Source organism: Pantherophis guttatus, chromosome 5 (assembly GCF_059756535.1).
Source record: "Pantherophis guttatus breed Tessera chromosome 5, ASM5975653v1, whole genome shotgun sequence".
NCBI lineage: Eukaryota > Metazoa > Chordata > Lepidosauria > Squamata > Colubridae > Pantherophis > Pantherophis guttatus.
This window is the reverse complement of record NC_142067.1, coordinates 37,373,166-37,517,344: the sequence shown is the minus strand read 5'-3', so window position 1 is coordinate 37,517,344 and position 144,179 is coordinate 37,373,166. Positions and strand designations below refer to the sequence as shown.

The following is a 144,179-nucleotide window of genomic DNA, read 5'->3' as shown; positions in this document are numbered from 1 at the left end:
GAATTCACCAGATTAAAGACAAGCTTGCATAAAATAGCCTGAACATGTTTGGGATAATTTTTTTTTTATTGTGATTGTTGTATGTTGGCTGAAGTGTTAAAATGATTAGTATCATTTTTACCATAAAAAAAGGAAATGCTGTATGTAGCATGACAACTATTACCTGTCTTATTAAAAAGTATAATGTTAAATTTTCAGTTTGTCAATGATGGGCAGGAAGTCAATATCTGGTGATGTCCATGGCACATGACAGATTATGATTTGGAATGTAAGATGACATGGATGTTTGCAAGGGAATCAAATCATGAAAAATACACCACAATGTTGCAATATAAAAGCCCACCCTTTTGCTCTTGCATTGTGGCATTGCAGTTCATATGGGATAGAACACAAATTTCATCATATGGATGAAAGCTCAATTGCTTCAGAAATTTGCAAAGAAAAGTAAATGGTAAAGTTCATGAATTACTGAAAAAAATTGGATATGCTGTATATCTGTAAGAAAAAGAAAGGTTATAATAGATCTGAATAAAGATGGTAGATCTTGTGAAATTGAGTAAAGATATACAAGTGAATTGAGTAAATTGAGTAAATTGAGTGAATTGAGTAAATTGAGTAAATATATACAAGTGAAGTTAACGAAAAAGTATCAGATTAATTATGAATGAAAGGGCTAAGCATACAACAGAAAATATAAGTGAGTATTATGCATCCTATTAAGAGACTGCATAATAGTAGGAATCTATTCATTGGTAATAGTTACAGGTTGATTTCCAAAGAATTGCAATTGTGAAAGAATGAGAGACGAACTGCAACATTCTGAATCAATGAAATTGAGCAGAAAATTCTTCGGTTTCTTTACCTCACTTTTGAAATACTCCAGTCTTCAAAATTAATGTTGTAATATAAGTATTTCTCCCATTTTGGCTTTGAGGTACTTAATTTCCAGTTAAAGAAAATTTAGTTTTATACTACCATTTTAGAATAAATTGAACCTCCTACAAAATGGTTTGCCCAAGATAAGTTCAGAGCTTAAGGAAGATTTGAAATGAAATTTTTCTCATGTATATATATTTAACTATTATACTTCACTTCTACGCTGCTACACAATACAATTTTGTAAAATAAGAAAAGATTGGATTTGGAATCCTCTTAGGACAAGCTTGCTGGGCTTTGGGGAAGATGATTTCTCAATTTTGTTGTATGTGTGTTTGTGCTCACATTTCCTTTATGTGTTTCACAAACATCTCAGTAAAATTTTCAACTGTGTGTTTGTGAGTGTGTGCCTGAGACAGGACACATAGGTTTGCTTAAATTAATTATAGCCCTTCACCCAATTGGTCAGTCAGTAATGCCATTGGTCCAATTTGTATGGAAGCCTGCATACAAGTTGAAACTTGATTATATGTTTCACCGGTGCAAATCTCAGCTGTAACATATGTTAGGAAGTGGGGTTGAGGGGTACCCTGGACCGTGAACCAGCTCATGAGCAAACACACTAGGACTGAAATAAATCTGACAGAGGCGTCTTGTGTAAAAATATAATTTACTTTAAAACATTTAAAAAGCACTATGTCTTTAAAAAAGCACATTAGTAACAAAGTCTTATCTTGGTTATGTGAAGCCAGGGTATCTCCCTAGATTCCTCTCCACAATACCAAAACAGTTCACAAGAGAAAAAGGTTAACATGACAATAAGCAGCTTCGGTGTCGATACATCATCGAGGTAGTAGAAGGACGGCAGCATAAACTTCACAGCTAAAAAAGTCACCTGAAGAAAAAACAATTTCAATCAGCAAACGTAGCTTGAAGCTTGTGGGAGGAAGAATGTCCAGCAGCAGCAGTTCTGATGATGGCTTGCGTGCTTCAAAACAGCAAAAGGCAAGCATCCGTAGGAGTATCTCTGCAACAGCGTCTGGAGTCCTTATCTGTGTTCTCCTCCCTTCTGTAACATTGCACTGAGCTCTGCATCCAGCTTCTAGCAGGAGCTCTGCATCTAGGCCTAAACAGCATTTAGGCCCGAGTAGCAAGCAAAAAGGTCCTTGTTTATATGGGAAGTTAACCTGCAATTAACTAGGGTGGGGAAGGCTTGCAGGTAATTGCAAACAGGAGATGGCTTGATTGAAACCATACTGTTTGTGACTGATCAAGTAGCCACAGCAATCCTGAAAACACTCGTGACAACATAGTATATCCAAAGTCAGAATCAACATCATGTATAATTTCAGGAATAAACCAGGGCAGTTCCGTTTTCTGTCTGTAAATGTAGTATCGCTCCTGGCATATTGGTGTAGGGAGATCTCACAGGCTAAAGCTAGCCAATATTATTTGTAGCCTTGTAACTTCCATTTGGTAGCTTTAATAATAAACAGGTAGAATCAATTATTTCAATGTTGCCTTCCAGACCAACTTTACTGACCACAATAAAGTAGATTTAGTGCCTGATGCCAAAACTATGGCCATTAGTTACAAATGTGCATGCATTAAAGACCTCATCTGCAATGCTGACTTTACCTACAAATCCTGGGAGACTTAAAATATATTGCATCTCTCAGGGAGTTTGTAATAAAAATATTTATTAAATGCGCAGTGTAACGCTTTAATATTTTAAATATGAATAATCTTTGTGAAGGGGATCTGTAGCTGGTGTAAAGCCAGCGAGCAAATAGCAAACCATTTGTTCAGATATAACCACCGCCATTCATTTTCCGCCAGAGCATTCAATAGCTGAGAAAGGAAAAGGGCTCAGATAGAGTGCTTACCATTACTGGTAGGTTGAGATTTATTCTTCTGTTTACAGCACTCTAGTCTCATGCGATGAAATGTTAATTAGTTTTCTAACATTAAAAGATAGCAAGGATAACATTCATTTGAGCCTTTTTACAAACCGTTTCCTTACGCTCCATCTATGAAATGTATAAGTTAGCTTTCAGCAACTTTTCTTGACATTTCCCTCTGTCAAAAGCTTATTGATGGTGTGGAGGGGGGTAGAAGCTGCTGGAGGGGTTTGGCTCCCATCCTATTTCATTCCCACTACATTTGTCTTGTCTCAGTCTCTGAGGTGGCTGTATGTCTCATTTTGTCAGCTAGGAGCAAGTGCTCAGCTAGCATATGTACTGCCTGCAAAAGTGTACAATTATGTTTTCTTAATTGTGGAAGTGATAAAACAAAGTATAAATATTTTCTATTCAAACTAGTCCCCCCCCACCTTGCATTCACTATAAGCAAGCCTTGTAGAATTAAGTCATTAGAACAAAAAATGATTTTTTTTCATTTTTAAAAAAATACAGATATATGTAATCAAGACTCCCCATTGTTCTGATGTTATTTTTTCACAGATCAGACTTTCCTTTAGAAACTTGCAATAAATTTCTTTATTTACAATTAAAATATATTGACAAATCCTTCTCTACACAACAGGGACAATTGTAACTGAACGCTTAATCCTTTATTGTCTGACAGTTTAACCACACAGTGTAAAGTGACGTAGGAGTGGCGTAGGAGGCTAATGCCTCCTACTAAGGCAGCATTTAACATCCAGCTGCCTGCAATTACTGCGAGTTCAATTCTCACCAGGCTCAAGGTCAACTCAGCCTTCCATCCTTTCTAAGGTGGGTAAAATGAGGACCCGGTTTGTGGGGGCAATAAGCTGACTTTGTATAAAATATACAAAAGTATGAAGGCTATTGCTTAACGCATTATAAGCCGCCCTGAGTCTCCGGAGAAGGGCGGCATATAAAAATAAATAAAAATAAAATAAAAAATAAAAATAAAGTGTGCGTCCCTTATGTGCTTAAGAGCGAAAAATGAGTGCAAAAATCAGTATTATGATTTATTATATATTTTAAAAAAGCATTTTCCTAAACTAAAAGAAGTGTTTTAAAGAGGAATATAGTAGAAACTAAATAAAAATATCAGATTAAAAATATTTTATGCTGACTTTTGGGATCAGCTAAGATGCATATGATGGGAAATTGTGCTTGTGTATGGAGAAGGAAAGAAAAGGATTATTTTTTTTAAAAAAAAGAAAGAGGAGGTGGTGAACGTGGACTAATAGTCTTGTCATAGTGAGAATCAATATTTGTTAAGTCCATCTCTGGTTGGTAATAGTGAAGCCAAACAATAAAATGCTCATAAATGACTGTGGTTTCATGTTGTGGTTGTTTTTTTAGTGCAGAAAAAGCTTTTTTTTTTTCAACATAAAAAGTGTTAGGAGGTTGTACTTGTATTAATGAGAAAACATTATCTCACAAAAAAAGAGCTTAGTACCTTCATTTCCATTTATATAGAAGGTTGATTAATACTTAGCTAATTGGCACATACAAATAGGGATAAAATGAATTTGATTTTCTTCACAACTCAACAAGTATAATTTAGATCCTTACTAAGATTTGAGCTTTATTATTTTTCCAAAGGTAATCATCTTTCAGTCACTGGAAGTAAAGTATCAAAGTGCTCTGCTAATTGTATCTTATTGTTTCTAACAAATTGGACAATTAACCTTACCATAAATAAAATGGACAACCAGTGCACTTTAAATCTCTGAGCAACACTCCAGCTCTGAGAGTGTAATGGGGATGAATGAGATTAAGAAAGATTATCAATAATATAATAATTGACAATTGTATTAATATCTGGGTAAAACTATGTTTCCTACTTTACTATTTCTGAAAGTGGCTATCAGCAGCTGTATTTACAGAATGCCTATTTGAATGCAACATGTGAAGATATGAAGGCCAAACGTAATGCTAGGATGACAGTTCCATAGAGTAGCCTCAATATTATAGCAAGGAAATATGTGACAGCAGGTCCAACATCACGAATAAAAGCAGCATTAGATAAATTGTTCATTTCAGTACTTTGGAGTGTACCAAGCTTTCTTTACTATTCAAACCATTTTGCTGCAATAAAAAGAATATTTTTAAAAAGATGGAGTATGCAGATAAGATGAATGGGTAAAATATGGCAAGTGCTGTTCAGCATAAGCAAATGTGAAATGGTATATGTTTAGGGAAAGCTTAACTTCATTCAGATGATAACACTCACCTGACAAGGGCCAAATAGAAAAGCAATGTGGAGGCATGATAAATCATTCAATAAAATGGTTGAATACAGTGACTGACGAAAGCAAATTTCCTGATAGGGGTCATCATTAGGAGTGGTGGTGAAAGGTTGTCAGTATTATAATATCTTAATTAAAAATACCTTATAACCCCACTTGAATTAATGTGTGTATTCTAGACATAACTGTTGTGGCCCACCAGCGGCCAACACAGCTGGCAGCAGATTCGGACAGTGAGGAGGTTGGGGAGGAACATGGGCCAGTCCTGGAGTCTGGGGAAGGCTCAGACGAGGACTCTGAGTCAGAGGCAGAGAGGGGGTCAAGGCCATCTGCTAGTTATTTGCTGCCTCCAGAGTCTCCAGAGTCAGCGAGGCAGAAGAACAGCGGGAGACTGTTCCCAGTGTGGACATGCGCAGAGCTGCCAGAAGACAAGAACAGTTAAGAAAACAGGGTTGACTTGGGAGTAAGGCTTGGAGATTATTTGCCCCTCCCATAAGTCATAAAAGAGGAGCGAACAGGACGTGAGCTTTTGCAGGAAGTAAAAGGAAGCTTTTGCAGGTCGGTTAAAGCTTTGGAAAGTTCTGTTTGACTCTGTGCTAAGTTTGACCTTGCCCTACACTTGGCAATTAGTTCTCTGGCAGCATTCCAAGGGAGATAAGGTGGGTGTTTATAAACATTTCCCTTAAAGACTATTTGAGAAGCCTTTTGGACTGTGAATGACAATAATTCACAGCCGTATGAATAAAGGAGGTTTGCCAGGACTAAGATTGTGCTGTTTTCTTTCTAAGGAAGCCTAAGTCAGAACAATAACATTTCTAGAAAAAGGAAAATAGAAAGAAAATTTAGAGAACACCTGAAAAATTCTCCATTGAAAAAAGAATTGTGTGTTATCTCTTTTTCTTTTTTTCTTTTTTCTTCTTGGAAGACATCTCCATAAGGGGAGAATATGAAGAAATATTTAAAACTATAATATAAAACTATATTTAAAACATTATACAGACAAAGAATGAAATCTAACATTTCAGAGATGGAATATAAAAGCATAAGCAGTCTCTACTGGATTAGACTCCTGTCCCATAGTCAGCAATCTGCTCTCATAGTGGCCAACCAACTATAAAAGAAAGTCTTCATGTGGATAGCCTTCAGAAATAGCCACCCTGCAATCAAGGCTAATAGCCATTGATCCTAATGATGTTCTCTTTTGAAGCCAGCCAAACTGGTAGTTGGCAAGGGAAAAGCAATTTAAATTGTGTAAGAATACAATAATAAATGAAACCAGTACTGAGAAATTAATTTAGTGTGTGAACATGTTCCTGGGACTGAACAGAACAACATGGCTATAATATATAATTTAATTTGGGGTTTTGGAAGAAATATCCTTCTGGGTTCAGTTCCAAGTGGGGAAAAAGACACTGGATTCATGGAAGTTGCTTGGAAGGAAGGTTTATTGATGAACAGGATCACATATCCTTGTAGATCTTGGGTGAAAAAAAAGGGAAGAGATGCTGAGAGTCACTGGGTTTTATACCCTCTCTGACTTTGAATTTCCTGGAGCACAGGAAGAGTATCCTGATTGGTTGCTGTCAGAGGTCATGGCTAGCTTTGTAGGTTGTCTGTGTGCTAAGTTTGGTTGAATCTTGTTGGGTGATGCAATGAAGGGCAATTAAATGGCTCTGCCTGAAGGAGGTAGATCTTTGTTATGTAGAATGGACTGGCTCAGGCCTTAATGGCCCATTAACAAAGGTGGGGGGGAGCTAAGTTTCTGCCTCCCTTTTAGTGGAAATATTTCCTAAAATATTTCATTTTTTTAGGAGAGGGGTGGGTTTTAACTTCCTACAGGGGATATTTTTTGCTTTTTTCCCCATAGGTGTCTATTATATTTTAATTGATGAAGAATTGTAGAAGAATTGTAGAGAATGGTCGTTGCTTACCTGAACGACCCTTTTATACTCGACGTTCAGACACTCCTTATTCTGGGATACGATCACTCCTATTTGCTCAGCTGAGTGTCAATCAAATCCCTCTGGAGCTGTATCCTCCTCACTTCCTGCTTCCTCCTCAGACTTTTCATGAAGACAACTTGGCTCAATAGCAGCAGAATCGACCATTAGAAACTCCATCAGGTAGACACACAGGAAGCAGACAGCTACAGAGGGAGAAAAAGCAGACCTCCACCAAAGCCAGGCACGGCCAAGAAAGGGAGGGACGGAGTGTCTGAACGTCGAGTATAAAAGGGTCGTTCAGGTAAGCAACGACCATTTTCCTACTCGCCGTTCAGACACTCCTTATTCTGGGATATACCCAAGTTAGAAGGAAGAGGGAGGGAATTAAGCCGTAGACTGGCCTTGTGGAGAGATTACAGCCTGTAATACCCTTCTGCCAAAGGCAGCATCTGCAGAAGCAAACTTATCTAGCCTATAGTGACTTACAAAGGATGAAAGGGAAGACCATGTGGCCGCCCGGCAAATATCATCTACCGAAGCCTGGGTAGCCCAAGCCGCAGAGGTTGCGGCGCTACGGGTAGAATGGGGCAATATACCACCCGGGACAGGGGCCTCTCTTAAGTCATATGCCTTAGAAATACAGGCCTTGAGCCACCTCCCTACTGTGGTTGAAGAAACCTTCTGACCCAGGGAAGAGGGAAGGAAGGATACCAACAGAGCCTCAGTCTTTCGAAAAGGGGCAGTCCTTTTAAGATATCTTCTCAATGCCCGTCTCACATCTAGAGTATGCCACCGCTTCTCAGCCGGATGACGCGGGTTCGGGCAAAAGTTAGGCAAGACAAGTTCTTGGGCTCGATGAAAACGAGTATTCACTTTGGGAACAAAAGCCGGGTCGAGGCGTAGAACAACCCGGTCAGGATAGAAGATGCAGAGATCACTTCTCATGGACAAGGCCGCAATTTCGGATACTCTGCGCGCCGAAGTTATTGCTAACAAAAAGGCCATCTTTAAAGACAAATAGCGTAGACTGGACGAAGCGAGGGGTTCGAACGGAGGACCCGTCAAGGCCTGCAACACCAAGGTAAGGTCCCAAGTGGGGTAGCGATGAATCGGTGGAGGCCGTAAGTTTGAGACCCCTTGGAGGAAGGAACGGATCCTGGGGTCCTGAGACAGAGGAACACGAGAGTCTCCTGACAGGACAGTGGCTAGAGCCGCCACCTGTCGGCGTAGAGTTGCGGGGGCCAAGCCTTTGGAGAAACCCGCATGCAGAAAACATAAGATGTCCGGAACAGAAGCAGTTGTGGGGTCTACGTGATGATCTCCGCACCATCTCGTGAAGGCAGTCCATGAGGCATTATAAATACGAATTGTTGATGGCCTTCGAGCTGCCTGAATGATGGAGATAACATCGTCCGACAAATTGTCCTTAATGAGCTTTATGCGCTCAAATGCCACACGGCTAATTGAAGCCATTCTGGTTCCGGATGACGGATGGCTCCTTGAGTTAGTACTACCCTGTCTGGTGGAATCCTCCACGGTGGTTCGACTGATAAGTTCTTGAGATCGGCGAACCACTCTCGACGGGGCCAATATGGTGCTACTAGTAGAAGGTTCGCCCGTTCGTGAATGACCTTCCGCACTACCTTGGAGATGACAGGAAGGGGAGGGAAGGCATAAAGAAGGCCCCTGGGCCACTGACTCCGAAGAGCATCCAGCCCCTCCGCTGCTGGACATGGATAGCGGGAAAAGAATCTCGGCAATTGGGTGTTCTTTGCCGTCGCAAACAGGTCCACTAGGGGAAGGCCGAACCTCCTGGACAGGTCCTGGAACAAGCCGGGGTCCAACCTCCACTCGGCATGATCTATTTGGTCTCTGCTGAGCCATCTGCTTCTCGATTGAGAGTCCCCGAGATGTGTTCGGCTTTTATCGACGAGAGGTGGAGCTCTGCCCATGACAGAAGACGCTCCGTCTCCTGCATCAGTGCCCAGGAGCGGGTCCCCCCTTGTTTGTTGATATGGGCCTTGGTGGCCACATTGTCCGTTAGAATCAGAAGGTCCTGGCGATATACAAGGCGTTTGAAGTGTATCAGGGCGAGACGGACCGCTCTGAGCTCTAGCCAATTTATATTGTGCAGCTTTTCCGCCGATGACCAGGCACCTTGGGCTAGCTGACGGTCGAGGTGAGCCCCCCAGCCTCGCAGACTTGCATCTGTAGTCAACACCATCCGAGCTGGTTCGAGAAAGGGAGAACCCTTGTTGAGGGCTGGAGACAGCCACCACCTCAGGGAAAGGCGAACTGGAGCTGGAACCTTTACCTTGAGAAGAGACTCCGCTCGACCTTGTCTCTGGTAAGGGAGTAGGAACCATTGGAGGCGACGAAGATGGAAACGCGCCCACGGAACAATGTCTATGCAAGATATCAGCTTCCCCAGAAGCTGGGAGAGAGACAGTAAGGTCACAGTCCGGTGTAGTAAGACTTGAGATGTCAGTTCCCGAATGCTGGCTTGTCTGTCGGGAGATAGGGAGACCACACACAGTGTTGAATCTATTGTTGCTCCGAGATGTAGGATACTCGATGTGGGAACAAGATGGCTTTTGGCAAGATTCAAAGTGAACCCGTGGTTTTGAAGGGACTGAAGTACTAGCTCCCGGTCCTGGGTCGCCTGTTCGGGAGAAGACGACAGGATCAAAATATCGTCGAGGTAGCACGCCAGACGAACAGGAACCTTTCTGAGCGACGCCGCTACTGCCGCTAGTAACTTTGTAAACGTCCTCGGAGCGGACGAAAGGCCGAAAGGCATCGCCCGATATTGAAAATGGTGGTCTCCAAACGCAAACCGGAGGAACTTCCTGTGCGACTGATGAATAGGGACGTGCAGGTACGCTTCCTTTAGATCTACAGATTGCATCAGATCTCCCGGACGAATGCAACCCAGCAGAGACTTGAGGGAATGCATCTTGAACCGACGGTACAAGATGTGTTGATTGAGACGTCGAAGGTTCAAAATGCCTCTCCAATCGCCCGAGGATTTCGGTACCAGGAATAGTGTTGAATAAAAGCCTGTCTTGAGTTGATGCAATGGAACCTGTTCTATGGCCTGGATTTGCAAGAGATGGTGAATTTCCAGCAACAGAAGAGAACGCTTCTCCGGCTGAAGTGGCCAAGGGCATTGAAGGTAAAAGTCCTGTGGCATGGTGGTGAATTCCAAACGTAACCCTTCGGTGACAGTTTGGACAATCCAGGCATCCGAGGTGGTAGATGGCCACAGGTGAGAGAATGCCTGGAGCCTGCCCCCGATTGGGACCAGAGGCGGTGAGTCATTTACCGCGCCTGGAAAAACGGCCCGCTGACTGTCTGAAAGGTCGCCTGAAGTTGGATTGTCGGCGACCGCGGTCACGAAAGGGCGCCCTGTCCGAAGTTGACTGGTACTGGGACTGCGAAGATCTGTAATAAGAGGCGCCCCCGGCGCCGTGGTCTTGTCGAAAGGGCTGTCGATTATAAGGAACATAGCGTCTGTCCTGACGTCGGAAGGACGTGGGTAACACCTTCTTCTTATCCCTATTCTCGACCAGCACCGAGTCCAGGGATGAGCCAAATAAGGCAGGGCCCTTGTAAGGGGCAGCAGTCAAGCGCCATTTGGACTTGGCGTCAGCTCTCCAGTTACGGAGCCACAAGAGACGTCTTGAAGATACAGTTGAAGCTAATGCCCTGGAAGCAAACTTAGCTGCGTCTAAGGACGCGTCAGCCGAATATTCAGCAGCTGCGACCAGTTTGGCCAGGTCCTGCTGTAATCGTGCGTCCTCAGGGGGAAGCCTGTCCTTCAATTGACGTAACCACACCAGCGATGCCCGATTAAAGAATGATGAGGAGGTTGCAGCACGAATGGCCCAAGCCGCCGCTTGGTGTGTTTTGCGAAATCCCATCTCGGCTCGTTTGTCCTCAAACTTGAGACCATCCCCAGCCTCACCTACCAGGATGGAAGACGATGTAAGACTCGCCACCGGATCATCAATTGAAGGTAACTGCAGGAGGGCATCCAGCGCAGGGGCCGAGGCATAGAGCTTACGATCAAATGAATTCGGACCCGACAACGAGGCGGGGCGGTCCCAAGGCTTTTGAACAACCTGGCAGAAAAGATCTGGACATGGAACAAAGTCCTCATCAGGTTGAGGTAGATTGAACAGGTTACTGTTGGGACCAGATGGATTAGAAGAAGAGGAGCCCTGAAGAGGTGTGGAATCCATATTAGTGGCAGCTTTTGCCTTGCGTAGGAGAGAGCGAAACAAGGAAGGCTTAAATAGACCGGGAAATGCCGGCTTGTCCTGAATCTCTTCTTCATCCTCCGACATCTCAAAATCTTCCAGGAAATCGTCCTCCCGGGCTGATTCAGGCACAAGGCTACAGTCAACAGACCTCTGCTGATGTTGTGCACCAGGGGGATGCATGGAAAAGGCTGAAGTGGTAGGGCACGTAGGAGCAGGGAAGGCACCAGTGGCTTGTTGCAACCCCATTTGATACATATGGGACATGGCCTGAGTAAAAAAGGACTGAAAATCCACAGGCTGAGGGAACCCTGGGCCCGCTTCAGGGCGGAGGCCGGCTGCAGTGGGTGTAAAGGTAGCTTCAGGGCCTGGCCTAGAAGCTTGAGAAAAATGGCTTGCAAAACTAGAGGAACGGGACCTAACACTGGCCCTTGACTGATTAGTTGCAGACATTGGAGCCTCCTGAGAAGTTGATGGGCCTTCCTCCCTCAGACCACTGGCCAACAATTCTACATTATGAGAGGCCGAGGGCTCACAGGTCACCTCATGGCTCAAGCCTTCAGGAATTGGTCCTTGACCAGGGTCCTGGGCCCGTTGCTTAGCCTTAGCAAACTGCTTTTCTAATGCCTTATGCCTCCTTTGGGCATCTTTATCTGCTGTGGCAGATTTGGAGGACTTTGCCTGCCTAGAAGCCTTAGATTTCTTCCCCCTGAGCTGTTTAGGGGAAGGTACTGGGGAGGGGGAGGGACTCCTATCCATATCAGAAGAAAGGACACCTTCCTCCCTGTCCTCCATGATCAATCACCCCAATGAATTATTAATTAGTAATTAATTAATTAGAAATAGAACTTATCAATTCTAAATATATAATGGAATATTAGCAATATAAATTGTAATATATATATCTATATGCTCCGTTATTATTGTAATCAGTAATATATTATTATTATTATTATTATTATTATTTTTTTTTAAATATCTATTAATTGTAATAAATGCAATAATTATGAACAATCACAACCAGTTTATCAATATAACAAAGCAACAGCCCCCCCCCTTTTTTTTTTTTTTTTTTTTTTTTTTTTAAATAAGAATGTAAATTAATTTAAGCAATGTGTACTTCCCTGAACTTTCAGGCACCCCTCTGCAGGCCGTTGTGAATTGCAGGTACGATCAGGACAGCGTCCCCACCTGCCAGCAACCTAGCGACCCTGGAAACCAAAGCCCAGGTCGCTATGGCCACGGAGCTCCAAAAACTGTGCCAATGGTCAGGGCTCAAAATGGCGGCCCGCGAGGGAAAGTTCCAAAAGTCCTAAGCCAGGCGAAACACAGCGCCTGCGGCCGGACTGAAGCTGCAGCCAAAAAGCAGTCACAACTTTCAAAGGCAGCTGATGAGTATGCCAGCCGGCAGGGACTCAAGCTGCTCGATCAAGTGGCCACTAAGGCAAACCGGAGCCTCGCAAAGTGACTGGCAGCAAAATGGCGGCAATGGCGGCAATGGCGGGAAAAACGTTAGAAACACAGCGCCAGCCAAGCCAAGCCGCAAGCGGCGGCCGGAGCCCCGAACCGCCGCTACGCGCTTAAACCTTCTCCAAACGAAGGGAAACGAAGCGCAGCTCTTTCAAACAGTAAATAAAAGATATTTAGCCAATTCAGAGAGGAAATAACTCAATTTAGAACGAAATGTAATCAAGAGAACAGACACTCGATGCTATAGCAAAGGCTGAGTGAAAAAGTCTGGGGAGGAAGCAGGAAGTGAGGAGGATACAGCTCCAGAGGGATTTGATTGACACTCAGCTGAGCAAATAGGAGTGATCGTATCCCAGAATAAGGAGTGTCTGAACGGCGAGTAGGAAAATTTGACATACTTTTATGTTTTAGCTGATTTTAATAAAGATATTATCCAATAGTTATATTTTTTCCCTCGGTAGATCCACATGACTACTTTTTCCCCCTTCATTGCATCATAATGCTGGAACTATCCACTAAAGTTGAATGGTGAAAGATCAAGGACAAGTAAGTCATTGTGCATAGCATTCTTCTAAAATTCTTCTGATTTTGTCATTACTTCAGCTGTCCCTGTGAGGCAGACTAAGCTGTAATATACTGGTTGGTCCAAGTTAACAGTAAGTTCCAAAACTGAAATTAAATAGGAACCTGGCCTCCCCAGCCATGTTTAAGCTCACTCCTTCAAAGGAAAAGAGAATTTTGGAAAAATTCTCATGGGTGAAATGGAGTTTTTGCAAAAAGTATTTTTGCTAAATGTTCTTTTTCCCATTGTGCAATCAATTCTCCGGTGTGTCTGCTTATGCTCTGACTTCTAAAGTTAAATTCCAAGGGAAACAATAATGAGGAAGTCATTCCATTGGGTTTTGTTCTTAGAACTATAGCAAAGTTCTACCTTTGAGAAATTATTTAAAAACATTTCCTTTCTCTGGAGAAATTTGGATACCTCATCCTCTCAATTTATCTAGATATTAATTCAATGAATGACTTCAAAATAGCATTTGTACCTGTTAATACTGTGTCCTCTTGAAAAACCTCTATTGGTATTTGGTTGACCACTGAGAAAAATATAATGCTAAACTAATAGGCATTGGTTGTCCCTATCAAACTTCTTCACATGTTCTTAAATAAATTAAATAGCTGTAGCAAAACTCAAGAAAAAACAAAATCTGATATAATTACTTCTTGGTGACTGTTAACATTATTTCTGGTTCTGCTTCTTTGTAAATTGAAAGATGGAACTAATCTGTAACTGGGACAAACAAAGGAATGTCATTTCACAGGCACAATTCTTAAATCTTGGGACAGAAACCCAATCCCTAAATAGAACTAAACAGATAGACTGATAAGTCATGCTCTCTTAAACCTACTCACAATGTATGTCTTTTTTTCTAGACTTTTTTGAGTCCCATAAATGTGCTTCAGCTTTCATTAATTGGACAATAAATTAGGATGAATAAACTGTTAGTTAAATAACTTGCTGGAAGCTACTGAGGTCATTAACCATATGACAGGGTTCATAACCTTTTCCCACTATCATTAAGAGTACATTAATAAAATATTTTTATTATCTCATGCTAAAGAGATTTTTAAAAACTCAAAGTATTCTGACTAGTAAGTTAAAGGTGAGCATTTTGTACATGTGCATGCAAGCATATTATTGTATCCAGTTCTCATTTAAATATCATAAATTATACTGACTTTTAAATTTCAATGAGTTATTTCTAATTAATTAATTTGTTAACAGAAAATATAGTACAAATGAACCTTCTGAAACAGAGACAATGCTCTCCATGCTAAACAAACCAGAGAAGAAAGACAATAAAAGTATATATACAATCCATCCAAAAGTATTACTTCAATGACAGAAAATTAAGAAACAAAAAATGATTATTTGTTTTCTGTGTTCAGTAATTAACCAGAATACCATTTTACAAGTTGATAAAAACCCAGCTTTCACGTAGTTACATCTATCTTATCTAATATGTGTCAATGTTTCTGCAGTCTGATCTGCCAGATAAGGAATAGTTAGCTAGTAGTCCAGAGATGGGCTGCGCTTACTTTAACAAAGGTTTTGCTGGTTGGGAGCGCACGCCCAAGCCCCTTTGAGAGAGAAACGGGACTTAAAACATGCTCCTAATCAACTCAGGCAGCTCTGGTGAGTACAGCAGAGGTGGTGTGGATCACAGCTGGGCCAGCCAACAAGCCAGAAAGTTAATTATAAAATGGAAAGTATAGCACAGGGGTGGGTGGGCAGGCCCAGCCAGTGATCAGAGCTAAGGGTTCGCCCAAACTCTTGAGACCATGCAGCATCCCACCATTGCAGTAGTCCAATCCATCTGGAATTTAGGGAAGTCTGCACTATGTCCTACAGAAAGAAGTTGGCAAAGTAGGAGATACTTTTGTTCCAAAGCAATTCAACCAAAATAATGAGCTTCATTTCAAAACTTAAAAATCCTTTGCTCAATGCTAAGTAATGTTTATTTAGCATACCTGCTCTGTTTTTTGTACATGGAAAGCCAATGTAAAGCTGTCTCCTTTGTTCCTGAGGGAGAACATAACAAGCATTTACTTGGACTTTTGATGTGCTAATGTCAACTTGCTTAGTAAGGTAGGATTAGCAAATAGGACTGTGTAGTTATTTGGATGTAAAGGAGAAGTTGATTTGGAGCACTCAGACAACTCCTTGATAAAGCTGTGTCTTTTCCTGTCTCACATGGATGCCATCATGCATTTTTGATTTAAGGAGGTGATGACAGGTGCAATATCAGGGCCCCAACACACTCTAAATCATCTTTTTGCCTTTAAATATGGATCACTGCACAGCTTTATTAGTTAGTTGCCTATTTAGGAACCAAGCAGGAATTGTTTTGTTTATGTACTGCACATGATTGTCATTTCCCCACAGCCTTAGCCTTTTAGCATCCTGATAGCATCATCAAGTTATCATTGAAGTAAAACATGCACTTACAAATGTTTTCAGCACAAATATAGTGGTATGATTCGTGAAGACAATATATGCAGCTAGAGGGAGAACAATCTATATGACAGAGGAAGTTGTCATTATCTGATTAGCTTTTATTGTTAACAATTTGGTACCCTGTGAATGCAATCAATAAATAATGGAGTATTCTAGTGAGCAACCTGAGGCACAAGGGTATTAATCTTGCATTGGTTCCGCTGTCCAGAAGTCAGATTTATAGATCTGTTCTTTCTTTCTCTGGGAACTAGTGATACCGCTGACTATTTGCATGATTTGAATAACTGATTCTTTATATAATAGCTTCATATTTGGGGTAATGGGGATTCAGAGGATTGGGAACTACAGAGGCATAGTTATTTTGCAGTAGCTGCTTGCAACAACAAAGCTTCAAATCTCTTCACACTTTAAAAACTGACAGATTTAGCAAGGAATAAATACACTTCGAAGCACTTAGATAACTCTGTATCCTAAGTTCTGGATAAATGAAATTTTCATTTTTAGTTTATTCTAATATTTCTCATTTTGAGAAACTATATGCCAGTGATGGCTAACCTTTTGGCCGTCACGTGCCAAAAGCAGGGGGAACATGGGGAGATTGTGCGTGTGTGTGCCCACACCCATAATTCAATGCGTCCAGCCTTACCCCCACATGCATGTGCACGTGACCCCCCGCGCTCCCCCTGCTTTCGGCATGCGATGGCATGGTGGGCCTGATAGGCCAGTTTTTCACCCTACCCAGGCTCCAGGGGCTTTCTAGGAGCCTGGGGAGGGTGAAAACAGCCTTCCCCACACCCCAGAGGCCCTCTGGAGGCCGGAAACAGCCCGTTTCCCAATTTCTGGTGGGCCCGGAAGGCCCCAAAATCAGCTGGCCAGCCTGCGCATGTGCGCTGGAGCTGAGCTAGGGCAATGTTCGTGTGCCCACAGATATGGCTCCACGTGCCACCTGTGACACACGTGCCATAGGTTCGCCATCACGGCTATATGCTGTTCATAAATCTGTTTCACAGTGGAAATACCTTCACACCAATATGAAACAAATTATAGTTTTTCCAATTTGTTTGGTAAAAATAGCATATTATCTCAACATTATTATTTGAATAAATTTCAAATATCTTTCCGGGGATTTATTCTTTCACATTTCAGTCAGAGGTGAAACATGGCCTAAGGCTAAAAGAGTGGTCGCTGTACTGAAAGCATCTTTTAAAAATCTTATTTAATACTAAACATTATTTCCTTCTATTAAATAGATTATTTTTATCTCAACTAAACCTACTCATAATTACAAATATAAACCATCATAGCCATTTAAATGGATCTATGTGGGTGAATTTTTAAAAATCACAAAGAGAATTAGGGAGAGAATATAGGATGGGTGAGTGTGTGTGTGTGTGTGTTTATTCCCTTAAAAATTATGTAAAAGGTAAAATGATGAAAACTGGAGCAACATGAGATATGTTTAGTCAATGATACCGTTGCAAACTAAATTTAGTTAATTTTCTTTTATTAGTACTTATATGCACCTTTTTTATTTACTTATTTTTGTATTTTGCATTGTTTTGCTCCCGCTACGGACCCCAAAGAACGCAGCACACACAAAGTCTGTACAAATCTTAGTTTACTAAATTAAATCAGTCTTTTTCAAACAAAGGCTGTTAATTAACTTTCTTAATAACTACAAGAATCCAAAGAATAAATAATCGTAATCTTACTAGGAGTGGCAGAAAGCCCAGAAGCAATTTGCAGGAAACTAATAAAAGAACTAAGATCAAGACACGAAGGAGAGTGAATTAAGTTGTTTCCTGCAAATTGCCTCAGTCGTCATCCGTCCTTAAATAGGCTAAGGGAGTGGCCAATTAGCCCCAAGCCTTACTCTCGAGGAGACCTCCTCCTGAGGAGCCACTCCTGCCTTTTGGCAGCTCTGCGCGCCTGTGCATCGAAAAGAGGCTCCTCCTCTTCTTCCTCTTCACCCATGGAAGCTTCTGGAGGTTCTGAAGGCCCTGGCTGAATCCCCGCCTCTGGTACCACATCTTCTTCAGCCTCCTCGTTGTCCAACTCGAGTGTCAGCTGCACAGGCTGCTGGCGCAGCACCACACCAGCCTCCTCGCTGTCGAAATCAGCTACTAGTTGCACAGGCCGCTGACGGGTCACAACATGTATAATACTGTTTACCCTGAAAGAGAATAATATGTTAGGTAAACCTGTATCATTTATATTTAGCTGTAGGGGTGGGGTGGAGGAAACTGATCAAGAAATGAATTGACTTACATAGGTTTTCTAGTCCATTCCTTTAAATTTAATGTAATCGAGCCATGATGGCACAGTGGTTAGAATGCAGTAGTGCAGGCTAATTCAGCTCACCTCACCTCACCAGCTCAAGGTTGAGTCAGCCTTCCATCTTCTGTGGTTGGTAAAATGAGGGCCTAGATCAGGGGTCGGCAACCTTAAACACTCAAAGAGCCATTTGGATCCATTTCCCACAGAAAAGAAAACACCAGGAGCCACAAAACTCTTCCCATGACTGACTATTTTCTGACCAGCCACAGAACTAGCATATGTAGTTGAATTAAATGTTCTGTTTTCTTCTGAAACTTTTATTTTCTTGGATTTATCCATGGTTGGCCTACGGGGTGTTGAAAAGCTCAATAAATTGTGTGCCGGTGGGTATCACACATTGGCAGTTGCGACACATATTTTGAGTGACAGGGAGCCACAGCAGAGAGGTGAAAGAGCCACATGCGGCTCCAGAGCCCTGGGTTGCTGACCCCTGGCCTAGATTGTTGAGAGCAATACACTGACTCTGTAAACCACTTAGAGAGGCTGTAAAGTATTATGAAGCAGTATATAAGTCTAACTGCTATTGCTAATGTATACTTTGAAATTGATACCTTGTACTCTTTTCACTCTTCACTGAATGAATTATATATGTTCCATGATTGATAAATCAATGTCATCTTAAAATGCATTGTTCAAAATAACTTTTTATAATAATCTACATTGAAATTTAAATAAACTTTTTATAATTGCTCTTTTCCTTTTTCATGTTATAAGTTTATCCTCTTCCTCACAGTGTTAATTTTTAAAATTTGCAGAAAACCATAGGCCATCATGTAAAATATTCAGAAGATAAGCATCTGGTCTGACCACAACTTCCTGCCATAGAATTCTACTAAGTTGTGCATTAATTTCTCAAGCAAAGTTTCCACCTTAGATATTCTTCTTAAAACATGTAGCAATAAAGATATAACTATGAAGTATTCTTTTTATAATTTCAATTTGTTTAGTATAATTTAATAGAAAACAATGAGGGAAACCACAAAAAGTACATTAGTTTTATTTTTATGGTTCCCAGACTTTATAATGGATTTTTGGTACATATACAACACAGATATATTAATTCTCTCAAACTGTCGCTTTTTAATGCTGTGTAAGCAAGTCTGAAAGTGAACTATCTTTTTGCTGTGTGGCATTTCTGGATTCTGTTTGTCAGTAAATTTGTTGGAAGAGCGATTCCCTGGGTCATAATCCAACAATTAAATCATTATGCCAGAATGACTTTTCTTAACTATTTGGAAACTGAGGAAAAGGCCAGATATTCTGTTATTACAATGGAAGTGGCCTTTGGATGTCTATGTGTCTGGGTGAAAAGAACTTTGTTTTTTTAGAGCTAGATTGTTCTTCTAAACTTTGGTCTTGGTGAATGTGTACATTTGTGGGAATTTTGTTTCTTCATTTATTTGGCTGTTCAGACTTCTGTATGGCTAGAAAAGGTGTTATTTATATTTACTAAGGTGGTTCTCAACCTGTGGTCTATAGACCCCTAGTGAGGTGTAATGTCATCACATAAGGTCCGTGAAGAATTGTTATAATTTTAAGTCTTGGCGGCCCATGGCTATGGTCCTTGGCCACAAAGGTATTTAAATGGAGTCCATGGTGAAGAAAAGGTTGAGAATCACTGTACTAGGATATAGGGTACAGCCCCCAGTCTTGAAAAATTATTTAAAGCTTCCTTAGCAAAATGGCATGTAGAAAGAATCTAGTCTTTGGCTCTCCCTCCAAATTTGATAAGTTCTTTACAAGTTCAATAGAGGAAAATGCAATTGTACCACTGTCTGCTTTAAAAGAATACCTAGATTACTCCCCACAATCGCTTTGACTGGTAGTCATACCCTCTGCTGTTGACATACTCAGCATTTTAAAAATATTTTTTCATTAAAAAGAGAGATTTTTAAGAAGGTACAAACAACTTTTTAAAAAGAAACTAGAGAAAAATAGAAAAAAACAAAGATGATTAGGGGGCCTGGAACTAAAGCATATGAAGAATGGTTGTGGAAACTGGGTGTGTAGTCTAACAAAGACAAGGGCATGATAGCAATAGCATTTAGACTTATATACCACTTCACAGTGCTTTTTATAGCCCTCTCTAAATGGTTTAGAGAGTCAGCATATTGCCCCCAACAATCTGGATCTTCATTTTGCCGACCTTGAAAGGATAGAAGGTTGAGTCAACCTTGAGCCTGGTGAGATTCAAACTGCCAAATTGCAGTTTTGGCAGGCAGCAGACATAGCCTGCAGTACTGCATTCTAACCACTGCACCACCATGGCTCTTGTCTACATGATAGTAGACTTCCAATATTTGAGGGACTGTTACACAGAAAAGGAGATCTGTATAATCAGTTATTCAAAACATAAATATGATTTAATATGGAATAGAATAGAATAGAATAGAATAGAATAGAATAGAATAGAATAGAATAGAATAGAATAGAATAGAATAGAATAGAATAGAATAGAATAGAATAGAATAGAATAACAAGAGTTGGAAGGGGCCTTGGAGGTCTTCTAGTCCAACCCCCTGCTTAGGCAGGAAACCCTTCACCACTTCAGGCAAATAGTTATTCAACATCTTCTTAAAAATTTCCAGTGTTGGCACATTCACAACTTCTGGAGGCAGGTTGTTCCACTGATTAATTGTTCTAACTGTCAGGAAATTTCTCCTTAGTTCTAAGTTGCTTCTCCCCTTGATTAGTTTCCACCCATTGACATTTTACCCATTGACATTTTAATCAATTATATCATTTATAGTAAGTGTTGTAATTCAGATAAAACCTATGGAGCAACTCTATAACTCAGACCTAAATTTTGCATACAGTGAAATCATGGGGTACATGAATGATATCACCTGATTAATGTATGCTGATAGGAAAACAGAACATAGAATAACAGAGTTGGAAGGGACTTCAGAGGTCTTAGAGTAAGGTGACCAGATTTTAACATTGGTAAAGAGGGACGTTGTGGGCGTGGCTTATTTTGTGGGCGTGGCTAGCTGGTCATGTGACTGGGTGGGCGTGGCTAGCTGGTCATGTGACTGGGTGGCCATGGCTATGTGTATAGGGTAAGGTGAACAGATTTTAACATTGGTAAGAAGGACACCATTGTGGGCGTGGCTTATTGTGTGGGCGTGGCTTGGAGGCCATGTGACTGGGTGGGCGTGGCTAGCTGGTCATGTGACCTGGTGGCCATGGCTATGTGTATAGGGACTACTCAGAGGGCTGAAAAGTCATTTCTGACAGGTCCTCGCACTTTTGACTGGTCCTCACACTTATGACCATCCTCACATTTATGCCCGTGCAGCATTCTTAACAACCATGTCACTCATTTCACAACTGCTTCTCTTCACCATGGTGATAAGATAGGGCAAAAAACGTAAAATGTGAGGACAGTCGTAAGTTCGAGGACTGGTCAAAAGTGCGAGGACCAGTCAAAAATAACTTTTTCAGCCCTCTGAGTAGTCCATATGCACAAAAGGATACAGCAATAGAGAGGGATGAAGGAAGGGAAGGGAAATTAGAGTAGGAGTGACGGTAAGAGAGGGAGGAAGAGAGGAGGAGAAGGAGAAAGGAAGAGGAAATAGGGAGGAGAAGAAGAGGGTGGGGGGAAGAGAAAGTAAGAAGGAAAGAAAAGAGAGGTGGTAGGTTTGAGGAGAAAGATTGCTGTACAATAAAAAAGATGAAAGGGAAGAAAGCCAACCCCAAACAAATATAAAGATATTAAGATAAAGAATGAATTGTTAAACTTTAAAGAATAAAAGAGAACAAATATGAATAAATAGCAATAATTAGAAACATACATACAAACATACAATGTATTTTCTTTGAACAGAATATTTGGCTGGTTCACAAATTTAAACAGTGTTTAGTCATTTCAATTAAATTTACAATTTCTATATTTCCTTTTTGCCATATTTATTCCTCATCTATTTTTTTAAAAAAAAACAATATTACCCTTCATCCTCATCTCTAATCTTAATCAAATTCAATTTTTCCCTTCTATTCTATATTATACCCCTTTCCATTGTCATCTATTTTTATATCCATCCTCACATTGTTTAATTATGTAATTATGTAATACAGTTGTTTAATACAAATTCAACATTTTAATATAAATCAATTAGTTATATAACTATCTTTTTTGTATATTAATATGAACATGAATATTCCAATTATTTCCATGCAATCCAATTTCTTACAAATCAATTAATTATATTTACCAATAATAATAAACCCAATAATTTCCCCCATATATTCCTCCAAACCAGAACTTAACCATTTCTGCTTTCAACACAGTATACAATTAATAGTATCTCAATTATTACAATTCCCTAGTTAAAAAGAGCTTTTTTTTCTTTTGTGTTTTAAAATCTTGAACTCTCCTCTTTTGCCCTAAATAATTTCCCATTGTTTCCACCTACCTTTTTTGGTGAGGAAAAGGAAAATAAATCTGCTGCCTAATTTTCCAACGTTGCAAGCAAACACCAAAGCCAACAGCCTGTTTTACTTTCATTTTCGTTTTGAGCTTGGTTTGCACAAAGAGAAAAAAAAACTGCTGGAGCAATTTAGGAAGAGCAGAGCCCTGCGCAAATCAGCTGAGAGGGGGAAGCTGAGCTAATCAACATAGGGCGGCCCTTTGAAGCCCCGCGGCAAGAGTTTAAAGAGTTTTTTTTCCCTCTAGCCATCAGCGGGGACTCAGGAGACAGAATGAAAAATCGGGACTTTTTTAAAACGCCGCGGGACGCGGGACAAATTGCTCAAAAGCGGGACTGTCCCGCCAAAAGCGGGACGTCTGGTCACCTTATCTTAGAGTCCAAACCTCTGCTCGAGCAGGACACTCTATATAATTTCAGACAAATGGTTGTCCAATCTCTTTTTGAAAACCTTCAGTGATGGAGCATCCACAACTTCTGAAGGCAAGTTATTCCATTGGTTAATAATTGTAAGAAAGTGATTGGCCCCACAGCCTGTCACATGTGCTGAACCCCTTCTCTTTCCTCTTTCATTATGCACCTTTTTTCTTCTTCTGTCATATCTGACATAAAAGGAAAGTAACAGAGCAAATCAAATGCCTCTGGGTAGGAATTCTTATATATTAGCACAGGACAATACACAGTCTATTAATTTTGTATAGGTTCTTACAACTGTCTTGGAATGAAAAATAGCTTGCCGTTTACAGTAAATACATGATTTACCAGTGAAAGTAAGGGATCATTTTAGCATATTTTGGTTCAGTTGCCAAGTAGCCAATGGCCATGGAACAAGTGCCAGTATAATAAATAGTGTATAATCACCAGGAATTTATTTCTCATCAAATTCAGTTATAGGGATGAGATGGGTTTCCAAAGCAAGCTTTCCAGTGATATTTTTTCCCCATAGGGGCCCCTGGAAGCAAAAAATTTAAAAATATTTAAGGAAGTGAAAAGAATGATCACAGGCAGTCTAATAACTGAAATTATTAGTACAAGAGACTATAAAGTACTGAGTTTGTAATGGTCCATGCTGTGGACTTGAATATACTATGCAATTATGCCAGCCACTTTTCTCAGACCAAATCATAAAAAAAAAACTAAAAATCTGGCTATGAAACCAAAATTATTAACACTTAATATAAGGGTACAATTTTCTTCTCATTATCCAATCTAATCTAATCTAATCTAATCTAATCTAAATTAAATAGATATACATATGCTATGTTGTTACTATAAAATTCCCCAGAAGTAAAAGATTTTTATTCACATTTTCTGTTTGTCTTTCATTGTTCATCCACATATTAAGCCCTAAATTCCTGATGTTCATAAATTCTGAGTAAAGGCAGAATATCAAGTAAAAATAGATACTACATATTTTATAGGGAGGTTCCAATTAGCTCCAATAGATCATAAAATACTAGAAGCTTTTAATTTGTGCTTCATTAGCATATCATCATGCATCACCTAGAAAATGACATTTATATACAGTAGCTATAACCTTAAACTTTTCTGTCACATAAATGTTGAATTACAATATTATTATTAAGTTCTATTATCTATACTAAATATAATTAAATCTGAATCCAGATTAGTATGTTCAGCAAATAACAAAAAGTATACTGTAACAAACATTTCTTAAAATATTGTACAATGAAATATTCTATTAAACTCTGGTTTTATTAAACAAATTATACTAATCTGATTCTCACAAAAAATGAACTCATAAACTATGATTTGTAAACCACAATATCTGTCTTTCAATTGTTGCAATAAAACTAAACCAAACAAACCATTTTAATGTTTAGTGGGATATGTGCATTCAGTCAATATGAATATTCATTTAATTTTTTAAATAGTAATTCAACAAATTTGGATTATCTGGATCTGTAATCCCAACACTGTTATATCTCAACACTGTTATATATTCAAATTCATTTATTAGTATCATGGAAATATTAGAGGACAGGTCATTGGGCAATTATACCTCGAATTATTTTTCATTTCATATTGTTTTACATTACCATTATTCATACCTAGTCATTTTTTTAAAAAAGCCTAAATAGTTCTTTTGAAAATATATATTATTGCCGTGTATCTATTCAAAATGAACATAGAGAATATATTCTCTATCTTAGATACTAGTGATTAACAATAGGGAATGAATGTTGTTGACTAATCGCTACTAGAAGATAGTGTTAAGTCAGTTTTGTCAGACACAGATGTGGCTATAAGCACCTAGAAATTTAGATGAATATGGTTTAAATTTATTATTTCTAGTAATTCTGGAATGTTAGACATATCAAATAAATGACAGTCTTAGACTGGGTGGAAGTGATGTTACAAAATATATACCCACTCATATTTCAAATGTATAATACCTTTAATGCCATGTAGAAAAGATTTAGGCTTACTTTTCTCCCATATTTTCGTTTGGTAGTTGAAGAAACTGTATGTTTGCATTTTCTGTATTCATGGTCTTCTCTTTAGGTAACTTCCATAAGTTATATTATTTTTAAAAACTTCTATTTCTTTCATAATGGGATTCCCTTATCTCAGAATTCTCAGTATTGGACATGCTGGCTGGAAAATTCTGAGAATTGGTCTATACAATCAAATAGTATCTGGATTGGGGGGGTTGTGGTAGATTAAAATTTTAATTTAATCTAATTTTAGATCTAGTTTTGGAAGCTTTCAGAAATATGTTCTCAGTGCTCTTCCAAATACAGTCATCTTTTATCTACCATTATTATTGTTATACTCCATTTTCTCGCTTTTCAAAAGTGTACAAATACTGAGATTATTGCTCTTTTTCCTTGTCCTGGCATTGGCAACCAAGATGAATGAACAGCAACAGCAATATAGAGAAACACCAGGTACAGGTTGGTATTGCAGCCAATATTTGAGCCATGAACAAATGCCCAATGATGCCAATCTCTTTCCCTAACTTTGAGAAGGCAGTCCTTATGCTCTGACAGAATGTAACATCATAATTTATAAACCTAAAATACATACATGCAATTATTTTGTAAAAGAGACCAATTTATGTTTGATGGATAAAGCCAATGAAATGAAGCATCTGGTGCTGTTGTGAAGTATTCTGCCATGAGATAGCTTTACAAAACTTACAAACAGAGCTACTGTATGCAAAGAGGAATGACCCTCTTTGCTAAAGTGATATTTTTCAAAGACAATGACTTTGTTTTGAAGGAAGAAAACTATTACAAAAAGCTATCTATTGTGATCTATAGAACAGTCTGAAATGTGACAAGCTTTATAAACAAAAGAAATTAGTGCAAACTTCTCTCTTTCATTGACGCCATTGCCCATGAAGGTTAATATAGTTATACCAAGTCCATTATTTTTGAACATAGTAATGGAAAATGTCCTATTTAATAAAGTGGGCATCAACATCCTGAAGAGGTTCCACAGCTATCTGTCTTCTATCTTTAATTTTAATTAACAAAACAAATGGACAGTAAATTTAAAGCAAAGAATCAACATTAATCTCTAAATCAAGGGGTTTTACATCAGGATTACAATTAATCACATGCATGAAATACCTTATTTAATAGGGTGATGCCCTTGGTTACTTTGTTTAATCAGTAAAACAATTCAATTTCCAAAATTAGAATTTGGATCCATTCCAAATATATCCCATTAAGATGATCAATTTGGTAACAACAGTGACAGAAGCCCTTTGAAAAAGAAATTGCAGGCTTCCTCTTCCCTTGGATCAGGGAGCCATGCATGGACATATTTATGCCACCAGACACCTTATGCTTCATAAGACCTGGAGCTAAGTCACAAATATTATGGGGTCATTACATTCCAAGATTGCTTTTTAGGCACTAAGACACAGAGCAAAAATAATGTTCATACTTTTGTAAGGCCGTCTCTATATTCAGGATGAGTCCCTAAATATACTATCTTATAAAGGTGATGCTACCATTTTCTAAGTTGCAAGGTTATTCCATTCAGTTTAACTATGGAATCTGACCCTATGAAATTTGGACATTTTTCTCTTTCACAGGAGAAGAAACAGTACATTTGAAAACAGACTTTAGCATAGTATTCAAAGCTGAGTGATGCCTCAGGCAGGGGTGAAATGCTCCCGGTTCATACCAGATCACCCGATCCAGTAGCAATGGCAGCGGGTGGTTCAGAGAACCGGTAGCAAAAATCCCTGGGCCCCCCTCATGCCCAGCTGAGACGTGCGGTCATCAGAGGCTTTTTTTGTTTTTTACTTTTAAAAGCATTTTTTCTTTGGCCAAAAAAATGCTTTTAAAAGTAAAAAAAAGCCTCTGAGCATCGCGCAGCTCAGCTGGGATCATCAGAGCCTTTTAAAAGCATTTTTTTCTACAACCTCTTCAGCTGAAGAGATTGTAGAAAAAAATGCTTTTAAAAGGCTCTGACGATCCCAGCTGAGTTGCCTGATCGTCAGAGACTTTTTTTCTTTTTCTTTTAAAAGCCAAAAAAAAAAAAATGCTTTTAACAAACGTTTCTGACAATCAGGTAACTCAACTGGGATCATCAGAGCTTTTTAAAAGCATTTTTTACAACCTCTTCAGCTGAAGAGGTTGTATAAAAAATGCTTTTTAAAGTGAAAAAAAAAGTTGGCCATGCCCACCCAGTCACATTACCCCCCTCCCCGCCAAGCCACACCTACAAAACCAGTAGTAACAAATGTTACATTTCACCACTGGCCTCAGGTACTACCATAGATTTCCCAGTGTTACTAATAATGAAATTGTTGAAATGAAATTCAACAGTAACATGTAAAGTCATCATATATTTTTGGGTGCCAAAACGTAATAGGAAGGGGAAAAAAATCTCAGCCACAGATTCTGTTGCATGACTTCAATAGTGAATAATTATAAGGACCATAATCAGGTCTCCCTCTCAGAAAATATGAATGGAAATGAACTGTATTTTTAAAAATGTAGGCGAGCAAATGATCTCTTAAGCACCTTTTCCCATGGACAGTCTTTGGACTCTGGAAAAATGTTGGCTATGATATGTTCTGAGGTAAAAATATTATAAGAGCTGTGGTGGCACAGTGATTAAATGGAGTATTTCAGGCTAACTCTGCCAACTACCAGAAGTCCAATCCTGACTGCTCAGGGTTGATTCATCCTTCCATCCTTCCGAGATTGGTAAAATGAGGACCCAGATTGTTGGAGCAATATGCTGATTCTGTAAACCACTTACAGAGGGCTGTAAAGCACTGTGAAGTGGTATATAAATCTTAGTGCTATTGCTATATCCTACTTGGTTAGCAGGTTCCACTTTAGATGGTAAAGAATATTACTTTATCTTCTGCACTTTGGAGCTATTGACTTCATTCCATAATGCAGATTAAGAAATAGAGGCAAGTTTGATATAAAATTGACCAATCACAGGGAATCATCATTATATAGCCTATTGTGTGGCAGCAGCAACAACATAAAAGTAATCCCTTTATCACCATTATCCTTAGATGCGGATGAAGGTGGTAGGTTTATAGCAATTGAACTGCACACACCAAGTGGCCCAATTCTAGTGATTGGAATTTATGCTCCTAATCAACAACAGGATAATTTTTATAAAACTTTGCATTCTAAAATATTGCAATGGGACTATAGATCTATGTTAATTATGGGAGATTGGAATGGAGTAATTGATTCAAAAATAGATAAAAAGAGTTCGGCGAAGTCAAGGATTAAACTACCACAGACTTTTTTTGATATGAAAGATTTGGAATCTTGTGTCACTTTTTAACTGCATTTCTTCCATATTAAAGTATCAAGACAAACAACCTCCAAATGCTAAACTGTTTTCTTCAATAAGAAAACTAACTTACCCCTCTAATAATTTGGGATGCACTCTTTTTTTAACATTTTCCAGTTTTTCAATGTCCTTTTGTTATGTAGCTGTAGACAGCCTGGTAAAAACCTATATTACATATTTGGGTAAGGAAGCAAAACAGAGTAAGGCAACAAAGCTGAAAAGTCATGGTCACATCCAACATGTTGGTTGAGTAGGCTGGATTTTTGTTTTTGCTTTTTTAGTTTTATCTGTTTTGCAAGAGGGTGGCGTGAAAGTCCAGCTTGCTTTGTTTTTGTACCTGTTTAAACTACCAAATCCATAGCAAATCACAATGAGACTAAATGACAACATATGAGATGACATTAAACAACTGCTACTATTTGTATTTCAATGTCTGACATTAATATGTAAGTTCCAGCATGTGTAACATGACATTGTAATAAACATCATTCATCTCCTCTGGACTCCTGGGGAATCCAATGTATATAAATCTTATTTCGGGTTTTTCACTACAGTTTTCATGAATTTTCCTCTTCAAAAATAGTAGAAAACATTGCCATCAATTTTAAGCAATCACCTCAATTTAAAACATTTTAAATTTTAAACATTCAAAATTTAAAAATGATAAAAACAAGTGTCACAGGTAAGCTGATTACTCATTGCTAGTCTACATCATCATACAAAAATGGGATTTTTTTTGAAAAAACAATTGCCTGTTTTGGATATGGTAAATATGTTGTAAAGACAAAATGGTTCTATTTAAGTACTGACTTGAACATACTCAATATACATGGTACATCTGATGTCTTTCATGAGCAAAACTAATAGATACAGGAAGCAGAGACTTTGTGGTATCATGTGCAGGGCAAAAAATCATAAAAGGGGGGCAGCTCATGATTAGGAAATTCTTCTGAAGTCTCAGATGGCTTTCACAACTGTGTTTCTCTTTGAATTCCTTGTTCTTTGGATAGGTAAAGACATAAGCCTATAATTTAGAAGAATAGTTCATCTCCTTCCCAAAGGAACATTTCAGCGCTGAAAGATAGCTGAAAAAATATACCAGGTCTTGGTGCTAATATGCAAGTATTTCCTCACCAAATAGAGCAAGCAGATGATCTTCCCCACACAACAAGGCAACATATGGTACTTATACCTTGCTGATTATGTCAAAGTTTATTAGCTAAGAATCATAAGTCTTTTAGAGGAAAGGACACAGGTGTCTGCAATTAATATTACTCATCCCCACTAGAGGAATGTAATTTAATTCCGAATGTCTTTATCATGAAGAAAGGTTCTTCATGTAAATAAATAAATAACTCATAAATTATGTTATTAGAAAGAGACAGCCTTAGAGAGCTTCTTGTTTTCTTTCCATAGTAAAAGATAATTGGAGCCAAATGAATAAAAACAATGCAGCAAGGGCAAACAGGAAAATCCCAGCCCTTTAAGAAACTCAAATAAATTAAACCAATCACTGTGGATGAAGAATACAATGTGTTCAATTAATCTAAATGGGATAGCAGTCAACTGCATAACTCCACTGAAGCAGCGATGAGATTTGGGTGTGTGTGTGTGTGTGGCTAACAGATGTCCTTTTCAAGTGGTGTAAGTACAACAGCCTGGTAAACTAAACTGAGTCAAAGAAAAGACGGAAAACACAGAACCTGAAGGCTGCATCATGGAACAGCAAAAAGAATATAGGCGTTCTTAAGCCTTCTGTATTTTATAATAGTTACAAACAAACCTATTATATTTCGTCACTCTTTAAAATTGTATTACATGGTTCCTTTCTTCCCATATTCAACCTTTTTTCATCAGCAAATCCATAAATATTTGTTTTATTCTCATTTTGTTTTGTTTTTTGTTTTTTTACAAATAATGAAATGGATTTTTTTTCCTTTAATGTGCATTATTTGCTCCATTTATATTCCACATTAGGCATTTAAAATAACAATAGCGATAGCACTTAGATTTATATACCTCTTCATAGTGCTTTATAGTCCTCCCTAACTGTTTACAGAGCGGGTGTCAAACTTGATCGTGTTACATGACGTAAATCGTGATGTATCGTGACGTTTTTTCCCTTTACGGAGCCGGGGTGGGCTTGGCCTGCACATGACGCATCCGGCCCGTGGGCCACCAGTTTGACACCCCTAGTTTACAGAGTCAGCATATTGCCCCCAAACATCTGCATCTTCATTTTACTGACTTCGGAAGGATGGAAGGTTAAGTCAACCTTGAGCTGGTCAGAATGGAACTCCTGGTAGTGACCAGTGAATTAAAATCCATATTTCTATTGAAAATTTAGAAAAATACATACCTGTGTCCAATATACTGTGTTTCCCCAAAAATAAGATCTCCACAGATAATAAGCCCAATCAGGCTTTTGAACGCATGCACTAAAATAAGCCCCCCCAAAAAATAAGCCCTCCCCGAAAATAAGCCCTCCTCAAAAATATTTAAACACATGGGCAATCAGTCCCCACCATTTCCTCTGGTTAGGGTTAGGGAGACAGAGCTGGAAATCAGGTAATACGGCAAGAGGAGCCCCGTCTTGCTCCACATGCCCCAAAATAATAAGAACTCCCTAAAAATAAGGCCAAGTGCTTATTTTGGGGTTCAAAAAATATAAGACAGAGTCTTATTTTCGGGGAAACACGGTAGTAGTATCTTCCCCAATCTCTTGCTGCATTTGTTACATAGCTCCTTCATTTTGATCCACTAGCATCCTCCAGTTCCTTTTACAACTTTTCAAGGAAGATTTTTTGCCTTTTGGACTGTGTTAAATCAAAACCTGTGCTGCTTAAAAGTTCAAATCATTCCTTCTCATTTATTCCAATGAAATTGCATCTTTCTTCTGTTTGTCAGCCAGAAAGGTACTGTATTTTCCAGCGTATAAGATGACTGGGCATATAAGACGACCCCCTACTTTTCCTGTTAAAATATAGGGTTTGGGCTATACTCGCCATATAAGACTACCCCTCTTCCAACGCACACCAAATAAAAATTAAAAAACATCAGATTTGATTTCAATATGGTAATTTTAATTCAAATGCTTATGACATGCAAGTACTTAGCAGGAAAACTGTCACTTATAAACATATAATTGACTTGGCATGGCGTGGCCAAGTCAATGTCACTTCTTTGCCCTTTTTTAACCTACAAAACACAACACAACACAACTGGCTCACCCACAATGTAAAAGCAGCTGTGCTAGACCCAAAATGGCCCCTGCAACAAGCAGGAACCTCACATAGTGACAAAAAGCCCAAAAAACCAACTTTCACACTTTACACACACAAAATTCCACATACAGCTTTGTGAGATTTTGTGTGTTTGTGTAGTTAGAGTGAAACACTACAGAAACACACTAAATCTCAGAAAGCTGCCCAAATATTATTTTAATTTATTTTTATTTTTATATAAAAGCAGCTAAATTTAAAACTTCGTAAACTTTAAATGGCTAGGTCTAAAAAAAGAACAACTAAAAAAAAAACCAATTAACTATTCTTTTTAAAGCTCCCAAAGGGGGAAAAAACTTACCCAATAGAACAGGGGTCTCCAACCTTGGCAACTTTAAGACTTGTGGAATTCAACTCCCAGAATTCCTCAGCCAGCTTTGCTGGGAGTTGAAGTCCACAAGTCTTAAAGTTGCCAAGGCAGGAAGACAGGCAGGCAGATAGAGCCGCTCACCAACGAGCTTGATTGCAGGGAGGGAGATTCAGTTGCTTGCTGATGCAATGGATTGCAGGTATTACAGCAAGCGAAGCAAGGCAGGTATTGTGACCAGCAGCTAAGATAAGCAAGCTGGAGGCTGGGGGGAGGGATTTTTGCTACCAGTTAGCAGGCAACTCAGCTGGGATTGTCAGAGCTTGGATCGTCAGAGCCATTTAAAAGGAAAAAAAGGCTCTGATGATCGCACGGCTCAGCTGGGCATGGGGGGCGGGGGTAGGGATTTTTGCTACTGGTTCTCTGAACTGCCCACCGCCATCGTTTCAGCATGCAGTATACCGCCTTATAAGATAACACCCGGCATATAAGACAACCCCCGACTTTTGAGAAGATTTTAATGTGTTAAAAAGTCATCTTATACGCCGGAAAATACGGTATATTGTTTTCTCTTATTGAATATTCTAATAGTTATTTCTTTGAACAATATTGCTTCTAAATTATTGATTCCCAGCATAGTATGAAAACGTTATTGTAGGACTTGATCTCTTCTTCCTGACAAAGAGCACAAGTACGTCTCTTGGTATATTTCTTAACTTTGCATATCTTATATTGATTCTAACACCTTGTCCACGTCTGCATACATGTCTTCATCACATTACATTTTTTTAAGGATTCAACAACCCTCTCCCTGATATCTTAACCAGGTTCCTCTAGAAGAACTCTCAATGTCATAGAAAATTATTTCTCTCTTAATCTCAGTAGTGGCTAGATTATCTAGATTTTTTCCATTTGATTTATTATTTCTGTCTTGTTTTCTAAAATTCTATTTTATCTTTAATTTAACCTCTTCACTCATTTGTATAATAAATTCTTCAAATTTTTTATTCGTCTTTGTCACGAGTGTTTCCAGGATTGCTGTGGCTATCTGCCTACTCACAAACAGTATGGTTTTAATCAAGCCATCTGCTGTTGGCAATTACCTGCAAGCCTTCCCCGCCCTAGTTAATTGCAGGTTAACTCCCTATATAAGCAAGGACCTTTTGCTTGCTACTTGGGCCTAGTCTGATCTAGGCCTAAATGCACAGCTCCTGCAGGAAGCTTGTTGCAATGCCGCAGATGGGAGAAGAATGCAGATAAGGACTCCAGATGCCGCTACAGAGAGACTCCCACGGATGCTTGCCTTTTGCTGTTTTGTAGCACGCAAGCTATCATCGGGACTGCTGTTGCTGGACCTTCTTCCTCCCACAAGCTTCAAGCAATGTTTGCTTTTTGAACTGTTTTTACTTCAGGTGAGTTTCAGCTGTGAAGCTCGTGCTGCTCCCATTATGATTGCCTTGATGATGTATCGACGCCGAAGCTGCTTACCTTCATGCTAGCTTTATTCTTTCGTGAACTGTTTTGGTATTGTGGAGAGGGATCTAGGGAGATAGCCTTGTTTCACATACCCAGATAAGACTTTGTTTTTAATGTGTTTTCTTAAAGACATAGTGCCTTTTAAATGTTTTAAAGTAAATTATATTTTTACACAAGACGCCTCTGTCAGAATCATTTCAGTCTCAGTGTGTTTACTCATGAGCTGGTTCACGGTCCGGGGTACCCCTCAACCCCATTTCGTCACAGTCTTTTCCTCCATATTTGCAATTCTTTCTTCCATTCTTCCTTCAAGAGTAGCCAAATCATTCCATTGGTGATGCTGTCACTATGTTCCTTAATTCTTCAAACATCCTTTGTAATATCTCTGGGATAATTTCTCTCTCTTTTTTTTTCCTTTTTTTTTTTTTTTTTTTGTTATTTGCTTTGAAAACAATTCTTTCCTTCCTTCTACATTTTTTGCTGTTTTCTAGTAGCAGCCATTTCTATTTTTAAATTTATAATCCAGAAAGGCTAGTTTAAAAAAAAATACAAGAAAGTTCTTTCCTGTCTTTCTTTTTTTTTCCTCCCTCTATATCCTTAGCTCTGTAATATCATTCAGCACTCTATAGTTCTATGGTTGTATCATCTTTCATAACTTTCTCTTTTTTGTTTGTTTGTTTAATGAAACCAACCAATTTTCCTTCTTAGCAAATTTAAACAGTCCTCATTTCTACAGAAATATGTGTTATTTATTTATTTATTTTATTTAATCATACTAAACTAAGAAAGTTTAAAATGGATTAAGGGAATAATCAAATTTGATTGGTCAATCAATTTTAAATGTTATTAGTTCAAACCCTTGACAAGCTTTTATCTTTTAATTATTTTTAAAGCCTTGCTTTATTTTTTTATTTTTTTACTTTAATCCAGGTTAAAGAATCACCCATCAGGTAATTTAATTGCTCTGCTGATCAGAAGATCTCTGTCTCATTTAATATTTATAATCCAACTGGGCACTAGAAAGTGGAGTTTTGGGTAAATCCAATATCCTTAAACCAGGTTCTGCATAAGACTGTGAGCTTGATATTTTTTCCACGCACTTGTTTCTCTACTCTAGAATTATCCAGTGGGTGCCTCCAGATCTGCAGGTTTCCTGATAAGAAGCTGCCTTCTGGAACATAAATAGGAAAGCTCCTGGCTTCTCCTTGTCAAGAGAAGCTTTGCTGGCCCAAGTTAGGGCCAGTCACCAGCCTCCACCCCAGCAGCTTCTCCACTGTTCAGAGATGTATTGATCTACCATTTCCTCCTGCCTGAGGTCCCTGACTTTTCTTATTTCTTGGGCTTCCTATTGATTGTATGTTATTTCTACAAAACAGAACTGATGAAAAAATTCTAAAACCACTTACTCTCTTCCCTAAAAAAATTCATTTGCATTTCCTCTCTCTCCCTCTCTTCAAAGATGAATGAAACTTGCATTATAACAAATTCATCCTCTGTTTCTTATATAGCCCAACAGCCTCCCTGCTAGCATTTCAATCACCCCAACTAGTGAGGGAAAAAATCTAATGTACTTTTGCGGGAATAATACACTTTCAAGATCTTCACAGGCAGCATAGGGCTTGCTAGAATTTCATTTTCACATATATTTTTCTGAAAGCATTTGGCACAATGGTAAACAGACTGCTTTGCCAGTTCTCATTGCATATAATTGTTTCAAAAATTGGTCTTTCTTTGCAAGTGCCTTATAGCAACCTATCAGAAAAAAAATATGTAAACCAATAAATGCACAATAAGTACAGTCAGACATGGACTGTAGGGCAGGACCCTCAACATTTATTTGCTATGAAAGAATTTCAAATTGTACAGCTTGAAACAAATAAATGGGCATCCTCTGCAGTTAGTGATAGGCTAAATGGGACAGAAGCAGTGGTGGGATCCTACCGAATTAACAACTGGTTCAGTGATTGCGCGCTTTGCACGTGCACGCTTCACACAATTGAATGAAAAATCACCTTCCGCGTTAGTGCTAGGGAATTAAAACAGCTGAGGCGCAGCAATCCCGCTCTGTTGTGCTAATCAGCTGCAAAGATATAGGTAAGTAAAGTGCAGAGGAGGGCAGGAAGAGCCAGCTGATCATCAGAGCTACCGGTTCGCCCGAACTGGTCCAAACCAGTAGAATCCCACCCCTGGACAGAAGGATAATTGGCTAAAGGTGCTGTCCACTAGCTTCAGATTTCAGATTAACAGAGTTGGAAGGGATCTTGTGAGTCATCTAGTCCAACCCCCTGCCCAAACAGGAGACCCTACACCATTTCTGACATATGGAGGTCCAGTCTCTTCTTGAATGCTTCCAGTGATGAATCTCCCACAACCTCTGAAGGCAAGCTGTTCAATTGGTTGATTGCTCCCACTGTAAGAAATTTCTCCTTATTTCCAGGTTGAATCTCTCCTTGTTCAGTTTCCATTTATTATTCCTTGTCTAGCCTTCAGGTGCTTTGGAAAATTGGTTGACCCCAGTGGTGGGTTCCAACCGGTGTTACCACCGGTTCTCTTCATGCATGCGCTTTGCGCATGATTGCCGTGCGCATGCTTGCTTCACTCACATGTGTGCCGATTTTGCGCTCTGCACAAGCACATTAGGTTTCTGCCCAGCTGAGGTGCTGCAATCCACTCCGCTGTGCCTATCAGCTGGGCTAAGAAATGAGAAATAAAGGTAAGTTTAATGCGGGGGCGGGTGGGAGGGCCCAGCTCCCAGTCAAAGAGAACTGGTTTGGTGACGTCAATCATCACCACTACTGGCTCACCCGAACCAGCCCGAACCGGGAGCTACCCACCACTGGTTGACCCCCTTCTCTATGTGGCAGCCCCTCAAATATTGAAACACTGCTATCATGTCTTCCATGGCTCTTCTCTTCACTAGACTAGCCATGCCCAGTTCTTGCAACCATTCATCAACCATTTTAGCCTCCAGTTCCCTGATCATCTTGGTTGCTCTTCTCTGCACTCTTTCTAGAGTCTCAAAATCATTTTATAGTGTGGTGACCAAACTGGATGCAGTTCCAGACACAGAAGCACATAAAGGTCATCATGCTAAAAGTGTTTGAGATTAACAGCTGGAGAGGCAATGTAGGATATAGTGGGTGGTTTTGACATGCACTGAGAAATGGATAGGCTAATGTTGCAGTAGATATCTTTATGAGTAGGCTCCTCCTGGGACCTCTTCTTCAAATGAGAATGAAAAAGACTGCAGTACAATCGAGAGATGAGTAACAGAATTGAACGACATTCCCAGCTGCATTAAAACGAATATGTAGCCTGCTGAGTTTATTCCTCCCTTAAATAATGGAGACATAATCTTTGTTTTTGTTTTTAAAAGCAGTCTTTTTCTAATATAGTGTTTTTCAGAATGTTAGACAATATGGCCATCATTGCTAGCCAATGTGTAGTTGTATACATGTATAGAACATCATGTCACAGGAGGCTGGTTAAAAGAAACATATAAATCTGAATGCAGGAATCTATGCATTAGCATGTTATTAGGAACATGGGTAGCATAAAATGAACAATCTCAGTTTTATAATTCATGTAGATCACTAACCATTTGGAAAATGCAAAAGGAATGTGCATTTTCTGGAGTATTTTGGAAGCATCCATTCCTGTTCCAGACTCAGAGAATTCTGATGCATCTACCCAGAATTGTCAATGTGTTATGATGAAAGAGGCCCAACTGAAAGACTGAGAGTGAACATATTTCTTCAGCCCATGAGTTTAGGTTCAGAGGGATCATTTATTTCCAGCAAAGCCAAATTACTTTATAACTATAGTTTAAGTTCAATAAATCCAAAGCACTTCATAAATTTATAAATTTCTTGTTTTAGGTATATAATTCAGCTTACTCAAAAAAGTTCATAAAAATACCTCTTGACTTTTCCAAGCTAAAGTGCTTCATTGCTCTTAATGATGAAGAATTTCGTCAATTTTCTCTAGATTCCTAAGTAGCAAGCTACATGTTGAGTTTATTTTATAGAACATAGCTGGCCCTCTTGGGTATTTCTGTTTTAAAATAAATGACCCAATCCAGATACAACCAATGAAGGCAGTAAAGATTTCAATCTCTCACTAGCTGATTTATTTCAGTAATTCATCTCCATCTAGAGCAGAGATTTCCAAACGTCTTCAGTGTAGGGGCCAGACGCCATGCTACTGCTGCTGCCATTGTTTCTAGCAGACTTGTTGCTATGCCCATGATGATGCAACTGTTAAATATATTTCTTTTGGGTATCATCAGCTAGATGATTTTGGATGGCAGACAGTAGGCCATATTTGACTAAGCATGCACAGTATTGAACTGTGTAACTAATATGGCAGATTTCACCCAATGTGGATGATTAAGGGAATGTAATGAATCAGAAGTATATAGTCATTCCATTTCATATTGTTATTGATTTTAAAAATGTAGCCTATCCTTTGTAGGTGAAATATATTGGTCTGAAATCATTTTATTTATGATAAGTGGTGACTTGACATTGACATATTGTTAAAAATGAAATCATATGTACACAGATAATGTAGACAAGTTTAGCTCAACATTTATCTTTCCTTAAGTAAGTCAAACAAATGCTTAAGATTAGAGCAATTTCAGTCATTTTTGGATAGGTTATTCTTCTTATAAACTGACATCTAGGTTGCTTATGGCACTGAAAAGCAATCCTGTATTCATTTGGGCCAAAGCATAACTCTTTGTGGTGTTGAATTTCTTGGACCTGCCATTTAAGGAGAACCCATGCAAATGGAATGGAATATTCTCTACTCTCAACCGTGAGAGCACGATTGAGGGTACAGATTGAAAGGTCTTGCCAAAGATCATCCACAAATACAATCAGTTTTATCTCAGTTACTAGATTCAAATCTGAAACAGCTTTAAAAAGGATAGATCTGTTTCTTCTAACACTGTAAAATACACCGACAATATCTTCTCAATGGACCTCCAATAAAGGGAAAGTTGAAATAGGTTTAAATGAGCAATAGATTCCTGAGAAGTTTAACACTGTCTCTTTCAAGGCAAGCAACATCATCCTCTTCATAAATACCTCTAATCATGATCAAGTCTCTCCTGGAAACTTTTCCCAATGAGGAAGAGCAGGAATTCATATTGTAGATGGAAGAACCAATATCATACAGAGCTGTATCCACTGCCTCAGGAGTCATATGTGCAAAACCCACTCAGAAAAGTATCTCAGTCATCCCTATGGGACTTAACCAGTTCCCATGCCTGGTTGAATGGATTTCTTCTGAAAAAAATGCCTGGAAAATTCCCCACAGTGCCTAACCTACCCTAACAAGTCTGAATCACTTTAAATAGTGACTGTTTCTCCATTCCTTTCTATAAATGTGAAAGGAATAGAGAAATATTGAAGTATTGCCAATTTTACAGTCACAGTATAGACCCAATTATGAACTTTTATTTGTATTCAGTCTGATTTTGTAATTTGCTCCCAGCATAATTCTAGGAATCTCTTGAATTATCTCTTCATCAGCTCATCAGTAAATCAAAGAACATCCTCCAGATTGGCAAACCAGGAAAGGTTGTTCAGGTGCAATCCTATTTAAGATTTTTGGAATCTCCTATTTCAGCAGAAATGTTCAATGTAATCTCGGGAAACTCCTCAAGTGCCCTTTGGAAACTGTGGTTCCATAAGATACCTGGACCGGATAAATATATTCATTCTCCCTGAAGAGGCAAGTGGCCCCAATCAACTTCATAGCCATCAAAAGTTAATTTGACAATGACAAGGGGCATGTGGTAATGTACCAAATTTCAGATCACATCACATCTGCCATGAGATAAAACAGATACAGTATGTGGTATTCCTTATGTTTCAGGCCCTGGATGATTTCAGGCAGGGCCATGGTAGCCATGAATCCCCCTATTGCCTCTGACTCCTGTTCCATGAAAGGCATGCTGAAATTCCCCAAAACCACAATCTTAAAGATTTCCATCACCAACTTCATGATAATACCTTCTCCTTTATGCTGATGCCAAGTCCAAGAATGGATGAACACATCTTTGGAAAAAGAAGTTCTGGTTTTCCTAATAGAAACCAGATTTGTCCTCTTATCCACCATAAAATCATGGATGAGGGAGAGAGATTTATTGCAGACAGACATTGCAATTTAGCAGTAACAGCTGAAGATCAGGGACTCCAAAGATCCAGTAAAATGGCTTTGGGATCAAGATTAGGAGGTTCTTAGAAACAGACCTTCCCCTTGCCTCTCATTATATCTCCCTTTGCCAGTCACTTCTTTGATCTTCATCTTTTCCTTCATACTCCCATCTTATCCCTGGCTATCCCGTTTTCCATAGTCCATAGGAAGAACCCTATTTACTGTCCTATTCACACATATCTCCATGTTTTTATCAAATCAATCTACCCTGTTGCATTCAATGCCCTCACCAAAACCCACAAACCTAGAATGCACTTGAAACTCAATGACAATTTTCACCCCAATTAATCTGTTCAACTTTTATAACCTTCTCTCACCCCTCCAATAATCTGCTGTCACCCAAATCAGTCAGGGAAAATATTAACTTTTAACCATCTCTCATAATTGCTTTTGAATTATGGTGTTGAAGAAGACTCTTCAGAGTCCATCAAAGAATTTGGGGAGAACTGAAACTTGTTCTTCCCTTTAAAAGAAAGATGAAGGGAGGAGGGACCATAAAAAGTATCAATGATTCCTATGAGACTTCAGGAATGACAAGATGAAGACCCAGAAATTTAAATCATTTTCTCAGCATACAAAAATGCAGGCTCTTTAAAAACAGCTCTTTAAAAAAAATCCCTGGAAGATGTTTTGAGATAAATAATTCCAAAGCTTTTAGAATTACATTTACATTTCTCCAAAGTCTTGTGTGAGGCCCAAAAGCTTTGGTGAAAACTTCTCCAAAAGGTCTTATCAAATAGTTTTTTTAGTACAAAAACTGGGAAATTATTTAATAGATGGAAAGTAATCATATTAACTGTACTTAAATAAATTAAATTTTAATTAGATGAAATCCAATTTAATTTTGTAATTGTTCTAACCTATTTTCAGTACATTTCCTCCTCCCAATATAGCATTCAAAGGTAAGTGAATCTTTATAATAAAATAATGATGTTAATGAAGTCCCTAAATGTGTAATAAAATAAATTAAAACCTCAGCGGAAAAAATATTTAGACTATATCAATGGTATGCTTTTATATTTCATGTAATCTATAGAATCTCTACTGAATATAATGAACAAGTATTGTTCTGCATTTCAGCTTCTACTGGAATATATTTTCAGAAAACATAAAAGGCTTATTGACTTCAGTGTACTGTAGATTGTCTTGTTTAGGCGTAATGAAAAAAAGTTGATGTATGTACTTTAAGAAGAAAGCAAGTTTATGTAAATCATTTGATTGGCATATTAAATAGCTAATTAAATTCCAAACCATACCTGTTTTTAAAGTTAGATTCAAATTAGCTATAGTCATTGCTAACGACTATAGCATCATTGCATCACTGCTTGTAATACTAAATCCAGGAGTAAAGATTATGAAACAAACAAGGCATCATGTGAAGAAGAAAAAAGAAGTCCACATTCTCATGCCATAGAAATGTGAAATTAAAAGAATTAAATGGCTAATATCACACATATCCCTAGGACATATTGTTTTGTGGCGCAGGAGAAAAAGGAGGTGGAGAAAGATTTTTGCTGCACAGGTGCCGAGCCAACATTCCCCATGAAGGAATTGATGAGACATCTGAAAACCAGGAGCCAGACAGTAGAATAAAGCAGAAATTCCTTACAATGGGGAACTCGGTGGAGTTGCAAGCATTACAAAAGAAAATACAAAAGTTGTTGTGAAAGAAAAACTTTACTACAAATTCATCTACTCTGCAGCTGAGCCAGAAATCAATCAGGTTCAGTTCTCCGACATTGCTGATATTAAGTTACTTTCAAATTGGCCTCGATATCTAACGTGAAAGTGGCTTTACTGTTTGAACACTACAAACTCAAAGGAGAACAGAATGAATAAAAAACCACACACAGACACACTGAAAAGTTGCCTTTACCCCACTCTTCAACAACATAGTGATAATGATGACCTGCTTTTGTTGTTGTTCTCAGATGGGGGGAAAGTGCCATTGCGTCTATGTCATTATGCTGACCCTGATTTGCATACAAATAAATATTTAATAAGAATATGCTCTATCATCAGCACTTTACTTGTTCAAATGTAAGACTAATTTACATTCAGTATGTTGCTTCTACTGACCATCACCACTGTATTCAGTCTCTCAAAGCACACATACAGAATTCTTTAGGGAAACTTGTCAGAAAATAAATCCATAAGGAATGCATAAAAAGTTGAACTGATAGAAATAAACCAACACTGAAATATTAACCATTTCAGTTCGCATATGCATGAGAACAAATGCATATATATTTTCCCATCCTTTCAGTTTACAGTAATACTAACATAATCCCATGCATAGAAATTATTGTGGATTCATGACTGACAAACAGATTAAAGGTGAACTATAGACTTTTCCATTAGTACTCTATTCTGTGTTAACAAATGTATTAGTTCAATAAGATGAAGGTAAAGCTTTTTATGAGAAACTAAGACAGAATTGATGGGAAAATCACTTTGGATGATGACAATTCAACTGCTGCATGAGCACACAATTCATTTCTTAATAGATTGTGGTGCAACACCTCCACACAGTGGCAATTATGGGAATTTCCCTTAAAACTCTAATGGATCTATTGATATCAAGTAGTAGCTCAGAGGAGAGGTGGAAAAAAGGCAAAATTGTCTAATATACCCAAGCAGTTTGGAACAGCTTCTGATGCTTTATCTGAATTGAATAATACCGTAGCAGTGAAGCAACATATTAAATTGCATGCGACTTTGGGTGCATTTGTTTCTGCTCCTTACTTTGGAGGAGAGTTGCCAATTCAATGAAAACTTCCTTCCAAAATGATGGATGAAATCTCTGCCTTGAACATGCAAAGCTACTACCAATCTGTGTAAACATCATTAAAACCAATTGTACCACCACAAAACAAGTAGAACATCATATATTTTATTACCTCAAAGCATGGAATTATTTTCTATAAAGAGGATAAAAATTTTACTTGGGGATTATGAAAATTGAACCCGAGACTTTTTGTTTACATATTCTATTTACATGTTATTTTACTAATGGGTTTTCAGCCCCATAGATTTTAATGAGAAATAATGCTAAGCACACTGTGTATATATTTAACATACTTAGTAAAATGGACTTCAGTATGTTTAGCTTCAGATGAATTGAGTCCAATATCTGACAGGGCATTTTGTTGATAATCTCAATAGGACACTTACAGTATATTTCCATCGTTCAGATGACTCTTCCTGCTCTCCAATATTAGATACTTTCACTAGCAATACCAGCATAGAGATGGACATGTGAGATTTCTACTGCATCCATATCTTGCTTGACATTGGCTTAATGAAAGGCTTGTCTTCATCATAACTTTACCTCATGTTATGATGGGAGCTAGTATTTGTTTCAGTTAATGCATCTAAATGAACATTGAATCAAAAGCCTGCTAGATATTTGCAGAACAACCTGTGTTTGTGGTTACTTCTGCCCTCTCACGTACTCTCACAGGATGGGTATGTTCTAGGCACCTCCTTGAGGCAATGTCATCTGATGGGACCTAACAAGGAAGCCTTTTCTCTTAAGAAACTTGCCTTTCTGATCAAGCTCCCCCTGCCTCACCTTGAGATTCTGATGACCGCAATGCTCTTAGCTTTCAGGAAAGCTTTAAAAACTTGTCTTTGTCTCTGGGCATTGGCCCAGAATGATAGATGAACCCATCTTCTGGGTGGAATTATGATGTAGTTGAGATACTGGCTTATGGATTTTGTCTCTTGTTGATATTTTGTCATTTTTATTGCATCATTCTAGGAGTGAAGATTATTTCACGTACATTGGCTAGAGTACTGACTACATGGCCTGAGTGGCTATATAAATCTTCCAAATAAGATGAAAATCCATTTCAAACATATTTGTAACACACATATATATTGTTGTTTCTCTTTAACAAAACAGGCTTTTTATTCCATTGAATTGGCTTTTAAGGGAAATTTACCATTATATTCAAAATGTTTGACAGCTACTCTATTGTTCAATTGTTGCAATGCATTAAATATGGGATAATTTGTTTTTTATTTTTTTTAATTACGTGCCCTCTTATCTTACATCCTAGTGACTATATACCGTAGGTTTCTCCTTGACAATATGTCCTAAACTCTTCAGCTGTTTGTCAATTTTTTTTATTACTATAAATAAGCAAAGCCTTCAGTTAAAGATGTTGTTCTCTCACATGTCTCTTTCATCTATTTAAATTTCCTTATAACTTATATTTAAAAGACCATAATTATTTTAGCATTTTAAGATAATATATTTCAAATAGTTGGACAAATGTAGTTTAGATGGACTAGTCCCAATTTAGGACAAAATTATGCTTGAATATATTACAACATAATTAGATTCCAAATAATTTGTAAAATAAAAGTGGGACTCCACCATTGGAAGAGAAATATAAGGCTATGCAATCTGATTCCATATATTTTGACTTCCTAAATTTATCAACTATGGGAAACGAACATGTCACTTTCAATGGCTCACAAGCTTATCTCACTGTTAATAAACTTCAGTCATATCATCACAATCTCAGATGAAAATGAATGTTTAATGAACATATATGCCAAAAAAAAGAAGTGGATCTCAATTTTAAGTAATTGAAATTTTTAACGTATGGTCTCTGGAGAATTACCTTTACTACTGCTTGCAGGTTCAAATGAATCTGGATGTCTAACTGGCATCTTTCACATCCAAAGGTTTTCATGATAGCTAAATATGGCATGTTAACTGCAATCCTTCCTATACAGAGTGAGCATTGTTTTATATTCACTAGAATTATGCTATGTTATTTATAGAATAAAGAGATTTAAAGCTATTCTTGAAGACTCTCCAGGTTTTATTATTTAATCCAAATAGCAATAGTACTTAATTTACTGTATCTATCATCCCATAGTGCTTTAGAGCACTCTCTGGGCACTTTAACAATGTCATATTGCTCCCAACAATCTGGGCCCTCATTTTACCAACCTCAGAAGGATGGAAGGCTGAGTCAATCTTGAGCACATCAGGATTGAACTCCAGACTGCAGGCAAAGTTAGCCTGCAATACTGGATTCTAACCACTGTGACGCCAGGACTCCTATCAACTACTACTTTAGGCATGGCCAACATATTTGGTTTCTTGAGGCAGAGAAGAAAATTAGAATCATTTCCAGACAATGCACCTGTTGAGTGTACCTAACAATTCAACAAGCCATAGAACTGTCTTTCTCAAACTTGGAAACATTAAGATGTGTGAACTTCTTAGTTCACACCTTAAAGTTGAAGTCCACACATCTTAAAATTGCCAAGATTGAGAAACACTGCCATAAATAGATATAGGATATGGGTGTGGGTGTGAATGCTCAATAGTGAAGTCAAATAATTAAAAGTCTGAATTATTCATCTGTATTTCTTTACATGGTCTTTCATTCTTACAGTCTGCATCACTGGTAGTTTTTCTATTTCTAAAGTACCCAACAAGCCACAAATAAAATTTTCCCAACATCTTGTCAACTTTTGGGTAGCAGTGTGACTACTTTAGCCAATAACTACCAAATGTAAAGATATGTATGCAGCAGGTCTTCCAATAGCCACTCTGCTTGTATATCTTGCTCCATTTGTTCAATCAAATGTCCTTATTTTTCTTACAATATAATTACATTATTGTTCTTATTTCGAGTGGGTGTAAATATAGGCAAACAGGTGCTGAAGGAAAGCAATCCCAGTTCCAATCTTCCAATCACTGATATGATTGTTACAATTTGTAGTCAGGTAAAGTGTGTGGGCTATTCTTTTGTCATCCTGGTGCTCTCTATTTCAGTCTGAATCCTAAGCCTAGAGGGATCCAGATTCTCAGACAGGGGTTAGTTAACAGGTCAGTTGAAATTTTGTTGTCGGCCAGCTCGCTCTCATTTTTTTCTTTGACAGCTGTCATGGATAACATTTCCCTGTACAGTATACTCTAGCACCAATACAGGTCTTTTCATTTTTTTAAAAATCACAGCTTGACATCATTGACCAATTGGGAGAAGGCTAGCTTTCAAAAATAGCAAGGCTGAGTTCAATTTTTATCAATGGCAGGTGAATCATCTCCATCTGATGGAGATAATCGGGACCGAGGAAATATATAGCACTTGCATTATTGATGAATGGGTTCAATAGTAGTTCTCTGTTCCAAAAGCAAGATTAGTACTTTTTCCTGCATGCATGAAAGAAATGCATCTCTGGGTCATTCCTCCTGCCTTTTTAGATAAGATATTCAATTCTTCCCTTCATTTTTCAGAACATGTATTTGACACGACTTACTCCTATGAGCACCTCCACCACAAGAGGAAGTCATTTTGCATCAATTCACTGTTTAATATTTTTAAAAAGGCATCAGAAGAAACAAGCTGGGGGAAAAAAAACTCAACACAAGGTGAATCTCAAGGTGGTGCTCTCTCACTCACATTGATGATTTATTCATAGGCAATCTAAAACAGTCAACACATTTAGCAGAGAAATCCCCTGGGACTGTCTTATATCCACACTATCCAGAAAGAATGTATTCTTTCAAAATGGCTTGGCAATACACTCTGAGGAGTCTTTTTTTCCCCCTCCCTCACTAAAATGCATTCGCCATTTTTGATTGTATCAATAAGTCATGTGTTAAATGAGCTCCACATTAGCATTACCTCTTCTTGTGATTCACACATTACCCATTTAGAAATAAAATACAGTTCTTAACCTCTGCGCCTCCCTCTCCCCATCCTATTGATTGGCGGAGATGGAGGATTACCTCTCCTCCATCTCCGGATTGGTTTGTAGCAGGATGGAATTTGCCTAGTAGATTGAGTGATCAGGGACTAGGAAACAGTAAAGTTGCCCTTGAGTTAAACATAGCAAGAACTGTACAACCTTTTTCTACCATTACTGCAACTGAGTAATTGATCCAGGCAGTTTTGCAAAGGTATTTTGCCTTTTGTTTTTATTGTACACAAGCAGATTATATTAGGTCAGCACAGAGTCCAAGAAGTAAGCAAATACTGCAAGAAAAAAAAAGTCAGCATGCGGATAGTGCCAGTGCAAATGGTCTGGATTCTTTATGGGAGGCTCCTAGAAAGAGAACAGCCATATCTCGTGCAGATTAGGAAATACAGGTAATCATCAATTTACAACAGTTTATTTAGTGACAGTTCAAAGTTACAGTGGGACTGAAAAAAGTGATTTATGACCATTTTTCATATTTAAGACCTTGCAGCACCCCTGTGCTCACATGATCAAAATTCAGATGCTTGGCTACTGACTCATATTTAGAATGGATGTTGTTTCCTGGGGTCATGGGATCACTTTTTTTGTGACCTTCTTGCAAAGTCATGGGTAAACCAGATTCACTTAACAACCATGTTACTAACTTAACAACTTAGTAATTTACTTAAGAATTGTAGCAAAAAAGGTTGTAAAACGGGGCAAAACTCACTTAACAACCATCTGGCTTAGCAACAAAAATTTTGGGCTCAATTGTGGTCGTAAGTCAAGGACTACCTGTACAAAAAAAAAAGTTTAGGGAGTACCTTGCGAACTTATCTAAAGAGAGGGATAGCCCAGGAAATAGTGTGACAGTAAGTGTTGGGGAGAAGACTAACAATAATATACGGATAATGGAGGCACCAATAATGAGCATGCCTACATGGGAAAGAATATATCAAGTTACATGATCCAATTTTTGCAGTGGTTCAGAATAAATTCTTAGGGTATGAAAAACAAGCAGCAAAAATTAAACACTTTCTTTCAGAAAGGCAAATATGATTTAGTAGTCATTACTGAAAACTGGCAGGATGACATTCATGACTTATATGCAAGAGTTGAAGGGTATACCAAATTCAAAATGAATAGGCCTTCTTTGACAAAAGTGGCATTATTTGTGAAGGAAACATTTCATGTAAAGATCTAGGAATTTGACCATAAAAGTCCAGTAAAGAGCATTCAAGTAAGAATAAAGGGAAGAGGAAAATATCAGTGAAATTACTGCTCTAAGCCAGGATGAAGACAGATAAATGCCCAACTGTACTAGATTATAGAACTTTCAGGGAAGAGAGATTTCAGCTGTCTGGAAAGCCGAGTCTGCCAAGACTGCATGGTCACAAAAAAAAATCTGTTTTATTTTTCAAAAATTGAGGAACTGACAAGAGAACTGCCTTGCATAGATCTCATAACTAATATGGAAGAGGTAAGTAAAAGCAGTGGAACCTTAGGAGGAAGTGATGTCATGGCTGCCAGATTCTAAAGAAAATTCATTTTGAGCAGAAGCATACATGCATAATAAATTTTTGAACCGAGATTGGCAAAAATGTACCCTAACCTTTTGCTGTCAGTTACATCGGTCTTGAAGGAATATGCAGATATCATTTCACAGCTCTTCTCTTCAAAAAGCTGATAATGGAGTGAAAAGAACCCACATAATTTACAAAACTAATGTTATCTAGTAAAACTTTGGAGCAGATTATTTTTAACAATGAAAAATAATGCATTATTTGACAGAACTAAGCTTATCCAAACTATGTCATGCTGAACAAAACTGATCTTTTTTGGTAGAGCAAATGGCTTAGTTAACCACGGTAATGTGGTGAATATAGTGTGCCCTGATTTCAACAGAACATTTGGCAAAGTCTTCCACATTATCTTAATAGAGAAAAAGAGAAAAATATGAGCTGGTCTGCAACATTATTAGATAGTTAAAGAGCAGACTGTACAATCATACTTGTTACAGTGGTTATGTCTGCTGTCTGGGCAGCTCTATTCTGAGATAATAAATATGTATCAATGGTTTCAGGTTAAGGTGAAACAAAGTGTGAAGAAGCATATTACAAGATACTGTTCAATACCCTGTACTGCTCAACATACTTAAAAAGGCATTAACAAAAAGATGGGAGCAGTGATGGAACAGCAAAGATCTTCAAGGACTATCCCAAGATTCAGGAAGATCTTGATAAATTAGATCAATGGGGAGATTTCAGCAACATACACGTACCACAGTTGGTACTTCGGCACCTGGCAGGTGGTATGTATACAATGGGTGGAAAAGCAGTGTTTAAAAAAAAGTGCAAAAAAAATTGTAGAGGGGGCATGAGTTGAAGTGGTGGCAGCACTGTGGGAGAGTCAGCTGGAGCTGCGGTGCTGCTAGGGCTCTAAGCACTCAGGATCGCGCATGCAGCTCCAGCTGATTGGTACTTCCAGTAGCAGCATATAGGCTTGGGGAGCGGAGTCAGCTGGAGCTGCACCAAAACGAAGGGGTTGTGGAAGTGGAGAGGATATAAAAGGGCAGGGGGAGGGAGAGAAAAAAAGACAATGGGGAAAGAGAAGAGGATGGAGAGACGGAGGAGAGGCTTCTTTGAGACAAGCAGAGGGAGAAGGGGATAGAACAGTGCAAAGATTAATGTCAGTTTCCCATTAATAACATGGTAAGTGGGTGTGCAGATGGTCCTCAACCTACGACCACAATTGAGCCCAAAATTTATGTTGCCAAGTGAGAAATTTGTTAAATGAGTTTTGTCCCATTTTATGACTTTTCTTGCCACATTAGTTAAGTGAATCACTGCAGTTGTTAAATTGGTAACACGATTAAGTGAATCTGGTTTCTCCTTTGACTTTGCTTGTCAGAAGGTTGCAAAAGGGGATCACATGACCCTGAAACACTGCAACCATAAATATGAATCAGTTGCCAAGCATCTAAATATAAATCATGTGGTACAATCTGTGAAAAGGTGTAGAGGTTCGGATCCAGATTCATCCACCCTCATCCACCAATGTTCACCAAGTGATTTGGGACAGATACTCTGTCCAGCCTACACCAGAGTTGCTGGAAGATAAATGTCTTTATCTTCCTACAATATGATACAACAGTGATGCAGCTGCAAAAAAAAAAAAAAACTACAAATACAAATATAACCATAGGCTTATTGATATAAGTACAGTATCAAGATTAAGATATATCATTGTTGGTCTGTTGGTGTTGATGACAAGAGTACTGAGTATTTCTGGGCATATTTTAATAAGGACATTGACAAATTGGAAAATACCCAGAAGGCAACAAACAATATAGTTAAATTATAAGGAAATAGATTTGTATTGGATATTAGGCACACTTTTGTAATAGTAATAATTGGAAGGTGGTAGACTTTAGCTGGAAATATTTAAACAAGATGTGGATATGTATCTGACAAAGATAATGTGGGAATAGATTCCTGAACCAGACATGAAATTGGATTAGATAATATTCAAGGAGTTTTCCAACTCTTACATTGTGATTTTGATTTAAAATGAAATGATAAAAATAAGTCAGTACAAGCCAGTGGTGGGTTGCTCCCAGTTCAGTCCAGTACTTGCGAACCGGTAGTAATGGTGGCAGGAGGCTCCTCCCACCCACCCAGATGTCATCATGAACAATCTGCGCATGTGCAGAGGTTTCTGCGCATGCGCGCTCTCTCTCTCGTTGCGAACCAGTAGCGGAGATATGTAGAACCCACCCCTGGTACAAGCTCTTAAAAAGGATCCAAATTAAAACGGAGCAAGAGTGGTAAAATACAACGTTCAGTTTCCCGCAGTAAAAATTTTTAACTGGATACAGATACATCTATCAGATTTTAAACCAAAGTATTGTTAAAAACAACTGTCTCATATTAAAAAAAACCTATTTACTAACAGTAGGCTATTGTTTAGAAATAATCTTCATATATGTATATATGATTGTAGATAATTGCAGAAATGTTTTTAAATACCTGTGTTCAAAAATACAAAGTCTCTATTTGTAATGACACATATATCTTTTAAATCTTTATCACTCAGGAAACCCCAAAACAAAATAAAATGTTACTTTACATTCTATAACACCACATATTTGATTTTTACTTTTAAGGATTCATGAACAAATTTTTCAAAACCTGTTAGCTATCTTTATGCTGTTCACTGTTGATTTTTCCACAATAATCTGAAGTAGTAAGAATATTGCCTTTTTATAATTAGTCTAAAGATTGAATTTTTTATTAGGAACAATAAAAAGTAGTATAAATGAAATAAACTAGATGTAATAACTGCCACAAATTAAGAGCTTTTTTTTTATAATTTCACAATTGTCCTGTATTTTTAAAAGTGGGTGTTATAGGTAAATAGCTACATGAATAAGGGTTGTACATAACAAAGGATGAGACAAATAACAAATTTCAAAGCATTTTATGGAGGAAAGTAATATTGTTTCATAAATTCCCCATGAAAACCTTCTATTAAATTTAGAACTACTCTAACCTTTTCACGCATATACTGATTTAAGTAACAATCATTTTAATAATGTTTTATAATGTCTTAACAGAAAATTCTATCAAAAATAAAAAATGCTTTGTTTTGTACAACCTTGAGATTAAACTGTGAAAGGTTATTTAACTAAGACTTAAAATTAAGTCTTTGGCAAAAGAATCTCTTGCAAACTTAACAGATTCATCACACTTCTGTATTCTTCTACCCCAAAGGGGAAAAAAGGGAAGCTACAAGCAGTCAAGATGACAATATTACATTTCCAATGCTTTATGCTTCTCATTTATACTTGATTCTTTCTGGCTATTCACTCCCACCCATCCTCTATATCAGTACTTTGCAGCAGTTGACAGGAAAGTAGAAGTATCTTCTCACCTTCCCTCCCTTCTCATTTAGAAAATAATCTGCCAAAGTAACTTTTCAAATTGTAAATTTGGGGGAAGAATCAAGCTAACAATTACCAGCAGCAAATCTCTATGATCAGTAGTCAAGATTATCTCGTCGAAAAGCATGAATAAAAAAAAAAAAGCAAATAAATTACTGAATGCTTTGAGTATGCTCTCCTGCTGTATTTTCCAAGGCCCACATACTTTTCTCCCTCGTTTTGCGAAACAGAACAGTCAGTATTTTTGAGGCTCAATTAAGGCAAGTTCCTTGGACACATAAAATTCCTGCAGTTCTTCTTGCTCGTATTTTATGCGTGGTCTTTCTATATGGGTCCCAGGCTCTATGGCATTCTGGCCAACAATCTTTAGATTGACAAACTTGATTTTCCATGTATTCTCCCTAAATGGGCAGCGGATGAGGCCAAAGATTTGTTCAAAGACTCCCAAACAACAAGTACTTCTATGAACTGTGCCAGCTACTGCTACCACAACTAATCCATATCGTGAAACTGTACACTTCAGGCCACCTGCATTCAAGTTGGGATTCAGGAAGAGGTATTCTTCTTTCACTAATGACAGCAAGCGAAGGCTCACCAATTCTGCACCTGAGTACTCTTCCATGTTTTGTTCAGAGGTGTTGTAACAAAATTTTAGAGTTACATCTCCCCAAAAATGTTGTGGTCCCCATTCTTGTTGTGGTTCTCCAATCAATGGGTTCTGAGAGTTTAGCATTCTAAAATACCACTGACAAAATTCTTCTGCCAGATCGTGACACTCTTTGTTGTCATCTTGATCTCCTTGTGTTCCTCCATCTTCTTGTTGCTGAAAAATAAGAAACATAAAGTAGAATAGAATAATCACTTTTACTTTATAAAATAACAAGAAATAATTAAAAAGATCCTAAAAATTCAGAGAAAGTAGAATGAAATGGTAACAGGAAAACGGTCCTTACTTTTAAACAGTATTTATGAATGTACATGATTTATTTATGAACTACCTAAGGGCCTGAATAATAATTTATTTGGAGCCATTTTATAAAACAAATGGAGAATTTATGTTTCTTTTTATAATTTGTTTCTATGTTCCATTTAGAGTATGATGCACAGCAAATTATTTCATAAAACATTTCAAACATGTTTGTTTGGAAACAATTATCCTGGTCAGTGGGAAGTGGGAAGGGTGTTCCATGAAGCAAAAGCCATAAGGCCTGCTGTCAAGGACCCACCAAATGAAGCTTGCCAGCTGATGGGAGCCACAACATAGCCTCTTTGGTGGATCTGGTAGGATAAGTAGATATAATTAGAGAGTGGAGGCCCCTCAAATAACGTGATCGCATCTTATGTGTAGAGCTTCAAAGGTCAAAAACAGCACCTTTAATTGGACTCAGAAACAGACTAGTAACCAATGGAGCTCATGGAGCAGAAATGTAACATGTCTTTTTCTGAAACAACACATAACTACCCATTGAAATATGTTTGATTAGTAGTAGCCTAACTACCAACCCGAGTGTCGAGTCCTACTGGAGCTTGCCCATTGGTAGTTAGGCTGTTGGCTTGAGCTCCAAGCTTGGCAATTTGGTTCTAAATGTTTCATCAATTCAAAACAGACTGACAATGTCTCCTTGAATGGTGACAAAACGTTTGCAACCAAATTGCCAAGCTTGGAGCAAAAACCAACAGCACAGGTACCCATTATAGATACTCTTCAGGAGCAACACTATGTAAAGCACAGTACAATAGTCCAACCAGGAGGTGATTATGACATGAGTGAGTAAAGCTACTTGATCTAGGAATGGGAGCAACTGATGCACAATAAAGTTGAATAAAAGTTCTCCTAACCATGACTCACAGCTGCTGTAGTCATTGTAAGTCTAAGGGAACTCCCAGATCGCACACAGGGTTTGTGCGGGGCAGTGCAACATCATCCAGCACCAAATATGGCACAGTTTATAAATGGTGACCCCAAAACCCAAAGCCATTCAGACTTGCCAGGGTTCAGTTGAAGTCTGTTATTACCCATCAATATCATCACAGTTTCTAGGCAGCAGCAAATTGCCTAGTTTGCCAAAGGTAGAGATGTATAATTAGTTATTAGCATACTGATATCTCACCCCTTGGCAATAGATGAGCTCACCTAGCAGCACTCCACACAGTAAGGGCTGACAATGTGATGTCTTCCCCTATCACTAACTAGAATTGCCCCTAAGAAAAGAGGCAAATGCACAATACCATGCCACCTATTCACAATTCTCTGAGTTGATCCAGAAGGATATCATGGTTGATGGTATTGAAAGCAGCCAGAAAATCAAGCAGAGTAAGAATGGATACAAAACTCATCCCACTCATGCCAAAGATCATTCAAAAATGCAACCAATGCCATTTGCATCCTGTACAAATGGGTCTGAATTATGATGGAAATGAATTGATAATCCAATTTATCTAGGGCAGTGTTTCTCAACCTTAGCCGTTTGAAATTGTGTGGACTTCAACTCCCAGAATTCCCCAGCCAACATACCATAATATAGCTGGCTAGGGAATTCTGGAGGTTGAAGTCCACATATCTTCAAACTGTCAAGGTTGAGAAACACTGATCTAGGGCCTTCTGAAATTATTGCATAACCACCTTCTCAGTCACATTTTTAAGAAAGGGAAGGTTCAATACCGGATGAAAATTCTCCAATACAGTCAGGTCTAGCAAAGACTTGTTGAGAAGGGAAGAGGAAGAATCATGGTCTTTTTAAAGGGGTAATGGAGCAATCTCCTCAATCAAATGACCACTAGAACCCACTTCCACAACATTTTCCAGGCCCCTTAACCAGCCAACAGGGGCATGGATCTAAAGAGCTGGTGGCTGAGCTCAGAGTCTTAAAGGACTAGGTACACTTAATCAGCTCAATGGGCTCAAACAGTTCCCAGATAACCAGGAAAGGTTCCTGTCCAGGTATCTCTTCATACTTGCAACAAGGCCAGCATTCAATTCTCAGCACATTCGAGTAAATTTGTATAACAGATATTGAACAAATTCTTCTGCATGAAGAGCAAAAAGAGCAGGATGGCTATCAGGGACACAATAAGGCTGGAGAAGTACTGATGCTTTACTGCTCTTACCACCACAAGGTAGGTTTTACTAGCAGCTCTAACCAGCGTCAAGTTCATCCCTGTAGAATGCCAGCGACACTTTAGATGTCTCTTTCATTTCAATCACCCTAAGTCCTCCATGAACTACAGTGAGTGCCAGGATCCACAAGACGTTAGAGGTTGCATTCCCACAATCAGATCAAGACATAAGTTGCCCTCTTATTCCAAGTGGTGGCTTCAGATGGATCATGCAGCAGAGCAGCAGGAACAACCCACAGATCCCTCTGAAACCCATCAACGTCCATCAATTGCCAGGCATAGACTAATCTAATGGATCTAACTTCCTTGCAGTGGATGGCAGTGTCAGAGAATCCCATGGTAATCAGGGTATGATATTACCATGACAAGGAGACACTAAAAGCTCTCCCAATTTCAGACCACATAGTCACTGCTCCAGATCCATGTGTGACCACTGTCCAATGTCAGGGTCTGGATATTGTTATGGCTGTCTTGGTGACTATGAACTCTTGGGTCACCTCAGACCCAACTCCCATGGAAGGTAGATTGAAGTCTCCCAAGACCTCTCTGACAAATAAGAAATGAAGTACTCCAGCAAAAAATAAAAAAGAATCACAAATGTTATTTGCAAATCCACTGAAGAGCATCTTAAGTGTTTTATTGTTTCAATAGTTAAATATAATTGTAAAAATATTTTTTGGCATTTCCTAATATTATTTATGTACCTCACCTGTATATTAGGATTAGTATATGTTTGCTCTGAAGCACAGATTTTCAGCCCTTCACACCAGTACTCCTTTGCACGATAAACAAGCTGGTGTTTTTCAGAAGAAGGGGGCACTATAACTCCTTTTGTTGCCAAGTACTTGAAGATTATCTCTCGAAATACTTTTTTTCTTTTCAACAGTTCTTCAGCACTTTGACTGTACAGCAAGATGACATTTATGGCTTCTATAAACAAATTCAGAAATAGATATATTACCTAAAGTTAATTTTATTGCAAAAGAAAACTAGCAATTTGATTGTAAATCTAAAATTCTAAAAATATATTTCTGAATTATAAATACGTAACATAAAGATGGAAATTTTGCTGCTGAAGCTGCTCCAGGAATTTTATATTGGGGGAAGGTTAGCAAAAGACATATCACAGAAAAAGCCATTCTATAAATATCTGTTAAACATAATTATTAGTAATTGTGGATTAAAGAATCAACTTTCTGTGATTTTTGCTAAAAATGTAGAACTCTTTCACCGACTGACAAATTTTTAAAAACCTGTAATCAAATCTCATCATCCCTAGTGAGAAAAGCAATATGTTACCCATGGCCTATGAAATGCCCCACTAGCAAAAGAACTGGTTAATAATGCAAGAAACAAAACCGCCATTCATAATCCATAATTCTGTAGCTCGTTTTTTGCTCCGTCTAGAAAAACTCTTGACTGGATCTTTTGGAAACCACTTGCAATTAATGCATGAATATTGGATTAGATGGGCAATGATGTGACACAAATAAAGCAACTTCCTGTATTATGTTTTGTAATAAGACTTAATTAGAATTACACATTACTCTGAATCCTTATCAGTAATTTATACTTTTGATCCTTTATTGTTATAGAATATTATCATTTTCTCAAACTTCTAAAAACTGAAGTTTGCCTGTAGCAAGACAATCATATTTACTGTTTTGAACATTGGCCTATTTCTTCATTTGGTGTATTTTGAAATATAGGCCAATAATACACATCATTAATGTGAGAAGAACATTTTAAGAAGCTTTATTCTGGCTGTAAAAATAGAATGGAAAGTGAATATTTCTGCTTAGCCTTGCAATCATAAGAAAATTGAAAATTGGTGCATTTTTAATTATGCGCATAAGCATATTAAATAGAATTTATAAGGTTCTCAAAGATTGCAAGATCATGAACACCACTCACCATAAAATTGTTCAAATATTTTAATTATTACCTACAAGTTATAGGCAACTCTTAACATATACTGTAATGTGCTGTAGATGTGCTACTATTACTTATATGAAAGCTGTATGAAATCATCAGTCAAGTAACAATAGATCCAGCATAAAATGATTTTATCATAATGGTTTGCTCTATATCTGGGGCATATTATTTTCCTATTGATCTATAAGCATCTGAACAAAGAAATTGTTTTATATTGGAATAATACGCTAATTGTATCTGCTAATATATTTAATTAGTAAAATATTTTGTCAGAAGACTATAAGGAAAAACAGATTACAAACAAATGTACAGCTAATGTTTTTGTTGACGGTTTTTTCCCTCTGTACCAGGATGGGAAAACTACTGCAATTTAGTTGCAATAGTTCTCCATGTAAGTTTCTTGAAACAGCTTATTTTTTAAAATGAAAAACCTGCCCTAGCAACATGATAAATTGTCTTTACATTCTTGAATTCCTATAATAATGCTTTTAACAACCCTTTTCACACTGAGAAGAACATTAAAAATGTTACTTTTAAAACATGTTTGAAAAAGATATGGGCATTTTGGTACTGTAACCAAAACACAAAACTAGGGAAAGAGTGCTTCAAAAATACAGAGAAGCATATAAGTATTTTTCTATAAATTACTCTGGCTAACCTTAACCATAACAGCCAGAAATTGGATAAATATTTGTTCCACATCATGTGCCATCTTTCTTCAAAAATGTTTAATGAAACTTGATTATCGTTGATAAATAGAAGTCACAGGGCCTGGTGTCAGTTTTCAAACTATTTTCAAACCAGGTTATCTGTTGACAGGCCAGTTCTATGGCAAAACACCTGTGCCTGGCCAGTAGGAGGGAGAGAAACCTCACGGCATGAATGCAGCTGAAGGATGTGTCGCAGGGCCAAAATACTTCTGGCACAGCTGAAGAAGAACTCCTTTACTTAGGAGGGGTGAGGAAAGGAATATCTCATTCTGGTAAGTGGTCACAAGGAAACACCAGGCTGGAATTAATGAACCTCAAACCAAGCAGTATTTTCCAGCGGAGGCCCCAAAAGCCTCCTTCAAACTTTAGGATACCGGGTCCTTCTAGCCTCTTAATATACCTTGCCGGTTGCTGGGCTGCACGAGGCGGCTGGTCACCGTGTCCGCTAGAGCCAGCAGGTCGTCGGTCTGGAGCAGTTCCAACAGCTCCCGGCAGCCGTCCCGCTCGCGCTCGGTCATCCCCGCCCCAGCCGAAGCCATATTGATGGCGGGGGGGGGGGAGGAGGCGGCGCGTTGGTTCTTCGAGCGCGAGACGGGAAGCGCAGACCAGCAGCGCGTAGCTGGAGCAGCTGCCTGAAACCTTGGCAACCGAGCGACGCAGGGCGGAACAACGCCACTTCCGCCTGTTATGTTTTACGCCTCCCCCCGCCCCTCCTCCCCCCGCCCCCAATCCTTCCGCGCTTTCGTAATTCGACAAATAAGATACGGAGAGCGCGGGTGAAAACTGTTCGGCTTGGAACAGAGGCGGGCTTTGTAGTTCCGTCGCTTGAATTGGAAGCTCTATTATTAATCTTCGCGGAGTTTTTTTAAAAAAAATTAATTTAATTTAATTAATTTCAGTACTTCAACTATTCGGTAAGATATATGGTCCTTTGAATACCAGCTTTGGTTTTGCAAAACAAAACTTTATCTTGTGCTTTCCTGTTTTACAATTAGTTTTATTTTTTCGAATAAATGTATGTAGCTGTTTGTTGTAAGCTTTGTCTAGAAGTTTTGTTTTGGTACTAAAGTCCAAATAATATTAACCCACAAAACGTACGTGCCCGCGCGCGTTTATTTCTCTCCACTTTTTTTTAATAGAGGCTCTTCTATTCAGCTATTTTATTTGACCACAACTTATTTGTACATTATTCTTCGAGAATCATGTCAAAATGTGACGATATTAAAACATATCACGATATCATAATTGGAAGATTCATTAAAAAACAAGAGGGTGATGCCATCTCTATTCAGATATTTCCAAGTTAAATTTCCATTTTCCAATGCCATATTAAAAACAAAATTGTTACATACATTTCCCCAAATACACGAATGTAACGACGGGACTAAAGGGGTACTACGCACACGTTTTGGTAATATATAATATCCCAAATATGAATTACAATGTAAGGCCAAAGTTTTTAAGAAAAGGAGCTTCTGGATGCAAAGTGGAAAGCAACGTAAGATTCTTTCATTGCAGATTAATCTTGTGAATGAGTCAGTTTAGTGCAGCGGTTAAGGCGTCAGGGTACAAACGGAGAGACTGAGTTCTAGGTCCTGGGCCAGTCGCTTTCTCACAGCCATGGAAGGAGGCAAGCCACTTCTGAAAAATCTTGCCAAGAAAATTGATGGGACTTCGACTCTCTTGAAAACGGCACGATTTAACAGAAGAAGAAATCTTGTTAATAATTCACAGGAAGGACCCCTAATTCCCAAATGATTTCATAGAAAAACAAATAAGCTCCTCACCTCAAAAGACACTGATCAGAAGAAAGCAGAGGAAATACTTTTACAAAGTTAAGTACAAGAACATGGTTCAATTTGGCGTCTCAAAATCCATTCCTGGGCTCAATATTGTTATTGGATTTTTTAAATCGGGCTGTAACTAGAATTTTTGTTTCCAATAAAAACCTTAACAGTTCATATTAAATTTGCCATTCTATACTCTGCAGTTTTTCATGTTACCAAATTGTGCATTCAAGCAAGTTAGTGCTTGTTTACTTAAATATCGCCTGCTTCAGGATATAGTTTTGTATTAAAGCTATACAAAATGTCTTGCTAGTTGCTGTATAGCAATATTGCACCTAACAAAATCAAATGGTTTCTTCAGAATTCCAGACGTATCTTTAATATTTTATTGAACAATAACATTTTATTGAACAAATCTATTTACAATACAAAAATTTAAATGAAATACTACTGTTGATTTATTGCAATTTGATGGCTCAGTTTTTATTTGTACTCGTATAAAATGCAAAATAAAATAATTTAACCATCAAGAAGGAAGCACAAATTTCCTTACTTGTTAAATCTGTAATTGCTTTTACAAATTAAACATAAGAATTCAAAAATACACACACTGCATGTAATCAAGGTGTTATACTGTGCAAAATAAATAAAAAAAAAACCCTTTAAAGTATTTCATCCTACACCTTGGCATTAAACAAGAAATACTGAATATTGTCCTACATGATTCAAACTATACAGTTCTAGATGTTTAACTGAATATGGCTAGACCAAAGTACCAGTGACCTTTCCCACAGATAAGCATTTCAAATTTGTTCTATAAAAGAGATGGCAGAGATAAAATAGCCAGACAAATTCTTTTAACGTGATGCACAAAGCCTTGTGACAAACCAAATGGATAAACAAGTTTGAGACATCCTTTAAAAGTCAAGTCTTCTAAAGGCTGACTTGGGAACCACTGTCAATATTTAGGGTAGTGGAGGATCCTTTGTAGGTACTACAGGTTATTCTTTAAAAAAAACAGAAAAAAATGATAATTGTACCTAGCTTGAGTCAGATTTAATGGAGATGCTTGAAGTAAGTACAGTATAATTTTTATGTAATGTCTTATATATCTGGTATCTAGTTAGAAAAACTGTCAGCCATGCAGTTTCTTTACTTGCTAGGAAGATTGAGTAGCATACCAAGTGTTTATTAGCTGGCAAAAACATTGGGCAACATTAACAATCATTTAATTTTTAAGCTTTAATTTTCAAACTACATGACAATCTTAAATACAGCAGTAGTCTTGTTCTGGCTATAGGAATTTTTACATTCTTCTACGTGGGGCAGGGGAACCCTAGCACATTTTCAATTGGGTCCCTAAGCACTTCGTAATGATTACTGCTGGCTTTATATTTCTCATTTCAGACTGGAGATAAGGGGGCATTACACAAGCCATTTGAGAAATACCACTTTTGCAATACCAATGCCAATTCTCAGTTAACTAGAATAGAGAACATTATTTTCTGCAATAATGAAAACTTGTCAATGACAAACAACTGTTTGATTGAAGTCACTCATGTAACTCTTCTTCTGGCTAAAAATAATCAATCATTATCCTGTTTTAAAAGCTGGTGGAAAGTCAAAATACTAATCACTTACAAAGGGCAGTCAACGCGTTTTCAAAAAGTGTGTATTTTAGAATATGGAGTTAGGCTCACTAGTTTAATTACTAACTCATAATAGTGTTTAACAGCAATTGGGAATATCTTGAAATTAAGTATTGCAAATCTATTTTAAAGTAGCTGACAAGTCAATACTGAAAGACAGGTGTTTTTGTTTAGTGGTAAAGTATTTGGTGGTAAAGCACAACAAATCAAATGGTGTACCTTAAAATTCCACTCAACTGTTTTTGATTAAAGCTGATAACATGGCAAGTGGAAAACTGAACATTTTGCAGAAGGTTAATCTTCCCTTTCAATTTTATATTAAATATTTATGATGTTACATAATTTGGAATTAATTTGAAATGGAATGTTTTCCTGAGAAAAAGGCTTATATTTCTTGAATATAAGTCTGGATACTTAGATGAGTCAAGAGTGCAGAAAGACACTAAAACTAAAGTTGGTAGAAAAACTAATGTTTTTCATATCTAGAAAATTAAAACCCATCTTAGGGAATACCGAAGTATAGTTACCGATTCATACCCACAGCACTAATTATCCATCTCAGCAAATGTCAATAGCAGGCACACTTTACTTGGTTTTAAGATTATAACCTTGAATTTGACCTGGATGACAGGTTCATAGGAAATAACAGGTTCAGCTAGTCAAAAAACATGGAATAAAGTAATAGCAAACCATTTTATACTGTCATGATGAAAAGTGCACAGCTGTGCCTATGTAATAACTAGAAGTCAAGCTTAGCATGTTATCTTTAAAACATCATTACCCCTAATGCAGATTAAGAAATAAAACACTAAAACTGCTAATACATACTGAGGTCCCAGAAAATCAATGTTTTATTTTTGAAAAAAGTCAGTTTCATGTATTGATATATTAAAACATGCTGTCATTTAAAATTGCCAATTTTAGGACTCCTGTACAAGGAAAACCTATTCACTAATCTGACCAAATTAAATAAATTCCAATTAAGACACAATTGAAGACTGAGATTTGCAAATAACTCCCATTTAATAATATAAAGTATTAAAATATTTTAATAAAATCTCCTATATAGTAAGATGTACAAATATATTACAAAATATATGTTTTTGGATTTTAATTATCTCAAAAGTAGATAACTTAGGTACCATATTTGTGCAATCTTGCATGACTTACAAAAGTAAATGGAAAAAGGTCTGTTTGTGTTATAATTCGAATTGCTTCAACAGTAGCCTTTGATATTTAGCATAGTCAAGCACAGCTTCATCTGTGTAGTTATTAAAAATATCATTTGGTGCCTAGATATCAGGATTGACCTAAAAGCGGTTAGAAATATAATTATATTTTAAGTGTATCTGTGTTCAAAGTTCAGTTTCATATTTGTTTCTTGAGAAAAAAAAGTCCTTAGTATTTATGAATAAAATATGATTTTAAAAAAATCTACTCACTTACCTGAGAGTAAGTACCATTAAACTCAATGGGACTGATTTTGGAGTAGAAATGTGTAGGATTGCATTGAAAATATAGCTCAATAGATCAAATAACTTTTCCATTAAAAAAAATTGTAATCCCTTTGCAAATATTTTCAAACCCCAGTGATCTGCAAGAAAGATCTTAATTTTTATTATGAAAAATAGTTATTTTTCATAATAAATATTTGTACACCATTGTTTTTAAAGAAAAGGATATCTTGGATATTTTGGGATTAGAATACTCTGCTTTTATATGTACTATTTTAAGAATAAGGGGTTTAAAGCTTAACTTTTCAAGGCACTGCAAATAATTTTATTGGTACTCAGAACTAAAGCAATTTATTTTTACTGATTAAGTTTGTCATGGGATTTTATATGTATACTCACTTCAAAAATTATTCAGAAATGCTTTGAACTTCACTATATACTTGCATAGAAGCCTGACAAAAGGACTGCTTAATGAATAACAGATTCTATGCTCAAATTACCTCTGAATTATTTTTATAGCATGCACTGCCATGATAGCATTTGTATGGATTTCTTAAGACTGCAATTGTTTCATAAAGAAAATTAAGGGCAACTTTTCAATGTTGATACAATATGAATATAAAGTTATATTCATAGTCTCCTAACTTCAATTTAAATCAAATTTAAATTTAAAATTTAATTCATTTTAAATACAAAAGTAGATTTTAACAAGTGTAACTCATGCAGACCTTAAAAAATGTATGCTTAAAATTTATACACCAGCTGAATTCAGTTAAATTCTAACCATATGAATTTACTATTGAGCCTAAAGCTGCTTTTTGATACCAAATATTGTAGCTCTGTGGATTAGCTAGTTCTTGTTAGGAGTGAATTCTATCTATACATTCATCATGATCAGGTCTTGAAAAACTTTGGTGCATTTGAATGCAGTTTAATTAGGTGAATTTGGAAATATCAGAGACATACTTTAGCCCTTATTGTATGCCTTAAAACATTTATTAAGATACACTGCCCAGCACTGATTTTTTCTTACATTCATCGGTTCCATTTCCAAGGTACAAAATATACCATTGCAAGAAGAGTCAACCTCTATAAATGGATCTATTTTTAATTGATCCAATTTTAATGCACAGCAACATTGAATGTGACTCAAACTAGTTTTATCATACAGAATGGCTTCCTTTGAACATACAGATTCAGAAAGAGGCATGTCCCATAGGCATTTTTCTCTGGAACAATTGTTTTCAGTCAGCATGAAACCTATTCTGTATACAGCCACCCAGTGAATTTACTTAAGAGTGGCTTTTAGATAACTGGTACTTTGGGGTTTTAAACACAGTTTGTTTGTTTTCTGGATACTAATACTGCACGGCTCCTATCACTTAGTTGTGACCCGTGTGCTTTAATTCTCAGATCATGATTTTCTTTAGTAATTTTAGAGTTCTTTATAATTAAGGCCAAGAAGGGAAAAGCATGTTGATGCAGAATATTGTAGTGTTCCATCACTACTACTCAAATGGAGAAGTCTTCATACATCATTTGCTCAGGCACCTGCAAAAAAGGAGATTAAGTTGGTTAGTCCTTTGGAGTCTAGTACCATACTGACATTCAGTCATTTATTTTTCCTAAACAAAAGTGAGATCAAACAAACTAAATGCTTGTTTAGAGAATATAAAATGGTAGCTAGTTATCATTTTTTTCTGAAGACTTCATGAAAACCTTGAAACACTGTAGAATAAGTTTCATAATTTTATCTGGTCAAGTAATGATTTCAACAACATTGCACAGTAAGTGCTGTCAAAACTAGCAAAAATTCTATTACCTATAATATAATGCTTTTTCATAATACTACTGGGCTAAGGCAACACTAGATGCTACTATTTACCATTATATGTAATAGAATTTTATTACAATTTTTCACCCTATCTTTTTAGAATCCTTTGTCTAACAGTGTTTGTATCCATTTATCTCTTGTTTAACATTTTATTGCTGTACAAATACCTAAAATTATACCTAGTAAAATTGTAAAACTTACTTTCATCATCTGAATCGAATCCAAAAAGTGTCCGACACTTCTTTTGTGCAAGATGACGCTGAAGTGCTTCTGAATTACAGTAGGTGGTCAAACATTTGCTGCATCTTAGTCTCTCTGATTTGCTACACGTTTTGCCTTGCTCTGAATGTGCATCTGCTTTATCAGTCAAAGTTTTTCTTCGTTTTGGCATGCTAATATATCGTTCATCAAGGTAACTCGGAGGCAATGGTCTAATATAAGGCTTTGTTAAAATTAAGCCATATGATGTATTTTCCGTTATCTGATTTGGTTTAGAAAGTGTCTGAGAATCCACAATAGTATTATCTGATATATCTGTACAGTTCTGCAGAACAGGTAGAATAGATCCATTTTCTGTCCTAGTATCGGCACTCGTACTTTCCAAATCAGCATCCAGTGCGGCTGTTGTTTGTTCCAGTTCACCATGCCCATTGACTAGCTGATCATTAAGTTTACAGCTTTCTAAATTTGGCTCCACTTCTTCAGGTATCTTTTGGTCTATTAAGTTCACAACTGTGACAGCACTACCATATGCATTTTCATTCCCATTCTGGATTAGATTATTTACTTTTTTCTCAGTCTGGATATAAGTCTTTGGTTCCAGGGAATCTTTCCTTGCTTTCCACGTGGGAATTGGCAAGTCCATTACAGCCTCCTTTTCACCACCATCATCTGCTATTTCTTGAATACCACACTCAGATTCCAAAACAACTGAAGAAATATTTTCACTGACTTCAGAAGGATTTGCTTTGTTTAAATAATGTTGAGCTTCATGCTCATATAACAACGAAATGTCATCAAAAACTTTACAGCACTCTGCAAAGTTACACTGAGCTTTAAACTCTGTATGACTTTTCATATGTTCTGCAAGCTCAGTGGACAGCTTAAATCTTTGATTACAGTTAAAATGCAAACAGAAATAAACATTTGGATAAACATGTTGTTTCAGATGATCAATAAAATGATGAGAATCCAAAAATTTTCTCTGACAAAACCTACATTTTCCATTATTCCATTTCATTATATGCTCTTGCACATTCAGATCAGAAGGATGGGCCTTGCGTGCATGCTTATTCAAAAACCGTATTTTTTTAAAGACTCTAATACATCCATCCGCAGGACACTTGAAATTACTTGTTTGATCCAAATCAGTTTGAGGAGAGATCACACCATTTATCTTGTGAAGTATAGGGAGTTCTCTATTCAGGCTGTTTTCTGGTGATCCTTCTTTAATTTCCACCTCAGGAATATTATTTGAATCATTATCACAACTACCATTTTCAACAACATCATCCTGGCTACTAACATGATTTTTGGTTACATCCAGTGCAAGTTCAGAATTCTGCATCTCCTGATTAGTACTTGGAATGACTAGCTCCACTTCATTTTCTTTAGTACTCTCTAAGTCCCCATTTTGAAGGGGAACATCAGCACTAGAACAATTCATTTCATTTACAATAAGAGTTTCTTTATCAACAGAAGTTGCAGTCAGATGATGCAGTGTCATTTTCTTGATGTGATTCTTTAAGTGCTTAAGCATTATACTTTTTTGTCTGAATTTTCTACAACACATTACACATGAGAAACTGCCCTTTTTCTGATGAGCCTGGGCATGCCTGACAATATGACCACCAACAAATTCTCTGTTACATAATATGCAGCGATGTTTTGGTACATTGTGATCAGTTTTAGATGAATTAAGAACTACATGGTTCTTTTTGCAATTACCATCATTTTCCAATTGTGCTTCAGAAGTATCTTCACAGCCCAGTTCTCCATTGTTTATCTCAGGTATACAAGATTGATCACCCCGCAGTCCTCGACGTGTCTTTGATGTATTTGCAGAAGAAAGCTCACGTGGACGTTCAGTCAGTTCAACTGAGGCTTTATCTCTTAACAGTGCTAAACAGTTCTGTTTGATCATCAAAAAATTCCAAAATTCTGGATCAAAAAACAATCCCTTTTTCAAAATTGGGAGCAACTCAAAACGTACACGATTCTGAACTGAACTTATCTGTTCATTGTATTCGTCATCTGTACATTTATATAGCTGTTCAATAGTATAATAGGACTCCAAGGTGCGCTCAAGAAAAAATATAGAAAGAGCACATATTCGCACTATTTCTAAGTCATTTGGCAAAAAGTGAGCAATGGTTTTGTATATCAAACATTTCATTTTTGGATCATCGTGAAGATCTAGCTGAAGAGCACTTCCACATATCTCTACACAAATCTGTAGACCTTCCTTGCCAATCTGTAAGAAAGAAAGGAAAGGTAGAATAAATTCAGAATACTGAGAGTCTTATGCATTTCCTTTTCCAGAGAGCTCATGATATCTCAAAATTATAGCTCCGTGATACCACAAATGGTTCCAAAGTTAAAATTCCCAGTATCTTTAAGGAGAAACTGGATATAAAACAAAACAATCCAAACCCTAATATACAGGAGAACTGGTGAAGAGATGCAAATATTCTTAAAAGTATTGTATTGTGTCAATGTAGAAAAGTGACAATATTGCAAAAAATTTTTAAAGGTACATTCATTTTAAACTGTTACCATTGTACATTATATTTTCCTATAATATAGGAAATACTAATGCTCTGATGGTCATTTCAAAAAATCCTTTCTTAGTGAGCACTTAGAAGCCAAGAGGAATATACATAGCAAATTTCAAGTTTGTAGGCTTTATGGTTCTGGAGATTTCGTGATTAATGCGTGAGTGGTTTTCACTTTTATATATATAGATTAGAATAAATTCATTCAGTTGAGTCAAACCAGTTCATGAATAGAAGCTCTTCCAATTTTGGAAGACTAAATTTTGATCAATTTTTCTAAATAGTTATATCTTTTAAAATACAAGGACAAAGCATAATTTCTAAATTAAGGTTCAGGCAAGAGCATAAACAAAATACTCCTTTTCAAATGATTAAAATAATGCAAAGACTTGCAAAGTTGTTTTGGAAAGTGCTCAAAGTACCTTCACATCAAAATATCTAGAAAACTGGCAATTCATGAATACACAAATGGAAAAATTGGGAGCAGTTTCCAAAGCAGCTGCATGAGCCATATAAAAAGATTGTTGTTTCAATGTTCCTGTGTGCTGCAGATCCCTTCATTCAAATGCTTTAATAATTAAAAAAATATTCTTTTGCAACAAAATGCAATGACTTTCTTTTACATATTGCATAAAACAATTATGGAACTTTTAAACTAATATACATTAATTATAGTTTGTAAAGTGTAAAAAGAAAAACGTCATGATTACAACCATTTTTTTAAGTATATGTTGAACTAGCCCTACTAACATTGGTCTGTATTAGAACTGTACACAGCACATTTTATTCTTGCCCTATAATAAAACTTCAAAACACAAACTCCATAAGGGTACTATTTGCTGTTCTCCTATGCAGATGTGCAAATAAAATATTTTAGATAATATTAATATATTCTTTTTTAACAAAATATTTAACTATATAACAACATAACATACAGTATTTAATATTGGTACTTTTAAAACATATCTGAGGCAAATGCTATTACTTACTTCATCCCTAATGACTTTCATGAAAGGGAAAATAACTTGCAAATTTGTGGCTATCCTTAAAAGATGGTAGCATTGATCTACAAATACTTGCTTTGACGGGTTAGACCTAAGCTGCAGTTTACTCCAAATAAAGATCAGCTCCCTGTAAAACAAAATGAAGCTTATTATTTTAGGAACCAACATACCAATCATATGCTATTTATCATGTTAAAATCTATGGTAAATATAATTCAGTGTTATAAAAATAATGACATAATTTGTGTCATTTGCATAATGGTACTATTATGCAAATCAACTTGGAAATGCAATCTCCAATTCAATGGCTATTTATTAAAACCAGCCACATCCTCCAATTAGTGTATTAAAATAAATTTTCACTGTATGCAAATTCTACATATGGACGTATGTAGTATTATCAATATATTTATATTATTCAAAAAGCTATTTGAGAGAAGTCATAAATAAGTTGAACCTAATTTGTCTGCAGACCTAAGATTCAATTTGCAGCATCTATAAATGTAATAGGAAAACTATGAATCTCTAGAGCCTTTACCAATCTATGTGACATTTAGAGTAGTCAGCTTAAATATAAGGCACTTTTGCATTCTCTTAGATAATTCTCCATTTTTTATTTTTTAACAATTAAAATTGTTTAAAATTAAAATGTAAGAAATTTTGATCAAGTTTCATAAAAGCACTAGCCATAAATGAGAAGTTGTAAAGAAATTAACTTGGAAAAAAATTAAGTTACGTTCAAGTTGTCAGTTAAGTAAATCAGTAAAATAAGCCAATATTTTTAAGTAATTTATAACAATACAAAAATATCCAATACTTAATTTTTACTAATATATTGAATTGATGGATTTTATAGTCAATGAAATTGCATCCAAGCATTATTTATTCTTAATAATTAATTAGGCTTTGATCATTCCTTTATAATTTACTCATAATTTACTTTTATTATAACACTAGTGTAAAGCAGTATTATTGAAAGAAAAGATTTACCAGATGCAATACATATCCCCTTTTTTGAGCTGTGGAATAAGAAACAATTCACAAAGATTCAATGCTACAGCAATCTTCCCTTCTTTTGCAATGTTGCAGATGATTTCAATGCCATTCTTGCAGTCAGTCCTCAGCAAATGCTATGCAATCAAAATGAGATAACTCAGGCAAGTGTACAAAGAAAGAGGCTAACCTTTTACAATAATTGAAATTCCTAGCTCCTATTACTAGTTCTATTACCCAATATAGGAAGCTAATAACACAGGGCAAGAGAAATATGGCATATTTGGTTTTTTATTAATTTGAACGGAATAGTTAGTGCTACTCTTATTTTTCATGACCAAATTTGCCAATACATTACTTGTTACTTGGCAATTTTAGAGCAGAGTTAATGAAATGCTAATACTAGGAAATAGTTGTACAATATTCAAAAAATAATATATACAGAGTTGTGATTAATCTATATAGTCGTAATACAGGAATGATTTTTTTTTTAAAAAAAGATGGTCATTTATTTTGCTTAATATGAATTAGAATACTATTCCTTATCAAGACATATCATAAAACTGCATTAAAGCTGACAAACTGTACCTCTTGGAGTAGGTGATCTTCTAGCGGCGACATATAAAGACACATGAAAAATGCTTGATGGAAGTAAAGGCCTTTGCTAATATTAGGATGATTCATGCAAGCTTTGATAAGAGCCATTGCCTCTGGGATGCGTTCACAGGCAATAAGATATCTGGCACGTAATTCAAAGAACAGTGGATTTTCAGAGCTTAAATATTTGTTAACTGGTAAAAGAAAACAAATAATTCCGTTATAAAATATTAACAGTAGGTTATATTAAATCAGATTTACAAAATATTGGAAACATTCTATTAAACTTATTAGAATTAAAAAGTGGATAATCTATGGAGGTTCTTTTTAAAAACATGGATAAGAGAATGGGGCCAGTATAAAATTACTATGACAGCAGTGCAAAAAATTGCAGTTCACTATCTTCCTTTTGTTGCTGCCTCTCCTATCCCAATTGAGTGAGGCCATAAATTTAAGAACTTTTTTTCTGCTTGAAGACTGGGGATGGGGAATTTCAAGACATATCCTAAAGCCGTGATGACGAACCTGTGGCACGCGGAGCCATATTGGTGGGCACGTAAGTGTTGCCCTAGCTCAGATCTAGCATGCATGCGCACACTGGCCAGCTGATTTTTGGGCCTTCTGGGTCCACCGGAAGTGGCAAACGGGCTGTTTCCAGCCTCCAGAGGGCCTCCGGTGGGGTGGGGAAGGCTGTTTTCGCCCTCCCCAGGCTTCTAGAAAGCCTCTGGAGCCTGGGCAGGGCAAAAAACAGGCCTACCGTGCCCACCGTGCAATCACATGCCAAAAGCGGGGGGAACATGGGGGGTTGCACGCGCATGCGCAGGGGGGCAGGGCACTTAGAATTATGGGTGTGGGCACGTGTGCGCGCAACTATCCTGCACTCCCCCAGCTTTTGGCACGCAATGGCAAAAAGGTTAGCCATCACTGTCCTAAAGAGAGCCATTTCACCCATTATAAGTCCTACAACTTCCTTCCAAAATATTTTCTGGACCCATTCCTCTTGGAAACATGTAAATCCTAATGTTTGTTGTGCAATCTTCTTCTACAATAATAACAAATAGCATTTCTTTAACACTGCTCCTAAATATGCACACATAATTTAATCCTTGAAACTATTTAATTAAGACCATACTTTAAATTAGAATGCTGAAATATTGTTCAGTGAGTTCATACTATATTCCTATGACAGTAACACGACATTTTACTTGAGAACATATCTGCAATTGCAATAAAATGATTTATTATGTGCCATCAAGTCAGCTTGACTCTTGGCAAGCTGATAAATTTTGTCCATGATATAACAAGATGCACACATAAAATTATTCTTTAATCCTATGCCCATCTCAGGACCAATAACTATAAAATCAATACAAATTGTTTTCCATGCATAAGAATAATCTCAAAATCCAGAATATATTGTACATTAAATTTTCTTATCTTTCAGCCCAACTTTAGTCTCTAATTGAATTAGTTCTATCCTGTGATTAAGAAATACATTACAACATTCACCGCCTGGAAACAATTATAAAGAAATGAAATAAAAATTTCCTACATTTAACATTAATTTAAATTATGCTATTTTCAATATATATGAAAATGATTTGTACCTAATTCCTGAGAAGCCGGTCTTCCTTTAAGAACAGCTTGTAATACAGGATCCTCCCAAGGTCCACCGTCTCTACTAATTCGAGTCACCAATTCTAAGTTAACATTTCTATATCTGCTGAGTCGATTCTGGCAATCCTATGGAGGAATAAGTAGTGAACATTAAAGTACTTAGAATATACCTGGGAATGTATCAGTATACTGCATATACTTCTTAGTTTTTAGAGTATGAGCAGTAGTACACAGGAGATAAAAGCAAAGATTTTTAGCATAAAGTTAGGAGTTCCAACTGCACTAATTGCATATTTGCCAAAATGTGCCAAAACTGACTGGCACTATACTTTTTTATTATTTATCCCAAAGGAAATGTTTTAAAAATGAAAGGCTGAAGAGACTAAACTAAGAATTCAGTAAAATTAACAGAACTGAAAATGTAACTGATGAACTAATTTGGAATATAATTATCTGTTCACAATAATATAAAGTCACAGCTGCCATTCTTTAGCTGGTGTTGGCCTTCATATTGATCAACGTCTTCTCAAAAACCTAGGATGTCATTATCTACATTTGCAGATCCATGCAATGTGGCCTTTTACAATTGACAGATGGAAATTTTTGTCAATTCGCAGATTTTGTAAGTGCTGTCCAAGTATTTTTGGTATGGCACCCAGTGTATTAATAATCACTGAGATCACCATGGCTAATTTATGCTATCATCTTTCAAATTTTGATTTTAGATCTTGATACTTTGTGATCTCTCTCAAAAAAAAGTTCCTATTCCTCTACCGTCTGCTATTGCCACATCAGTTAGCCACACTTTCTTCTTTTCAACCCAAAATTTTAAAAAGTATAAATGTTGCCTAATATTTTTTCAAGTTTCTCTTCAATTACATTTATTGCTTCTTCCAAGCATTCACGCAGCAGCACAGTGGTCCTTCCTTCCTTCCTTCCTTCCTTCCTTCCTTCCTTCCTTCCTTCCTTCCTTCCTTCCTTCCTTCCTTCCTTCTTTTCCAGCAGACAAATAAATGATTACTGCTGGGTGAGGAAGGGAGTGAGGGATTGTGATACTGGCTGGGAGACTGTCACAGAACACGAAAACACAGCAGCACAGAGGCAGTCAGCAGCATGAAGCACAACTTCCCCAAAATTTATTCCCTTGGGAGTCATGGCTCCCAGATTTTGGACACATCCTGTATATGTTAGCCATTTAAGGTACCTTGCTTCAAAAACTATTGTCCTATAACACACCATTTCATCCAGTTTAAGACCATGACAATGAGAGTTTTATATAGATATCACAAATATCTATATAATAATAGATATCACAAATATCTATATAATAATAGATATCACAAATAAGCAGTACTTTAAAAATAGTCTATTAGGAGCTAAACCAAAGGCTACTGAAAATTTCAACAGAGAAGACCATTATAGGAAAAATGTTTATGAATTTAGTTGGCAAGGATTATGTAGCTTTGCTCCTTACTAATTAACATTTTCTCAACTGCCATTAGAAATTTATGGAACGTCCGCAGAGTGCAAGGAAAAGAGATGAACTGATACAATAACAGATTCTAAAGTCACAAACTGATTCCTACATGAATTTGATATTAACAATTAATCATGTTATTTATATACAATTTACAGCATTATACATTGACTCAGAATTTCATATGTAAATTATAAGTTATTTAGAAACTGAATTTTCCTTTTTTATAAAGTTCCTTATCCAAGTAGTTTGTGACACCACAGCAACTGGAACCAAAACTTCCTGTCACTAAGCAGTACTGTCAGAAAACGTGATCACATTGCTTAGCAACAGTAATCCCTGCAGTTCCATTTGCTGTTGTTAACTCAATCCCATGGTCTTTAGGCAAGGGAATTTCCTGCTGCTTCAAGGTCAATGGGGAAAGCCAGCAGGAAGTTGCAATTCTCAGACCTACAGGCAAGTTAACAGCTTCTGCTGGATCAGGGAGGAAGGAAGGGGATAGGTGGGGTGTGTACACAATAGGTACTACACAGTGCATGTAAAGATCTGTGAAAAGTGTTGTAGAGGTAGGTGGGTGAGGGTGTAGGAGGGGTTGCACTAGGGGCACTAAATGAGTCAGGGAGGATTTGTGATAGGCACTGCATAGGTCAGGGAATGTGCACAGGGCTGTCCAAGTGACCAGTGCAATGCAAGTTGAAAGAGGCTGGGGGAGGATGCACAAGTAGGAGAGTTACCCCAGCAACTTGCAGTCTTCTCTGCTGGCTTCCCCTTTGATTTTCAGGAGAAACTGGCATGGAAGATTACAAATGGCACTCATGTGATCATTGGGCACTTGGGAACCAGTTATAAGTATGAATGGATTGCCAAGCATTCAGATCACAATCATGTGACCAAGGGGGTGCTGGAATGGTCGAACTTTGAGAATCAACTATATAACTACCATTCATTCAGTGCTGTCAAAACTCTGAATGGTCACTAAACAAATGATCATAAATCAAGGATTACTTGTAAATTGGTAGCATTATGCTTATTAACACTTAATTATTTGGACACTAGCAAATTACCTGAATTGACCCAAGAATGTTTTTTAAAGGATCTTCATAGAATTCATCTTTTCCAAAGAATAGCAACAGTTCAAAAAAGCTCCTATAAATCAAAGCAACTTGAAGTTAAAAAGAAGTAAGTAGAGCAAGCATATTATGTCACAAGTTTAAGAGTTTTTAATGAAGAAGCAATGTTGACAAAGTCCTGTGGATTCTCTATCAGGCAAGCTCATTTAATTCTACTACACCATAGAAAGTTATTGACAGGGTAAAATATTGGAGCAATATTCTTCCTAATACAATAATGTAGTGGTATGTTACATTATATATTAGCGGAATTTTTAGTGTACTATAGTCTATACAAACTTCCATATCATGGAATTGAAGAAATACTTTATTAAGGACCACTACAACCTAAAATTTCTAATCCAAATAAAGGTTACAGATTCAAGAGGATTTAAATGATGAACAATCATTTGATGCTAATTCTTCTATTTCCATACAGAAAGCAAGTTTTTTTCAGTAAACACTGCATTTTTTTCAGTTTTTGCTCACATGCATATTATGCGACAATGGCTTTTTTTATACACTTGGAAAACAATGACAACAATCTTCTTCCCAAAGCTTAAAAAATTATCCTTGAAGATTAATTTTTCAAATTATCCTATAGTTTCCAAAAGTTAAAAAGTTTACAATAGGAAGAGCATGGTCTACTTACAAGGCTAGGCTACTTAGCACATACTGTACATGTTCACATTCATCTGGAAAAGAAACACATGCAGATGTGAAACAACAGAGAGCTGTCTGGAGTACTTGAAGCTGTGGCAGAGGAACCTGCCATCTTCCAGCATAATCTTCAACAACCTGTTTGCAGAGAAAACAGTACGCATTAAACTTGATCTGAAACAGCATATAAGCAGGAATATAGCTCGCTGTTATATTACAGCTAGGCAATTTTTCTTTGTAACCTCATTACAACTAGAAAATCAAAGTATACTGTTACCAAGATAAGACAAACAGTTTGATGAATCAAGATTAACCCTATTTTATGGCTTGAGACAACATAAGACACAAGTAAGTTGTTTTCATATAAAAAAAAGATTAAGATTTTGAGTCTTTAGTCCATAATTGCTTTTTTATGTTTTTCAAAAAAGAACAGGCATATAGAATGTAAATAAATCATACAATTATCACCCACAATGTGTGATATGGGTGATAATGAGTGATAAGAAACATAGTAATGCAAGAGGATAGGATGTTTAAACAGTACACAAGAAAATAAATCCATTTATTATCTATTCCCTTTTTGACCACTTATCCTAACATTTCTCTATCATTATCCACATATAATGCATCCCACTCTCAGCTCATCAACTTTTTAACCTTAATTTGTATTAACAGTTGAAAGTCTTCTGTTTTCTTTGCATATTTATGTATTCAATTTCTCCAAGATTAGCTGTCAGATTCTGGCTTCCAGCTTTGTTAAAAAAGTGAACAAGATGCTCAGTATTATACCTTAATAATTCTTAAAGGGGTATATTTAAGTATATGTCTTGCACAGAGTTAGCATGCGAGAGCTTTTCCAATAATCAGGAATTCATAATTTATAGTAATTTTTATATGGTTATATTTCAAGATTTATAATCAACAGAATTATTATTTCACTCCAGAACTATCACATTCAAAATAATAGAAGACAAGTTCTGAAAGTACAGTCCATGTACAAGAACAGTAACCTGTTTTATTTTAGTACCTTAAAACATCTCATTATAGCAGATTATCATACTTCCATCATTTTGACTTTCGAAGATTACATTCTGAAACTGTCTTTGAAGGACAGTGACTGATTAATTTACAAAAAAAGCTAAACTTAATTGTCTAGTAAGATGTAATGGTAACTTTTAAACTAGCTGATTTCCTTTAAAAAAAACTAAATATACAGTATTTCTACAGCTACACCGATTAAAAGTTGTGGCAGAAAGACTGTACATCATATTTATATTATGTAGAGAAAATGTAAATACCTAAGATTATTTGAACCAATATATAATGAAGATATATAAATAGAACTGTTAGTGAAGTACATTAAATAAAACTACATAAAAGAAAGTTTTAAAGCCTGCTCTCTAGGATACCTTCTTAAACTATATACAAAATCAAGTAACTTAAAAGAACTGCTATTTCAGTAAGGACTGAAACACACCAAGAGTGATTTCCAAATTCCAATAGATTTTCAGAGAGAGAGAGAAAAGGAATCCTTGATACAGCTAACAGAAGTACTGAGAAGGCAATTCCTTACCATCTGCTTCTACAAATAGTCCCCGCTTACCAACTGCTTGTTTAACAACCAAAGTTACATTGAAAAAGAACTTTAAGACTAGTTTCAAAGTTGCAATCACTGTAACATCCTGCAATCACATGATCACAGTTCAGATGCTTGGCAACCAGCATGCATTTATAACAGTCACAATATCTGGAAGCCATATGATCACAAGTTACAATCTTCACAGCCAGTTTCCAACAAGCAAAGTCAAGGGGGAAGTCAGAAGTCACATGTTGTTGCACTTAACAACCACAGGTGATTTGTTTAATGACTGCAGGCAGAAGTGATATTGTAAGTTGGCACAGTCTCATATTTACGAACATGTTGCTTAGTGATAGAATTGCCATTCCCATTTGCAATGGCTAAATGAGGATTTGCTATCCTTATTTCTTCCCCCAAGAAAACAATTTGTGCTATAGAAATGAATTTCTACTTTTGTTAAAAGGAAAAGAATACTTTGTAGCACCATTCCATGGCTGAGAAATAATAGAAAACTTACAATTCAAAACATTCATAATTTAAGGTGGCCTGTTAGCCCTCTGGTTTAGATAAAACACAGCATCTACTCAGAAACAAGATACGTAGAACAATTGCTATAAGGATTTTTGCCTCAGTATCAACATGCTACTAGCTGTTATGATTGGTTGTACAGTTAACCAGAAGTTTAGATTAGACCCAGCATTTTTATCCATCTATTGAGTCCTTCCCAAAGACCTGGGATAGGTAGATATTGTTGCTTGATGGTATTAAAGATACTGTCACAATTTGTAAGCTGGTCCAAGTAATGCTGCCTTTTGCAACTGACTGATATTTTTCAATGTTGTGGATGTTCAAATGGTGCTCCAGATGTTTTTAAATTATTATTAGGACCAGTCTCAGTCAGCTAGAAGTTTAGACTGGCTTTGGCATTTTAATCCATCTATAGAATCATATTTTTATCCCATTTTAAATATATATAGATATATATAGATATATATTTGATCAACTCAAGGTGATAAATATATTTAAACATATTTAATACTCCTGCTTCCTATTTTCCTACAACAACTGTGTAAGATATCTAGCTGAGAAAGTTACCCAGGTGGCTTTCATGCCTAAGAAAGGCCTAGAATTCATCATCTCCTGATATATTGGTATAATAGGGGGAAAAAACTACAAAGAAAAATGCCCATAAAAGTATGATTTAAGAATCAAATTTTATAAAAAGTTAAGTGTCCCAAAATTAAAAACCAGCTAATCATAATCCTACATATATTAATCAATGTGACAGATTTGTCACATAGCATTATATTGCAATACATAAATCAAAGCTTGGAGTATGTACTTACACTGTAACCAAACCAAATAGTTAAAACTAAATCACAAGAAATAAAAGAAATACTGCTTGTGCTTGCACTGTGTAGGAAAGGATCCATTCAATTGAAAAAGCTGTCAAATGTCAATAGATGTATATAACGTCAGACTTCTCTCCAACATGCTAACAATTACACCTGTTTCTCCAATTTAAATGTCCAATTGAAATATTACATTTATCTTTACTCCCCGAGTTATAGTGAGAAATTGGGATGTCACATCTTCACCTTCAAACCATTAAAAAACTACTTATTCATAAGATTACAGTACAAGTACACCTATTATAATGTCAATTCAAAGTTAGCAAGTCATTCACATAAAATGCTCTCCGTATTTTTAAAAATGCACCTTCCTTTGGAAGGTAAAACAGCCTGATCAGAGAGGCACATCACTGTCAAATTAAAAACAAATGATTAATATAAAATAGAAAGATCAGAAAGGTAGTTAAATGTAATGCCACTCAAATCTAAATGCATTATCTGTATGTACACACAAAATCAGTTTGCTAAATAAACCACAAAGGCTGATTATTACACTTTTTGCTAAGTCAAGTTCAAAAAGACATGATTATGAGTGGTGAATTAACCCTAAATCTTAATTCTTATTTTTTGTTTTGCTGACACCAAAATATAACAGATTTTGTGTTCTGAACACAACAGATAGTTCTATATTATATTATAATCACTATAACATTGATTTCAAAATTGTGATACATGATTTGTAGGAACTGGCTTTTGTCTCTTTTCTTGTGTTAAACTGATATAATGTAGCGTAATCAGGATCTCAAAACTAATTTTAAAAGCCTGTTGTATGGAAAATGTGTTGGAAATAGGTATTTATGCTTCAGCTCATTTATAGGATAAAGATGATTTTTAAAAATAATTTTCTGCAGTAAAATAAAATATTATCTGCATAATAGCTTAGTGGTATTATTTACGTTATTTACATTTACAGCATATACTGGCTCACAAACATAGACACACCTTCACCTATTTCAGACTTATTAAATTACATTGCATTTATACAAAAAAATTTTACATGTAATTAAATTAATGCTTCAAACATATTTTACATTGTTCTATAAATGTTCCAGTTAGGAAGAAAATTATTACACATCTTAATGCTATTCTGAAACAAGATTCAATAATTTCAGATATAAATATTCCATACCTACAGCATGGAAACTGATACCTGGACAAAGGAAATGGTTCTCCATGTTCTACTTATAACTAAAAGATTCTTCAGAATTAGAAAGATAAATATTTGCCCCAATTTATTAAACACCTTGCAGTTTGTTATTAGCAAGTCATCAATAAATGACTTAACAAGATAAGATTTATAATTATAATAAAATATAGTTACCATTCATTAAAAGTGATGTAGAACTTTTATATTTATATGAAAATTTATTAATATGTACTCCGTATGAAATCATTCTTTTTTCAAGATGTTTGCATTCAATTAAGAGACTTTTTTTAAAAGTCAGGAATAGACAACTGGAATGAAATCTTTATATCGGTGACATGGAAAATGTAAGAATACTATTGTTATCAAACCTGTTTTTACATTGGATTTTTTTTTTTGTGGATTTTTTTGTGGATTTTTTTGTGGATTTTCTATTCTGGATATAGAAATACATCCACTATATGCCACAGAAGTAAGCTTCTATCAGATATATACATTAATATTAATACTTCTCACAAGTATTATAAATCCACTTTAACCTATGAAATGTATTTAATATGTTATTTCTAAATCAAAAGTTAATATGAACCACACATCAAACTACATCATATAATTTTCTTCATTTTGTCTAAATGTGACACAGTACTTTAGGGCATAGTTTTGGGTAAATATAGGAAACTGTGGTTTATTTCATAAACTATGGCTAAATGGTTAATTGGGTGTATGAGTCAAGTCATCGCTTTAGTAAAATTTCATTTGAACAACAAACCAAATGTATTTACTAAAAAAAACATGAAACAATTGTATTTCATCAGACTTATTTTCAGGTAAGGATAGGATTCCACCTAAATAATGTAGAAATGCACAGCATAAAAGTAAAAATCATGTTTAGACAAGTTCAGGTATATTCTAAGTCTCTCAAACATAAACAATTAAACACCATTTAAAAATCATGACAAAGCAATGATATAATCAGAAGATTCTTCATACATCACAGATGCCAAACACTTAAAACATGTGGCTTTTTTTTCTGAATATGTTAAATTCATGTAAATGTGCATATTCTTAATTTTCATTTGGGCCTTTATTCCAACTCTGCCACAAAACTACCTTTAAATTCCCCAAGCCACGTTGGGATGAAGTAGAACAAATAGAATCCAAGATCATATAAAACAAAATACCAGCAAAGCAGGGGTGGGTTCTAAATTTTTTTACTACCGGTTCTGTGGGCGTGGCTTATTTTGTGAGTGTGGTTTGATGGTCATGTGACAAACAATTCTTTAGGATTTAGCAGAGGTACTGGTCTACCAGGCTTTTAACTGCTTGCAGAGCTATACCAGTCTACCCATTTGTTTTTGGAGCGCACTGCCTATCACCACATTGTTGCTGATTACTGCTGATCAGCTGTAGGGCAGCCCTTTGAAGCACCGCAGCAAGAGTTTTTTGCCACTCTGCCACCACCGAGAGCATCGGAAACCGCTTTCAGGCAGCTTGGCCTCAATTGCCAATCTACCACCACTGGTAGCAGATCGGTTCTAGCCAATCAGCTGGGAGTCTTCTTGGCTTCTCAATTTAAAGCTAAGGTGTCTTGTTTTTTTCCTCTTCTTTGTCAAGTGAGCCCTGATTGTTTCCTTCTAGCCAATCAGCTGGGACTCGGAAGGCAGCAAATAGATTGGGGGTAGGGCCGGGCAGAGATGGTATTTACTGGTTTTCCGAACTACTAAAAATTTCCACTATCAGTTCGCAAGAACCGGGGAGAACCACTGCAGCAAAGTAATACATGGCAGGGTTAGATTGAAGTGGTAAACTTAAGTCAACACACCTGTAATAACCAATTGAGATCTTCCCTCCAGCTTCCATCCCATCAGAAAAAAGACATGAACTGGCAAAATATTAACCTCCGTAGGTTCTTAATGGGAAACCGAACAACTACGGTAGCAGCAATAAGGCAGCAACTAGGTGATGAACTCCCATTCAAAACAGTGGGCTGTTTTCTCCACAACCCTCATTCATGCTCAGGCCAATCAAATGCAAAGTTTTAAGACGAGCAGGAGGCGGTCTGGGAAGAACTGAGCCCGTCCCCTAACCTCTTTAAAGAACTAGCTTTTTCTTATTGCCTCAACATCAATGCAAATGACCAACCGTCTGCAAAGAACAGGAATCCTTCCATTCCCCACAATCCTATCAGAGCTGAAGAAGCTTCTTGGATGAGAAACGGAACCTCAAAGGAAAAAAACAACAAGGAAGTCCAATTGCCTCCTGAAAAAAGCACCTTTGGGACAACCATGAGCTGGATTAACTGAGAATCTCTACAGAGTTTCAACATCAATAATAATAATAATAATATAAAAAAAGATGTCCAGCTCTTAGACCGAGAGGGCCACCAACTCCGGACTTGAGCTTCGGAACGGACCCCTCCCCACACGCCCCTCACTCAGGTAACAGCAAATGGAGCGGCCCACGAGAGGACCGGGGGGGGGGAGCCTTTTTCTGCACCTCAGAAGGCAGCCCCCAATCCCGCCAGCCCGTGAGGTAAAAGGAAAGGACCAGGACCAGTTTCTAAGCCACCGAGGGGTGACAGTGACAAGGACAAAATGAGAGAGCGCTCGAAGAGCGGAAAACTGACGTCGCGAAAAAAATCAACTCTCCCTCACGGACAGCCGCCTGCGACTGTCCTACCGCTCTGCCTAGAAGGGAGTGAAGAGAAAAAGCAGAAACGAAAGGAAATCGGTTTCCCTCGCCTCGACCGGAGAAAGGGGGAAGCGCCTCCGCGTTATTCTTTTTCCCCCTGCAGCCGCTACTATCTCTGCAAAGGGCCGCGACAGAGAGGGAGGGGAGGCTCCGACGTTTTCGCCGCAGAAGAATCCGTCCGAAATTCCTTGGCGTCCATCGCTCGGCTGTCTTCGCCCCCCAAGTCCCGGAGTGTCAGTCTACAGGGGGCGGGACTAGCCACTCACCTGGCAGAAGCGGTAGCAGTAATACTGGCTGCTCAGGGCAGGAGACAATCCGGCGGGAAGGTGCGGCTCATTAATGGCCTTGAGTTCCTCGCCGAGTCTCTCCGATTCCTGGTCGCTCTCGTCTTCCGCCATGCTGCTCTGGCCGCCCTGCGCGTACCGAGTCCCAGCTCCCACCCCCGCCCCGATTTGCCGGATGACCCGCCCTCTCGGCCGCGTACTTCAATTCCGGCACCGCCCCCCGCGGTGCCTTGTTAGTGGTGCGCGCGCTTGTCAGTCAAGCGCCGATCCTTCATCCTCTGACCTACAGAACCTTCATTCTAGCGAGCTCCGGTGGTTAAGCCCCTGATTGGCCGAGCTGGATTCCCTGTTCGAAGCTGAACTTTCAGCAGCACTTTTTGATTGGTGCAGAATGTTATCGATAAAATGAGCTAAGCCCCGCCTTTACCCTTGTCGATTGGGCCCACATTTCATCCTTCAAAGTAAACATCTCCGCCCACTCCTTGCCAGTGGGCCACAATAGCAGTACAACTTCCGTTCTTTCCTTCGCATGAGTGGTGGAAAGATTTGTCACTCTCTTCATCGTGAGCCACACAGAACGGCGTTCACTTTTTCTATCCTCGCACGAGCTGACTCGCTTTTAGCAACGCCCTCATTGGAAGAGGTGTTGCTAGGGGGCTACGTCCCGCCTTCCTCGACGAACCAAAGAGAGGAAACAACTCTATTCAGCCCTACCATCCGCCGTTCCCCACCCCCCCTCGTGCTTCTCCGTGTGCCTGTCTGTCTGGCAGGCGGCTCCGCCAAGTCTTTTCCACGCCATCGCGGAGTTTTTGGGAGGCAAGCACGGAGCAGATCGGAGGTTTGGTCTCGGTCAATGTGGGAGCCGAACTCCGCGCTGTCAGGATCGGTAAGGACGAGTCGGGGAGGGACGTTCCGTTGCATCAAGTGCAGCACTGTAACCCACCTCGTCTTCTCTCCCCCCCCCCCCGCATTCCCCCAGGCGGGGAAGAAATATGAGTCTAGGAGGTTGTGTGGAACGAGATTGATGGGAAGGAAGGAGACTCAGTCGGGGTTGGGAGAGAGAGGGGGGGGATTGGGAGGAATGTCAGAAAGGGTGAGGGGGGCTCAGAAAATTCAGGTGATGGAGGAAAAGCCATGGAGAGGAGGGCTCTCCTTTAAAAGGAGGGAGGGACGGCAGAGAGCCTGCTGGGGACACAGCTTGAAAGGTTGCATCTGATGAGAGGCACGTTTTCTGTGAATATAATGGGAATTTCTGAGCCAGCCAACTGTAGGCTGCCCAGGGTTAACGGAGACGTTGTCACTGAAGGGGTTGGGGGTTGGGGAGAGAAGCTTGCCACCTTGAAAGTATTTACACGGGAAAGGATTCATCTGGTTTTGGAGTAGCCGAGTTTTAAAGTCCCTTAAATGTATAGGAAAATACATTTAAGGATGTATTTAGGAAATACAGAGATGCATGTAAAATAGAGGAAAAATAGAGATGCAACTCTGAGACTGTTCCCAGTAGATAACAGTGTAGGACAGAATATATATATATATTCTGAGTGTGTATATATACACACTCTGGCAAGTAATCCCAATGTCTTTAATTTTACTTATGCCCTAGGGCTGCATCCCTGAATGCGCTTCCTAAGCATAAGAGCCATTCAAGAGAGCTAGCTGTACTTACTTCTGAGCAAATATGCTTGAGTATGTCTTCTGAGGCTGCAATACTGGATTTCAGATGATTAATAATTTGATTATCAGTCTTAATGTTACATAACAGAATAAAGAATAAGAGTTGGAAGGGACCTTGGAGGTTTTCTAGATCAACCCCCTGCTCAAGCAGGAAACCCTATGCCAGTGATGGCTAACCTTTTTGCCGTCGTGTGCCAAAAGCGGGGGCGGCGTGGGGGAGTGGCATGCGCGTGTGTCCACACCCATAATTCAATGCCCCCCCACTTTTGGCACAGGACGGCAAAAAGATTACCGGTGGGCCTGGTAGGCCCGTTTTTCACCGTCCCCAGGCTCCAGGGGCTTTCTTGGAACCTGGGGAGGGCAAAAACAGCCTTCCTCACCCCTGCTCAGAAGCTCTCCGAAGGCCGGAAACGGCCCATTTCCTGACTTCTGGTAGGCCCAGAAGGCCCGAAAATCAGCTGGAGCTGAGCTAGGGCGATGCTCGTGTGCCCGCAGATATGGCTCCACGTGCCACCTGTGGCAGGCGTGCCATAGGTTCGCCATCACGGCCCTACGCCATCTCAAACAAATGGTTGTTCAATCTCTTCTTTAAAATCTCAGGTGTTGGAGCATTCACAAACTTCTGGAGGCAAATTGTTGTACTGATTAATTGCTCTAATTGTCAGAAAATTTCTCCTTAGTTCTAGGTTGCTTCTCTCCTTGATTAGTTTCCATCCATTGCTTCTTGTCCTGCCTTCAGGTGCTTTGGAGAATAGGTTGAACACCTCTTCTTTGTGGCAGCCCTTTAGATACTGGAACACTGCTATAACATCACCCCTAGTCCTTTTCATTAAACTAGACATACCCAATTCCTGCAATTGTTCTTATGTTTTAGCTTTTAGCCCCCTAATCATCTTTACTGGTGTTCTCTGCACTCTTTCTAGAGTCTCAACTTTTATATTGTGACCAAAATTAGATGCCAATTGTTGATTTCACTAGATGCCACTATTTGTTTCTAGCCCCAGAATAATTTTGAGAAGTAATCTTTATTGTTACTCATATATTGCAAAATAAAAATAGGTATGAGTATATGATTTGATATTATCCCCCACTGTTCAGACAAGAAGCTTGTTTGAACAGTGTTATTGTCAAATATACAAAGTGAGAAGAACGGTTTCGTACTGATCCTACCTTTGCTGTGCTTGAGTGAATCATGTTGAGTAGTAAAGTTTATATGACTTCCATTTATGTTTGCTTAAGCCACAATTCACCTGCTTTGCAGGTATAGATCTTGATAAAGCTAGGAACTGTACAGAAGACTCAATTTTAATTCAAAAGAAAGCTAAATGAATCCTATCTGAGGGATAGCTCATTCTGGTGTGAGATCCATCAGTGCAATCATACACCAAGTTAAAATAGCCTTTTTATGCCTGGCAGGTGAAATAAATTTTACACATAATTGATCTTGTGCACATTGCAGCATAAAGATTGTGTACCATTCTAGAATATCATTCTTGAAAATGTAGAAAACAGATTTGTTACATTTTTGGAATAAGTGTTTGAGTGGCCTATCAAAGTATATACTGCAAAACCTAGAAGAAGTGTGACAAAATAAAGTTTGGTTTTTCACTTTAAAATTAAATTGCTTTAGGTAATTTGCATAATTCATATCCATGCATTTAATAAATTTTTCCCCTTTGTAACTTTAAAAAAACACAGATTTTGGAGAGACTCTGTCCTCCTAGTCCTTGGACACCGTTGGTTGGGTATCCCTGATCTTCCTGATTTTTAACTGACAACAAAATGTACCCTCCGGGTGAATGACCATTTAAAAAACCTATCCTAAATCATCAGAGAACCTTATACTTTCCACAGATCAAGTAACTTCTTTACCATGGTTTGTTTTTTTTAATGGTTTGGTTTTTGTGTTATTTTGCTACGAAATCTTGATTTATCAAGTCAACAAAGTTTAAAGTTTTTAATATTTTAATGTTTTTCTTTTAACATTTTTATGGGATTGTTTGCATTGTTTTATTCTTTGTTGTAAGCCACCCAGAGTCCCTTGGGAGTTGGGTGGCATAGAAATGCTACAAAATAAAAATAAATAAATAAATAAATAATAAATAAATAAATAAAAGCAGGCTTTAATTTGTAAGAGATTGTGTATTTGTGTTAAGTATATATTCCCCAAATATCAAGTAATTAACACATCAAATTTAGAAAATATGGTTTTCAAGCATCTACAAAGAGATAGGGAAGAGATAGGGAACGAAAATGGGAGTGCTAAAAGCATTTGACCTCAGTATTAAATCAGGGACAAGAATCACATTCTGGGCTGTGAGAAAAATGAACAATTAGATATCATATTTATCTATCTATCTATATATTTATCTATAGTTGATATTGCCACAGTGGTTGTATTCTAGAAAAAAATTCTTCAGAATTCAGGAAGTGATGAGACAGATACATAACCTTCAGGTGGTTTCAGTTGTTTCAAGTTTATGATCACAAATTTGATAATAAATACCAGAAATGATAAGAGCTTCTGCATAGTTAAATATTCTGAACTTTCTTAAATCACTTTATGTGTACTAAAATTTATTTTTTAATGCCTACACTAAACTATCTGAGCTATGAAGAATTTATCTTCTCCGATACCTGCCTAAAAGCTAGCCATAAAAAAGTTCATTAGGAAATTTAGATTATCTTTATATTTTGGGAAGTAAGTACTGCTATTGAGAAAGTAAAAATTAAAACACATATTCACTTTGGCCATGATTTTCTTTTCCTTCTTAATATTATAATATTATAGCAACCATACAAAATGACATTTGTTGGTAGTGTACGTCAGTTGGACATGCAGCTGCTAATGGATCAAGAATCCAAGTATAAGACATTAGAGATCACTACTACTACTGCTAGAAAGGCACATTGTTCCAACCTTCCTAATTCATCAGTTAACCTTTTTTTCCCCTTTCGTCAAGGTTTTCAACAAACAGAATTCTTTTATTGCATTTCCCAATGTAACATATCTTCTTTCATTTTCATAATATGACATAAAAATTTCATATTTTTTAAACTACTTTTTTTTCTGGGCCATTTTAAACCCAAATCATTAAATATTCTAATATGAAATTAACGGTTTAAAATACAGAGAGTTTATAAAATAAAATGTTGAAATATTCCATCAATTTTATAGGTAAGAAAATTTATTTTGTTAGAGTATCACTCCTATTATGTTCAGTGATGGTGATTCTGTGGAAAACATGCTAGGATTCTAGCTCATAAAAGTATTTAATTTTTTAAAAAATTGACAGCAACAATTATGTAATAAATCAGAAGCTAGTCTGACAATGTTTTAGCTGAGGTGAATTTCTAGTACTAATTTTCCAAAGGAAGAAGAGGAAGTTAGGTTTGCAAAGCAGTCAAAAGTGTCTGCTTAATATTTTACTATGAGGCTGAAATTTCATCTGACAGCTGAGTAGACTTAAGCTGATACTGTATGAAGACTCCTTTTTCAATACTTTGTCATGCTTTCATGTTTGTTCAGAATAGGTGTGCTCTTCCTCCAAAGTTTCTTCAGTGGGAGTCTTTTTGTCTTTTGTTTAATGCAAGAAATGTGATTTCTAAAACAACATACGCACAATTACAAAAAAAAACCCTTCTCAATAAATTCTGCAAAATTTAGGGACAAAAACAATAAGAAAAAGATCCCTATTCATCTTACTTTTCCTAGGCTGCATGTCTTTGCTAGAAGTCAGCAAACAATACAATAATAACCTCTCTGTTAGGATTTATTTGTACACTGGTTCTGAACAGAAATGTCTTTTGAGGATAAAGAACTGTGGAACATCTAAGCCATTTGTGCTTATATGATCTTTGAAAAAAACTTTTTCTTCCAAGAAAACCAAGAAATCCATGGGTATTTCTGACCAAATAGGAAAGGTGCCAATCAAGTAAAACTTTTGTGATTAAAATGGTTGATCTAGAAGCTGTTTAAAATAAAAAATAAAAATTAGTTTCACATAGTTGTGTACAAAATGCTGTTAAAACAAAACCAGGTAAGAAAAGTATTTTGAGTGGCAGTGCTATAAGTATTTTGATAGTATTCATATTATTCCATGAAATATTCAATCTCTGTATTCTTGCATTTCAAATAAGGGCTGAAATGAAATATTTTGGTTGTCCCTGATTTCAAAAGAGCCAATAGAGAATACAGCAAAGTAAATAATGTGTTGGGTCTTTAAATAAAGTGGAACTCATAGAATTTGCAAATTGAGGGAGAAGGCAATTATTTCACCAATTCCCCCTTCTGCTACCTGCAGAGTTGTAAAATTCCCATCTTCAACAGGAAAGCTTCACTAGAAAATAGTTTCCTCCATCAAGGAAGAATGGATCTGTCCATGCAAGGACAAAGCAATGTTTCCAAAATACCTTACTTTAGCACTCTCTTTGTTTTGCTGTGTGGTCTCCATATTTTTTAATATTCTGTTTGTTTCATCACAGGAAACCGTATCGATATGTATTGTCTGCACACTGGTTAAAGCATCAGTTACAACATACAGTCGTGAGAGAAAAAGTACACCTTCACTGAGTTCTATCAAGAGATAGTAAAAAAACATCTGGTCCTTAGCAGTTCTGAAAAGTAGGTAAATACAACGTCAGATGGACAGCAGTGCATGACTTATTGCACCTTGTCATTATTTACAAAAAAGAAAGCCAAAATGGAAAAGTACACCCTTATTGCTTCCCTTAGTCTGAAGAGACTAAGTAGCAGCCAAGTGCTGCTAATCAAGTGCCCTTGATCAATTGATCATCAGCAGATGTGATTACCTTTATAAAAGCCAATGTTTTAGAGTTTTCTGGTCTCCAGCATTGCAGTATGTGTTAATGTCAAAGAGTAAAGACATCAGCAATGATCTTAGAGAAGCAATTGTTGCTGCCTATCAAACTGTTATAAGGCCATTTCCAAACAATTTAAAGTCCATCATTCTATAGTGAGGAAGATTACTCACAAGTGGAAAGCATTCGAGACAGTTGCCAATCTTCCCAGGAGTGAACATCCCAGCAAATTCATTCCAAGGTCAGATTGTACAATGCTCAGAGAAAATGCTAAAAATCCAAGAGTTACATCTCAGACTTCACAGGCCTCAGTTAGCAGTACAATTAAAAACAGACTAAACGTTTAATTTCTTTGCAAGGGTTGCCAGAAGAAAGCCTCTTTTCTCTAAAAAGAACATGGCAGAATGGATTAAGTTTGCAAAGTTGCATGTGCAGTAATCACAAGACTTCTGGACTACTGTCCTTTAGACAGACAAGATCAAAGTGGAGGTGTTTGGCCATAATGTACAATGCCATATTTGGCAATAACCAAACATAACATATCAGCACAAAAGACAACCGTCAAACACAATGGTGGAGGGGTAATAATTTGAGCTTGTTTTGCAGCCACAGGACCTGGGCACCTTGCAGTCATTGAGTCGATCATGAACTCTTCTGTATACCAAAATATCCTAGAGTCAAATGTGAGGCCATCTGTCTGATAGCTAAAGCTTGGCCGACACTGTGTCATGCAACAAGACAGTGATCCCAAGCACACCAGCAAATCTGAATGGCTGAAAAAGAAAAGAATCAAGATGTTGCAATGGCCCAGTCAAAGTCCAGACCTCAACTCTATTGAAATGCTGTGGTGGGACCTCAAGAGAGCCATGCATAAACAAATGCCCACAAACTTCAACGAACTAAAGCAGAAGTCTTCAAACTTGGCCGCTTTAAGACTTGTGGACTTCAACTCCCAGAATTCTCCAGCCAGCATAGCATAGCATAGCTGGTTGGAGAATTCTGGGAGTTGAAGTCTACAAGTCTTAAAGCAGCCAAGTTTGAAGACCTCTGAACTAAAGCAATCTTGTAAAGAAGAATGGGCCAAAATTCCTCCACAACGATGTGAGAGACTGATAAAATCATACAGAAAATGATTACTTCAAGTTATGATTGCTAAAGGAGGGGTTCTGCAAGCTATTAAACCACAAGGTGTACTTAGTTTTTCACACATGGCTTCTCCATTTTGGCGTTGTTTTTGTAAAATAAATGATGACATGGTGTACATATGTCATGTGTTGTTGTTCATCTAAAGTTGTATTTACCTACTTTTAAGAGCTGCTAAGGCCAGAGGATTTTTAAGTATGATACATCAAACCATAGAGCTCAAAGAGGGTGGACTTACTTTTTCACATGCCTAGGACTAAATTCTATTGTACAAGTTGAACATCAATGCAAAATCACTCACTCGCTCTCTCTTTTTTTTTTCCAGTTTACTAAAGACAGCAATGGAACGATTTGATGTAAAGCCACCTCCTTCCCGGAGCCGTTCAAAGACTGCTTTATATGTGACCCCTCAGGATCGTGTGACTGAATTTGGCAGCGAACTGTATGAAGACGGGGGGAAACTCTATTGCAGTTTTTGCAATGTAGTCCTGAATCATGTCCGCAAATCTGCAATCAATGATCATCTCAAATCCAAGACACACACCAAACGTAAGGGAGAGTTCGAAGAGCAAAGTGTCAGAAAGAAACCACGGACCCTGACTGCCTCTCTGCAGTGCAACAGCGCAACCCAGACAGAGAAACCCAGTGTAGTCCAGGACTTTGTAAAAATGTTTCTGGAAGCTAGCATTCCTCTTGAGAAGGCTGATCACCCTGCTGTACGAGCATTTCTCTCTCGCCATGTGAAGAATGGGAACTCCATACCCAAGGCCGACCAGTTGAGGAAAATCTATTTGTCTGACGGGTTTACAAACCAGCTTATTAAATCTGAAGAACACTGAGAGGAAAGCCGCTTGGTTCTAGGTGTCAAGTGTTACAATTGCATAGCAGTGATGTGGTTTATTTTTATATTCATGCACCTGCAATAGGTTTTGTATTGTAAAATGACAATCTGTCTCGGAATGCAGTGGTGTACAACCAAGAGTTGATGGCTATAGAATAAGAGCTTAGCACTGCTGAACTTTTGGGGGAGGGGGGGCAGGAAGTGGCAAGTAGGTGCCATATTGCTTAGTTTGTAATCCCAGTCCTTAATACCGTAGAAAACTTCCTCCAATGAGTTTCTTTTACAGTATATTTGTAAGTGAACAAATTAGGTATGGTTACCCCCAAGTGTTTAATTTAGGGCTTTAGTACTAAAGGTGTCGTATATGTGTCTTATTTATTAGGCCCATGTTCTTTGTATAAATTTATCTTCAATTTAACTGTATTTAGAGTTTTTGCCGTATTCTTGAACTTTGATTTCCAGTGCCATTGTCACAGTTCTGCTGTGCAAACAGCTATTCAAAGCTTGCTTTTTTATTTGATTCTCTGTAATTCCATACAGCATAAAGTAATTCACTCTTTCAAAACCCACGTAAGTGCCAATGCACTTTACATCGAAGGCAAAGCATAGCACCTGCATTTAGATTTTTATTTTCATAGTCCTCCGTTTGGATATACCGGTAAATGGACTTCCTGAAAGCAAAAATGTATGAGGCACTTGGCAGGAGTAAAGAATGGTTTTGCAAGATTTTAATTATACTACAATTAATCAGAAGAAGTTGTATCTGAGAACAGTATTATATACTGTAAGCAGTTACTTATCAGTGGCAGGGGTTTGCAAATAATGCCTCTCTCAAATGTTATTTTCTGACATACTATTTCTATTTCTAAAAATTATGAAATAGAATTGTCCTGAATATTTTTAATCCATTTGAATACACTGTATGTTTGAACATTGCTTCAGTTTGGATCTGTGTAAATACCATGTCTGAAACAGATTTGCTGATACCTTTACTTAAATACATGTTTCCTTTTCTTGTTTGAAATTCTTTGCTGGGAGCATATGATTATTGATAATTTAACTCTTGATTAAAATGTTCTTCATGTGTTACTTAGCTGCAAAGTATAATTTTGCCCAAGTTAAGTATGGTTGATTTAAATAGTGCTTAAATCCTAATGATTTAGATTATTATATAACACCTGTTCTATTTTGTTTTTAAAAAGTTAATGTTCCTTAGATCATGCCCCAGTTAATTAACTCTTTACTTTCTAGTAAATTAGCAAAAGAATCAGAGCAGTTTCTTATGACTGGTATGCTTACAAGTACTAAAATGAAATGCGCACTCCATTCGAGTGAAGAAAAATACAATGGAACTTTTCACTATTGAGATCCGATTTGAATTAGATCATGCATTATTGTCTTAGCCTTGCATATTTATCTTTGAATTCAAATTGATAGACAGCAAGCTAGGCTGCTATACTGTTGCACATTTGAAATGTCCATCAAGTTCATAACAAAGCTTACAATTAATAAAGGTCTAAGCTCTGCTTGGTTTATTAAAGTCTGGTTCTTATACAAATTGTTCTCTGACTTTTTCCAAGGAACTGCTTGGCATATTAAAAATTGCGACTTTCATCTTTAATTGACAGATTTGTGTAGAAATATTAAGCAGGTCTTTTTTGTAAGAGTAAACCCCAGAATAACTCATTCTATGGGGGGGAGACATTAATAAGTCATAATTAAATTTTTATCCATTAATTTCAATAGTTTTGCTTGTAAGTATTATTAAGTCTAAATATTGCCTAAAGTTTCTTCTAATTTTGGAGGAGCTTCTAGCTTTCTTCACAAAAAAACATTTCCTTTTCTATGGTTGGTGTTTTTTTATTTCTTGTCAAGTTACTCTAAATTTTGCAAAAATGTAAAATTTTGTAAAATTATCCATCAAAGCTTGGGAAAAAATGAGATTGTTCTTCCTTAGCTGAACATTAGTAAGCTTTCATTTAATTACCTATACCTGGAGCATAATTTCTATAACAAAGTGCTAGCGCGTATAAGTCATACAATAGCATAAACAAGGCCTGCTAAATGTTATTTTTTGAATTCCTAGGACTACTTGTTGAGTTTTAAAATGTGCCCATAACTATATTTGCAGAAGTGCATTTCAATTTTATAAACAGGCCTGTCATTGTAAAATTTAGGATTAAATGAGTGCCTCTTCCTACAAACTAAGCTCACTATAATAAATTAAATTTAGGAAGATGTTATACTTTTTATCTAAAAAGAGTGCTATCTAAACAATATGTAGGATTTTGTTTTTCTTTTGCAGACTTAACTCTGTGATATTTACTTTTGTAGAGATTTTTCTTTGCTTATATAATGAGACTTATGTGTTAGTTTAAATAGGGGACTCTAATGCATTATCATCAATAGATGTGTATTTCTTGTCTGCCTCATTCATAAACCTGTTCTGTATGAAGATTGGTAACAGAGTAGAGGCCCTGTATGTAATGCAATGGAAAAATGCATGTTTTAAATTTCTTAAGATTATATCATTCTGCTACTTTGCTACTTCCATTTGCAATCTTGTACATTAACAAGGACGTACCAGCAGAAGCCTTTTGTGTTCGTATGTTTTCTTTTCACTGTTCCAGCTAACGTGCAGAACAGCAGTGCACGTATGTTCCCAGGTTTCTCAAATGGCTTACCACAAAATGATTTATAACTTACTCCATGGTAGGTTACATAAGTCTGAAAAGACTGCAGCCTAAGGAGGTGGGGGGGAGTAAAATTGTCTTTTAATCTGTATGCGTAGTAAAAATCATGGCAAGAGGCATTACACTTTTTTTAAAAAAATCACAATTTTACATGTGCAAAATTTTGTTGAAAATGAGATTCAGAGGAGTAAACAATCGAGACTTTACTTGAACCTGCTTTATTATTTTAATAAAATTTGTGCATATAGTGAACAAGGAAATCAGTAATGCTATCCAGCCAAGATAATACAATATTGTTAAACAGATTTACTGTATGGACAGAAAAGGCCAAGGCTTCAGTCTTCTGCTTCAGTACTTGAAAGTTAACCTGTGTTGAATTTTCTGTGAAATGTGCTTCCAAATAAATTGCATAAAATCAGGCTACATAAATGTAATTTTTAGGCATAAGGCTATATCTGGCAACTTGTTATTTATGGTGGTTCACTCTAGTATGTGTTCAAAACAAGCTTGTATTCGGATTTTCTTACAGCTGAAGTGGGTGCATATGTGCACATCTGTGGGAAAGACAAATGTTAGGGTTTTTGAAAATACATTATGAAGCAATTTCATAATCATAATGTTGGATATAAGCATGGCATTCAAAATATCCTGAGTGGGTGAATGAAGATGCTAATAATCATCTATTGAATATAGACTTAGCTTTACTCCCAGAAAATCAATAGGTCTTGGTCATTGCTTGCTTTTCACAGTAATTTCAATAGAATTTAAGTATAGCCAAAAAAGTACAAGTCTAATTAGAATTAAACTGCAATAAATTTAGATGAGCTTCCTTCCATGTGGAACTATTCTGAATTGATCTTCAAATATTTGATGCCTTTCTGATTATCTTTTAAAAAACTAATTTCTAATGCCAACTTTCAATCCTAATACTGGATTAAAAAAAGTTTTACCCAACCAGTCTAGTTTACTATAGAAAGTCTCTTCCTAGCTAAGGAATGTTCTTACAACAACATCCACCATTTTAACACATATTTTTGAGAGTTAAATCGATTAGCAACTATACCAAATTTTAACTACTAAATTCTTAACTTGTTTCTGTGTGTCTGGTAACATTTTTTTTCATTTGAACAAAATAAGGAACATAATTATAATGTAATAACTGCATTTAATTTATAGATGCACATTGTATGAATAATCTTGCTGCCCTTTTTTACTATTCCATCTTTGAATTTGCTGCTAGGGTGATTTTTGTTTGCTTTGTTTTTGGGTTTGCTCATGCATGTTGAGCATTCATTGTCTTTATGTTTTTAATGCTCTGTGTTAACTTTACAGAATAAAACATTTTAAAATAAAGACTGAAGCAATATGTTATATTTAGAAGCATCGAAGTACTAATGAATTTTTCTCTCTTTTATTGCTCTTTGTAGATTTGAATGGGTGTCAGTATAATTAATTGCTTTGCTTCGTTATATGAGGAAAAAGTTGGTTAAATTATTGAATATAATGATGCTATCCTGAATTGTATTTTAAAACTGCTCTTCCTTCAAAAATAGTTCAGGGAAATAATATATGGATTTTTCCATCCCAGTGCTCTACAAGTTTTATTTTTATAATATTAGACTGAGAGTTAGTGATTGGTCTGAGGCAGATTGGGAGCCTCAAAAAGAAGTACGGATGAACACAGATTTCCATACATTAAGTTCTTTTTTAAATTGTCTCTCTGAAGATGGTTAATTAGTAGCCACTTTTTCTTCTGCTTTGTTGTGTCTGTTTCTCCCAAGACTGCCCAGCCAAGTCCCTGCAATTTTCCTGGCAAGGTTTTTTAGAAGTAGTTTGCCACTGCCTCCTTCCTAGACCAAATGCTACAAGATTAAACAGAAGCAATATGTGTGGCCAATAATGACCCTTCCTCATGAAAGCAATACTATTTTGAGGATAGTGTCTTTTTTTTCTGCCAAGAAGCTTCTGGTGGTCTTCATGCAGAGCCAAAGGAAAGTACCTGGTTTCCTTTGAACTTGAAAACAGGTGGTTCTCCTCTGAACACAATGATATCTGAGATTATTCATGAAATAAGAGATAATTTGCACATTTCTGTAATTACTCCACATTGTAAAAATTAGCAGGAATAGCAACTTGGTTTTTGGATACTTTTCACATGTTCAAAAAATCAATAAATATCAGATTCCTTGAGACTAAATTCTTTCAGATCACCATCTAGCATCAAGATGTAATTTTTAGCCTAGGAATTTAAATAAAAAGCACAGAAAATTGTAAAACTGCATTTTACACTTTGCATTCCTCCACTGAAAAAATATTTTTTTAAAATGAATGAAATTATAACTAATTGCCTATAGATGGCACTGTTTTGCAAATAATGTCTATTTTAAGTGCTTTTTTTAAAAATTGATCTGGTGACTTCCTTTTTCCAGTATGAAATTATTTGAAAGGCCACATTTTGCAAAGAGTTTCAAAACTTACCTCTTATAGTATTACACCATTAGCATAAAAAGGGTATGTGCCCATAGCTCATCCTAGAATCTCAGGTGGATTTTTTTTTCTTCCTGCACATTATCCCCACATGATAAGGATCCTAGAAACATTTTCCATTTGTTTTAAAGTAATATTTGTTTTACTGACAATAGTTTATATAGCTTGTCAGTTCCCTTGAGAGGACTAATGTCGCAGGACTTTATAATTAATAACCACATCTTGAATTGCAATTGGAGACCGACTGGCAACCAATGCAGGTTGTGTAGCTGCAGCAGTTTCTTAACTCTTTTTTTAAAAAATGCAAATAAAATTTTGGTCCTTTGCGTTCATCCATGTTCAAACCCTGTATTCTTTTCTGTCATTTCTATAGTTTCTAACCTCATCATTTTACTCTCAATATACAGATAAACTTTAACCATTTGCTCTTCCTGGAGAAAAGTTTTAGTAATAGACAGGAATAAAAGAATATCTGTAATAAAAAATTACTCTTGTATGTAATTGGCAACATACATAAAAACGCCAAAGGAGAGCATCTATTCTTTCAATTTTGGAATAGTTTTTTTTTTCCCTTATAGTTGCCTTTTCACTTTCCTCCTTTGAAACTTTTAGGCAAGACATCTCAACAGCTTCGTATTTAAGTATATATCTAGAGTTATTGATGGTAAAAGCCATTTTCCATAGCTTATTTGTATCCTCATAATGCCATGCAGACAGATTTTATTTGTAATAATAGAATCTTGGGATTGAAAAGTTGGAAGAGAATCATCTATGCCAACCTGCTGCAATGTACAGTAAAATCCCTTAAACTATCCATGAGCAAATGTTTTCCAGTTTCTTCTTAAAAATCTACAAAGATGAAGGGCTCATAACTTTCATTTTGGTGATATTAAATCAAATTAGAGTTGAGATTTTTATTGGAAGAAGGTGGTACCATCTAGAGAAAAAAAATATTTAGAAGACAGAAGGCTTTTTTTTTTTTTTTTGTCATTAGCCCTTTTAACTGAGGGCCTTCCATGTGGAAATTCTGACGCAGTGAATCAATGAAATGACTAATAGTGCAGTGGAGGCTTGCAATTACAAATTGTTTTAATTGATTCCTGTACAAGTGACATATTCATGGGCACGGAACTATACAATATACTACTGCCTTGTGCTTGGTGTGTTTATGTCCCCATTTGATGAATTTCTGACTGTACTGTATAGTTGCTAGCAACAGGTTGATATAATTAAGGTAAAAGAGCCTGAATGCAGAATTACCAACATGCCAGCATTAGTAGCTTGAAAGACAATGGAGGTCTACTATCGTGACAAAACAACAGCTGTTATTTTATTTTTGATGTGTGTTTAAGCATGGAACAGCCAAGGTAGAATTATATATCCTGTTAATGGCCAGGAAGAAAGCACTGATTGCTGATCACACTGAATTCAGGTAGAGTTCAGAGAGGGTAAGCAACAGCTGGCTGACAGTTCGTTCTGAGTGCTAGATTTGGAAACGTCTAAACATGCCCTCATTAATAGCATTCTAATATCTGAATAGATCTTAAAGTAGTTGATACAGCCCATGTTTCTTTTTTGCACATTTCATATTGGATTTGTCATGCTGAATTCAGAAGTTTTGGAAAATAAGGCTTGTTGTATGGAAAAACCCAGTAGAAATATCTTCTGATCTTGTCTCATTTGCTTATTATTTTTTTTTTCAATCATAAAACCACAAACCTTGAACACAATGCTCAGAAACGTTTGCTCGTTCTGTTTGAAAGTCTCCTTTTTGCTTAACATAATCTTGATGTAATACCTCTGAACCTCAACTTTTAATCAACTGTGATTAAAAGATCAGGATTGTCTGTGGGCATCTAGTTCCTTCCTCAGTTTTCTTTCTTTCTGTGCAAGTTTCCAAAACGTCCTCTGATATATTGAAGAATAGATGAAGAACATGGGCACATGCTGATTCCTGAGCAACAGTAAGTTGTGAAATTTTAACTTTATTAATTGTAGTTAGGTTTGCTACCTCCCAAATGTTTCAATTCCCAAAACTACTGAGAAGACCAAAAGGAAGGTTATTTAAAAATAATTCTTAAGAGTCTTACTATAGCTCGTTGAACCATTGTGTTTATTTTCTGTGGCCTAGCTTCATGCAATATGCTAATCCATAATGTGATTTCAAAACCATGATTTGTAGGTTTGCATGTTTATTGTGTTTTGTTTAATAAACCATGATTAAAGAAATAATGGGTTTATATAATGTGTGCACCAGGTGGTATGTTAATACATTTTCCAGTGGGACCACAGCACAGCATCAAAAATTAATTTCATCATCCAATCTGTTCAGGTAATCAAATGTATAGACAAATTTCTCTCTTACAAATGTTTGTCAATATTTCTGGATCACCAAGCATGATCAATTCTCACTTTGGTTTTAATGGAGGGTTTGGAAGATGCTGATACACCTGCCTTGTTTTTCAGATCCTCCTTTTAGCTGCAATTTTGTTGGCATGGACCAGCACAGTTTATATTAAATCTACTGAAATGAAGTTTTAACAAATGGTACATCTGAACAAAGTATTGTAGCAATTTTTAAAACCATTTTAGCTTTACATTTTAAAATATCTTTAAACAGTTATCTGAAACTACACTGATACTACTTTGATTTGGGTTTGCTTCCTTTTATTCTTCAGTGGTTCCTCTTACAAGGTGGAAAAGATGCTAAAAGATAGCAAAACAGTAAGGTTGTGTTTGGAAACCAAGAGCAGCAATTCTACTGCAGGATGATCTGGGCTGAAAAAAAAATCTGCTTTGTGTGAGATAAAGCTCTTTTCCACCCACTTCTTTCTTTCACTTCTCATGATCTCACTGCTTGTGAGCACTCAGAGATGACTTAAGAATGTCCAATGATGCTAAAGACAATATATCTGTTCCACAGATTCCCTTCCATTTTCACAATGACCCTGAAGTGAGGAGAAGTCCAGGCCATGTACATAGGCAACGTTGTACTACTGCTTCTCTTGTTGATGCTGATGGTGGACAACTCATTGACACATGGTAAGGGACACTACTAAGAAAGATCTTCTTCAAAATAATAGCAATATGTGCATGAATTCTCTTTCTAGATGCTGCATAAGGACTTGTGTGGGAAAACTACAGCTCTATTTAGATGAATATATGAAGCATGATATGAGCTTAGTACTCTTCATCCATATCTTATTAAAATTCTAATTCTGTTAAACATATTTATGACCAAGTTGTTAACTTTCGCAGGACAAAAAAGCAACACAGTATATTTTTCAATTGTACTCTTTGTGTTTATGTGATTGAATAGTATAGATAAACAATTATATGTATATTTTCTAAGTCTGATTAGAATGTAGCTTCCTATAAAACAGGTTTGTGCAGGCCAGTTCTTTTAATTTAACTACAAACAAGTGCATTTTGTCAGCAAATGTTTAACAGATTTTAACATGAGCCAATGGATAAAAAAGCAGTTTGGATTTTAATTTGTGAAATGTGCAAAAACAGTAAATGTATATATATATTTTCAAAAATGCAAAAATGTGTTTATTGCATTTTGTGTGTGTGTGTATTCATACATACACATATATGCACATGTATAAATACTACAAAAATAGAGACGATCGAAGCAAACATGAAATGTATGTTATGAAAAACAAGTTTATAGATTTAAGTTTAAGTGCCCATTAATATTCACTGTGAAAAACCACTTGGGGATACTTTGCACAACCCTAGTTTACACCTTCTTCCTAACATCTGGGAATTTGGAATAGACAGGGCTGTCAAACTCCAGGCCCACAGGCTGGATGTGTCATGCACTGGCCACACCCATTCCTGGTTTAGTGAAGGGGGGGAAAGTCCTGATATGTCACGTGACACCATTATGATGAAGTGAGTTTGACACCCCTGGAATAGAGTATCAAAGGGAACGGTAATACCATCTATGGTGATTTCAACTTGCCTTGTTTTTAAAAATGTATTATGGTTGGTCCTAATCTTGACTTAGCCTGGAGATCCAAAACTTATTGAGAAAATTTGGGCATGGTTGTAAAGCCAAATGGCTGGCCTGGGATGAGATGTGAATTGGAAGGCAAGGGGGATCTAGGAAGAGAATTTTTAATGACAAAATAATAATTAGTAGATTTTATCCCACTTTTTAATATATAATTCAAGGTGGAAAATATAACTAATACCCCTTCTTCTTCCTATTCCCCCTCAAAAACAACTCTCTGAGGAGGGTTGGGCTGAGAATGAGAGCCTGGCCCAAAGCTACCCAACCGGTTTTTCTGTCTAAGGCAAGACTATGCAGTAACTCACAATTTCCTGGTTTCTCGGCCAACACCTTAACCACTTTACCAAAGTGGGTCTTTTGAATAGTTGCTTTATTGGCATAGCAGACTGCTAGGTTCCAGATATTTTAATATCAGCTTCTCTTGCTTTCCACATGGGTTTATCCCACCAGTCTGTCTTCATCGTTCCCAGATATACACACTGCTGTCAGCCAGGCAATGTGGACCTCTAGATCAGGGGTGACATTCAGTTTTTTTTCATACTGGTTCTGTGGGCGTGGTTTGGTGGGGGTCATGTGACTGAGTGGCAATGGCCAACTTGACGTCACTCACGGCAAGGTGGGACAGCATCACCCCACCAAGCCACGCCCACAGAACCGACAGAAAAGTTCAACCAAGTCTTCTAGTGTTCAGCCTGTCTGCTTTTCATCTCCTTCTCATGTTTGCTCTGTGTGTATGAGCCCGAAAAGGAGGAGAGAAGCAGCCATGTTGACTGCTGTGGCAAAGAGAAACCTCCATTCACAGCGGAGCTGCTGCTCCCTTTATGGTCCCTCCCTGGCTTCCTCCCTTCTGGGGGCACCTTAAAGGTACAGGCTGCAGCAGCTCCACTGTGAATGGAGGGAGAAAATTTCAGATTCTTTCTGCTGCAGCATTTAATGTTGAATGCTGTGGCAGTGAGAAGCCTCCATTCACAGCAGAGCTGCTGCTCCCTTTATGGTCCCCCCTACCTCCTGTGGGTCGAATATCTTAAAGGGACAGGCAGGCTGCCGCAGCTCCCTTCCAAGCAGGCTCCCTTCCCTTTGCTGCGAAGGGAGGAAGAAAAGTTCAGCCAGGTCTTCTCCTCCTTCTCGGGCATACACACAGAGCGGAAGGGGTGAGTGGCAAGCGGGCAAGCGGGTGGGGGTGGGAGGGACCAACCAGGGGTGGTTTTTACCGGTTCGGCAAACGACTTCAAGTTGCCACTACCGGTACACACAATCCGGTCCGAACCAGTCAAATTCCACCCCTGCTCTAGATCTGGTTCTTGGGAAGAGAGTATTCAAATGTTAATCTACCATTGCTGGAGCCTTGTGAGAACCTGGTTTCAGGCCAGCAGTAGAAATGAATTCTGATGGGAAAAGCAGACAAATATATTTATCATTGTAGGGAATTATGTACAAAAGAGTTGAGAATCCCTGGCCTAGCCTGCATATGAGTGTTTTCTCTGTCTTGATCAGAGGAATTTTGCTTCCCCTTAAAATATGGTTTTTGGGGGGGCTTCCACTTCTCCTTTAACTTCTGTTTTTCTTGTCCACATGAAAAGAACAAAGGTTAGTTGTTTCAAATGAGTTGACATACTACACATGAGGAATTAAAATGGTAAGAGGAGAACTTATTTCTAAATCCTGGAAAGGGAAGTTGAATTTTTCTCTCAGTTCTTACCTACTCATATTTGTCCCTTTCTAACATCCTTATCTGCAATACAAATTTAGGCTCTTGTTTCTTTCCCCCTCAATTTTTTTCCCTTGGTGTAAGTTTTGTGCACCAATAAATTACATCCACTTATTTTGATTATCTCTCATTCCACCACTGTCCTTGCCCCCCCAGTATTAAGATTATTGATTAATGGTTGATAGTTACTTCTGTTAATGTATATATCCATACCATAATCACTACAAACATATCACACCAGCAATTAGGCCAAAACAGGAAGAATTTTTTAAATATAGCACTAGAATGGGGAAAAAAAAGAACAAGAATCCAAATTTACAGTTTCACAGACTATTTATATATTTATCAAAAAGTTTGCAAGCTTCATATGAAATGTCAAAAGAGAATTATTAGGCTTTCCCCTTGCAAATTTCAATAATACTTTTACACATCCAAAGAAATAACTCCGAAGTTTGAAAACATGAATTGTTTCTACTTTAAACCTACACTGTTTCTAGCCCAAATAAACCATCAAAAGTCCTATTTCACCTATTGTAATTTCTTTTTCTACATCTCCCAAAAGTTATATAAGTCAGGAGTCCCAACCTCTGGACCGCGGCCCACTACTGAGCTGTGAGCTGTTTGCAACCAGGCCATGGAAACTTCAAGCATGTACACGCACACTCCATTTGTGTGAGTGGTGGATGTGCACGCCACTCATGCAAATGGAGCTGCATGCGCTTGCCAGCCACTCTCGTAGAACCATCCTGTCACCCCCCCCCCCCACAATTTGCAAAACTGGGAAGGTTGGGGAACTCTGATATAAGGCACTGATGGGTTCCAATTCTCAAACTTCAGACACCTTATTTTAATTCAGCCTTCAAGTATTTGCAATGACTTTTTAATCATTTCTGCTTTTTTCAGTAACGGCTACACTATCAGCTTTTGGCATTTATTTAGAAAAGTGACCTTTAAAGTCAAACAGGAGGATGAAGAAAAGGAATTATTTGACTTGGTTCTCATGTAGAAAAGTTGACTTTAAATTAGTTGTTTGTTTTTTTAAGAAGCAAACTTTTCCATCTGTTATTTTAGAGGTGGTGAGTAATGATAATTGAGAGTCTTAAACTGGAATAGGCCTGGGCTTTTCTCAATGTCTGTGAGGGCCTGGGGACTTTAAATTTACTTGTTGCTATTGGGTTCCTATATCGTCTAAGGGAACAGAAGCCTCATTAGATGTTCTAATGATAGGGAAGTTGATTTATCTGTCAAGAAGACTGTTCATAAATTTGGGTCCTTAACCCTTTGATCTTCTAACTTTCATACCTGGCTTCTGTTTCTGACCACTCAGTAATGGTATCACTTTTTATTGTGAACAAACTAGTAGTCCCAAAGCCAATATAAACCCTTTGACAACTTTGCATAATTCTAAATATGTTCACTGGTCACTGAAGTCAGATGCTTATTATCATCATGTTCAAAAGCCTATGTGTTCCTGACATTTAAATAAGACTTACAAAAAAAATTAACTTGTGAAAGGAAAAAAAAAATCCCCCACAGAAAGTGATAAAAGATGTCTGTTAGATATTGCATACATTGCTACTACTGAGATACATACGTTATGCAAAACATAATTTCCCATCTTGCTTTTCTCTCTCAGATTCTGAGGATGATAACTGCACCACCATTACTATTGAAAGAGGTACAAAATACTATAGAAATCTTGGTGACTCAGCCATTCTAGAGTGCCCGGTGACCTACTGCATCAAAAAGCCTATAATGAACTGGTATATGCTGAACAAGAGTGAAGAGAAGTTCCATATTTTGTATCCTGAAAAAGAACGGTCCATTTCATGGATAAGTGAAAAGACGTTTGCTTTGAATTTTCAATCAGTTCATAAAAATGACAGTGGGCAATATCGTTGTGAAGCAACAGTAAGAAAAAATAAACTTGCAAGTCATGTTGTAGAATTAATTGTTCAAGGTAAGTTTTCAGGCAGTACTTATTCGGTTTATCATTTAAAGCTCTCGCACTACCCATCTTCGCACAACATAGTTCAGCATAATGCCTTGGGAGTAGGACAAGTTATGAAGTTGGGAAGAGACAGACACTAAAATATTAATAATTCATTCAATTTGCTGATATTATCAACTAATGACTCTCTTTTTATGTTATTTTGCTCAAAAAAATCAACATTATCATCAACAATATGATTATCTATGCTATACTAATAAAAACTATTTTTTAATCTTTTTATTTTAAAAAAATCTACGTTTTCATTCTAAATAAGTGACTAATGTAGTTAACAGACCAGATAAGGGTAATAAATTTAAGCTTAAAATAAAACCAACAAAGCTACTCTTGGAACAAGATGATCAGAGAATAGAAATTTATTCTGTTGAGGGTGAGATCACGTTCTGGTTCACAATTTAGGTATAGGCCTGAATGTGAATGTCCAGTTTTTTAGATTGCCAAATCTGTATTCGCACAGTTAAAAAGTAGTAGAGTACTATGTCTGTTCCATGGTACGTTACTTCTGGGTAATAAATGCTCCAATTATATAATTTTGAAACATAATATGAGCTACCTTTGAAAGGTATCTAGAAACTTCAACTGGTCCAGAGACTAGTTATAGAAAATGTAAAAACTTCATTCAGTCCACTTCCAAGCACAATTTGGAGGAATAACTATATCTTACAAGGAGCAGACTACTTGAAAAAGTTCATTTTTCCATAGCATCCTGCATGGGTTTTGTTAAATTATCTGGATTACTAAACTTTTTCAATATCACACCTTAGCATTCATCACTAACATGATAGAGGATGTTTCTAGTACCTGCTCTCATGTTTTTTTTTTTTGCAAAGCAGAACAAATTAGTTCCAACTTTGTTGTTGTAATAGCAGTCAAAAATATATTTACTGAGTTTAATTTAAGGGCTGATTTGTTGTTTTCCATCTTCCAACAATTACAACTTCTCTCTCCTCCCCACCCTTTCCCGGTGTGTGTGTTGTACCTTCAAGTCAGTATTGACTTCTGTTGACTGCCTGAATAAGTCTCGGCAGTTTTCTTGGCAAGATTTTGGAAATCGTTTGCCATTGTCTGCTTCTAGGATTGACAGAGAGGGGCCGGCCCAAGGTCACCCAATTGTCTATGTGCCTAGGGCCAGATTAGAATTCACGGAATCACAGTTTCCAGCTTAGTGTTTTGACCACTACAGCAAACTAGTTATCATATCCCCAAATGTTTGTGTTATTTAGTAAGAAATGCAAAGTTTCAATTCCTTATGTTCAATCTTCAAACTGCTTTCCTGATTGAACTCAGTATTTTTTTTCTCTTCAAGGCCAGATTTACTCGAACTGGAACATTGCATGGGCTTGGACATTAAAATACAGTATATTAGTGATATTTGACCATGTTCATAACCATAATAAGCCTAAAAAGGTTACAGTTATAACCATAATAGCTGTATTCACACAGTACTGAACATCAGAGCCAAGCAAACACATTGCAAATTGCCACAAGACGTAAAACTGAATGATTTATAGTCTGGTGTCCCAAAAGTGAAAAGTGAAACATCTTCAAACAAAGTCCAATTACCTTTTGAAAAAGCACCTTTGGGACAACCATTACCTGTATGACTGAAAATCTCCATTGATATAGACTTGTGTCTTAATATTTAAAAGCTTAAAAATAATTGTGAAGACTGAATTGGGTGGGGGAAATCGAGACCTATTAACAGCTTTGGAGACTTTTTCTCACATGGGAAATAATGCTGGTAAATAGGAATACTTATAAAACCCCATCCCCAACACTGAGACCTTTACTGACACATTTTCTTTCAACCTGCAATTTATTCCTTTCACATAACCTCTCTGACATTTTAGATTTATTGATACTATTACATCTACAGTGCATCCTGGAACTCCTTTGAACTAAGCGGCTACAAAGCGCCTTTATTAAAAACCATGCTGCTATTGCTTTGAGTGTTAATAAAATTTTAAATACACTGTCTGAATAGATCACAGTAACTCAACAGTGTTTCCAAGTACTACAAATACTACAGAAGATCAGAAACTACTTGAAAAGAACAAGATGTTGATTATGATTTATTCCATATCATCTCTTGGCACTCTGTTCCTCATTGTTGGCTGCTTTGGATGGCTGTATTTCACAAGGAGGCATCAAGGTATGTTATATAAATAATTTTCATTCTTTCAATCCTCAGTGCGTTCCATAATCAGAGATTTTCCAATCTCTGCCTTTTGCTTTCAAATCATCTTTTAATTTATTTTGTATGCTTTTGGAAGTATTAATTAGGCTACTTAGTTGAGGCTTATGAAACTCTTAAGTAAAGGTTGTTGATTTAAAATATTAATATCTGATTCTATGAAGAGAAAAGGACATTAGCATTTAAAATCAACAACCTTTATTTCAGAAACAGTTTTGATTTATTTAAAAAGATACTGAGATGTTTCCTTTATGAGAAAATATATTTATGAACAATGTAAGGTTATTTTAACAACATGCTGTCTTTTCCTTCTCAGTAAAAAACGCCCAGAAAGTAAAAAACCCAGAAAGTGGAAATAACAGGGTATGTTTTATTATTAACATGTCTTTAATTTTTTATTCTCATCTTTTCCTATATATGCCATTGCAGATGTAGCTAAATAACATTTTTTATAATAAAGAGATATCAGCAGGAAAACCAATCTTTTGTTCATTAGTCTTAGGATGCTGATGAACTGGAGGAAAAGAAAAATGAATCACCTACATTGGAAAATTTCATTGAATATCACACTTTCCTGTCTCACCTCCAAATACTTAATACAAATAATAATGTTTTTCCTCTTACAATCTTCTCATATCATCCTTTCAATGTAGGCCAGGTTGGGAAATAGATTTCACAAAAAAACATGGATTTTACTTTATTGTTATAGACTACAGTAACAAAATCTTGGACATGAGACAGTTATATGAAAGAAAGTTAAGGTGGTGTCACCTTAAGTTTCTTTTTTCACACTCTCTTCCTTTTTTGGGTTTAATTCATATTTTACTAACTGCCTTATTCTTTCTCCTACCCCTGTAGTTCTTGCTTTCTGGCCTGGCCTGTTTCTTGCTTTCTAGCCTGGTGCCTTAACCATTAAACCAAACTGGTTATTCATAGAATAATAGAGTTGTGAGTATTCTAGTCCAACCCCCTGCTCAGGCAGAAGACCCTATACCGTTTCAGATAAATTATTGTCCAATCTCTTTTTGAAAACCTCCAGTGATGGAGCATCCACAACTTCTGAAGGCAAGTTGTTCCATTGGTTGATTGCTCTCATCGTTATGAAATTTCTCCTTAGTTTTAAGTTAGTTCTGTCTTAGTTCTCCTTAGTTCTAGCTTAGTTCTCCAGAATATATATAATATGAAAATAAAGGCTTTACTTCCAGAATGTTATCATTTGTACAATGATTGATTTTTTCCATTCATGTATGGTTTAAGATGATTCAGCCTTTGAGTCAATAGTTTACTAAATATTATCTTTCTAATGATTTATAACATGCCACCAGTGCACATTACATCATGCTGAACTGCATAAACAGATTTGCACTATCAGAGTGTTTGCAATTTCAATATTAGGAAAATGGAATGATGTTGGCAGAAGGAAAGAATAAGAGAATAACAGTTTTCTATTTTCACACATTTCCTTAGTAGGATGTTCAATTCTATAGAAATGTTGTTTCTGTGTTTAAAATTAACATCATACTTGATAATTAAATTGTTTGGTAATTGCTCTTTTGTTTGCTGACAACTAACTATACTTATCTATTATATTTTCTATTTCTTGTTATTGTGATGTTTGCTGATAATTGCTATAAGAACACTCAACACTGCAATGATAGCACGGCTCATTTCTCAGATGAGAAAGCCATCTTCAATGAAGATTCCATGCCTTGTTTGTTTCAAGTTCCCAATGAGAATCAAGACAATTACCAGAAGGCATCTAGAACCAGTCTAAGTTCCATGAAGTTCAAAGAAGGGTTACCAGAATATAAAGAGGACTCAGTTATTTATGCAACATTGAGCCATGGAGAACTTTTTCAGGGAACCAAGACCCCTGAAGAAACTCAATTGACAGAATATGCCATCATTAGACTGAAGAACTAAAAGTGGACATCATTCATTGTTTTATGTTCTCTAGTATGGCTTATCAAGCTTATCCACAAACACCACTTATACCGTTTCTATTTGGAACATTCTTGTGGGGAAAAAAATATTATTTACTTGCCAGATAATGCATAGTTAAAGTGAATCACATTTTTTATGCAATTGCTCTCTCTATTTCCATGTGGCTATCTGATGTATCTCTGTATAACCAGACATTTGCTGACTCAGCAATTGGGATTCCTGTTGTCCTGTTTTGGGGTACCGTATCTGGCATGTTTGAGACCCTTCCCATAGAATTGTATTGTAAGTTTTTTGCAGAGTAGGTCTCTAGGTCTTTCTCCAACCCTGTAACTAATTTCTCAACAGTTGCCCTGGGACAGTAACTGCCATGGTCCTTGTAAACCCGGGTGATAACCAATCCATTATGGGATTCCTTTTCTGTTGTCTCCTCATGATTAATGGGTTTGTGGATACTCTTAGTCTGGCTTCTTAGTTGAGACCTATATAGTTTGAGTGACCGTTCTCATATACTCTCTGGTGGTATACCTACAGCATAGTTCTGAATCTTAACAGAACACATGACAAGGGAGTATCCACATGAAGGGGTTTCTATGCTATAACAATATAGCAAAATGGTCATATAATAGCTATAGCACTTAGACTTATATACTGCTTCATAGTGCTTTAAAGCCCTCTCTAAGTGGTTTACAGAGTCAGCATATTGCCCCCAACAATCTGGGCCCTCATTTTACTGATCCCAAAAGGATGGAAGATTGAATCACCTTGAGCCAGTCAGAATCGAACTCCTGGCAGTGAGCAGTTAGTTAGCCTGCAATACTACATTCTACACCAACTTCTACACCTATTTTTGTAAGGTGGCAGCATTTGCTTATTACAGATTATATCAAGGTTTCTGGTAACTTCGAAGATATTTATAAAAATATAAGTCACAAACTAATTGCTATTTTCATGTATATAGCAATTAATTTGTGACTTACACTTTTATTAATATCTTTGAATTTACTAGAAACTTTGATATAATCTATAGGTTCTTCATCCATTCTTTGCTTCATTAGGAATATGGCCCTTAATAAAAAAAAAATTACTCTCTCTGATCAGATCCATGACATTTTTGATTTCATGAGCAGTTTATTACTGAGCTGTTTTTTCAGAAGATATAGATGAATGCTTTATCTGTATTCTATAAAAATTAGAAATAGATATCGATTGCTTAACAAAAAATCAATGAGTTGTCTAAGGAATTAAAACTTCTATTAATTTTTACTGCATTTTCAGTTCATCGTGTAATTATTGGGGAAGCTCAACAACTACCTGGTGTTGCAGAAGCTATTCTAATGTGATCTTCCAAAAAATATAATTTATTGAATAACCAGGGATAGACAAACTATGGCTTAATGTAACATACAATTTCTGGTTATTCAGAGATATTGAGATCAGATGAGATTCTCTATTATAACCCATGCTTTTACTGTCTTTTGTCCATTATATTCTAATATAGCTTTGATGGCTAAAAGGAACTTGTGATGGAAGCCACATGCTTTCTTTGATTACCATCTGCTAAGAACAACCGGAGGAAATGTCTACGTCTAGGCATTAGGCTTCCAGAGATAAAGTTGGCCATACAATAGCAAACAGGATGCTGGCCTAGATGGATATTTAATCTATTTAATGGGGCATTTTTATATCTCTAATGATTAATTAAATCAGTATTTTGATTTTCCAAGTTGATGTTCAAAGCAATTGACCCCTCAAATTCTAGGAAGTGACTGGGAGTGATACCGTTCTTACTCATAAAAGTTACTAATATTGAAGCAGGAAGTGGATGTGACTATTTAAAAAGTGAGTCTGAAAATTAGTAGTACTGATGCCAAGTTCATTATTCCCAAAATATGTTGACCTTAGTTAATATTTGTCTAATGATAGTAAGGTCATCAGATTTAGTCAGATTTACTTTGACAGAAGGATTATAGTCTATCTCTTGCTACTTTGGAAGGCAATCAATATGCCCCCAAAAGTAAAATAAAATGTAAAGAGCACGTAACATCACTAAGAATGCAGACTAACTGAAAGGACAAGAACAATAATTGAATGAATTACTCTCTCTTTGAATTGAAAAATGTAATACTAAGAAAAACAGGAAACATCACCAAAACAGACACACTACAGAGGAAAGTGTGTTTTTCACAGATAAGAGGGGGCTGTGCAGTTCATAAAAGGAAGTGAAACTGCATATAAATGAGTTCAGTTAGAATTTTTGGTGGAAATAACAGCATAGGAATACGATGCTTGTTATAATCTGCAGGGGAAAAAACCTAGTCCCTTCATGTCAAAATTACCCGATAATCAGTTATGTCACTATTTAACTTCAGCCAATAAATGTTTATGTCATCATAATGCTAAGCTACTCTTCCCCGATCTACCATCCTCTAAAAACCATATATAATTATGTATGTAATAGCAAACATTCTTGAATTACACCTAAAGTTCATAGAATTGACATCTCACTATGACCTTGTCCAGATGATATCTCATATTTATATAAATCCAAGAATCTAGTTTAAAGATCTGCCATATTGATGAACATACGTTTTCAAATTACAAGAAAAAATTATTAGTGCTTTTAAATAGTAAGCAGATGGCTTTAGAAATAACAGTCTCTTGGAGAATTTAAAGCAAAATTGGGTTTATCAAATATATTGTGGCTGTTTCTGTTGATGAAAAATATATTCCCTTCCAGCACTTCAATTCTATGATTTTATTGTTTAGAACCCTCAATAACTTACTGCAAAGTCTTCCAGGTACACCCATCATATATATTGATTTCATGGAAACTATTTTTATTAACTTTTCTTTCATTCATTTGTCATAATTCAAGTGAAGGTTGGCTTCTGCCGCTTATGGAACCTATCTTTAGCTTGCCTTACCCTAAACATAAAACTCATTCCCTATAGTTATAGGACTTTTTGAGTTTCATCTTAATCTGACACAAACTTTAGTATTTGGCTCTTCCTCTACTGGAGAATAGACTAGACTAGACTAGACTAGACTAGATTAGACTAGACTAGACTAGAATAGAATAGAATAGAATAGAATAGAATAGAATAGAATAGAATAATTTGTCAGTCAATAAACAAACTGTTATATAATGCTGTTATGTATAAATATTTACACATAAATACATGCAATTTTTTTCTAGAGAATTCTGTGGCAAGGTAACATTTGATCCATCTCAACTAAGTTTTGTGTTTGTTGCCAGTTTTACTACTTTTAATGTGTGAAATATAGTTTAGTTTAAGTGTGGATTAAAGTTGAGGTGGATAACTAGCAAAAGATACAGGTTTGTCTCTATTAAGCTTACTATAAAAATATTCTGCATTTATTAATTAAATATTTTTCATTATTGAAGTTATCTGTTTCCCTGAAAATAAGACCTAGCCCAAAAATAAGCCCAGCAGGTTTTTTTTATCTAATAAAACTCTACCCCCAAAATAAGCTCAATTTAAGAGCCTGCACAGCCGGCTGGGAGCCCACTCCATCTGGATGCTTGTGGAGCCGCAATCACGAGGCGAGGTGGGGGGGAACTGCCCCACTCACCCTGCACTGGCTTACCTCAGGGCCCTTGCAGCCAGGCCCTCCATGCTCTGACACCTGTCTCATGGCAGTGGCACTGGCAGCCATGTGCATCAGGAGGCAACATGATGGTTGGCCCTCTTCTTCTGCTTGCTTGCGACTGCAATGAAGCAGGAGACCAAACAGTGTACTGGTGCTGCGGCCCTGAGCTGAGGCAGGTGTTGGGGCATGGATGGCAGGGTGCGTGGGACAGCTCTACTCCCTTATCTCATGGCAGCACTGGTGCACCACATGGCCTCCTTTCCCACTGCAAGGAAGCAGAAGAAGTAGAACTCCTGTACATGGGAGAAAAAAATAAGACACCCCCAAGAGTAAGCCCTAGTGCTTATTTTGGGGCCCAAAAGAAAATAAGTCCCGGTCTTATTTTCGGGGAAACATGGGTATATAATAAGGACATAAAATCAGCAAATGCTTCTACAGCCTCAGGAAACTGACCATGAGAACACAAAAAACCTTGATCATGCAGCCAAGTGTTCATTGAATTCACTTTTTATGCTACGAACAAGACATGAAGGAGAAACCAACAAGCCAATTAGGAATATAGCACACCCTCACATGTTTCCTAATAGATCATTCCTAACTGAATGATCTTCTGCTTTATGTAGTAAAGGTATTTATGTACCCAAAAGAAAGAGGAAACTTTTCTCTACCAAAATAACAACTTGTGAATTTCAAGAAGGGGAAATTTGAAAAATAGAGGCAGATGAATTTAAAGAAAATATAGTTATTAAAGAGAAAACCTGTTTCTGGTTCCCTGTGACTAAGGATCTAAGACAGATTTTGTGGAGCCCATAAATGGAAAATCTCTTTTATCTTTAGACTCTACATGCTTATCCTTGAGTGCTCTTATACGGGACTGTAAATGTCTTCTTAACCTCTTTATTACTATGCAATCATTCACTCTAAACCCAGAGAACTTTTTTCCCTGCCCTCTTTCTCTTTTCTCTTCTACATTTGTCTTCTGGCCTTTCTTGTCTCTTCCTCATGCAGTTTTATTTCCCCCCAATCCATAAAATATGTTGAAGCGTGGAATTAAATATATACTATAATATTAGCACCTAATAAAAACATAAAAATGCTGAAAATAGTAAGGCTGAAGGTTTGATGATGTAACTGGTGATATGTTAAAATATGGATATGATTGTATACATGGAATAATTGTATAACATGTTTCATGTGTGTATAAGGACAGAGCTTGTATCATGACATCCAGAAACACATATCATTTGGTGGTAAAACCTGTTGCAGATGGTCTTGTCTACTAGAAATGTGTATTACTCACCCACTTGGGAATTTCTTCTCAGAAATCTGTGCCTATCATTCTTCCTCTACTGGAGAATAGAATAGAACAGAACAGAACAGAACAGAACAGAACAGAACAGAACAGAACAGAACAGAATAGAATAGAATAGAATACAACACAACACAACACAACACAACACAACACACAACACAACACAACACAATACAATACAATACTTTATTGGCCAAGTGTGATTAGACACACAATTTGTCTCTGGTGCATAAGCTCTCTGTGTACATGTAATTACAGTGTAATGGCACTTATTTCATGTCAATGGCAATACAAGAGTTTCTTGGTTTTTATTTCAGCCTACAATTGAATTTACAGTTTACTGTGGCAGCTTTTTTTTAGAGAAACTGTTTAAAAACACTGTCTGCAGCACTGAAGCTTCAGGAAAGAAATATGTTTTTACTTTACCCTTGCCCCACATCTGAAATTTCCAAAATGTTTACATTGTTCACATCATTCCATAGGTATTCTGGATCACAGAGGCCAATAGTTGACATCAAGTAAATTGTCCACTTATATGTCCTCTTAAAATAATTTTGGGTTTCAATACAAAATCACACCTTTGTATTGGAGAGACAATGTTTTCTCATATATTTCCCATATAATTTTACGTAGATATAATCTGTATATTTTTGAAACTTAGCAATGATTCAATAGTGTCTTCATAAATCAACAAAGAAACAAACAAAATCAATATTGGCATTGCTGGTGAGGGTAAGTAGGTCCTTCTTTCAAGAGGTCTTAGAGCAGTGGTCCCCAACCTATGCAGCTTGGTGACCCAACTGGGGGAGAGAGGGAACCAGCCCACCACTCACGCAGCGCATGCAAGTTGAGCTGCGTGTGGACACGTGCACTCCATCCCACTTCTCAATGGCCCAGTTCCAAACAGGCTGCGGCCCTGCCTTAGAGAAAGAACTTTACTACCACCTAGCCTTGCTTTATGGAATCCACTAAGCAACAAAATATCAGCTCCAATGCATGAAAACTTCAGTCCATCATCACAAACAAGTCTTAAATAACCATATTGTGCTATGATTTGCAACACATAAATCCAGCTGCACTATGGTAAAGAAGCATGATTCTAAGGGGCTTACATTTGACACAAAACAATATACTCAGAGATACCAGATCATAAGTGTTCAAAAGACAAACTGTATATAGTGAACAAAATGTACCACAGGGTTTCAACTATTAGTTTATTCAAGGGCTGGGAGAATAGGGAGGTTTTCAATGATTCAATGTCATCAGGATGGGAGCTTGAAGGTCTCTCAGGTGATGCTAGTCCTGAAGACAGACATCACCATAGAGAAGATAAACTTCCTGGGTCCCAATAAATGATACCCAAAGCACATTCATTCTACTCAATTGTACTAAATGGGGGGAAACTGTCAGAGACTGGCAATCCCTCAAATAACTGCCCCTATGCTATGAAAGGCTTATAGGTATCTTGAATTGCATCCAGAAGCTAACTGTTAACCACTATAGTTTTTTTGAAGCAGTTGTCAGCGTTCCAGAAAACCCCAACTCCAATTAAAACCACCGAGGCAAGCATTTTCTCAAAGTTCCATTTATTAGAGTAGGTATACTGGCACATCTGGGGAAACCCGAATCTGAGAGTTCTGGATTTTCCCTCTGTAAATCAAAATCCCCAAATCCATCCCCTGCACCAATCACATTGTCCAATCACCATCCGTCCCATCTCAAGATATCACTCCAACCATTCCTTCTTCAGATGCAGGACTGTCATGACCTTCACCGAAAAGAAGAATGCTATTTTGTCTAACTGCATTCCATCTACTAAATCTCCCTTCCTACTTTTCCACACACAAGAAGGTGGCAGCATGGAAGCTTCTGTTGCTAATATGGCTTCCAAAGCTGACAGCAGTAAGTCTAAGGTGACCAGATTTTAACATTGGTAAAGAGGGATATTGTGGGCGTGGCTTATTTTGTGGGCGTGGCTAGCTGGTCACGTGACTGGGTGGGCGTGGCTAGCTGGTATGTGACCGGGTGGCCATGGCTATGTGTATAGGGTAAGGTGAACAGATTTTAACATTGGTAAGAAGGACACCATTGTGGGCGTGACTTATTGTGTGGGCGTGGCTTGGAGGCCATGTGACTGGGTGGGCATGGCTAGCTGGTCATGTGACCGGGTGGCCATGGCTATGTGTATAGGGACTACTCAGAGGGCTGAAAAGTCATTTCTGACAGGTCCTCACACTTTTGACTGGTCCTCACACTTATGACCATCCTCACATTTATGCCCGTGCAGCATTCTTAACAACCATGTCACTCATTTCACAACTGCTTCTCTTCACCATGATGACAAGATAGGGCAAAAATGTAAAATGTGAGGACAGTCGTAAGTTCGAGGGCTGGTCAAAAGTGTGAGGACCAGTCAAAAATAACTTTTTCAGCCCTCTGAGTAGTCCATATGCACAAAAGGACTAACCAGAGGGCTGAAAAAAGTCATTTCTGACAGGTCCTCGCACTTTTGACTGGTCCTCACACTTATGACCATCCTCACATTTATGCCCATGCAGCATTCTTAACAACCATGTCACTCATTTCACAACTGCTTCTCTTCACCATGATGACAAGATAGGGCAAAAATGTAAAATGTGAGGACAGTCGTAAGTTCGAGGACTGGTCAAAAGTGTGAGGACCAGTCAAAAATAACTTTTTCAGCCCTCTAAGTAGTCCATATGCATTAAAAAATACAGCAATAGAGAGGGATGAAGGAATGGAAATTAGAGTAGGAGTGAGGGTAAGAGAGGGAGGAAGAGAGGAGGAGAAGGAGAAAGGAAGAGGAAGTAGGGAGGAGAAAAAGAGGGTGGGGGGAAGAAAAAGTAAGAAGGAAAGAAAAGAGAGTGGTGGTAGGTTTGAGGAGAAAGATTGCTGTACAATAAAAAAGATGAAAGGGAAGAAAGCCAACCCCAAGCAAATATAAAGATATTAAGATTAAGAATGAATTGTTAAACTTTAAAGAATAAAAGAGAACAAATATGAATAAATAGCAATTATTAGAAACACACATACAAACATACAATGTATTTTCTTTGAACAGAGTATTTGGTGGGTTCATAAATTTAAACAGTGTTTAGTCATTTCAATTAAATTTACAATTTCTATATTTCCTTTTTGCCATATTTATTCCTCATCTATTTTTTAAAAAAAACAATATTACCCTTCATCCTCATCTCTAATCTTAATCAAATTCAATTTTTTCCTTCTATTCTATATTATACCCCTTTCCATTGTCATCTATTTTTATATCCATCCTCACATTGTTTAATTATGTAATTATGTAATACAGTTGTTTAATACAAATTCAACATTTTAATATAAATCAATTAGTTATAAAACTATCTTTTTTGTATATTAATCAATATGAACATGAATATTCCAATTATTTCCATGCAATCCAATTTCTTACAAATCAATTAATTATATTTACCAATAATAATAAACCAAATAATTTCCCCCATATATTCCTCTGAACCACAACTTAACCATTTCTGCTTTCAACACAATATACAATTAATAGTATCTCAATTATTACAATTCCCTAGTTAAATACAGCTTTTTTTTCTTTTGTGTTTTAAAATCTTGAACTCTCCTCCTAAATTTCCCATTGTTTGCAGTTTTTCACCTACCTTTTTTGGGGAGGAAAAATAAAAATAAAAATAAATCTCTCTCTGCCTCATTTTGTCATGTTGCACCAAAGATCCTGGTTTCGGTTTCGTTTCTGCAGCTTAGCTAGGGGGAAAAAAAACTGCTTCAGGAACTCTTTACACTGATTGCCTGTAGGGCGGCCCTTTGAAGCCCAGGGCAAGAGTTTAAACAGTTTTTTTTTCTTCTAGCCATCAGCTGGAGCTCAAGAGGCAGCGGGACTCAGGAGGCAGAATGAAAAATCAGGACTTTTTTGAAACACCGCGGGACGCGGGACAAATTGCTAAAAATCGGGACTGTCCCGCCAAAAGCGGGACGTCTGGTCACCTTAAGTAAGTCACATGGGCATACCACAAAATGCCTATTACTGCCCACACACTATATTTTGGACTAGTTTTCAAGGGCAGCCTCTAGAAAGCGCTATGCAGCAGTTTGACCAAGGTGTGCCTCTCTATGAGTCTCTGGAGGCTGGGGACAGCAAAAAATGTCACTTCCTGTCCCACTGGGAGTTGGGAAATGGGCCGTTTCAGACCTCCGGAGGGCCTCCGAGAGAGTGGGAAAGGCTGTTTTCACCCTCCCCAGATGCACAGAGAGGATCTGGAGCCAGATGAGAAAAAAAAAACGGGCCTTCTCCATCCCCCCAGGTCCTCCGGAGGCAGGAAACAGCCTGTTTCCCTACTTCTGGTGGATCCAGAAGGCTTGAAAATCAGCTGGCCACCAGAGCTGAGCTGACGTGTCCACTGATATGGCTACATGTGCCACCTGTGGCACGTGTGCCATAGGTTCGCCATCACGGGTATAGGGTTTCCTACCTGAGGGGGTGGATGGCTGGACTAAAAGTCCTCCAAGGTTCCTTTGAACTCTGTTTTCTATTCTATTCTATTCTATTCTATTCTATTCTATTCTATTCTATTCTATTCTATTCTATTCTATTCTATTCTATTCTATTGGTTTGATTTATATGCTGCCCTTCTCCGGAGACTCAGGGCGTCTTACACTGCGTTAACCAATAGCCTTCATACTTTTGTATATACCTGCTTAGTAGGCTTTTGCCCCCCCCCCAAAGTGGTGTTCTTTTTTTATATAAAGTCAGCTTATTGCCCCCACAATTCGGGTCCTCATTTTACCTACCTCGGAAGGATGGAAGGCTGAGTCAACCCTGAGCCTGGTGAGATTTGAATGCGCAGTAATTGCAGGCAGCTGGCAGCTAAGTGCTACTTTAACAGCACTTTAGTCCACTGCGCCACCAAGGCTCTATTCTATTCTATTCTATTCTATTCTATTCTATTCTATTCTATTCTATTCTATTCCAGTAGATAGATTCAGATTCAGGCTGCAAAATTCCATCTACCCACTAGGTGACAGCAAATAATTCAGAAATCTACAACTCCTTGCTAAAATTTGAAGATAGCTCTCCAAAGGAACACTCAAATGTATTATCAGCTATAAATTGACATCAAATTACTATGAATGAAATGAAAGACATTTTTTTTGAAACCTGATAGAGTCGTTCTGCTGTTACAAGTGGGAGGATATTTCCCATGACTTGCTAGTCTTCTAAAAATGGAAACTACTCAGGGCAATGCTCGGGAGGAAAACCACAGACTAGAAACATGCCATTCCTCTATTTTAAGCTTTTTTACTTTAATATAAAGCTGCAAATTTATAGTTTATTTCAAGGCCAACAACAACATAAAATGGCCCTGAATTTTATTTGTGCCCTAAAAGGAATCATGCCCTAGGTATGTTTTCTTAACTGACGTGATTCATGTTCATATCTGTTGCTATTTGCTTTGAAACAAACATACATAGAAAAGAAGCCAAAACGAGTGCAAATTTCTCATGAACTTTGGCACCCAGAGTCCAACAAAAATGCTGAGAAAAACTTCTGCTTTACCAGTTTGAAAAAACGAACAAATTCCAAAGTGTATGAAATGTACAGAGTTGATTGCTAGCCAAGTTTTGCTTTTGGTGTTTTGAAATCTTGCACATTATATGAGAGTGGTTAATCTCTCCAAGAGGTGAAAAGAAGTTCTTCTGTAAAAATAGCAGCTTTTACTGGTTTGTAAATGGCTGCATTAAGAAGCAGTTCTGCAAAAATAGTTGGACTAGTAGTTGATTGGATTAAAAGATTTCCATGGTCCCTTCCAGCCTTATGATGCTATTTTGACTTGTCCTGTCCTGTCCTGTTCTACCCTACCCTTCCCTTCCCTACCCTATCTATCCTGTCCTGTCCCGTCCCGTCCCGTCCCGTCCCGTCCCGTCCCGTCCTATCCTATCCTATCCTATCCTATCCTATCCTATTCTATCCTAATATATGTGCCTAAAATATATTGTGCTGAAATATCACTGGCTCTGCCCTGAGAGGAAAATATAACCCAAGGTTTCTGCATGCCTAAATTTGTAAATGTCATGATCAGAATATGGAAACAGAGAATACTTTCCTATTTAAGAGGGCAGGGCAGAACCTCAAAGATTTGTAGCAGTTGTGGAATGGAAGAACAGTTTGCTTGTAGAAATCCAATCTTTTCAAAACAAGCCTGCATAATTTTCTTGAGAGAGAGTGTGTGATTCTCTGCCTTACCATTCACAGAGAGGAAAGATAGCAAGCAATTGCATCTGAAGACTTGGACTCTTTTTACTTAATTTACTTTATCATTTAATTCTAAAACGTTTGCTTATTCTGGCATTCATGGGATAACAATTTGACTATTTTTCCTTTTGCTTTCAAAAGATATTTGTTTTGAACTTGATTATTTGAAATCATTTTTGTACATATTTTTCTGAACCAGTTCTTTGGAAATGAGATGCCAGGAACAGCTTCATCTTTTCTGGATTTTTTTTTGTAACGATAGACTTTTTTATGTATGTTCTTTACATACTTTTTTCATTTATTTTGTATTTCACCTTTTTATAAAAAATTAGAGAATTTTTTTTTAAAATGTCAGCTAATATAATGAAATGTTGCAGAACTTTCATTTGCATGTTTGATGTATACTACTGCATACATGGAGTTATGCAGTAGTATACATCATCCTGGAGCTAGGAAGCTGATACAAAATGTTCTAGAATCTTTTGGCATGTAGCAAGCCCATATAGCAGAGAAGTCAAGTGAAATACGTCTTGTGACAGAGATTTTAAATACCTTTGACATATGATGCAAATTCTGAACAGTTTTACTGACAGAGTTCTAAAACACATCAATGAAAAATATTTGTTCTGAGTTTGTGTTCCACTTTTGCAAATAAAAATGTGGTATACCCAGAATGACATTGACAATAATTTGTCTCCAGATCTAGGTCAGGAAATGGAAATAATTTTTTACAAAATTCACAACTTCCTGCCTTTATCATTTCAACCCATTTATACAAACTGATGTGATTTAAAAGAACAATGATTAATTGATTCCATTAATTTAACCGCAGTACATTTACTTAGTAGATCATGCAAGATAGTAGGATGCTAGGATAGTTTGTTTCTAATTCTAGATGAACATTCTAATAACAGTATTGAAGTATTTGGTTAAATTAACTTAAATCAAATAGGCTTATTGTTATAAATGTTTAATTGTTTTCTCCATGGATTATCAATGTTTTAACTATTTGTATGCTCAATGTTCAAAGTCTCTCTAGATTTTTAAGATCTTTTGCAATACGTGGATACCCATGGAAACAGTAAAAATATTAAATCTATAATCACCTGCAGCAATTCTTCCCCTTTCTCCCTATATTGCCCATTGTGATTTAAGGAAAACTAATAGGAAGTACAATTTGTATTTAATATTCTTCAGTAAATGCAGAAAGTCTTTCCATATAAGTGTATGCGTATATGTCCAAGGGTGGGATTCACCCGGTTCGGACCAGTTCGGGCAAACCAGTTGTTCCAACGATCAGCAGACCCCACCCACCCGCATGTGCTCTGCCCTGTCCTATATTTCCTTCTTTCTGGCTCAGTTGATTTTCACGGCACAGCTGATTCTATTTAGTGGGGCTGCCTTAGAAGGTAAGCAGCTGAGCTTCAAATTGCTGTATTCTGAACGCTGCACGCAAGCGCACCTGTGTGTGCAAAGCATGCACCTGTGTGCAAAGCATGCACCCGTGTGCAAAGCACGTGCTCACCAAACCGATTGCAGCCCACCACTGTATATGTCTACTCTACTTTTCCAGAGAAAGTCATAATATATCCACGTAGCACTGCAGGAGAATACTCAAAACTAATTAATGTAAAATGGATATTAAAACAGATTGATGGTCTTAAAACTGCAGTGGAAATACCACTCTTTTGAATGTGGAGTGATGTGTTACTTAGTGTTTCAATCCGCTGTTACTTTAATTAATAGCTTGCTTGTCTCCTGTATTTTTAAGAAAATTATTGTTTAATTTTAAAACATCATAACATCATTATTATTACTTTTCAGTTAGTTTCACTGAACCATCCTTTCTGTTTCTTACCATGTCCAGAAGATTAGGAAAATGAGCTTAGTGTGAAAGTTGTACAAAGTCATGCTGTAAATATCTTGCATTTTGGGAATCAATGAATGTATGATGAAAAATAACAATTAAAGACACTTCTAGTAAACTGACATTTTATAGAGCATGACATTTTTGAAAAGAAAGTGAGTGTGTGCAACTACTTCTATTACATGCAATAGGAAGTGATACCTTGGTTACTATTAATAGCAGTAACGTATAGAGTTACACATAATAAAATACAACACAGTAAAAGCAATATATGAAGCTAAAAATAATTTTAAAAGCTAAAAGCACATTCAAAGCAAGCAGATGAACCTAGATGCACTAGATTTACAACATCAATTTATAGCAAAGAGATATCTAAGGCAAATATCATTGCCTGCAGGTTTTCAGAAACAGGACTGTTAGATTTTGGTTTTTGTGGGTTTGGTTTTTTATTTTTTTGGAGGGCATAGACTTCTATAGTAAAGGAAAAGCAGTAAGTTGATGTCCAAAGCTAATGAGAAGTCATAAGGGAGTTTGTCTGGCTTGGTGCAGTAGGTCAACCTTATCAATTATAGCTTATTCAACAAACCAATATTTAATAAGCCAGGACATAGCATTGTTGTAAAGCAATATTGTAAATATTGCTACAAAGCAGTATTGTAAACATAATAACCAAGAAAGCACTCTCTCAAGTTCATCCAGGAATTTTTGGAATTGCATACAAATGATATTTTATTAAATAAACAAAAGTCAGCACTTTGAATTATGTAAGGAAATGTTCAGGTAATCCTCATTTAGCAAATGCCTCGTTTAGCAAATGCCTCATTCACATCTATTTACTTATTTATTTTGCTAAATTTTTATCCCACCTTTGTAGATAACTCAAGGCAGTGAACATATCTAATACTCCTTCCTCCTCCTATTTTCCCCACAACAACAACCCTGTGAGGTGGGTGGGGCTGAGAGTATGTGATTGGCCCAAAATCACCCAGCCAGTTTCCATGCCCAAGGTGGAACTAAAACTCCCAGGCTGCTGGTGTCTAGGTCAGCACCTTAACCACTATACCAAATAGTGATGCTGATTTAAAAAATTACAATATTTATATTTTATTAACCCTTGCAGGTCTGTAAAGCAAAGCAAAGTGAAGTAAAATTGTAATCACAGTGCAGTTTCATTTAATGAACAGTTCACTTAACAATTGAGTTGCTGACCTAAGTTGTGATCACTAAATGAAAACTACATGTTCTTTAGTTAAGCGTGAAGTATGTTTCTTTCCTCATTTCAGAACAGCCCTATAAGTTGTATTATGCAGAACATTGAAAGTCAACCTCAGAAAATATCTAGAATTCTCTACTTAAAAGTGGGAATATTTCTGATGGATGAGAGCTTCTCTAGTCAGTTGTCTCCTACCTACTATAATAGCAGCATGATTGACTATTGAGTATTTAGCATAAATAGAACCATTCAGATCCATGTTACTAATAGGCACATATACCGCATGGTATTTTATTAAAAAATTATATGGTTATATCAGGGGTGGGTTCTACTTACCTTTACTACCGGTTCGCAATGGGATCATGCATGCGAGCGAGCAAAGCAAGCATGCGTGCCTTGCTTCTGCACATGTGCAGAAGCTTCTGCGCATGTGCAGATCACCGATGACGACATCCGGGGTGGTGGGCGGGGCCTCCCGCCGGTTTTACTACCGGTTCTTGCGAACCGGTTCGAACCGGGGGCAACGCACCACTGGGTTATATGTATAAAGAACTTTTCTATCAATAGTTTAGGAAATTAATGTGAGAAATACCTGTAGGACATTTGTTTATAAATAATGCACATATGTAGAATCTTTCACAAAAAACTTCAGTGCAGAGACTTAAAAGCTTTACCAATCCTGATAGAACTGCCATCGTAGAAATATAGAACAAGTTTTCTATTAAAAATTATACAGTTCTAAACTGTAGGAAATCTATATTTGGTGTTGTACTGGATGGGGACAAGAAGGCAGAGAAGAACAGACTTTCCTTTAGCTACCAAGCATGAATCTGATCAGTGGTCCAGAGTTGATAATCTAACCATTCTCCCACATCTCTAGGAATAAGGATGATCACAATCAGCCACTGAACACGATCACTGAAAACTCTAAAATTACAGGTCACTCTTGAAATCTTTCTTTTAGCTGGATGATTTGGTAGCTAACAGCCAATCCATTTCACTGTACAGTGGAAAGCTCAACCATGTCACCAGAGAAATGTAAGCATCTTTTTAAGGCAAGTAGTGAAGCAGAACGTGGACCACATATTCATTTAAACTGTTGCTGCCTTCATAATATGCATGGTTGATTGTTTTTCAGTTCCATAGTGTAAACTGGTGCTGGCTGAATTCCTTAGAATCCTAGAAAAGAACAGACATAGTTTATATATTTCAATTTTGCTTTGTTTCTTTCATCTTCTTTAAGGTAAGTGAGTGGAGCTTCCTTACTTTTCTAATTCTCTTTCATCTATTTTTGTAAGCTTTTGTCTCTTGATCTTTCGGTTAAATTCCTTGTGGCAAATGATTTTTTTTTCTCAGTGTTTTTACTTTTAATAATATTTCTATGCTATCCCAATAAGCAGTGTAAATAAACTCATCAGTAAAACAAGAGCAAAAGAAATATGTGTCTCCAGAGCAATATTAAAATACTAAAAGATTAATCATGTTGTTTATTTTTATTGCAAGGAATCAAAAGCTAGCTGAAAATGTTTTCAGTGTCCTCCAGAATGCTGGAAAAGAAAGGGCCAAGTGTCCCTCTAGGGAGCAGCATGTTCCACAGTATGTAACCATCACGAAGACATAAGAGACAAAAAACAATAATACAATTATCCAAGGCAAACATTGCAGATTATTATGAGGAAATCACCCAAACATTATTTCAACTTCCACAAGTTCTCCGAAATAGTGTGTGCTATATTCAATACCTCTAGAAAGTGAAGTTTGAATTCCTGGAGGCAATGCCAGGGCAAAAACACATTGAAAAATAGCACCTATGATCCTCAGTCCACAAAAATAGGAAATCAGTAGAAGTTCCTCCCAAGGCATTCAAAATCAGATTGGTGGGCCAATTCTGGTGGGAGAAGGCAGCCCTGAAAATACTTCAGGGGCAAGCACATAGGGCTTTATCAGTTAAAAGCAATACTTCGAATTGCACACAGAAGCACATAAATTAAAAAGCCGCAGTTGAGTTGCCTTGGCACCAAGCAACAGCCAATAAATGGGCAATTATATTTTGGGTCTACTAGTTTCTGAATAGTCTTCTAAGGTAATACCATATCAGTACAACATAACTCCAAAGTACCGAATGTTTCAGCTGTTCAGCTGTCATGGTTGGAACAACTGGTTAAAAAGAACAGATCTTCCCCAGTGTATGGGTCTTCTTTCTCCTATAAGCATCTATCCAGTGCTTCCTGAAATAAATTTCTTTGCTCATCCTTATCTCAACAATCATCAATGATTCTAGCATTTTGTACTATTTGGTTTTCCTGGATCTGACCATAATATGCAGGGCACTTTTGTAGGACCACTAAGTCCAATTTATAGTCAACCAACCCCCCCCAAGAATGGTAATCATTATCCAAACATCCATCCATCAATCCTCACCACAATCATACCCACAATATTCACTTTCTACCCCATTAATACAACTTCCTAATAGGAACTTCCTTGCCCTCAAATTTTCACAGAACCTCTGACCTTCCTCATGCACCGCTGCTGCTAGTGTTTTATAACATGACAGGTATCTTCCTCTCATTTCCCTACTCAATGAATACAGAATGCCATTCATTACTCATTACTCCTTGTATCTCTCCAGGGAGCAAATTTTCAATCTACCAGTTGGACTGTCAGGTTCATTAGCTAGACCATACCAAGAATCAACTTCAAGGAAGATTAAAACTACTTTTATTACGAGGGCTATAATAACTCTGTGTTACATATACTTCTACTCAGCTCCATGTTTGCTCAGACCACATTCTTCTTCCCTCCTATTTTCAGATCCTGTCTCCCATTTCTTGCCTTTATTTGCAGGATTCTACAAACTGCATACCTTCACTTAAAACAGTCTACTCCATTGCTTATTCTTTTATCTTCAATCTTTCCTATCCTATAAAATTCTCCCTTCAAATTCTCCCATCCCCCCAATACCCTCCCTTATATTACTGTTAGCAATTAACCATACCAATATATTGGCAAATCATTTTTTTTAAGTTGATCGCAGAAAAATGTTTCCATGTACTTCTATTTTGTTTTGTTTTGTTTTGTCCCCTGGTCTAGTTCCACATACCTTTATCAGTCAGGATTTTGTGAGTATGGTACTGAGAGGGCAAAATGCAGTGTTAAATGTTCCCAGGTTAGAATTCTAAGCAACCCTATGCTTTCATAGAATTGTGATATCATGATCAAAGAGGTCATAGAGGGTCTGGAAGAGATCATATAGATATCCAAGAAAAATATTCTTAAATGTTTATTTTTGGGAGCACCTCTTTCTTCAAATTTATTTGTTCTTTCTCCAAAGCCCTAATCTACTCTAAGGAGCATGTAATCTATATTTTACTAATAACGTAAATCTCTTCTAGCCCAAATACAATGGTAATGGTATTAACGGTGCACTATCTGGATGTCATTAAGTAAACTCAAGCACATAAGCTAAATTCTATTGTATTGTAAAACTACAGTAACAGCACTTGCAAGCCTGAAAGTGGAATTCTCCTGCCATCACCTTTATAATCCAATTACCCAGGAAGCCTAAGCTTCTTGCTCCACTTTCTCTCCTCCCACCCTGCAGCTGTTCTCTCTTAACCGACTGTTCATCTCTTTACCCCATCTCTCAAGTTCATTCCCCACATGCTATTACACCGGATGACTTTGGACTGGGGAAAAAAAGGAGGTTTGAGTCAGGTTTGGGCCTTATGAATAAGCAAGTTTGGACCCAATTAATACTGGAATGGAAGTTCTAGAGGGAATCGCAGGACTGTAGGCTAAAGTGGAAAGAAAATTCTATGAATGTAGCCAGGAAATCACCACAGATAAATTTGACAGGGGAGAGGTTTTACTTTCAATAGTTGCTTATGTAAACATCAGTAAAATAAAAGAAAGGGGACAAGGTCAGGTTTTTTACTGGAGAAATACATCCTGCTTATTGCATAATGCTACTGTTTTGGAAAAGATCCCTTTCCATTGTCCATCAAAGCAAAATGTTTGAGAGTAGAGAGAGCAATTTTTGCAACTGAGTTGCAAAACTTAGTGGGCATATTGAATATTCTTCCCAGAATGCTATGCCCCCCTACAAGGAATGTGAGAAAAAGTTAACGCAGATTGAGCAGAAAGTAAAGGGACTTGCACAAGGAGCTGCTAGTTCTTCAAAACAGCATCGCTTCCCCTGAGCTTTTTTCTCTTCCTTTTTGTATGAACGGCTCTAAACTGCCTATTTAATCCTCAGCATCTCCTCTTCCTTCTACACATTCAGGAAATGGATTTTATTAGCCTTTCTTTCCATTTTTCTACATTGGTCTTTTGTCAGGAACAAGCCAAAAGCCATTACAAAAACAAGCAAACTTCCTTGTTGAAGTGGGGGGGAGGGGAAAGGATCATTTTAAATTACGGGTTACTTGTTTCTTGGCTCATAAATTACATCAAGCTGATTTTCAGGGCAATTGAAGTTACCATGCAGTAAAATCCTTTTTCTAATGCATCTTAGAGAAGGGACAAAGGAGCATGTGAAAATATATCTAAGTATCATACATTCAAAATTCATAACAGACTCCTTTGTTTATGAAAGGAAGTTGGCATTATCTTTCCTAATGACATTTGGTTTCAAGATAAAATTGCACAGGAAAACACACCCCAGCACTTCCCTTCAAAGCATTCATTTGTGCAAATACAACCTTTCGAATTTCAAGATCTCTCTCCAAAAAACCCCCAGACATTCCCAAACTACCTCTATCTCTCCCCCCCCCAAAACATGCTATCAATTTTATCAGTTAAGAAAAGTTGGTGTTCCAAACATATTTTAGCAGTTTTCTGCACTGTGAACGCTCACATTCAGAACCTCTTATCACTCATGATTTTTTTCCCATAAATTCTCTAAATCTTTCATCGTCATCGTCATCATCTATTTATGGTCAAAGAACATAGAAACGAACAATGATATGCTAAACTTAAAATTAACTATTCTGCCGGTATGAGAGCTTTTCCATATGAAAACACACATACAGTATATGGTAAAAAAATTTTTTAATGTGTTTAAAGCTCTGCAATTAAAGAAACTCTTGTGCCTTTCTTACATAAAAAAGTACGAGTTACAATAGTACAAAGGTAAAACTATACAAGGTAAGATAAAAATGATGAATAGGATAGTAAACCGGGGGAAAGCACTCCAGCACTGCTTAGACTTCAAGCTGAGAGTAATGAAGTGTGGATGCGAGTTTGTTGTTGCAGAGTTATGGAAATATGTTAAACTCAGTGGTGGGTTGCTATCAGTTCTTCCCGGTTCTTGCGAACCGGTAGGGGAAATTTTGAGTAGTTTGGAGAACCGGTAAATACCACCTCTGCCTGGCCCCACCCCCAATCTATTGCTGCCTCCCAAGTCCCAGCTGATCGGCTAGAAGGAAAAAAATCAGGGCTCACTTGATAAAGAAGAGGGGAAAAAAAACAAGACACCATAGCTTTAAATTGAGAAGCCAAGAAGCCTCCCAACTGATCTGCTAGAACCGATCCACTCCTTGTAAACTGCTCGGTGGTGGTAGATTGGCAATTGAGTCCAAGCTGCCTGAAAGCAGTTTCCGATGCTCTCGGTGGTGACAGAGCGGCAAAAAACTGTTTAAACTCTTGCCGCAGCGCTTCAAAGGCCACCCTATAGCTGATCAGTGGTAAAAGGCAGTGTGGTGTAGACCAGTGCGCTCCAAAAACAAATAGGTAGACCGGTATGCTCCAAAAACAAACCAGTAGACCGGTACGGCACTGCAATCAGTTAAAAGATTGGTAGACAAGTACCTCTGCTAAATCCTAAAGAATTGTTTGGTCAAAAAACTCACAGTGACTCTGAGATAATCAAACAGACAATGGCTGAAAGCCAGATCCGCTAGAGATGTTTCTCTCAGGCCAACTGAGTCGAAACTGGGCCTGAGAGGAAGGAACAAGGGGTGTGGTTAAAAAACTATGACTTCCCTTGACATGAGTTGACCATGACTACCCAGTCACATGACCATCAAGCCATGCCCACTGTCACATTACCATCAAACCATGCCCACAAAATAAACCTCCCCCCAGAACCGGTATTAAAAAAATTTAGAACCCACCCCTGGTTAAGCCTATCCTTTTGTACATACAGATCTGGGGGTTTCTTCTTCACTTCAATCTAAGCTTTATCTAAACCCATCTTAAATATGGACTTCAGACCAGCACAATTTGTTGTAAACCAAGTTGCTTTGTTTTGTTTTTGTTTATCTCAGCTGCCAAGTATGTATGCATTATTTCTATTGTTATATATTGTTTTTCAGTGTTTTTAACTGCTGTTAGCCATTCAGAGTTATGAATTTGAGATGGGTGGCTAAATAAATTAAAATAATGAAAACATCGAATATTATTTGTTTTTCTCTTAGGGAATTATATCTATCAGTAAAAGTTGGGCCAAAGAATTACCCCCTAGACTATGGGCCATGCAGCAAAAGACTTCGTACCTTAGCTCTGAAAAGTTTTATTGTTGTAGATAGATAGATGCTTATTTCCCTTCCTGTTTGTGTATTAAGCTATTGTGTTCTAAGTTTTTCATTCATGCAGTATACGTTAAGAAAATTGGTCTTTCCGGGAAGTAGTTGACTAAAAATAAATGCCTAGATATTGAAAGGCTTGCAGCTGCAAATTAATAAATCTTATGCAATTATCACTGACCTGTGGATTTTTACTCTTGTACACATTCAAAACCATTTAGATAAAACCTGTTAATATTTTAGCCAAATATTCTAACAGTTTCATTCATAAATAAACATGTACATGCACTTCCTAGCATGCGTTCGGTTTTGTAAATCAAAGCATTTTTTAAAGTTCATTAAGTTCTGCTATAACTTTCGATTTCGCCTTCTTTCACATACATTGTATTCATTTTTCTTTCTTTCATTGAATTCGTTGGTTCAAAACCTTTACCACTTCCTTCTCATACATTCTAAGTTGCAATACTGTGGTCATCACCAGATCCAGACCATATATATTTGCCGCTGCCATCCATCATGGCTTTGTTAATCAAGATTTTCATGTAACTCTTTTTAATAAGATAGCAGATAAAGGATAACCAACCTTAGCTGCCTATGGGCTATCGGTAACATTCCTGCTAATGGTCTGTTTTGTTGAATTTTGGCCAGTATATCACAAGCACAGCAAAAACCCAGTTTTACTTGAAACAAGCTAATGTTATCCTATGTAATGCAATATACTGCAAACCAACACATTGTTGCCCACAAGCCACCAACTAGAATGTAAGTAAGAAAATAAGTTTATTCTAGTAACCACAAGTCATAAAATAGAAATGCTATGAACTAACAATAACAAAGTGAAAGTTTAAGATAGAGTAATAAAAATATTAGATTATAATAAGTTACAACAATATAAAGCCAAAGCTACAACTAAGAAGAAGTGTTTCTTTCTAAGTTTAAATGACAGCAAAGCAAAAGTAGGAATTTGGTTGCTGACACTTGGAAACCTATGTACAAGAAGGTAGTTCAGTATTTCAAAGTCAGAGCCCTTGAATTCATCTGGCATTAATAATTGGGCCCTGATCTCATTGTAAACAGGACACTGGAGAACATAATGGATAATGTCCTTCACTTGACCACCACACAAGGACAGAGGCATTGTTTGAAAGGGAACTTACAAAATCTTTGAGATGAGCAGAGGCATGGTGTGTAGGAATGTTAAAATCCTTCTGAGTGAAGCACTATTTATGTTAGGTACTAGGGGAGGCTTCCGTACTTTTATAATGCTGATACGAAGATAAAAAATTGGATGATTATACAACAGTGGCATCTTTATTAGCATCCCTTTCAAAAAGCCAATCTCTAATATTTCCTCCAAGATCTAAGTTCTTCCAAATATGGTAGGGAACTAGAATGTACAAGTAATGTGCCTCTAAAGAATGCTTGCATACAGTCATGGCCGTAAATGTTGGCACCCCTGAAATTTTTCCAGAAAATGAAGTATTTCTCACAGAAAAGTATTGCAGTAACACATGTTTTGCTATACACATGTTTATTCCCTTTGTGTGTATTGGAACAAAACCAAAAAAGGGAGGAAAAAAAGCAAATTGGACATAATGTCACATAAAACTCCAAAAATGGGCTGGACAAAATCATTGACACCCTTTCAAAATTGTGGATAAATAAGATTGTTTCAAGCATGTGATGCTCCTTTAAACTCACCTGGGGCAAGTAACAGGTGTGGGCAATATAAAACTCACACCTGAAAGCAGATAAAAAGGAGAGAAGTTCACTTAGTCTTTGCACTGTGTGTCTGTGTGTGCCACACTAAGCATGGACAACAGAAAGAGGAGAAGAGAACTGTCTGAGGACTTGAGAATCAAAATTGTGGAAAAATATCACCAATCTCAAGGTTACAAGTCCATCTCCAGAGATCTATATTTGCCTTTGTCCACAGTGCGCAACATTATCAAGAAGTTTGCAACCCATGGCACTGTAGCTAATCTCCCTGGGTGTGGACAGAAGAGAAAAACTGATGAAAGGTGCCAACGCAGGATAGTCCGGATGGTGGATAAGCAGCCCCAAACAAGTTCCAAAGCAATTCAAGCTGTCCTGCAGGCTCAGGGAGCATCAGTGTCAGCGCGAACTATCCGTCGACATTTAAATGAAATGAAACGCTATGGCAGGAGACCCAGGAGGACCCCACTGCTGACACAGAGATATAAAAAAGCAAGACTACAGTTTGCCAACATGTACTTGAGTAAGCCACAATCCTTCTGGGCAAACGTCTTGTGGACAGATGAGACCAAGATAGAGCTTTTTAGTAAAGCACATCATTCTACTGTTTACTGCAAATGGAATGAGGCCTACAAAGAAAAGAACACAATACCTACAGTGAAATATGGTGGAGGTTCACTGATGTTTTGGGGTTGTTTTGCTGCCTCTGGCACTGGGTGCCTTGAATGTGTGCAAGGCATCATGAAATCTGAGGATTACCAATGGATTTTGGGTCGCACTGTAGAGCCCAGTGTCAGAAAGCTGGGTTTGCGTCGGAGATTTTGGATCTTCCAGCAGGACAATGATCCCAAACATACGTCAAAAAGCACCCAGAAATGGATGGCAACAAAGCGCTGGAGAGTTCTGAAGTGGCCAGCAATGAGTCCAGATCACAATCCCATTGAACACCTCTGGAGAGATCTTAAAATTGCTGTTGGGAAGAAGCGCCCTTCCAATAAGAGAGACCTGGAGCAATTTGCAAAGGAAGAGTGGTCCAAAATTCCGGGTGAGAGGTGTAAGAAGCTTATTGATGGTTATCGGAAGCGACTGATTTCAGTTATTTATTCCAAAGGGTGTGCAACCAAATATTAAGTAAAGGGTGCCTATGATTTTGTCCAGCACATTTTTGGAGTTTTGTGTGACATTATGTCCAATTTGCTTTTTTTCCTCCCTTTTTTGGTTTTGTTCCAATACACACAAAGGGAATAAACATGTGTATAGCAAAACATGTGTTACTGCAATACTTTTCTGTGAGAAATACTTCATTTTCTGGAAAAATTTCAGGGGTGCCAACATTTACGGCCATGACTGTAGATGTATCCTAAGGATTTGTCTTACTATCATTTGAAATGATTTCAGTCAGTGGGGTTGAAATGTCTTTTAGAGATCTTTAAAAACTTTTACCAGTGAGAACCAACAAATCAATTGAGTGGAACTAGTATCTCTTCCAATATGCTCTTTTTCTCTTGTGCTCTTTTCTCATATATTAGTGCATATGTAGGGAGTAGGATGGGGCAAACTATCCCATACCAATATCTTTGCTTGATATAATCCAAGCAACTTCATATTCTGTAATCATATGAAGAGAATTTACTACATGAAATCAAGTAGTAAAGTAGTAAAAATAAAAATGTTTGACAAATTCTGTTTTATAAAACTGAATAATTTACCTCTATGTTTTTTCCTTTGTCGTCTCCAGCAGCATACACTCACAACAATAACTAGGATCACAAGAATCAAAGCCAATACAACTGGTACCACAGGAAAAGATATTTTTGTATGGTCTGCATGGAAAAAAAAGAGAATGTTACTCCAGCTGATAGAATGGAATCTATATTACTAAAACTCCTGTTCCTCAATCCACCCCATTAGAACCTACGAAGAAGGTGTGTTGCAGTTGCCATTGGTGAGGGACCTTTGTTTGGTGAGCCCCAGGAAATGTTAAAGTTGTCTATATGTTGTGCAATTAAAGAATTTCATCAAAATTCTTTAATTACACAACATATTAACATATTTTGCCATAGTTTCAATTGGGAAAATGTGACCATCCTAGACCAAGCCAAGTCCAAAAATGTCAGGGAATTTCTAGAAGCCTGGCACTCTGACAAATCAACCATCAATATACACATAGACATTAACAACATCTATAGACTATGCAAAAGAGACTATCACCCAGCCTAAAAAGGAACAGTGTGGACCCAACCACCTCTCCACCAGCAATCAGCATCCAGATCCTCATACTGTAGATTAACTCCAAGGTTAACATCAAAACAACAATCAAGTAAACGATACCCCAATCAAGAAACTGCTAAACAGCCAAATAGTAAACAGCCCAAACAAAGAATCTCTTAAGACCACTTCCACCAACACTGACAGGGCAAGCCACCATTGATAGCAAATTGTACTCCTTACTAGCACTGATGGTGTTACTTAGTTTGGATAATAAAACATCTGCAAGAAAACAAGCAAGGTCAGAGCACATCAATCCTCAGCTACAAATATTCTCCTTTATGAAAAAAATTTTTTTAGCAGAAATAAGATTTTCAAACACTCTTCCACATACATAGAGTTTTATCAGCTTTTAGAAAAGTGATGTTATTGGACCTATCTGTTCTATTAACTTACCTATTTCTTTTCCTAGCACTTCAAGGCTTATCATTTTTCCTCTGTGAGAAATGTGGCAAGTCAGCCCTTGTTCAACATTTGATTTGCTTATTAAAATGTTGCTTATGACCGATAATGTGCCATTTGGGTTTGTGATATCCTTTTCTTTCTTTTCACCTCCTGATGGAAACCATGAAATGTTCGGTCTTGGAAAACCAGTTGCTAAACATTTGGCATGCAAATGATTATCAGAGACGTTGTAGTCTATAGATGTTTTGAGATCATCTGTGACACAAATCACAAGAGCAAAACTTGATAGTATAGCAATAACAATAGCTTATATAGACTTATATAGACGTTCCATAGGACTCTTGTAATATAGTATAGGACAGTGTTGGTGAACCTTTTAGGCACTGAGTGCCGAAACAGGAGCACGTGTGTGCACGCGGGGGAGCACCAGAAACTAGAAGAGCAGCTCCCTGGTGCGTACATGCAGGAGCGCTGGAAACCAGAAGAGCAGTTCCCCGGCATGTATGTGCTTCCGGTTTCTGGCATGTGCATGAGTGCTGGTCACCTGGTCTTGCCGGTTTCTGGCATGCATGTCAGTGGTGGGTTTCAAAAATTTTTACTACCGGTTCTGTGGATATGGCTTGGTGGCTGTGGCATGGCTTAGTGGACATGGCTTGATGGGAGTGGCAGGGGAAGGATACTGTAAAATCTCCATTCTCTCCCCAATCCAGGGGAAGATTACTGCAAAATCCCGATTTCCTCCTGATCAGCTGGGACTTGGAAGGCAGAGAATTGATGGGGGTGGGGCCAGTCAGAATTTTTACTACCGGTTCTCCAAACTATTCAAAATTTCCACTACTGGTTTTCCAGAACTGGTCAAAACCTGCTGAAACCCACATGTAACGCATGTGTGCGCAAAAACCAGCTGAGCAGGAGCTCAGCTTGTGTGTGCCCTGGGAGCTGCTCTTCTGGTTTCCAGCGCTCCGCTGCACGTGAAGACCAGCTGGCCAGCACGCATGTGCATGCCAGAACCCAGAAGAGCAACGAACAATGGCTGGTGGTCCCGGAGAGATGGCTCTGTGTGCCACTTCCGGTACGCGTGTCATAGGTTCACCATCATGGGTATAGGAACTCAAGTGAACAATAAAATGTGAATGAGGGAACAACTAGATCATATGCATGGTTTCAAATGGAAAGTGGACATAATCACATAATCACTTCTAGGTAACATCCTCAAATATCATACAAAGTAACGTTAAATCTCTTTATATTTTATGCAATAAAATATAAATCAGTCCTATGTCCGATAACATAATATCCTGTTAATCTAGATAGAATCCTTTTCGCTCTCCATATGTTTTCTACAGTATTTCAATTGATATCAGAATTAGACAATATCCAAGAGATTGTGGGAGTTATTCAAAATATTAGGTTGATGCCAAATATCATGCTAAACATGATATCTTCTAACTTAACCTAACTGCAAGGTATTGTGCTTTAAACTTTTGGAGGGAACTAAATACTCCCTCTGAGTTATATGGGTGGTAATAATTAGATCTACTGCAAGAGATATCAACTGCATTGTTGCAGTGGCCAATAGAAAAAAGAAAAAACCTCACAAAACAAAACCTCACAAACCTCTGTAAAATAAAATGAATATGGACTGAGTTGTGATGTAATTTCTGTAAAATTCTATCAAATTTGTCTTGAATGAGGACTATTGATTATTATTTTTTGCTTGCATAATTTAGTATTCTACACACTCAAATAAAGCACATGATTTATTGTAATAGTGCCTCATTGAAAGACAAGGCCTCATCAATCCCCTATTAAGCTAGTTTTATTTGGGCAGACTTACCATAAACAGAAAGACAGGGTTGTCCTATGACAGGCCCTATAGGAAACAAAAGAAATGCACACTCGTAGCAACCATTATCTTCAGTGCTCACATTCAACAAATTAATAGCAGTATCTTGAGGGCTCCCAATTATAAAATTGATTCGATCTTTGTATTTTAAAACAGTTGAACCTGTATCTTTTTTGTATGTTGCAATGTTTTCATCATTTCCATTCTTTTTTTTTCTCCATGTAACTTGGTAAATATGAGGCTGTTGGAATAAACATCTCAAAGTGACATTGCCACCTAATTCCACATCTTGATTGCTTGTCATTACCGAACCTGGCAGAACACAAAAGAGTTCATAATTGCTAATTGTACATATATACAGATAACAAATCTTTCCCTTTATAAAATCCTTTCTTCCTAAAAGCCTTTATACTGTAAATCCAGTAACTTGAGTAAGTTGCCTTTATAAATCCAGAATTGCTTTGCTCATTTTAGCCACTCCTCCACTTGTCTGGTAGATAACAAGAACTGCCTGTGCAAATAAGCAAAGAGCTTATTTCATCTTCATTATTTGTTCTTAGATAATGAATATCTTCATTATCTTTTCTCGGGAACAAAGTAATAGTAATAGTGTATATATATATATAGGTCTTTCCAAAATTACAAATGACAAAGAATATGCTGGAAAAGATTCTGAGTGGTCTATGCATATATAACTAAGAATGTTACTTGTGCAACACTTAAAATACATGATTTCCTCAATTCAATATAATGAAAGTTGTTCCATAAATACCTTTTACTAGATTTTGACTTGTATTCCATAGTTTATAAATAGAGCAGCTATTGTCTCTATTTATAGGCTACAATTTATATGTATAGGCTATTTCTACAATCATGTAGAGTTAAGGCAAAGTCATAGAAATAGCTTCTCTATTTATAGGCTATGGAATATATTCAAAACTTGTAGAAGGTATTTTGTTCTGATTTTTAGTGCTAAGTAAAAATTCCTGCTACACTTATAATGTTCCTTGCTCATCTTTATTAGGCTCTTGGATTAATTTCTACAACACTAATATTTTTTTCATCAATTACTGTAAGTATTCTATTGAATACTTACAAATCCAAGCTACAGAAGAAATGTAGAATCACACAGGACTGAAAAAGGTGATGGAGGGCATCAAGCCCAACTCTCTTAGTTCAGGAATTAAAATTAAAGCAGTCAAAAATATAGATGTCATAAGCATATAAATGAAAAGGATTCTACCACTTCTCTGTTATTAGTTCTACTTATCAAATTGCTCTTATTGTTACAAAGGTATTCCTATGTTTCAATCAAATATGTTATCCATATAGTTTAAACCCACTACACCATGTCTGTAGTCTTATAGAATAGAATAGAATTCTTTATTGGCCAAGTTTGTTTGGACACACAAGGAATTTGTTTTGGTGCATATGCTCTCAGTGTACATAAAAGAAAAGATATGTTCGTCAAGAATCAAGAATGACAGTCATGGGGTACAAATAAGAAATCAAATCATATTTTATTTTTTTAAATTTTATTAAAATATAATTTTATTTTAACTTGCAATAATTTAATTCTAAAACCTGGAATGTCCCCATTCAGACATTCATGGTTTTTTAGTTCACTGTTTATAATAAGATCATTCTGAAGGTTTTCAGTTTATAAATGTACTGGGAATGCAGATGAAGGCCATGTCACTTGTAATGGAGATAAAATAATGGAACAATTAATACAGTAGGGTTCAAAAAATAAATAGAATGAAGAGTTGTAATTTAGCTGGTAAAGACAATTGTTGATTCTCTGAATACATCTTAAAATGGAGAATCTCCCTAATGTTTAGTACAAGCAGAATAATCTAGGATCTTTTTTGGATCAAGATGCTTTTAGGCTTCTCTTAGCACCAGAAAAGATTAGGGTTTAAATAGCTGAAATGTAAATCAATCACAGCTGTACTCTGTAAATGTCAATCTATGTTAAGTAGGCTAAATCAAAGATTCTTGAATGAAATGGGTTAAGAAGCAATGATGCACTGCTCCATCCCAGACCGACCAACTTGTACAAATGAATATATTGCCCAATGTTTAGTATATCTGTGGTGAATTCACATTGCAGGTGCTTAAATTCAAAAATATTCTGACACTTCAACAAGTCTAGACACAACTTTAGCCAAATAAATCCCAGAGTAGTCTGGTTAAATGAAATATCCTAGAAATCTTCCATTTTTAAGATGCAATCACAAAATCAACACCTGAGCCAAAACACTTTTGTAACCTCTTCATTGTGTACACTCTTTTTTAATGGAAATGATGCAAGTTCATGGTGTGTGAATAGTGACATATCAAATTTCATATCTATGACATGTCTCTCAATGTTAGTATTAGGCTGCTATCTACTTTTAATACCCATGGCTTTCTTTGAACATCATTTAGCATCTGAAGATAATTCTGCTTTTATAAAGCACAGAAAGGTTAAATTCAAAATTCTGCCAACTAGCCATTTCAAATGTGAGAAGCACTATTAAGAAATGGCATTGCTTGTACAGCAATAATGGTGTGAAAGAATTATCAACAGGAAATATTTTCACTGATATCATCACAAAATATGCAGAAGAAAACTTTGATAACTCTGAAATGTTTTGGGGCAAGATGCTTTGGACTGATGAAACTAAAAATTGAAGTATTTAACCATAACTAGATAAGATACATTTGAAAAGAAAAGGAATAAATCATTTGAAAAAAATAACACCTTGAGCATGAGAGTAGTTCTAAATATTTTGAAGATTGTGTAGCAGTCAGTAACTTAGGGTACACTGTGCAGGTTGAAGAAAAGATAAATTCCCCTAATTATCAACATGTCCCAGAATCTAATTTCTAAGTTAATGAAGAAAAATTACTGGATATTTCAGCAAGACAACAATTTGAAATGACTTCCAAAATCAAAAATAAACAAGAGAGAAAGATGAAAGGAAGGAAGGAAGGAAGGAAGGAAGGAAGGAAGGAAGGAAGGAAGGAAGGAAGGAAGAAAGAAAGAAAGAAAGAAAAAGAAACTGTAGGAAATAATATAATATGACTGTGGTGGTAACTTCTATTCATTAACAATTTTCTAATCTTAACAATGAATTATACTTCTCAAGTTGGACATACCCTGTGTGGAACAGAACACTACTGCTATTATGCACAAAGCCAGATCCTGTAAAGTCCATGTAGTATAAATACCCTTCATTCTCTAGGAATAGCAAAGGAAAAACAAATTAGTAAAACATTTTTCTACCCAATATAGAAAATATAATTTTGAATATAATGAAAGATTATAGTGTCAGAAGAGAACTATTTATGTCTTCCCAAGTCTAAGAAAGTAGCAGAGAGAAGGCGACATCTTACCTTACATATTCCATACATATACATGTTATTAAAACTGGTGAAGAAATGGAAATCTTTGTGAAAGCACACAAAGAGTTCAAATCTTCTGAATCACCTGGCTTGTTTTATAGTATTAGAAACAACAGAATGCACAACAATATACTCTCATATTTGTGCAGTGATATGCAGTACAAATCTATGCAACAGCAAGTGTGATTTTCATGGATTGTTGGATTTTCTAAATGAAGTGGTCAGTATATCTGTACGTATGAATAAAAAAAGGAAAATGCACAATGCATGGAGATGGAGTTGACCTTTAGTTGATAAAAAGAAATAGGGGAACCTAAATACCATAATTCAAGTTGATTCGGTATCCAAACACAAGACAATTCATATCATCATCATCAATCATCATCATACTTCAATAATATCATTTCCATTCTTAAATTCTAATACAATTAAAAGCCCCCCTCAAATCTTTATCTTTCAGTTTTCTCAATTGTGATTTAATTCTACAGATCCTTCAGTGAGCTACTTTGCATCATTAAATTTCATTAAATCACATCATTTGTGAACCAAGTGCCTACGGAAGGATTTGCGCAACCCTGTTAATTCGTATTTATTTACTTATTTATGTACTATTACCTACCTTGAACATCTCTGTGCAGAAAAGCAGACTATATCAACAATGAAATAATTAACCATCACTCCAGCAATGTCTAAGTCTAAGTCACTTTGTATAATTTGATTAAATCCAAAAGAAAGACAATGTGAAAGACCCACATTACTTTTGTCCACTTCAGATTGGGAATATCAGCAGTGAAAGAAATCAAAACCAAAATAGTAGTAGTAGCATGCAGCACCCTCTCCAAGAAAACAATAAGCTAAACAAAAATAAAACGAAAGCAAAAGCACATAAACCCACCATTGAGTTCAATTGAAAAGTTCTCAGGCACAATGAGAATCACGGAAGGCTCTTTTTGCAAGTTGTTAGGCGTCTCAAATGCATTGAGAAAATCTTCTCTAGTGTTCTGAGGAAAAAACGGAAGCCTGAAGTAAAGTTTCTGAGGAAGTACAAGGCATAGTTTGGCACAGTGCTAAACTTTTATTCATTCCTGAAGATTTCCTGGCTTCCCCAGTTTCGCACGCGCGCACACAAACACACACACAATTGGACACAGACACAAAAATACATCAGTTTCTGGTGGATTGGAATGTTAATGTATCATCTCCCCTTAATGCTGCCTTTAATTACACCAGTGCAACAAACAGGGTATCAACAAGGATATATATACACACACATACATACTGCACTGTGTGTGTGTGTGTGTGTGTGTGTGTGTGTGTGTGTGTGTGTGTGTGTGTGTGTGTGTGTGTGAAATATACATGTATATTTGATCCATTTGATACTTTGGCTGGTGGCAATTAAGGGGAGGTGTCACATTAACATTCTAATTCCCCAGAAGCTGTGTGGCTATCTAAGACTAAAGTGGATTCTGAATTTTAGAATTCAGTATTTTAGCAGTATTTTATATGAACTGCTAGGAATTGCTGTTGAAATATACAAAAAAGCCCAATCATAAGTGCAATAGCCTATACTAATTTGTGTAAAAATAACTGACAGTGAGGGCTGGAGAGAATATGTACATGAAATAGAGTCATGTACACAAGAGTCAATTTTCTATCTTTGCATGCATACTGGAAATACATACTAGTTATTCTGGACACGCTCACAAATTACAGAACAGCTGGATAATATGCAAAAAGCATATTCTATTTCAGTGTGAAAAGCATAGAGTGGGAAGACAATTCTGTAGATTAATATCTCAGGCCAATTGGACAATATATCTTGGATAACTCAATCCCACTAAAATAGCATATGCCTGTGATTCAGCTTATGAAAATTCTTGAAGAACGGGCTTAGAGAAATAAGAATTGTTAAAACAACTTAACATGGGAAGAAAAAGTGTCATATGGAAAAAATGACAGGATACAGATGGAAGCAACTGGGAATGGAATAATAAGAAACAGTGGAAGAAAAATATTTATCAAAAGAAAAACAGAAATGGTTTTTTCCTGCTTTTAAGGTCAATGGAAATATGTCAGTACAACAATGAAGTGAATTGCCTTAAAGAGATCCAGTGCCCTCAAGAGATAGGCAAAAATAGTAAGAAAAAAGAGAAGAAACAATAAAAGTAAATTTATTATTCATTTACTGATGTTATTCTTTTATTAGAAATAATTTATAGACAGTTCTAGACAGTTCCAAGGTGGTTTAAAAACTGCAGAGCAATTCTAAAATACAATAAGAAGAGGTTGAAAATGGTGAACCCAATAAAAGCAGGATTAGGAGAATTAATGGACAATGTCATTGAAGACAAAGTTTGAGGTACCCCGAAATGGTTTGGAGCTAGAAACATAAAACATCAATACTGTGATTATGGCTTAATAGGAACTACTAAATCTCAATTCATGGGGTTACACAAGAAAATACTGTGATTAATGCAATCAAAAGCTGGTGAAAGGTCGAGTAACAGAAACAAAGTCGTCCATATGTTTTTAAAACCAGTAGGTTAATAAAGACAATATTTCGTATAAGCAGATCAGAATCCAATCTGCAGCAAATCTAAATAATCAATGGCTTTCCAGAATATATATTAGAGTGCTATGATTCTTTCCATCATTTTGGTCAGAAAGGAGCATTTGTCATTTGGCAATAGTTATTACAATCTTCTAGATCCAGAGGTTTTGTTTTGTTTTCTTTGCTTTGTGGTTATACTCACTGCTTCTTTAACAGCAGCAGGAAGCATCTCCTCCTATATAATGATGCTTTCAACCTTTAATTCGCTCACTACTTCAAGTCAATACTCCTTGGCCTATTTGAATTAGCTCACAATTGGAAATGATTAAGAAGTCAAGCTGATAGGGTAAAAGCTTAAAATTTCTTCTTTACATCTCCCTGAAAGGCTGAAACTGATTTTGCACATTGTTATGAAAAAAACCCAACAATTTTATCCTTGAATTGTCTTGCTATCTGTAACAGCAAATATCAAAGAATAATTTATTTATATATATTTTTAAAGTTCTATTGGATTGCTATTTGAGGATGGAATGAAGACAGCAAATAAACATTCTTCACTGCTTTCATTATCAAACAGAAGGCATGGTTATGTTCTCTAGCACATATAGAGTATAAGACATACCTTTTTTCTCCCTAAAAGGGGGTGAGAATTTGGGTGCATCTTATACACCGAATGTAGCCCCGCCCACCCACTGGCCCCCACCCTTTGGCCTCTGCCTCCCAGCAATTTACCTCCTTGCAGCAAGCAGCAAGAAGAAACAGCCCATTTCAGTTTCAGCATAACCTAACTAGCACAAGTTGATTGTCGGTTTGATCGGCCTCCCGACTCTCAGCTGTTTCAGGCTGCAGGGATTGCCATTGCCTATTGCTGCGTGGGCCTCTGCTGCTTGCTGCAAGGAGGTAAATTGCTGGAGCAGATTTTTTTCCCTTGTGCTAATCAAGCTATGCTGAAAACGAAAATGAAACTAAAGCAGGCTGTTTGCTGTTTGCTGCAACGAGGCAAAATTGCTGGGAGGCAGAGGCAGATTCCTTTTTCTTGTTTTCCTCACCAAAAAAGGTAGGTGCGTCTTATACTCTGAAAAATACGGTAACTATGTTAATAGTCAGGGGCCAAGGTAGAAGCTATAATATCAAATTTCAACAGTCACAATTTATTTAAATTCTAAATTGTAATCCATCATCCAAAACAAGTGATGTGAAATATAATGTGTTAATATAATGTGTTGGTTCTTACCTTTAAAGTGCTCCATGGCTTAGGACCTGGGTATCTACGAGGCCACCTTCTGCAACCAATAACTTCCCACCAGCCAGCACACTCCCACAGGGTGGGCCTCCTCAGGGTGCCGTCACTAAAGCAATGTCGACTGGTGATTCCCAGAGAAAGAGCCTTTTCTGTGGGGGCACCTATCCTTTGGAACAGGTTATCCCCAGGGATACGAATGATCCCAGATCTTCGTACTTTCTGTCGTGCACTTAAGACCTTTCTATTTCATCAAGCCTGGAGGGCTCGGAACAGGGGTTGCTCCTCTATCCTGGTCCTATTATCCTGGTCCTATTAGATCTCTCAGCGGCTTTTGATACCATCGACCATGGTATCATGTGTGCTGATTGGAGGGGTTGGGATGGGGGGCACCATTTTGCAGTGGTTCTGCTCCTACCTCTCTGACCGGTTGCAATCTGTGTTGACAGGGGGGCAGCGGTCGATCCCGAGGCACCTTGTTTGTGGGGTACCACAAGGGTTGGTCCTCTTGCCCCTTCTGTTCAACATTTATGTAAAGCTGCTGGGTGAGATCATCCATGGCTTTGGGGTGGAGTTCCATCAGTACGGTGATGACACCCAGCTGTACATCTCCACCCCAGGCCACCCCAACGATGCCCTTGAAGTGATGTCCCGGTGGATGGGGAGAAACAGGCTCCAACTCAACCCTTCCAAGACCGAGTGGCTGTGGCTTCCGGCATCCCGATATAGCTAGCTGGTGCCATCGCTGGTTATTGGGGGCGAATCACTGGCCCCCACGGAGAGGGCTCGCAACTTGGGTGTCCTCCTGGATGCACGGCTGTCTTTAGAAGAGCATATGATGGCCGTGGCCAGGGGGGCTTTTTATCAGGTCCGCCTGATATGCCAGTTGCGTCCCTTTCTGGATCGGAACTCCCTACGCACGGTCACTCAGGCACTCGTCACTTCCCGCCTGGAGTACTGCAATGCTCTCTACATGGGTCTCCCCTTGGGGTGCACCCGGAGGCTCCAGCTGGTCAGAATGCGGCCACGCGGGGGATTATGGGAGCAACGGGGCACTCCCATGTGACACCTCTCCTGCGCGAGCTGCACTGGCTCCCGGTGGTCTTCCGGGTGCACTTCAAGGTGTTGGTGACCACCTTTAAAGCGCTCCATGGCTTAGGGCCGGGGTATCTACGAGACCACCTTCTGCCACAAATAGCCTCCCACCAGCCAGTACACTTGCACAGAGAGGGCCTCCTCAGGGTGCCATCTGCCAGACAATGTCGGCTGGCGACCCCCAGGGGGAGAGCCTTCTCTGTGGTGGCACCCGCCCTCTGGAATGACCTCCCCCTAGAGATACGCACGATACCAGACCTCCAGACTTTTCGTCGGGCCCTGAAAACTGATTTATTTCACCTAGCCGGGCTAGCTTGATCCCATCCGTTTCGGTTTTAATTTGAAATTGGTTTTAATTGGGTTGTTTTAAATTGTGGGCCAAAATTATTTAATTACCTTTTAAACTGTTTTTTAAATTTTGTATGCTCTGTTTTATCTCGGCTGTTCACCGCCCTGAGTCCTGCTGGAGAAGGGCGGTATACAAATAAAATAAAATAAATAAAAATAAATAAGCCGGGCTGGCATAAATGTCTTCTAATTGTTCTAAATCTTTATGCTGAAGATTCTTAACCGATGAGCCAAATTGGCTTAATTATCTTATATTCACATTTTATATGTATGTTATTTTAACTGTTCACCGCCCTGAGTCCTTCGGGAGAAGGGCGGTATAAAAATTAAATGAATAAATAAATAAATAAATAAATAAATATTTGGGTAAAAGGTCACCACAGGAGCATCATCCTAAACCAGAATAGGAATGGTAAATTGGTCCATTTGCTGTGCTTAGTCATGGTTGCTATTCAAAATATGCATTCCATAGAAACATATACATAAGTTTTTTTAATGTCTGGTGATACCCCATAAAAAATTTCCAGGAGTATAGCTTAGAGTAGCAAAATCTATTTCTCTTATGCCTTCTCCCCCCACCCCCCCAACATCCGCCATCTGTACATTTACCATACTTGGATCATAGAAAAGAGATTCATTTTCAATCTTAGGGCAGTTGATAAAAGAGATGACCTTATGGCATTCCAGATCCATTTAAAATTTCATATTTAATTCATCCATTCTTTTCCCCCCTATATACTATATTTTAAATTAGAAGTTTCTTGGAGCAGGGGTCTGTATTCTACAAGGCCTCTAGGATTCAATGTTGTCATAGTCAATAAAAATAAAATCAGCTGTTCACCAACATCAAAACAGAGAAATGGTTCTAGTCTACTTGTTTAAGACACATATAATAAAAGATATCAACCATGTTTACTCTTGAAAGAGAATTCCTAATACACACATTCACCCCAATGCACAAATCCATCTTTAGGCAGCTCTTATCCCTAGTTTCTTTCTGCACAACCAATTGACCAATATGACTTCCCTGATATGCACACACTTACCTTCAGTTGCAGATTCCTGTAGTGTGGAAAAGGAGAATGCAGCCAAGGCTGCTCTGTCCAACTAAGCAATGAACTGTGATTTTTTTAAAAAAAAAGTTGGAATGCTCCTCCTACCCTTCAAATCTTTATGCCCAAGGGGTCTCAAATCATTATTATTTTACTCAGAACATCTGAACAATAACTGGTTACTAAAACTGTTTGGATAGATGTTCTCAGCTGATAATGTCAAAAAAAAATCTTATTATCTAACTAAACTAAAAAAATTGTCATAAAATAATCCTTGTTGATCTGTGTTGTGAACTGCAAATCATTTAGAATACAAAAAGATCTGGTATGATTTTTGCTTTACTGGAAATGTTAAATGAATTCTACACTTGAACTGGTAATTTATTTGGGTTAGCAAATCAAGAAATGTCAATCAACACAGTAGATGTGCTTAGTACATAGACCAGTGATTATTTGAAGATTCTTGCTGAAAATATATATAGCCTTTTAAAGAAGCTGATGAAGTGGAACAAACAGGCTTTGGAAAGAACAGTTACGTACAAATCATTGTTTTCGACTCTGCCATCTAATAATGAGAAACCCAGGAGCAAACTACTTTTAAGTGGTTTGCAAAGGTTTAAAGGTCACCTATTTCTAAATTTCTGATATGATTTTAAAAGAAATTAAACCAGAATGATTCCCATTGTATAGATAGTTATGATGTAAAATATTTGGAAGATTTGCTTTCTTGAATGAAGTCACACAATAAATGATTCAAGTAAAATTGCTTCCAGGAATCCAGGTTTCACTAGATGGAGCAACAGAACAGTATTCTGATCCAGTATGTGAT

At 37.2% G+C, this 144,179-nt stretch overlaps 5 protein-coding genes across 15 annotated transcripts; 2 read left to right on the top strand and 3 right to left on the bottom strand.

The window, feature by feature from the left end:
- Positions 1–51,433: 51,433 nt before the first annotated feature.
- C5H3orf38 (chromosome 5 C3orf38 homolog) lies at positions 51,434–57,730 on the bottom strand. Its single transcript, XM_034413512.3, has 3 exons — positions 57,427–57,730; positions 55,091–55,311; positions 51,434–52,087 (listed from the first exon to the last, which is right to left on the bottom strand). The coding sequence occupies exons 1-3, from the start codon at positions 57,563–57,565 to the stop codon at positions 51,500–51,502; spliced, it is 948 nt and encodes a 315-aa protein (XP_034269403.1). The 5' UTR covers positions 57,566–57,730; the 3' UTR covers positions 51,434–51,499.
- Positions 57,731–62,893: 5,163 nt separating this feature from the next.
- ZNF654 (zinc finger protein 654) lies at positions 62,894–81,579 on the bottom strand. Its single transcript, XM_034413500.3, has 9 exons — positions 81,074–81,579; positions 73,974–74,119; positions 73,277–73,358; positions 70,726–70,861; positions 69,110–69,312; positions 68,519–68,658; positions 67,514–67,655; positions 63,952–66,223; positions 62,894–63,467 (listed from the first exon to the last, which is right to left on the bottom strand). Exons 1-9 carry the CDS (start codon positions 81,203–81,205, stop codon positions 63,460–63,462), a joined length of 3,261 nt encoding a protein of 1,086 aa, XP_034269391.1. The 5' UTR covers positions 81,206–81,579; the 3' UTR covers positions 62,894–63,459.
- A 170-nt stretch (positions 81,580–81,749) lies between these two features.
- Positions 81,750–93,616, top strand: CGGBP1 (CGG triplet repeat binding protein 1). The gene is made up of 2 exons (XM_034413487.3): positions 81,750–81,977; positions 89,055–93,616. Exon 2 carries the CDS (start codon positions 89,071–89,073, stop codon positions 89,566–89,568), a length of 498 nt encoding a protein of 165 aa, XP_034269378.1. The 5' UTR covers positions 81,750–81,977; positions 89,055–89,070; the 3' UTR covers positions 89,569–93,616.
- Positions 93,617–96,631: 3,015 nt separating this feature from the next.
- LOC117663358 (B- and T-lymphocyte attenuator) lies at positions 96,632–107,896 on the top strand. Of its 2 annotated transcripts, XM_034413475.3 has the most exons (6): positions 96,632–96,714; positions 97,674–97,792; positions 102,116–102,439; positions 104,475–104,642; positions 105,001–105,047; positions 106,320–107,896. In XM_034413475.3, the coding sequence occupies exons 2-6, from the start codon at positions 97,723–97,725 to the stop codon at positions 106,605–106,607; spliced, it is 897 nt and encodes a 298-aa protein (XP_034269366.1). In that variant the 5' UTR covers positions 96,632–96,714; positions 97,674–97,722; the 3' UTR covers positions 106,608–107,896. The 2 variants fall into 2 exon arrangements, with proteins under 2 accessions (XP_034269366.1, XP_087751072.1); XM_087894946.1 differs by lacking the exon at positions 96,632–96,714 and having other exon boundaries at positions 97,625–97,792.
- Positions 107,897–119,807: 11,911 nt separating this feature from the next.
- LOC117664064 (OX-2 membrane glycoprotein) lies at positions 119,808–143,412 on the bottom strand. 10 transcript variants are annotated; one of them, XM_087894942.1, is made up of 8 exons: positions 143,345–143,410; positions 137,960–138,065; positions 136,819–136,900; positions 133,837–133,986; positions 133,666–133,701; positions 131,820–132,083; positions 130,865–130,978; positions 119,808–122,091 (listed from the first exon to the last, which is right to left on the bottom strand). In XM_087894942.1, the coding sequence occupies exons 2-8, from the start codon at positions 137,960–137,962 to the stop codon at positions 122,084–122,086; spliced, it is 657 nt and encodes a 218-aa protein (XP_087751068.1). In that variant the 5' UTR covers positions 137,963–138,065; positions 143,345–143,410; the 3' UTR covers positions 119,808–122,083. The 10 variants fall into 10 exon arrangements, with proteins under 10 accessions (XP_087751068.1, XP_087751064.1, XP_087751067.1 ...); XM_087894938.1 differs by having other exon boundaries at positions 133,666–133,986; positions 143,345–143,412; XM_087894941.1 differs by having other exon boundaries at positions 131,820–131,978; positions 133,666–133,986.
- Positions 143,413–144,179: the final 767 nt, after the last annotated feature.

What these genes read in the sequence shown, in the direction of transcription:
- C5H3orf38 (XM_034413512.3), bottom strand. Translation starts at nt 57,565, where the DNA reads ATGGCTTCGGCTGGGGCGGGGATGACCGAGCGCGAGCGGGACGGCTGC. An exon ending in GCAGCCCAGCAACCGGCAAG is followed by an intron (nt 55,312 to 57,426) that starts GTATATTAAGAG and finishes ATTTGTTTATAG; the next exon opens with AAGCCATAAATGTCATCTTG. An exon ending in ATACTAATCCTAATATACAG is followed by an intron (nt 52,088 to 55,090) that starts GTGAGGTACATA and finishes CTTATTTTTCAG; the next exon opens with CAACAAGAAGATGGAGGAAC.
- ZNF654 (XM_034413500.3), bottom strand. Translation starts at nt 81,205, where the DNA reads ATGGCGGAAGACGAGAGCGACCAGGAATCGGAGAGACTCGGCGAGGAA. An exon ending in ACTGCTACCGCTTCTGCCAG is followed by an intron (nt 74,120 to 81,073) that starts GTGAGTGGCTAG and finishes CTCTGCAAACAG; the next exon opens with GTTGTTGAAGATTATGCTGG. An exon ending in AAGATCACCTACTCCAAGAG is followed by an intron (nt 68,659 to 69,109) that starts GTACAGTTTGTC and finishes TTGATTGCATAG; the next exon opens with CATTTGCTGAGGACTGACTG.
- CGGBP1 (XM_034413487.3), top strand. Translation starts at nt 89,071, where the DNA reads ATGGAACGATTTGATGTAAAGCCACCTCCTTCCCGGAGCCGTTCAAAG.
- LOC117664064 (XM_087894937.1), bottom strand. An exon ending in AGTGTTCTGTTCCACACAGG is followed by an intron (nt 133,987 to 136,818) that starts GTATGTCCAACT and finishes GTGTTCTGCCAG; the next exon opens with GTTCGGTAATGACAAGCAAT. An exon ending in ACCCTGTCTTTCTGTTTATG is followed by an intron (nt 132,084 to 133,665) that starts GTAAGTCTGCCC and finishes TTTGTGTCACAG; the next exon opens with ATGATCTCAAAACATCTATA.
- LOC117663358 (XM_034413475.3), top strand. Translation starts at nt 97,723, where the DNA reads ATGTACATAGGCAACGTTGTACTACTGCTTCTCTTGTTGATGCTGATG. An exon ending in GGACAACTCATTGACACATG is followed by an intron (nt 97,793 to 102,115) that starts GTAAGGGACACT and finishes TTTCTCTCTCAG; the next exon opens with ATTCTGAGGATGATAACTGC. An exon ending in TTTCACAAGGAGGCATCAAG is followed by an intron (nt 104,643 to 105,000) that starts GTATGTTATATA and finishes TTTCCTTCTCAG; the next exon opens with TAAAAAACGCCCAGAAAGTA.